This window comes from Gymnogyps californianus, chromosome 6, assembly GCF_018139145.2.
Source record: "Gymnogyps californianus isolate 813 chromosome 6, ASM1813914v2, whole genome shotgun sequence".
Classification (NCBI taxonomy): domain Eukaryota; kingdom Metazoa; phylum Chordata; class Aves; order Accipitriformes; family Cathartidae; genus Gymnogyps; species Gymnogyps californianus.
Window position 1 is genome coordinate 1,294,154 of NC_059476.1, and position 144,179 is coordinate 1,438,332.

At 45.4% G+C, this 144,179-nt stretch overlaps 1 protein-coding gene across 1 annotated transcript; it reads left to right on the forward strand.

Moving 5' to 3' along the window:
• The first annotated feature begins 3,208 nt into the window (after positions 1–3,208).
• Positions 3,209–102,107, forward strand: TCERG1L (transcription elongation regulator 1 like). Its single transcript, XM_050899042.1, is given in 15 exon segments — positions 3,209–3,271; positions 3,274–3,423; positions 3,426–3,545; positions 4,906–5,052; positions 5,896–6,076; positions 18,960–19,148; positions 62,833–62,958; positions 71,515–71,609; positions 73,752–73,840; positions 78,201–78,355; positions 84,116–84,185; positions 90,557–90,692; positions 95,311–95,400; positions 98,612–98,730; positions 101,136–102,107. Coding segments are annotated over 15 exon segments (1,887 nt in total). The 3' UTR covers positions 101,293–102,107.
• Positions 102,108–144,179: the final 42,072 nt, after the last annotated feature.

Genomic DNA, 144,179 nt, shown 5'->3' on the forward strand with positions numbered 1-144,179 from the left:
CATGATGCAGATCCTGCGCGTACGAGCGTGGGGAGTGAGTCCAGAACGTGAAAACCTTACCTGAACCTTTTCATTTTGAGATGCGTGGCTTCAGAGCCAGCGAGCGCCCAGCCGTCACCCAGCGATCTCTGCAGGGTGCGAGGAGTCTGTCCTCTGCCTCCAGGCCCCGCAGCTCCGGGGTTGTTCCCAGGAATGGCAACCGCTGCCTGAACGCTCACGGCGGGCTTGGCTTCCTCGCCGCGCTGACGCTGGACTCGGCATCACTGCCACTCTCTGGGCTGGCTGGGAAAAGCAGAGCCCCGGCAGTGTACATCGCCTGGCTCTGGAGGGGGATGCAGCCCCTCGCCCCTGCCGTCACCCCTTGCCCCTGCCGTCACCCTTTGCCCCTGCCATCACCCCTCGCCCCTGCCGTCACCCCTCGCCTGCCGGGCTGCAGCGTGGGAGCGCTGAGCTTGGACCACGATGAGCCTCTTGCGTATGGGCTCGTCATAAACCCGCCGCACACCCACAGCCTGGGCAACACCCAAACACTTCCCCAGCTCCAGGGAGGAAGGCAACAATAATTCTGTTACTGTTCTTTAACGTGCAGGAAAAGGGAGCCCAAGCAAAAAAAGCAGCGGATGCTTGTGTGCGCGTCCTTCAGCCGGGCTGTAAGATGTCTGTCTGTCAGATGAGAAACTCTCCTCTGACCCCCACTGACCCGAGTGAGCTGGGACTTTCTGAAGCCACATTACGTATACAGACTTTCCCACCTAGTATTAGGAAAGTAGTTAGTAAGACTGCCCACTGGTAAGAAATTATAACGATTTTGATCTATTAATCAGCGTCTTTGGTGGTCTAAATAACAAGACTCTGATTTGTGCTTTAAATAGTTACACAGATGCTGGCTCCAGGCTGGCCTTTGGTAATGTTAACGGGCTGATGCTAGTGATGGTTTCAACATGGGGAATAAAGTCCTCTAAGAACCAATCTTTCTTCTGGACCTTAAATAAGAAGTAGTCTTGTCGATGTTGTGTGCCGTGGGAGAACGTAGCTGTGAGTATCTCCCACTAAGTGGCACGGGTGCACAGCCACGGGAGGGGTACGCCTCCGACTGCAAAGGTGGATGGACACAAACAGTTGCTGAACTTCTTTAAATTCTCTTTCAACCTGTTTCCTCCCAAAAATAAATCTCCAGCCACTGATAATAATAATAAAAAAAGTTCTATTTTGTTTTCAGTATTTTATAGATGAACTATTGCATTTAAAACAGACTGCTCAAGGACCACTGCATTTTGTACGAAACAACTGGTTTTTTGTTTTTTCTTGTTGTTGTTGTCATTATGCTTCTGTTTCCTTGTTCAGCTACAACTACCAGGAAGTGATTTTTGAGTTTAACAAATAGCCAAGCACTAAAACATTTAGAAATGATCTTCTGTTTATTTGATTTCTGTCACTTTGTAGATGACTCAAATCTGTATTTCCCCGTATCTCTCCGAGGATAATTGTAAGCAATGTATTTCCCTGATCTCGTGTTTATCCACGGATCATAATAATTTGATTTCAAAACGTCTTGGAAATTACACCTTTACTAAGGTTATCCACTGCCACTGGAGATCCAATTCCTTTGCACACCAAATAAAATTAGAGAGGCTGAGGAGAAATGATTAATTTGTGAGACCTTTGACTTTCTTCTGTGCAGTTTTAAGAAGCCCCTGGTTTGCCTACATACGTAATCCTGATGTTGTGAGTTTTCCATCGCGCTCTGACACCCTGGGACCACGGTGATTTACAAACTCAGGACCGGTGCAGCCGGGTATTTGCCTTTTCTCACAGCGCAGCACTTGCCGTGCCGCTATGATGGAGGGCCGGAGCAGCACCGGTGGTTTGGCAGAGAAACATAAGCAATGATTTTAAACCGTAAAGTTGAAGCATTCGTATGTTCTGTGAACTCAGGCTCAGCCCATTTTACTGTTATTCATTCCTTTAAATTTTTACTGGAGAGGCTGGAAGCAGCGATGCCGTCAGCAGCTGAAGAGGCTTGCGCAGCTCCTCTCTCCTCTCAGCCATGGAAAGCAGGGAGGAGAAGGCAGGAGAAACAAGCCCACAGGTTGCAAGCAAACAAGTTGCTTGCCCTGCCGGGGTGGCTCCCCCCAGGACCGCCCGAGCTGGGCTGGAGAAGGGAGCTGCGCTCGGGCATTTGCAGGGGAGGTGGGTGCTTGTTTCCTCTCGAATCATCACACGAAGCATGGTGACTCACTCCTGACTGCTAGAGGTTACCTGCGACCCAGTGTCAAAAGCTTAATTTTTAATGAGGAGCTTCTTCCGATGGCTTCTTCCACGGCCTGGCAGAAGCAGAGGGCAGGCCGGGAGAGCGTCTGGTGGGTGGTGGTGGTGGTGGTGTCCCGGGCAGTGGGACTCTTCCCCACCTTCTCAGCAGCAGCACCCACGGAGGTCAGCGCTGCGCTGGGCACCTGCTTCCCAAGACGCCTTTCTCCAGCAGCAGCAATGGTAACGGGCTCGTCTCCCTCGGCATGCGAGCAAATTCGTGTTATTTCTATTGAAGAGAGGAGAAGGGCCTCATTCGAGGGGGCGGCCGTGGGATATCTGAGCCTGCTGCCGCGGCCGATTCCCCTAGGGAAGCCTTCTCCGTTCCGTGCCACGCGTGTGGCCTGGGGAAGGTGAGGAGGTTGGCAGAGGCGCCGTGCCCAGCCCGGGCGTCGCTCCGGAATGCCACGCATCTCCTCGACGCCTCGTCCTCCGTCGCCTCTCCCCACCTCCGAAACCCCCGTGGGGAGCCAGAATTCACCCAAACCCCGGAGAGATGTTTCCCGGCAGCAGAGGAAGACCTGCGATGCCAGGCGCTGGTGAAAAACCTTGATGCGATAGGATGCTGAAAAGCCTTTTGGGTTTTTTTTTTTTGTTGTTGTTTTTTTGCCCCCCATGAGGACCGCAGCACTCCTCCGGCGGGGGGGGGGGGGGGGGGGCGGAGGGACTGACCCCCGGAGGCTGGCCAGGCCGGTTACCGGGTGCTCCCTCCCACTCCCCCCACCCCGGGGCGGCCCCATCGCGGCCCCCGCCCCGCGCTCCCCCCCCCCCGCCCGCTCCCCTCCCCGCGCCGGGCGGAGCCTGCCGCGGGGCCCCGCCGCGAACTGGAGTTTCACTCGGCGGCGAGCGCCGGTGCGGAGCGTGGGGCGGCCGGGCTCCGCCGCGCCCCGTGCCATGTAGGATGCTGCCGGCTCCCGCAGCCAAACGGCCGCCGCCCCCCCCCGCCTTGCTCTGGCCCCCCCCGCCGCCGCCGAACCCCCGGCTCCCCCCTGGGCCTGGGTGGTCCCGGCCGCCGCGGGGCTCGTCAGGGTCGGTGCTGGCGGCGGCGGCGGCGGTGCCGGGGCTCCCCCCCCGCCCCCGCCGCCGCCGCCGCTGCTGCTGCCGGCGCCGCCGCCCGCTCCCCCCCCGCTCCCGCCGCCCTGCTGCGGGCCGCCCCGGGCTGGCGCGTCCCCTGCGAGCCGCTCCTGCCGCTGCTCGCCGCCGCCGACCAGCACACCGCCGCGCTCCTCCACGGGCAGGTAAGGGCGGCTCGGACCGGGAGGGGCGGCTCGGCTCGGCGGGGGCAGAAGTTTCCCGTCGCCCTTCTCCGGGAGCTCATCGCCAGCCCCGGGGAGGGAGCCTCCGGCCGGCTGTGGGAGTGGGCGCGCCCGGGGCGGGGGGGGGGACAGGACACACGGGACACAAGTCCCCACGAAAGCGCGGGTGGTACCGTGGGCTCCCCCGCCGCCCCGGCTGTGGGCACCGGTACGGGGTTCCGCGGCTCCGGTCCCCGCTGCTGTACCGGGCGGCCGCCGGCAGAGGTGCGGCGGGTGGCGGAGCGCGGGGCTGCCAGCGGGTTTAGAAACCCGCAGTGGGTTTTTTTTTTCCCCGGGGAGGGTCTGCCGGTGCCGCCCGCCGGGCTCGTCGCCGTCGGCCGGTAAGCACCGGCTGCGGGATGCGCTCCCTGCGAAGGGAGACGAGCGCGGAGGGGATGATGCCCCGGCAGCGCCCGTGCAGCCCCGCGTCACCTCCCGTCTTCGGCTTTTTTTGAATATTCCTGAAGACTCCGAAGTTTGGAGTCACCTCGGCCGGAGCGATCTGTCTCGGCAGTGCTTTCCCCGATGAACGCTGCAATTATTAATTGCTGGCGTGAGGCTGCCTGAAACAGGGAAGCGTTTCGGCTGGAGTGCTTCTCCTCTTACAGCGGAGATATCGGAAGCTGCGCTCGTAGTTTTGCCTTGTCTTTGTATTTTTTTTACTGGATGGAAGTAAAAATAACGCAGAGATGTGAGCGCTGTAGTATCTGCTCGATTTCATGTGAAGATTTCCAGCCTTTTCGAGCACGAGCGTCTCTTGTGGTTTGGGAGCAGAGTGAGTGGGAGGGAGAAAATAGGTAGTGCTGGGTCTAATGAAACAGTAACATCAATTATTCCCCAGTGTGAGACCACTTAAATAAACTGCAGAGGTGGTTTTACTGTGGGAACCTATTTGCCAAATGAATTTAAGTTAAGAGAAAATACGTTTCCGCCGTTTCCTTTGGTTCTTGTTTGCCACGAGACGAATTTTAAAAACGCTCTCTAGTGATGTTTTTGTTTTGTGTGTGAGATCCTGTTCGAGCAGAGAAAAACCAAGCTTCCCTGGCGACTAGCAGCCGTTAGCCAAGTACTGTGTTTACTGGCAGGCTACTGATTTGTAGCTTTCTAAAGCAGTTTATAATGTCAGTGCCATGTGTCACTCACTGTATAATGCCTAAAGAAACACAAATGGTTGTTGGACCGAAGAGACATGTTTGAAATTTTCTGTACTCATCTTTTACGTAATCAGGAAATCATGAAAAGCATCGGTTTACTGAGGGTAAACTCCTTTTGTTAACTTTTCTTCCTGTTCTTTTCCCCGAAGTGGATATTTGGAGCTCATTCTCCAATCATAGGATTTTCACCTTCTTCAAGCGTGGAGTTTGTTCCTGTTTTTCCGCCTGTGTACACATCTACGGTTCTGCCTCATGCTGGGAAAAACTGGATCGATAAAAGGCTACCACACTGCAAAGTAAGTCTGATCTTGGTACGCTGAAGTATTTTTAAGGCTAAAGTGTATAAGCTGACAAATGTTATGGGTTTTGTGAATTGTGAAGGCGTGCGAAAGGTCAGTAGTTTGTCAGGCGAAACCCCGTGGGGGAGGAACGTTGTAGGGGACGGTTAATGGAGGAGGCTACTTCAGCAGTTACACATCTTCACTTTTCTGAAGTTTTAAAAAGACTCAAATATCGTTAATACTCATCTTTATCACGTTGAGTAGAATGTTTGAATTTTACTGTGGGACGTGATCATGAGAGTTTTCCATTTTCCCTTCCTGCTTGGTACTTCCACTGTTTCTCCCCAAAAGGGATGCCGCGGCACAGCGCTGGCAGCGGTGGCGTCACCGCGAGCGCTGCCACGTCCCCGGTGCCAAGGTGTCACTCGCGGTCCCCGGTTACCTACGTCTGTACATTTACCTAGCCGAATACCTAAGACGCGGCTTTGTGACTTTATCCCGTTTCCCTCCCTCACCCCCATCTCTCCAGCTGGGAAGGCGATGGCAGTCTCTGAGTTGCAGGTGGGCTTGCTGCGGAGTAGCTGTGTCTGGGACACAACTGCCTTCAGCTGTTCTTTTCTTTTTGTGATGCTGCATCAGCTGATCAGTCGTGTTAAAAGCCGGTTCATTTTTAAACGGTCAGCTAAACTCAGCCTACAGCACTGATGGAGCAGAAATCAGTCTATTTTGGCAAGTTTGTCCCCAACTTGAGGTACTACCTGTATTGTAGTATTGAGTTAAAGATACTTCATTCTCACTTTTATTTCTGAATTTTGTATCTCAAACCTTGACATTCTTTTATTTATTTATGTTGGACAGATATACTTGAATAATGCATTTGCTCTGGATTCAGCGTGGATACATCCTGAGGAATCAAGACTCTTCCAGGGAAATGAGAAACCTCTGTTAATGACAAATCAAGTAGCTATGGCTATAGCCAGGCCAGCTACTGCCTCCAGGCCTCTTCCCACAGTGGTGTTGGCACCTCAGCTGATACCAGGTCAGTAGGACATAAATAATTAAGTACTTACTTAAACTTTTTTTTTTTTAAAAAATGCATCTCCCAGAGATGCATAAGCTATTCTCTAAAGTAAGGGTTTCATTCCATTCAGCTGAAAATCTCTTGCTTGATCTGCACCTGGATGGCAAAGCGCATTTCATCCTCTAAATGACTTGCAAAGAAAGAAAAGACCACGTGTAATTATAGAAGATTGTAACAGATTATTCCATAACTGGTGGTTGATGTGTGGAATGAAAGGGCCAGCCACTCCCAGCGTACTTGGTTTATTTTCAAACACGAAATTGCCGACACAGTTCATGTATAATTCTCCTATTGGCTGCTGATCTTAAGAAGTTGGTGGGGTCTGTGTAGACAGCTATCAGTAGAGAAGAGCACTCGATCCATCATCTCATTAAGACTCAGTTATGCACAATGATATTTGTGAAATAAATTCCATTAATCTGCATAACTCAGGTATGTCACAGCTGTTAACAGAAGAGCTAAGCTTCATACTTGGAAAAGAACAGAAAATACATTGCAGTAGAGCTGAATCTCTTTATTTTGGTGCTACAGTAGTAATTTAAAATAGCAGTGGTTTCATAGAAAAGGTTAAGAAGTAAAATGCTACTGATGTTTAAACCCCTAACATACATTCTTAAATTCAGAATTAGGATATTCTTTATGGCTTGCTGTCAATTGTTTCTTTCTTAGATTGAAGGTAATGTCCGTTCGGTTGACAGCAGAGCCCCTCTTCCCTTGGCCTTGAACCTATAAAGTACTTCTTACTTTGCAACTGTATAGCGCACGGGAAGTTTTCTTGTGTTTTGCCAGTAATGCAGAGATTCAGTGAGAGTGTGCTGGAAGAGATCCTTACTGTTTGGGTTCATTTGCCAGACTGATTAATTAGCAGTGAATATTGTTCTGTATTGAAACATGTTGAACCACTCGAATCGGTTCCATATTTTGATGTTTTAGCAAGCCGTTGCAGTAAGCTGCCTTCTCCTGCTGCCAGAAACGCCCGATGCTCAACTGGCGTGCTGCTCGGCAGCGCTCGGAAATGAGACTGCCACGGGCGAAACCCCATTATATTGATGCATTCCTCCCGGGATGCCATGGGGAATAGCCGAGCTGTGCTCCCAGACAAGGAGGCACTGTTCGAAGCGTGTTTTTAAGGACAGGCGCGATGGTGAGGGAGGTGCTCTGTGCAGGGGAGAGACAGCCTGGCGTTTGTTTCTGTACGTTTAAAATATTTCAATATTTTAAACAGACATGTTTATCACATACAATATTTCAGACATGGAGAAAGAGCGTACCTGGCAGCGGGTTAGGGAAGTGTGCCTGGCAGAACAGGGGCATTCCCAGCCTGATGCCACGTCTGTGGTCTGTAAGTAGCACAGAGAAAAGATTTTCTTCCCCCTGGACAATATACGCACGCTCAAGCCTTGTTTTCACAGGAGGTCTTCAGGTGGATCCAACTTTTCCTCCGGCAGCATGCTCAGCGTTGGCTGCCACCGCTTCAGAACCCCCCCTGAGCTCCCGTTCGGGTGGGAGAGGTGCAGGGAGGAGCACGAAGACCCCCCCCAACCATCTTTCTAAATCTTCCCATCCCTCTTGAAATGTTCTTTCTGATTGATGCGATCAATGCTAATCCAATAACATCCCCGGCCGCGTGTGAACTCTAGAGCTTGTGCAGAGGAGCATGCATGGTGATGGCATTACTGCAGGATGGCAATATCGGTGCCCTACAGCCGTCATCAGAAGCTCCTTCTGGGAAGTGTTATGGTAGGACTTGAAGTATTTCCTATATAATCTTTACACTTGATATGAAGAGTAATAAAAATACTGAGAGCAAATTGCTTAGTTAAGTAGTTTAAACTGAGAAGTTAATAAGCTTTTTGCAGGCTATGTGGCTGCATTCATTTTGAAAGCCTGTCTCACGGCAGGTTTGCCTTCCACAGTTATCAGTAATGATATAATTGTTTTCTCAGTGTATCAGCAATGTTACAAAGATAAAGGAATGAGGCATTGGAGTTTGGCGAATGGTAATGCACATAATTTAACAGCTGCGAGCTCCAGCTACTAGAAGGTGTTATTTTCTGTAAGAAAAGGAAGCAGCTATTATTCTTGTGCATATTGCAAAACATGAATTTATGTACTTACCATTTTGTGTATCTAAAGCGAATAGTGACATTTTATTTTCCCACCTTGGAATGAGAGCTTGTTTTATGTCTACTGGATACTGCATTTTTTTGTGAGGAAGGCAGCGTCTCGATATTTTTGCAGAGAAAGGATTAATATTTTTGTCTCCTGCATTGTGCTCTCTGCCGTGCGGATGAAGTCAGGGCTGGTTTGGTCCCGAGTCGGATGCGCCCGTATGGCATCTGTGCGTTCGGCACATCCCTGTGCGGTCGGTGGCCGCTGGACGTGGGGTGAGGGAGCACGGGCAGGACCCCTTGGTGGCACCCATGAGATGAAAGCTGTAGGCCTCTGGCACGTGGTGTTCCGTGCTTTTACTATTTTTGATGCTATTTCAAATGTTTGAAGGTACGTTCTTGCAGTTTGGCATTCCTGGCTTTCGAGAGCATCGCCGACAGTGGTTCCTTGCAAAGGCTGTGTTCTTGTTGGTATGTTCGAGAAGGTTTTCCCAGGAAACCTTGGAGAACAAGCCTTTCATCCAGCCTCCTGTGAGGGAGGGAGCAGGAGATACAGATGGAAGTGTGGTGTCGTCCCTTCAAGAAGCGAAGTTCCCCAGAAGTGCTTCAGGAGCCGCCGGTGGGAGAGCACTGAGCAGAGCCTGGCAATGGCCGGGCGGCGAGGGGAGTGAGGGAAGCATCCCCATCGAGGTCAAAAATTCAGTGGTTTTGTCAAGTTGAGATGGTGGCTTTCAGCTTACGGCCCTTGAAATCCATGTTTGCCTTCTGCTTGCTGGAGGGTGACTATGGAATGCAAGGTTAGCGAGCCAATGTCTCCTGTAATTGGGTGCACAGTCCCGTATCGCACAGGCTCCGGCGTTCGCAGGGACGGAAAGCTTGCTGGCTCTCCAGGAAACCCCAGTGCGATGCTAAACCTAACAGTATGTGGGCGCTCCAGTAGAACCAGTAATATAATGGTCGTTACTGGGCTCCTTACTGAAGACCATGATACTCTGCAGCTCATTTCAGGGTGTCATGGTTTGAGCAGATCGTCTACATACAGACCCAGGAGTTCTGTAGGGAGACCCTCAGCCTGCGATGAGGAATTCCCATCCACACCCCAACCAAGTCCTGGCCACAACCCGTGCTGCAAGCGCATAGAAACGAAGGTTGCTTCCGTAAATCTTGCCCATGGCTTATTGAATAAATACCCTCAGGAGTTTGTAGGGGTTAAAGTTGTGGGCAGTTGCTCAGCAGCAATTTGGAGGCTTGCATGACCTTGAAAATAGAGTGTGTGTAGCGCAGGGGCTTCAGCTAGGTTGTTGGGTAAATGGAGCCTGGGTGCTGCCTTCTGCACTTCTACTCAGAGCAAAGGAAAATCTAACATTTGAACATCTGTTTCCATTTTAAAACATTTGTCAGTCCTCAAATGGATTTTTTTTTTTTTTAATGCACATTTCAACATAAATTGCATTTTCTTACTGATCTTGAGTGTTGCACTGGCCCTGGTACTATGGGTGTCTTCAGCAATAGCTGCTAAGGTGTATGCAGAAGAATGCATTGTGGCAAACACATTGCGTTCTCGGAGGTCTCCTTCAGGGAGCCTTGTCAGAGCCGTGAGTACTGGGAGGAGACGCTGAAGAGGTGAAAGCCTTTTAATGGTTTTCATCTTTAACAAAATGCTCAGAGGATTATTTTCATTTGTAACAGAGGCAGTCTAACCTGGAATGAAGACTTTCAGTGTTTTTCAGTGTTGGTTTCCTTGAAGGAAAATAGTCGACTTAAATCAGATATTTTATTTTCCTTTTTTTTTTTTTTTTTTTTGGTGGAATGATTTTTCAATAGAAAATATTTTCTGCTAAGTCAAAGCTCCATTGCTGCCTCTACATTTCCACAGTGTCTCTTTGCTCAATAGCAATCTTTTTGCCCTTTCATCCCTTGGTGCTGGAATCAGAAATGCCAGAATGAAGAGTTCATGTATATTCTTTCACCAAATCGCTTTGGCATTACTGATCATATGTAGATTAAAATTTTGATCCTTCCTGTTAGTGTCCTTTTCTTTCTTTTAATCCCACGAACTTTTGCAGAACTGAGCCAATATTTTTCGTAGCAAGTGTCAGAATTTATATGCATATACACATACATGTACAGATACAGTTTTCCAGGTAATTTCAGTTTAAATTTCAGACGTTACAAATCTATGAAGAAATGTGGTTGCTTTGTGTTAAATTTGGGTTCCATTTTCTTATGTTTTTAACAGTTTTGAAATACATGACACACTGACCTTCTGTATTTCCTAAACACAAGCTTTATATTTGAAGCACATGTGTATATATAAGTAGTCAGGTTTTGGGCCTCTCAAATTGGATTCTTTTATATTTAATGTGCATGTGCTAGGGCTCCCTGTTTGTAAAACAAGAATAGCACTGCAGGAACCTGAATATCCCTGAAATGCCATGAAGACCCTCTTTATTTGTAGAGCATTCAGGCACTGCAGAGGCGAGCACTTTATTAAGTCTCTGGGGATGCTTGACTTTAATCACAGCCTTTACAAAGTTTTTGTTTTGCTTATTAAGTTTGTGCTTTTTTGGTGCTTTTTCTGTTATCTACCCAAATCAAGTGCAAACTTTAGTCCAGTTAAGATTTTCTTCTTTTTCACTTAAATTACAGAAATAAAACTACACGTAATGTGTTTATGGGAAGGGCTTGTAGTTCTGACCCTTTCATAATATTGTCCTACATGGCCCCAAGACCTCATTATAAAGAAATCCAGATCTTTCGGTGATTTGCAGAGGCTGTTCTTGTTTGTGAGGAGCCAGGTATTTTTATGTACTGCATATGAGCAAAAAAGTGAGCTGTTAGTGGTGCTGTTGCTGGCAGACTTGTGCAATAGCTGGAGTTTACAAACGGAAAAGGCAATAAGCTTTTTTTCCTCCCTTTGGGGTACAGAAGATAGGGTTATCAATATGTTTTCCTTTGCATTGGGAGAAATATGCTGTTTAAGTCAATCCGTTGCTTCATTTCATTGATTGATAAATGCTGCTTCACTTGCTGAGCAGCTGACATTTCAGACCACGTGCAATTTAGGTAGCGGGGCCGGCAGGTTCTCAGTCATCTGCCTGCTGCGAGTGCCAGCGCTGGCGCTATAAATGTATGTGCTATAGGTCTTCCAAGTATTGGTGCTTGCTAAGAAGACAGAGTTCCTTGCAAGAGGCATTGGAAGCTCCCATTAAAATTGTGACTGATGCCAAGCCCTGATGTGTGCGGAGGGCATTGCATGGGGGGGGGGGGGCATTGCATGCAGGCGGCATTGCATGCAGGCAGGAACAGGAGTGAAATTCCGGGTGGCTCTTGGGCACCGGCGGGAGAGCACCCGAACCGCGGTGCAGCCGCACCACGCAGGGGTGGGCTCGCCCTGGCGAGCGGGCGGGCTGGGGAGTTTATAAATTGCTGTTCAGTGAAGTTTGGATTGCGTAAGAAATGACAGGAGGGGATTAACCAAGAAACCTCCATGTCTCCACCTTCAAAGCTGGAGCCTGTCATTTCAAGGATGCACTTTGCTGAGGGAGAATGCGGTATTTTTGTCCTGATTCGGAGTGCCGTCCTGACCCTGGCCAGTGCTGGCCCCGTGAGCCTTCCCGAATGCCCGGCGTCAGTGATATCCTGCATTAGATACTCCGACAGCGTGGCGTTATGTAGGGGTGGGCTCAGTTTAAATAACGCTTTCCATTTCCTCCTCCTTTTGTAAGTGTCTACGTGAGTTTTTCTGCTGGAGCCAAGTCTCTGGTCATTGATCTCCGGCGGAGGCTCGCCAGCTTCCCACCAGCAGCGCTGCCCAGCCTGGCAAAGTGGCTGGCAGTCCGGCTGTCAGGCCGCAGGGCACCGCAGAGCCCACCGAAAGAGATGCTGAAAAAATAAGGTTTCATTGTTTCTGAAAAGGAAGCTTATTTTTACTGGTAGTTTGTGCGTTTCTTTTTTAGAGATACATTTATTCTGTGGAAAGTACCCAACTGGAATGGCATCTCAGTCTGCCGAAGAGTATTGGTCCTATTGACTTCATGGCGCCAGAAAATAGCTTTTAAATGGTAGAGAGCCGAGTGGAGCAAGCAAGGAGAATAGCTAGTGCTTGATCCCAAGGGCTTGTAGTAGACAGCCTTCTAATCCTATTGATCAATAAAACAATAATAAAAGTAACTTATCTTCCCAGCTGCTGTCCATTTATGGGGAATTATCTAATAACAAAAAAAAAAATCAAATCCTAATATTCACAAAATATCTACAGATATGAAGTTTGCCCTGACCCACTAAACTTGGACCTCCCCCTATTTTTGATACCTCTTTCCACTTGGCATCTTGCATCTGATCCTCTACCAGCGTGAGGGACAATTTGTTGAGAAAGTTGAGAACTCAACCTTTAAGTTCAGGGAGCGTGTGCCCCTACTCGGCTGCTCCGAGGGAGCCGGCGGCAGCCCCCTCGAGAGAGGAAAATCCAAATCCAACCAGCATCTCCTTGGATGGGCTGAAGCCAGTATATTTATGTGTATCTATATGTAGTATAAGTATTTATATTATTAAAATACTCATGTCTTCAAACTTAACATTTTTATAATCAGTAGCCTTTTATCCTAGCTATCATTTATATATATAAAAGTGATCATTTTTATCAGCTCTGCAAATGACCCGACAGGTAGGGTTTTCAGAAATGCCGGATTTGTAACTGACGGCTGAAATACTTTTGAGAAAGTGTTTTTCCCTCGGCGTCCTGCTGTACCCGGGCCCAGGCCGGTCGGCAGCTCTGCCCGGGTCCCTGCCCCTCCGTCTGGGAGGAGCGGGGCTACTGCAGAAAAGGCTCGTTTTCTTCTGTAAATTGTCAGGTTTTGCCATGTTGTTGTTTGCTTTTGTTGTGGTTTTTTTTTTTCCCCTTGTGTTTTGATGGATTAGCTGGCCACGGTGGCTTCTCTGACACCACCGCTGCTGGCCAAGAGAAGGTGGTGAGAGCAGGAGGTCCCTCTGCGGAGGCTGGTGGCCGCGGCGCGGTGCCTCCCCGCAGCAGCGGGGCTGGGAGGGCGAGGGAGGGTCGGGGCAGAAACCACCGATCTCCATGCAGCTTTTGTGATGGTATTCCCCCTTTTAATGGTTCGTCTTCCAGGAGGGAGGATCAAGCAACGACAGTCATTTTAGCCTATTTCAACTACCTTCTTTTTTTTTTCCCCCTCTCCATCAAAAGACAGTCGTTGTCAGTTTTAATTCTGATAACAGTCTAATAAAGAACTGTCATCTAAAAGACTTTAGTTTACAGACTCTACAGATGAAGGGAAAGGGAATAAGGGATAATAAACAATAATTCACGTTTCAATTTTGTTTCTTTCTTTCAGAGCTGTTTTTTTCATACATCTTTGGAAGCAACGTTAAGTATTTTATGACAGCTGTTGCCTTAGAGCTAAACTGGCCACGGTGCCGGGATGGCATCCTCACCAGGCTGGCTTATGATCTCTGTCTCCCCGGGCTGGTGCGTACTGGGGGATGGAGGTGCGATGGAGCTGCCACGTCAGCTCTTCATTATCGCTCCCTCCTCTTGACCCGTCTGGCAGCAATAGCTGATCAGGGAATTTACTCTGTGACAAGCGTACCCCTTGTCGAAATGTGTTGACTTCAGGCTGGTGCGCTGTGCTCCAGCCCCACACCACGCACAGGTCCCACGCCAGCGGGCTGGACCCGAGGAGTCGGCTGGCTGTGGCTGTGTTATCCCGCCAGCCCTCCGTTCCAGGCAGAATCTTCAGCTGAGATTCAGCAAACGTTTCTGAAATGGCTTTGTAATCAAAAATGATGGACTTTTGCACTTTTTTTTTAAATAGCAGCTGGGGCTGTGCAGTGCTTGGATGCAGCAGGCTCGGTTACAGAGGGGGTGGGCAGCAGTGTGGGTGTCCGAAGAGCAGCGCTGTGCCTGGGGCCAGGGCCGGCAGCGGGGAAACCCCCAAAAACCAGCGATACAGACAGTCAGGGTGTTAGGGATTAGTTGGTTTATGACTAAACATAAAGAGCTTTGCATATTGGTTTAAAAAGAACTGAGAATGGTATATATCCTTCTATGGGTGAGGTGTAGGACCTCAGCATTACTAACTTCTATTAACTCTGGGATCAAAGTATTTAACTTCTATTTAATTGAATTGGTGTTTAATTTTATATGACTTCCATAGCATACACATTTAAATTGAAACCCTTCAAAATATTTTTTACTTTAAATATACATGGAAAACATTTCAGATCCCTTAGGAAGCTACTGAATACTCGGTGTGATTCTTCCTAGTGGCGCTGAGTTCTGGTGTCCTTTTCCCATGCTAAACTACCACCGATTAGCATGGGAAGCAGCGCTGAAACAGGAGGTTTGGTGGTTGGAAAGCTTTGATAGAAATCAAGTGCTGTGTGGTTCCATGTGCTCGGTGTGCGTTCACCTGGATAGAGGCAGATCAGCACATCGCAGTGGAAATCCGTTTGTGTTACGGTTGTGTCTTTTGGCTATTCCAGGCGAGAAAGAAGAGGCAGCCAGGGCAGTGTCTGTGTTGGGGTCCTTTGGTCCTCACCCGAAGGAGGACCTCCTAATGCAGAAGAGCTCTTACGGGGCCTTTGGGCACTTGCAGTAGCTCATGGGCTGAAAGGATAAGCAGAACCCAGCGATTCATTGGATCATTAAAAAAAGTTACAAGGGACATTATACTTGTGTTTATTAATACTTTTTTCTCGAAGACGGATGAAAAGTTCAAAAGGTCTTTAACCTGCTTGAAGTTTTTCCTCTCTAAATTTTTAATGTGGGTCTTTTGGGAAAGATATTCATAACCCGTTGGTAAAGGGGTTTTCCTGTACGCAAAACTGAAGACAAAGGCTGAAAGACTATAATAATCAGGTGCAATTTAAAATTCATTACCTTGTCTGTACAGTACGTTTTCACCATACCAATAACTTTCTTATCTGAAAGCACAGGTCTTGAATTACCCTTTTTGGGTAAGAGTGGATCTTGGTATCTCACAAGTGTTAGTAGTCTTTGCATTTGTCTTGTTAAATAAAGTAATTTCTGTTCTTTTGGGTGTTTTTTCTTCAAGGAGGAAGATCTCGTGGTTTCAATTTTGAATGTGTTAGACAATGTCAGCAGCCAAAAGGCAGGTTTTGGTGTGCTCTGTCTGGTTGCAGAGACCGTATGTGAGTGTAGAGAGGGCACTGGTGCAGACTGGGGAGAGCGGAGGAGTTTGGTGGATTTTGGAAAGGATGCTGAGCACGCTCTGTGCTGGATGTGATATGTCTGGCGGGTCTCAGCGGGGTCGGCCTTTCTATCGCTGAGGGTCTCCCTCTTCCCTGGCAGGCGATGGAGACTACTTGAGGGCAGTGCATCGTGCCATGTGATTTAGCGTGTGCCCATAGGACCACCGTGTCTGTCTGTCTGTCTGTCAGGTTTGCATACCTGTGTGGGGAAGGCTCACAGCCTCCCCTCGGTGTCCTGAAAACCCCAGGAAGGAAAGGCTGGCTTTGGGCAGTGGAGGTTGTGCTGTTCTATCAAGCCGTGTGCCGGCCAGACTCGGCAGCGTGGCCCAGGCTGGTTTCTCCTACGCCAGGAGCGGTACCTGACGGTTCAGTTAGGTAGCTGGCAGGTACAGATCTGCCGTGTGGAAACGGGTCTTCTGGGTCAAGAACAGGAAATGGGGTACGATTCACAAGCTGTTTGTAGGTGATGCTGTGCTAGCAGAGAAGGCACAGCAGAAACAGCTCCTCTTCTACGCCTGTGCGTGTAGACCCTTTTCCACACGGATGTTAGCAGGTAGATATTTGGCGATCACGTGTCATCCTTTGTGATGGCTTTGCTGACCGGTTCCGGTGCCTTCACCGCGTTTGCCCGCCGTCGGTGAATTATCTCTGAATAATCTCTTCATTGCTTCTTCAACTGCTCTCTGCTCTTCAAGTGCTTCACACCAAAATGTGCTGCCCATCTCGGATGTTTCCCCCTGATCTCTTTGCCTGAGAAGAGCAGAGCTGGAAGGCTGGGGAAGGACGCTGGAATGGGGTTTGCTATTTCGGCAGACAAGTGTGACCTTACTCCCCAGGCTGTGGCATGACTTGGCAAAAACAGATTTGGGGAAACCACCATTGCTAGGAAAAAATTTGCAGTTTTTTTTCCCTCAAGGGTATATTGATGATAGTATTTTACTGCTATTTTCAAGGCATTTGTGTCTTGAAATTCATGTAAATGTGAGGTGATTAATGATGATTCTAAAAAAACCTTTCAAGAAGTTTTTGGAAATACAGCAAAATCTGGTTTGTTTCTGAGAAGAACTTCTCTCCAGCTACTCTGAGTGCAGATGAAAGTCCGTAGCTCTCAACAAGTCACATCCTGGGCCAGCTTCCAGTTGCTTTGGCAAATCATATGTTATGTTAGAGGCTGATAAATGGCTGAGATGATTGTTCAGCTGACTGCAGAGCAAGAGAGTGGGCTTGATGACCCCCAGACACCCTGTCCGTGCTCTCCTCTCAAGTATTAACAATTATAGGGGTAGTCCTTTCTTCATGGAATTATTTAGCAGGGGAGAAGGAGAGAGAACTTCATCAAAGGCGGGGAAATCACCAAAACTTCTCTTTCAACTGACTGATGAAACTTTAATAAGGGGATTGATGAAACTTTAATGAGGAAGCCCTGCTTCAGGAGCGTTACTCATCTGTGCTGGTGGAAGACTTCGGCTATCCAAGCAGCTAAGGCTTACATTATTTTGCTGCTTTCCTGGACTCTTTGGGGAAATTGCATCTTCTTCGCCAAAATAAAAGAATCAAATGAGAAGTAAACAACCTTTCTGCTCATGTACCCTGTAGGAAGCCAGTAGAAAAGTCATTTTTCTAGACAACGTTAGTGTTCATAAGAGCTACAGAAGATGTTTTGTGGATTTTTCCCAACTGCAGACAGCTCAAATTAGGAATGAGTGCAGGCTCTTGGAGGCCAGGTGTTTAACCTAACCTAATGGTCTGTGCTGGTCCTCAGATGAATAAACAGTGGACTTGTATTAAACAGTTGGATTAGTTGGACACTGATTGTTTTTCTTTTTTAATTTCCATTGTGACTCTGGCAGAATAATCTGTTTTTCATCTATCTGTGGTTGAATGATCAAAACTTTAATATTTGTGGGGTTTTTTTGCCTGTGTGCCTGTTAATTAGTGCATATGCAGGTGTTTTAAGGGAATTCTTCTTGGCATTGACAAATACAGTAGAAATAATAGGAGGGTTTTTTTGTGATGCTTACTGAAAATATTTGACTTCTGTTTTGCTAATGCAGAGCTTATTTTGTTGTCAAATAATTGTTTATAAAAAGTTAGGAGCAAAGCTGCCAGAAGTTAGTATAATAGATAGCCTCAGGGGCCCCAATTAGCTGCAACCAAAGCAGGTTCCCTTCCAAAAACCCCTGACCCACTCTTTCCCCAACGCCAACTGAGAGCAAAACAGCATTTGGTGTCTGAAAAGTCAAAACTTTTTCGGTGTTTGAAGCCAGAGCAGGGTGGAAAAGCCTGGACGAGGCATCTGGGCTATGTAGCTGTGTAGGGGAATATGATCTTAACCGAGCTTGCTCAGCTGCAGTTGTCTTACCCAGCGCAGCGGCGTTGCGGAGGGGCTGCATCGCCCACCCCATCGCCCCGATGGTCACGCTTCCCAAGCGCCGGTCGTGGGCCGGGTCCCTGTTTTCCTCGCAGAGATGCATGTAGGAAAAGAAATCCTGCAGACTCACGGAATGCCTGAAGTGAGGAGTCTGATCAAATAGTGATTTTTTTGCAGAGCTACAGTTGGCTCTTACTGCCTGAAGGATTTCCACATGAACTGAAAACATTTGCTGAATGACATAATAAGCTAATGATTGCTTAATTTTTGACTACATAGCTCACTGTAGAGGGAGTAACAGCTGGTGTTTGTCAAATTAGGTTTTCTCCTTAAGATTTTTACTACTCATTTTCTTGTTTATTTAACATCTTTAGCCAAGATTGAGCTCTGAAGGTCTTCCCCCCAAACCTGTTGGACTTAAAGGTAAATATTACATAGTGTAAAGTGCATTTGAGCCTTGGTTTGGGGGACCTCTGAGTTCGCATGTAAAACCATTGGAAGTTTCCTGCATGGCGTGTTTTCAAGATGAAGGATGCTAGTATGTAAAACTTGTAAAACTCAGGTATTTGTGTGCATAATACAGGAGAACAGCTGGGCCTGTAACAGTAACATTGGACGGTTAATATAGCAAGTAGCAAAAACATTCAGATTTGAAATCAGACAACTTATATTTAGGAAAATTCAGAATAAGGGCGGTCATGCATCATTACGAAGGTGTGGGAGCTGAAGAAAATGCCGACCAATGTGTTCAAATATTTGGCTTTTTTATTGATTTTTTTCATTTAAATTTAATAACTCTGCACAGTTTGTATATGACTCACTACTGTCTTGTCCCTCTAGGTTATAATGATATGTTCACATATATGGGGTTTTAATATCTAAAAATGCACTGACCACAACTTTAAGAATAACGATCAGGAAAGGGGCTTTGAGAGTCCTTAGAAAATATAATATGATATATTCAAAGTCTAGTGCCTCACTAAGGTGGACACGCAAACAGCGGAGGCCACGTGGGAAATGCTGCAGGCTTTTGTTCCGTCTTGCATTGAAATGCAGAATGCTGAAAACATCGTCTTGCGTAAATCCACTGGTCTCCAATTAAAAATAAAACCGTTTTTTTCCACAGGTGGTTGCCAGAATAGCCTTAAACCGGTCGGCGGCAATCAGGCCCTGGCGTTGGCCGCCGCGGCCACCAGCGCGATGGTGTCGGTGGAGCCTGAAGCCCCCCAGGGACCTGTGGGGCCGAGCGTCCAGCCCTGCCACATCCTGACCTTCTCGCCTATCAAAATTCCAGTCTTGGCTTCGCCTTTTCCAGGTAAGGTCGCTCCCGGTGGCACTAATGAGCAGCTTGTTGTGTTCACTTTGCAACAGAGATTGGCTTCTGAGCGTGAGTTTTGGTGTGCTTTGGTAAACATTCAGGGGATAGAGGTGGCATTACCGTAATCTGGAATTAAAGTTATTTTTTCTGGTGCGGTTTAGAGCCGTTCTCTGAAATTGTGTGTTAAAAGTGAGTTCAAAACTCCACGTACGTTTGCAGTGTTTGTGTCGCTGTGACGTTTACAGGCAGTAGATGAACTGAGCTGCATCCTCTGTCATCTTAGTGATGTCTGTAAGAAAACGTGGTCTTGGTGGCACCAAGTCTTTGCAGCGGATCCTCAGGTTGCAGTGTTGGCAGTTGAAAGGTATCTGCTCAACATACAAGAATATTTGATTAAGACTTAAGTAGATTGTTTGGGTGTTTATGATTATAAAATAGGCTGGAAGAATGTAGCCATGGCTTTGTATTTTTTCTGATAGGTTTGGATGTGGTTGCTTACTGGAAAAAACGGTATTTTCTTAGCATGACTTCGTGTAACAACTTTCTGAATATGGCAGCTGGGGAAGTACTATGGCATCCCTGACTCGCTGTGGAAGTCTGACTGATTTAAAGTCTTCAGGGTAATTTTTGAAACTGTTTGTACTTTGAACGCTTAAGGCTATATTTTAGAAATGTTATGTACCAATTAAGTTAAAAATTTAAATTAGGGTGCACTTTCCATCCTTTTGGTACTTGAAGTGTAACACAGCAAAATACAGCGAGATTGAATTTTGCAGAAGGTATGCAGTTATGATTTTCAGTGTTCAGATGAAATCTTCATATGAGAAATGTATCTCGGTAATTATTGTTCCTGTTGAGCAGCCATTAGAATCACCCAGATAAGTGCCTGCCAAGGGCGTGCGGCAGTGTTTTTGTGCTTAGGGAGTCTGAAGAGCAAACTGACCCATAGGAATAAAGGTACAAGTCTTTCAGACTTTGTCGAGAAAGGACGGTACTGAAATAAGAACAGAAAGCTGAGTTAATCGCTGCCATAGGGCAGGGAGCTGGTGGTGCTTCCCGCAGAGTATTACTTGACCCACAGAAGCCATTTTGCCTGTTTGTAAGTGAGCATCTTAGAGGAGAATCCAAAGGGGAAAAAAATAATTCTTTATCTGTGCTGAAAAGCAGAATTACATGCCAGATGTGTTCTTCCCTGAATTGAGATGCTCGGGCGATCTGGGAAGGAGCCGTCGCAGGACTTTTGATTTACAGCTGCGGAGGTGAGCTCTGCGTGAAGTGTGTTAGACGTGATCGAATATTATAATGCCGGGAAGCTCTACCACTTTGATAGCTGGCTCAGCTCTGCAATGATAAACATGTCAGGCCATGATAATTGTTGCTTTCCTTTCGAATGAGTGTATGATAGGCTATCAAATATCATGCTTTGAGTGCCTGAGCAATCATCCTATTATCAATCATTCACAGTAAACCACACACTTCTGGGTGTTTTCTCCTACAGAATATATAGTAGCTTTTTAGAAAAGAGAGCTTGGAAATGCTCAGTCCACGTACAATAAACTTGAGATCCAGCTAACCGTTTTTCTCTATTAATCACCATCTCTGGAGGGAAGGCTAGTGCCTTTGCAAAGGCTTACATAAAACATTTTTATGAAATTCCTTTTTATTGTGCTGGCGGAGAAGAGGACCCGAAGGTGCTGGATTTAGATTATCTTTGTCAACACCAGCTTGATGAACAGCTTACCCAGCCGGTGCTGGGCTGGGTGGGTGGCAAGGAGCGTCTGAGTGCCCTTGGGGCAGGGATCGCCCGGCAGCTGGGCTGGCATCCTCTGGCTGGGTCCAGGAGGTGCAGCCACGGCTACCTGATAAAAAACAGGCTGTAAGTGCTAACGAAGGAGCCAGGCTTTTGATAGGTGTGAGTGAAAACGGGGGAAAAGCACGTGCAGAAGCTTTAAACCTAGCGTGTACCCTGTGCAGAGGGGGGCTGCGGGGGGGCTACCCCTGCTCTCCGCTGCCGAAACACGGCGGGCGAGGTGCTGAAGCTGGGTTTAACTTAACCTACAGGAAAACATGGTCAGTTGGCCAAAGGCAGCTCTCTGCCGTCAAAAATAAATGTCTCTGTTGCTATATAAGTTAATGGCTGGGAAAGCGTCAAGAAAGCGTAATCTAATGTACAGATAATCCCAAGAGTGGAGCGTGCTTTATAACCCTGTCGGCCTCTCAGTTAAAAGCATCCGTGTGTTGGCGTTTATTAAAGATGACTTATTGCTGTCAAAGAGAAATACATCTCGGAGAGAGCGTAATCTGTGGACCCTGGGGGCAGCTGCGTTTTTCTTGATCCATGTGTGATTTATAAAGTAACATGGTAATTAATGAACTCTCCGTGTTCTCCTCGTCTAAAGTTTATGCAAGGCAATGTTCACATAATAGGAGTGAACTTAGGAAACAAAAGATTAAATTATTCCTAACTTAAATCTACATGTATATTGGTGCCTATAAGGCTGAACATTGTGTGCTTAGTTATACACTGTTAATTGATTATACTGGAGATCGGTATTAAAATACTACCTTGTGCAGAACTGTGTTTCTAATCATGACGGTTTGTTCAATCAATAATCTTATTATTGAGTATTTACTTTTAAGGAGGCCTTTTAATATGGTTAGTTTTGCAGCCTTACAGTTTGGCTGTGTTACTTTCTGCCAGCCTAATTAGTAAACTTGGTGAGTTAGTAAGAAACAGCAAGTTAGTGAAACACGGCGGGCTGTTGGGGAGGTATGGCAGCGGGCGCTGGCTGGGCGAGGATCCAGGCTCCGGAGTTTTTCCAGCCTCACAGAGGAAATTTCTTGGAGCTTCCCTGAAGCAAATCGCCAGATCCCATGAATTAAGGAGAACTGAAAGTATGCAGAATGCGGTGGTAATTTTTACAAGTTCATTTTAATACAATTTATTTTACGTTTTGTAAAAGAAAATCAGAAGTAGAGCTGTAATAGAGTACAGGATATTTGGGGAATTTAAAACCTTTTGTAGCCTTTCCCTGTGCGGGATGCTGTGAAGGATCCCCGCTGGGTCCTTGGCCCTGGGGATAAGCAGACGAGGGTGGGACACGCCGGTCGAGAGAGGATGGCACAGGTTTGCTGTGCCCTTGGCTCTGTGACGGGAGAAGCTTCTATAATCATATTTGCCTTTGGGTATTAGTTTGGCACCATGCTGATCTTAGAAACGTTTAAAGATGAAATAAATTTATGGAAAAAAAGAAACATGAAATACCCTATGTTTAAGGTTGAGGAAACTGGTTGTCTCTACATGAAGCGGTCTGTGCTCTTCTGGGGGGCTACGGTCGGCTGTTAGAACGTAATGCCAAATGGAAATACAAGCAAGGCTCTGACCACCAGTGAACAGTCAAAAAAACAAAAAAAGCCAGAGACACACAACTTTTTCTCACCCTCGGAAGTTCGTGCTCAGGTGTTTATATATCCACCTGGTTTTAGGTCGAGGTCTCAGCGCCTCTGTACTGAGCCTAAATGCCAGCTCAGAGCACAGCATCCCTGCCCTGACCGACGTTATCAAAATCAACTGTCCCGAGGGTCAGTGGGCTGGAAATGTTTCTGTTTTCTAGCCGTAAGACATTTCCTTTGGCCCGAGAGCCTACTGTAGCCACAGTCCCTCCCAGTATCGGACATGAATTTTCTGCTCTTAATGCTTCTGGACTTGAGATTTAAACTGTTAATATCTGTTAAAAATCGGAAACCCAACTGCATTTCAGTATGATGTGGTCATTTGAATAAATTGATATTACTAATCCTTGTCTTGGTGCTACAGGGGTTGAAATTCAATACCAATGTCGTTCTCGTTTTGTGTTTGGGTTCATTTGCTGCTCATACGATTGGAAATGGTTGTTCATGATCTATAAAAGATGGTTCCTGCCATTGCCCTGATTCGGAGCTGTGTAAACGCGTCGTGCAGTTTGTGTAAGAGTTAAGTAACTTTCTGGAAGTGAGGAGTCAGAGCGATGTTGTAAGCAGAAAACAAGGGAGCGGAGTGTTGTGTCTCTTCTTCCCCAGTCCTACCTGCACTCTAAAAAAATCCTGACTTTGATGAACATGCATGGAGAATGTGTGTATTGGAGTTTGTTGTTGTTTGGTTTTTTTTTTTATTTGGTAATATTAGATAGAGCGAATCTGTTTTTCTTAGCCACCTGAAAGGCACGTTATTCCTCCCTGTCTTTCAAAAACCGCATCAGTGGTCAGGTTCCTCGTGGACTGGAGCGTGAGAAGACCACCAAGCGCCTGGTGCCCTGACTCCAGCTCAGTGAAAGCTGCAGGGGTTTTGCTGATGACTTGAATGGCCGTCGGGTCACATCTACAAATAGGGCGTAGGTGTTTGATAAGACTGAAAAATCTTCAGATCCTTGTATGTGGTGTTGCAGAAGGATAAAGCTAAATGCAGACCAAATGTGATGTGGAAAGCTCACAGTGCCTGGAAACAGTGAGGCTCCAGGATATTACAGAAAAAAGTTGAAATAAAAAATTGGAAAAAAAATGAAAAATGAAATAAAAATTAAGATAGAATGTAAAGTCAAAAGTCTATTTGAACTACGGCAGCCAATGGTGCTGGCTCTTCTAGCTGTGCCCCAGGGAGATGTAATGGGAAGTCTCAGCGGTCTGGATCTGTTTCCAAGAACTGGAAGAAAGCGTTCTCCTTCTGCTCTCCGCTTTTGTAGGCTGGTTTGGTTTGGTTAGCCATTTCTCATTTGGTTTAAAAAAAAAAAAAAAAAAAAAAGGCAAATGGTGTGGAAATGTGTGGGGAAAATCCCAGAATTCTGTTCCAGAGCGCAGCTTGATTAGTTTCTGGAGGAATGTGATACTTGAAATTTTTGCAGATGAAAACTGATGCCCCTTAGACTTGATCTCCAGATTTTCTCCTCTTCAGCCATTCCTGTCTCAAAATTGCTGATCTCCAACTATTCAAAACCAGTGCCGTGGTGATCAGGTTTGTAATACAGTTGTGAGGTATTTGTAGAATTGCCAGATACATTATTCTGCTTTCTGTCCGCCAGAATGTAGGATTCTGTCTTAATTCATTGCAGCATTTTCCCCCAAACTCTGAGCATGCTGCATTGATGCCATTTTTGTTTACAAAAGCCCCTTTTTTCCCTGATATTTTTTAAACAACGTTAAACATTTCAATTTTCCTTCGTTGACAGGGTCTTTGATGTGCTTGTTTTGTTTTATTGAGGTTTCATTGAGTTTAACACGGTGTCTCTTATCATTCCCTTACGGTGGGTTCTGCTTCTGACATGGTAAAATGTGGAGCGGCGGTGGCAGCCCCTCGGAGAACTCGGCTAGAGCAGTTTTACTAGTTTTAAGGTGGTAAGAAATAAGAACTATGTGGTGTCTTCCATACAGTATATAGGGCAATGCCAGATAAAATGCTGATTTAGGAGTCTTCTAATGACAAATATCCTGAATATTATGACTAGACTTCCTTCTGAAAGTGGTTAAAGCTGTAATTATTAGGGGCTCCTGCAATGATAATATTAATTCTTTGGCACCACTTTCAGTTTCTTTTAACCACTGTTGAGCCTCCAGCGGTCGGTTTTGAGGGAGGTCTGCGTTGTGGTCAGCCAGCGTTCGCTCTTGGAGAGAGGGATGTGCAAGGTGGTAGTGTGTAACCTAAAATGCTCACGCCGCAATGATCAACTGGCAGCTGCTGGAGGATGAGATGGAGTTATTTTACCTTACATTTTATCTATGATGACTTGAGATAAGCCTCAACCAAGCTGGAGATACAATATCAATCCTGCTGGCTAAACAAATGTGAAAATGGTGGCAGCTGAGCCATTCATAAGCTGTTCACTGAAACATCCTTGTGTATCTAATGGAGCCATGTGAACACTGTCTTTAATGGCTTCAATCGTTAGTGTCTGGTGGAAGAAACCCCCAAATTTTCAATACTAGCAGATACCCTTATCCGTGGGAAAAAAAGTCATCCTTAGGCAGAGGGAAGCCAGCTGGGTGAACCTGACACGCTGACCTGGTATATGGCACCGTAACCTTCGGGACGCGGCTTCTGCTTTCTGAACGTTTTGCATCCCAAAAGGTGTTGGACCTTTTCTAGCTCTTTTGTGAAATGATCCTTTTGCTCATCCTTTTTCTAGAGAACCTCGTGATTTAAGTTAAATTGTTTGCAAGCAGCAAGTGTGTTATAAGCGACGCTTCTTTAAAAAAATTCACGTTTCTTTGAATAACTCTAGTCTCCATCAGTTGGGATTAAGAGAGGGTGTAAAAGCTCATAAGCAACAGCAGTAGGAAGAGATTCAAAGCAGGGTGGAGCCTGGAGGTCACTGGAGATGCAGGGATGGGCCCAGCCATGGTCATGCCTGGAGCATGGTCATGCCTGGAGCATCACCTCCGTGTCCCCCCCCAGCCCGGGGAAGCATCACTTGCTGTTCAGTTCTCCCTCCAAATGGGTTTTGTTCCAATGTAGAGGTGGTCCATGCTGGGGACAGCCTTGTCTTGGGGATCGTGCATGGGAACATTCACTAGAATAAAACTCAAGTAGCTGGGGATGGAGCCGTTCAGAAGCACCATGCAGTGAGAAAGGTCTTAGCACGGTATTTCTGTCCTTTCTGCTGAGCACGGGGACAACTTTTTTCACATCGATGAGCTAAAATGGAGAAGGTTCCAGCTATGCTATTGGAGCTGTGTTTTGGGTTTTTCATTCCTTTTTTCCTTTCTTCTTTTTTCATCCACTGGTGGTTCTGCTCATACATGTACCAGGCAAAATGTTCTCTTAAATATTTAATGTCAGCCTTGCTGTTAACTTAGGTTTTGTGCCAGATTTAACGTAAAGACTAAATAGGATCTTGTAGAGATGCAGCTACTCAGTGTTCTGGGCGGCATCTTCGTGCTTATTTGCTCTGCTGGTAAAGAGAAAACTTAATTTTCCAGCACTATCAAGCCAAGTCTTTGAAGAGGACTCTGTCTTAAAAAAACCAAAATGCAATAAACTTTGGGAATGTAAACAGTTATGTGGAGTAATTGAGGTATGGGATATCTAGTAGTCTCTACTACCACTTTTATGGCTACTGTATTAAGAATTGGGGTATTTATTTTCTTACCCTCACATATGATTTCTTCATTATTCGAGTGAAAAAGGTGAGATATGAGTCTGTGGTTATGGACTCCGTAAATTAGCAGTGAGTGCAAATATTAAAAAAGGCACCATCTGCCATATAAACCATTTGCCACCTGTTCCCTTGCTTTCAGAATTATCTAATGGTTTAAATTTAATGTTTTAGCCTGCCACAGAACAGCTGGGAAGTGACTAAGTATTTTTCCTATCAGTACCTTAACGGCCAAGCAACATTGTATGTTAAAAACAGCTCTTAATGCCAGCATTTTTCTACATGCTCTTTCATGTCTCTGTCAGCTTGCTTCGTTAGCAAATCCTGCTGATACAAACCACATTTTCATAACAACAATTACTCAATTATTTTTATGGTGTTTTTTGGAAGAAACAGCTTCTCTTCCACAGCAAACAGAAGCGAGGGCTATTTCAAAGTGGTCACAGCACTCCGTAAGGGTTCAGCGCGCGTCGGGGGGAAGGCAGTGTGACAGCAGAGTTACTCGTGTGAAACCCTTAAGCTCAGCCTAACATCTTCCCTCCCCAGTTTCTTACTGCCGTCGTAGGTGAGATTGAATGAGTGAGGCGAGATAAAATTTGTCTGTGAGAAATATTTTTTTCTGGGAAAAGGAATTTAAGAAATTACGGGGTAAGGTTAGACATCTCTAGCACTTCCCAGTTACCTGGAGGTTTGTTCTGCTCCTCTCCTCCCAGCGCCCAGCTGGTGGGGCTGGGGTGGTCCAGCAAGCCGCCGGGCTGAGGAAATTTGTCCAAGCTCTGCGGAAACTACAAACGTTTTCTTCCTTTTCTTAACAAGATTAATTGAAAAATGTAATCCAGTGAGTAAATACTTGGAAAACTTGTGCAGTTCTTGAGCATTCGGATCGTTTCTCCCTGCTCTGCCGGTCCGGGTGCGCTCCGCAGGGCTCTGTTTCTCCAGGTATTCATTCCCATCATTAAGACGATTCACTCAGTGGTAATTTTCGTTGTGCATTTGTTATTTAAGATAGTCTAGCCACTATGTATACCAGAATTCCTAGAAGTTAGGTGAGCAAGAAATAACGATTCCGGAAAAGCAGATGAGCAATTCCGGATATTCCAACGAGAAATGTGATGTTCATCTACTCAGGACGCTTTTCTTTCCCCTTCCTGGGTGTCCTGCATGTCTCGCAGTAAAACAGGCTTGACTTTGAATGCTGAGTAGTTCTAACAAGCTTGTTGTAAATGATCTGCCCAGCTTTAATGCTGTGTAACGAAGCAAGCAAATGAATGTTTATAGTTATTAAAGTGATAACTTCCTACTTGAGCTAATATTCAGCATAAAATTACTTTTCTGTTTCATATCTGTGTTGGCACATGCAAGGGAAGGCATGCATGTACAGTGGGTTTCTGAGCTAAAATAATGCCAGAGATCACATTTAAATGAGTATCAATTTTCTCCTCCCGTTGGACAGTAAATCTCTGCTGGAAACTGCAAGGGCTCAGCTGCCCACTTAGGACTCTCTAAGAAACAGGATGATTGTTCCTAAGATGGTTCTTATTGTTTGTGTGAAAATTCAGCCACTTCTTTGGGTTACCAAGGCAAACATATTGCACGAGAAGGAGAGGCAGAGTGGAATCAGGCAGAACTTTTTGATATTGCAAATCTTTTACACCATCCCCACTGAAAAATAAAGTCAATCGTGGAGCATTTATTGATGCAAATATGCGGATGGACTAAACTGGCTTTATGGGTCATGATGCAGTTAGTCTATACAAATAGACGGTGATTTCCAAGGCGTTAAGATGATGTCTGTCTGAGCCTGTCTTATCTATCTGTAGGAAAAGACATCTCTAGTCCTCCTTTTCCTGGAATATCATTGACGTGACTAACTAGAAGTAGAAGGGAAGATCTTCTGGCGGGATAAAAATACACTTGCAGAGGGAATATACTGCTGTGGTACTTCATCTTATCTCTTCAAGAATCCTACGGCCAAGCTGGTATCAGTTACAAATTAGTCCTGCTTCGTTTATGCCATGTTCTTGGGTAAACAGCTATTTTCTCTAGTGTGAACCAGAAGAAACTGGTTCAGTGTCTTGAATGTAATATCAAGATATTGATAATAGCAAAAACGTAATTAAATATTTCACATAGTAGTTAGAAAAGACAAACAACCCAAATCCTTTTATTCATGCCCAACTGTTTGCTTGGTAAATGTCATGAAAGTCAGACTTAATTTACTATATGTTTAACTGCTTGTTAAAACAAGTAGTAGGTTTCTTTCTTCGAAAAATGCCAGTGCACTGCTGTAGAGAGAGTTTAAATCAGATTTCACGTGTTAGTAATAGCATTTACACTGTTAAAATACCTGCGGGGTGGTTTTTCCCCATTCAAGAGACAAGCAAGTGGTGCAGACCTAGGCAGTTATTGCTGCTGATACTTGGAAGATTAATACTAATATAGCAGTTTGCGATTTTCCCTGCGGAAAGCAAAGGCACTTCGAGGAACTTTGTCTGAATTGGTCACGTTTTGCCCCTTCCCCAGCAGGACGGGCCTCCTGGGCTGCAGTGGGCCACAGTGCTGCCAGCCCCCCTTGCCACGGCACACGGAGAGTCAGCTAAAAGCACACTATATATCGCTTTTCTTCCTCTCTTATGCTTTGCGATTGTTTGGCCAGCCTCGTAATATTTTAATCTCTGTCTCGGGAGTTTGGAAATCCTGCCTTGGCGGGATGTGGATGCCCGAACTCTCTCTTGATCTCACGCCTAAGACGAGGGGTTGTAATGGGGGTAGGACTGGTGGGATCTCTGCAGGTCTTGCTCGCTGCTTTTCGGGCTGAATTCCTCCCACTGGTGGCAAACGGGACCACTGGGGATCCCTAGGGGAAAGGTCTCCTTTTCCATACATCTCCTGAGATGCTAACCTGCCCACCAGTGTTCCTGAAGCACGATCCCCAGGCTGGGGGCCATTCCCTGTGTCAGGGGGTGTGTGTGTGTTTCACACCCTTCGTCAAACATTTCATTTCAAATTAGTTCAGCTCCTCCTCATTAGCTACAAGAGACACCATTTCCCCCCCTCAGGAAGACTTCTCAATAAGGGATTCTCCTGCTTCATGTTTTTTCTGTTGGCAGACTCAAATTTAGTTGAGATATCTGTAGCTTAAAGCAGAGTCTTAGCTAAACTTGATATATTGTAAGTGGAGTAGAAGTCTTAGAAGAAAAAACCAAATTGACTGAAACGAAGAAATAGGTCTGGCAAGGATAACGTAATAGTTTCAAGAAGAGAGTCGTTAGATTGCCCCCCCCCTCCAGAAGATGAACGGATGAGAATTACCGTTTGTGATCATGAGTTTTAAATCAGAGCTGAAGAACACATTGTTTTGGTGGCTGCTGTTGTTGTTTCCTTAAATTTATTTATGCAATTAAACCATTAGGAACTTTGCATGCATTGCCAAGGCTTAATACAGTTAAGTGTAATGTTGCTGCAATGCAAAATAATTCAAGGTACGATGACACAAAGCCATCTTTTCTGAACTGCTTATTGGTACCCACCAGAAATATTGTGGAGACTTTGAAAGCAGTACAAAGGAGCAAATTTTGCTAAGGTCCATGTAAAAGATGGAAAGATGCAACAGGAGTGACGTTACTTTGTGTGCATTTCTCTTGCACTAGAGAAAATTTTAAGTATGTTATCAGTGAGAAGAGAAATGCATGCTTTTTTAAAAATTATTTTTCATAACACGTTCAGCCAACTTTATTTTTCTGGTTTTTGGGGGGGGGGGCTTACTTTGATACTGTAAAATGAAGCTGTAGTGTGGGTTTCAACCAACATGTTCTCAATGTTTGACCTGAATTTGTAGTACTGAATCAGCTCTGTATGTTGCGTAAACTTAGTGCAAAACCAGCGTCTGGTGGAGGAAGAAATTCTGTGGTCTCGGTGGATTGATCTCTTCTTGTAGAATTTGCATCCGCAGAACCTTGTACCTTCTGGTAGAAAATTCTCAGTATGATGTGTTAGACAAGGAAATAATTTCACAGCATTCCCTGAAATAGAATGGGTTCTCGAAAGGCTAATAGTTTCTTAATTTTCTCCTGAACAGTTTGTCTAATGTAACTGTGAACTGAGTAAACCCCATGCCACAAAAGCGTCCTTCAGATAATTGAAGAATGCCATTACATTTAATCTTGGAAATCAAAAATAATATAGAAATACTTGTTTGGAAGATTATTTTAAGGAAACTTAAACGTAACTATAAATCTGAGGGAACCAGAGCAGTTGCGTGCTCTTGCCCACGAGCGGCTCGGAGCAGACGGGGGGCTCTGAAGGGTGCGACCGCAGGGTGGTTCCCTGCCAGCCCTTCTGCTGGTGCCTTTGGTCCTCCAGCCCCAGGGACAGGCGGGTGGCTGGCCCAGGGGACGGGAGGGGTTGCTGTTGTTGTTATTTTCATTTACCCAGTAAAACAGCTATGCTCGTTCAACCTCTGAGGCGGTGGGAAACAGATTTATAGCAATTTTCATGGTATTTTTAACCAGTTACGGTTAGGAGTCAGTGGATGTTTCCTGGTTGACTTCATGTGTTTCTCAATCAGGCCCCACTATATAAGTGTAAATAAATTTAATGAGGTAAAATGAATCTTAGTTCGTTGGCCAGAATATAAATAAGGAAAATTAATTAAATTCCACAATTTTAAGTGTGCCATAGATGCTTCCCTAGAGCAGCTAAATAGAATTTCATTGATTTTATTGCAAACTTCGTTCTGTTTACCGCATGCAAAGCGCGACGGTGATGTTTCTGCAGCCGGGGAAGGGCTGGTGCTGGCGCCGCGCTGACCCTCACCCCGTGCAGGAGGCAAGCACGGGGGATTTGGATAAAGGACTTGCTCCGAACTGCAGACCCCAGCGCCCGTGCGGAGGAGGCTCCGTCTGCAGCCGCGCCTGAAGCTCCTCTGGGACGCCGGCCCTGCGGCAGTGGCGTACGGTGAAGGCAGATGACGCCACGTCACAAAAATCTGGAGTAAGATACAGGGATGAGAACTACTCAGCTAAAGGTTTACCAAAGGAGCCGTGCTGTTTGGTTTGAGGAGCTGGCAGCAAGTAGCCCAAAGCAGAGAGTCCGTCTGTCTTGGGTTTGTTTTGCAGAACGGATAAAGCAGCAGAGAAAGGTCTGACCAGACCCTCACGGTTCCGGGAAAGAAAAGCCCTCCTGCCAGGCCCTGTATCGTGTCGACTTCCCACCGTGATTTCAAGAACCAGTTATATTTTTTTTAAATCTCGGCTCAGATGCCATCATAAAAATGGAGCAAGAATTGAAAAAAAGAGAGAATCATATTTCTGGTTTCTACTTTACTGGTTTCAAAATTTCAAACCTAATTTATAACTCAAATCCTCCAAGAAATAAGTATTTGAAGATTTTACTCCAAAATACAAAGGATTAGCTCATGCGGAAATAATTACTCTGATACGACGGAAAGTGGAAGTTCCAAAGGTTTGATACTGCATGATTTAGTGTATTCTCTCAGAATTACATCCTATTAAATGAAGAGATTGAAATTTTATGCTGGAGTTAGTTTTCATAAGGCTGGAAATAAATCATAAAAGTTTTGCAAATGGGACCATATTAAGGAGCAGCGAGAAGCATTACGGGAGATGAAAGGTGTGGGGTGATCATCAGTCATCGTCCCCTGCCCGTCCCCAGCGTTGGGCAGGCGCTTCCCGGCCCCGCGGCTCCCATGGGTGCAGGACGGGTGCAGGACGGCCACGCCGCAGCCTTCCTCCGTGTCTGCTGATGCATCTCAGTGCACCCTCTGCTTGGGGAACCGCCACGCTTACAGCCTTGGAGGCTCTCAGTTGCCTGTGAAATATGCCGAGCCGCACTCAGCATAAATCACAGCTCCTGGCTTTGGGGACCTAGATCCTTATTTTCCAATTTTATACGAAGGATCGCGTGAATAATTCAAAAGGAGCCTTTCATCCGATACCGGCTGTCACGTTCCTGGGTTCAGGAGGTCTCCCTGCGCGGGGAGGTCACCCGGGTTAGGTGCTACTGCACTGAGAAACTTGCTGAAAATCTAATATTAACTTTTCTTTCCGTTCGAGCGGGCTACATTACGCTCTGTAACGCAGCAGGAGCCAGCGGTGCCTAAAGTGATCTCGGTGGAGTTTCAGACGTGTGTCCCTAGAAACACATACGAACCACTGCTAGAAAAACACAGCGGCTCAAACGCCGCTCCTCTGAGCCATCAGTTACATCTCATTTGTGTTTTACTGAAGGGTAAAATAGTAATGCCACAATCATGCCCTTTATAAAAGGGAATTAGGAGGAAATAATCTTCAAAATGAGAATCCAGAAAAAATTAAATTATTGGTCCTTTAATACCAATATTAATAATCACAGTATTTTAGATATCAGTAAATAATTCAAATGCTGAGAACATGCTGGTTTAGTTCTGGATCTATAAGCTGTGATGGTGGACTAAAGAAGAGTTTAGTGTGCTGCATTTTTACAGGTGGGTGCTGGGGTTGGGACCCAGTACAGAGGACACGGTGCCATCCTCTCTCCAGCCCAGCCCAGCCAGGAGAGGCTTTCTAGCAGGAAGGATGGCGACAGTGAGCGATTACCCTGTGCAGCGGCCGCATCGGGTCTTTGCATCCCGGCAATCCGTATCGCTTCCTCTAGCGTCACGCAGATGGGATCTGGGATCTTTTGCCCAGTATCCGTCAGCTGGGGAGGCGCGGGGCGGTTGCCCGGATCCTTCGCCTGCTCTCCCTGGAAAAGCAGAGCTCGGGAAGCGGGGCGGTGAGCAGGAGGCACTGCACCCGCGGGCAGCTGCCTGCGCGTCCCTCGTGCTCAGCGTTGCTTGAGAGGGACTCCTGGCTGTGAAGATGATCGTGCGGCGGCCATCCATCCACCTGCCATAGCTGTAGAGCTTGGGCTGGAGAAAGACCGCGGACCCAGAGCCCTGCAGCAGCCGCAGCCCCCAGCACTGCCAGCTACTGATGCTCCTTCGTGTGTTCAGTAAGGCACTTCAGGAGTGACAGTCTACATGGTGTCATCTTTTGTTGGGTGGCATTGGTTTTACTCGCTGTTAAAATGAAGCACAGAAGAGAAGCAGTCTTTTAAAATAAAAAGGTAACCAGTTTTTTTTTTCAAAGTGAGCAGAAGAGCTTGGTTTCACTTCGAACGTTGCTTATTTTGATGGTAAATCTGGAGGATGATTTAATTCCGTGGGCTTTGTAAATCACAGAAACTAAGCATCCAGATTTCATACACTTTGAACAACCAGTCTGACTTTCTGTGCAGTATTGCACAAATCCAGCTCCAGCTTTTTGTTATGCCTGGCAGGTGCGCTCTGTTTCCTGTAGGCAAAGATGATTTTGCTGGGGGAATGGTAGTGTTCGAATTTTTTTTCTGAATTAGCATATTGTTTGCTTTCCAGAGGATCATATTCACCGGGCTGCTTGGGTTTAGAAGGCTGTAGTCGCTTTGGAAAGGATAAAGACAACTCTCCTTTTGCTGTTGGCTGTAGGACTCCGTACCGTTGTGTACGTTTCCTCTGCAAACATATGGTGCTGGCCACGTGTTCTCAAGGTGTGTTACAGGAATGAATTTAGTTATTATGTGGTGGGGAGCTCATATCATTCATGGCGATGAAAATGAGTATCAGTGCTACCACCCAGGAGGCAGTGAAGTTTGTGTAATCCAGCTTGGTCCCCCCCCCTGCAGATCGCAGGTGCTGAGATGTCCAGACTCTTCCTCCTGGTTTCTGGTGGCATCCCGGGTCCGACGAGGCACACGGTGGGCTCTGTCCTGCTGAGCAGGTTTTGTCCCTGGTGGGTAGAGCATTTCCCTTTGTACTATTTTGCCCTTTCCTTTCTGTCTTGTGCCTTTTCCCTCTCCTGCCTCGCAGCCCAGGTCAGCTAGAAAAGTGTTCGGTATTTTTTGTTTTCATACTGAACCATGCTGCCTCAAACATCGCCATCATTATCATCTGATAACGGGATCCAGCTCTTAGGTGGAGAAATGTGCCTCATTTTTTGGCACAATTCTGGCAAGATTTCTTTTTAACTAGTAATACCACCTTGATACTTTTTTCTCAGTGTAGTATTTTGAAAATCAGGAGAATATTCAACCAGAAAGATATTAATGTAAGAAGAACAGCTGATCCGAGACGGGGTTTCTGTGATGATAAATGGTGATAAATGGCACGAGTTTATCCCGGGAACCGCACGACACCGTGTGCTTCCAGCTGTGCCATTGAAGCAATGCCGTTTCCCACATTGCCAAAACAGTTCAGTTACTTGGAGAAACTTGTCATAATTGAGAATAATCTCGAGAAGTGTGCCTTATGGCGTTGTTTGTTTGTGGTTTCCAGTATATATTTTGGTGTCTGTTGCTATCCTGTCCCCCTTCCCACCAAACAAGCTAGAGGACAAGCGGTCCCTGAGGGTGTTCTGCTTTTCCCTGGGCACCCAGTGTAGGGAAGGGTCTCGCGGTTCAGCTTAAACAACATCGGTGCAGGAAAAAGAAGTGAGTAAAGGTGATTGTTTCGCTGCGCTGTGCCTCATGGTATTGATGGTGTGTGTATATGCGTACCTATATAGATGCGTGCAGCTGGGCCGGGTGATGGAGGTGCTGGGGACGGCGCCCGGCAGCTCGCTCTGGCACCGGCACCTTTCCTGGCTGCTCCCGGCCGGCGGCTGGTGCTGGGAGCAGGAATTGCATGGTGCAAGGCAGGGAGTGAAAACTTGGGGCTGATTTTCTTTGTTGACTAGAATTGCGACAAGTATATGTTCTCCTTTTTTAATAGATTATCTATGAGCAGTGGTATTTTCCCGTTCATTTTCATGAACAGGCTCACAGGGGGAGTTTCGCTGGGCTGCCTCCTCCTGGCCATCAGTGTTGCAGAGGCTCAAGCTAGTCTGAAAATGGTGGGGCTGAAATTTAAAGACTTAAGGGGTGCTTTTTGGAAGAGAAGTCCGCTTGGGTTGCTGGCATAAGAAACGTGAGATTTCTCTAGTCTGATACTTGGCCTTTCTCCTCCCTCCCCTCCCTTTTCTGTGGAATTGCCTTCTCTCTCTTATCGAAGTAGGCAGAATTAGGTGGGAAAGTATACTCGCTTCTAATGCTACTGCTTTTGAAAGAAGGAATACCCCTCTGGTTTCTAGATATAAGGAAGAAATTTTTTATGGTGAGGCACTGGCATGGGTTGCCCAGAGAGGTTCTGGATGCCCCATCCCTGGACACATTCCAGGTCGGGTTGGACGGGGCTCTGAGCAACCTGGTCTCGTTGAAGGTGTCCCTGCTCGTTGCAGGGGGTTGGACCAGACGACCTTTAAAGGTCCTTTCCAACCCAAACTATTCTACGATTCTATGATTAATAAGGAAAAATGAGTAAGTCAGCGGCAGGGTAGCCTGGGTGGTGGTCGGGGGGGTTTGAAGGGGTTTGTTGGTAAGGACAGCCTCCTCGCTGGGAGGAGGAGGAGGAACTCTCCCCGGGAAGGGGGAGAGCTGGAACTCCAGCCCTGGGTGTCGTACAGTCTGTGACTACTGAGATGGATTCTGGGAGTTAATTAATGAGAGCAAAAGCAGGGAATCTAATTTCACACTTGATGTATGCAGCTGTTAGGAAGCTTGCTGTAAATGGTGCTGAAGATCTCTGTTACTAAATATATCAAGATCTTTCCCGGGGTTGAAATCTTAGGGGCGTCTCTCGGGTCCCTTCTGTGGCCGCCTGACCCGTAAAACTGCAGCAAAACCTCAAATATTAGAGATGGGGAATTCCACCTTTATGACTTCAGCTGGGGAATCAGTGCTTGATGGCTCAGAAGCTGGGTATCTTCTGGGTTGTACTGTTCATCTTTAAAAATAAAAAGGATGAGAAAAAACTTCTGGACAGGAGATTTGTACTTTCAGTCTTCTAAAGTCGTGGAATCTGAGCCCAAGCAAAGTGTCTTGAGCATTGGGTTAGCAGAAGTCCAGAGAGCTGAGCAGTTACGTGGGGACACCAGCTGAGACTCCGGGGATTTGCATCATTTGCTTTTCTAACTATGGGGCTTAAAGTGGTGTTTAGTAGTCTTGTTATTTTTGTTATTAAATATGTCGTTTTTAATGCCATTATTATGATTCTTGCTTTTACGGCTATTGTGATGAGAAATCTCATTAAAAGTTGGGAAATGGTTTGTGTTAACTTTTGCTGGTCACAGAGCTCTCGTTTAAATTTGGACTTTTTTTTTCAATTAAACGCCAGCAAGAGGAGATAGCTGATGTCGTGCACAAAGGGGATTAATTCCTGCCTGAGATCACAGATGTGTAAAGGCAGTGCCAGGGGAGGGGTGAAGTGGAGCGCTGTCGGGTCTGGGCAAGGTATGTCTCGGCGAGGATGTATGGACTTGAAGAACTGTTTCTCCCCACACGGCAAGAAATGAGGACGCTAAAAACCCATCTAAAAATAATTCCTCTGAGAAATCTTTTAAATCGAGAAGCTTCAGCTTTCCCAAACGTGGCAGCAAGACTTCCGAAAAGCAATCAGAGTTGTAACTGCCTGCAATTAACGCCTGTTGAATGGCAAAACCGTAGCGGAGAGGGGAGCGGGGAGATCTGTGCGAGGTTTTTCTCCTGGGGGATATTTCATGCCCGCTAAAACCAGCTGGTTGGTGGTGCGGGAGCGTGGGCTGTGGGTGCTGGGGTTGCTCCCCTCCATGTGCACCCCCCGTCCCCGGCTGAGGTGGGGCGGCGGTGGAGAGGGCGGCTGGTGGCTGCAGTCATCGCCTTCCCCCTCCCTCAGGTCAGGGAGAGCTGCTGTGGCTGGTTTTTTAACCGACGGTATTCACAAGCATCAATAGTACAGTACACAATTTTTAAAAAAGGCTAAACGTGGCACTTCGGCTGTTAGCTTTTAAGGGGTGTTGACTAGTTTTGACTTCACTTTGGTTTTGAAGCCGCTTTGACTTCACTTGTTTCTCTGCTCATCTGTTGGAAATTGCAAAAACCCAGGTAGTTAAAAGAAGAGAGAGTGGATAGAAAAATCTTACCCCAGCTCAGCTCATTGGCAGAAGGTGCTCGTTGACACTTAGTCCTTACTCTGCAGATTTACAGAAATACTTGCTGACTTTCTCTCTGCACATCTTCAATTCCCACTCCAATGAGCAATTTACTTCATCATTTACTTGTTCCTTAAGTGCTTATGTCAATGCATACTGAAATGAAAGCTTGAAATTATCCTGCAGAAACAAAAACGCAGCTACTGCTTGGGCTGCGGAGGGTGCGGGACTCGGGTGCGCTCGGCTCCCTGCCAGCATGGATTTTGCATTTGCTGTTGGAGGTGTGCGATGGCTTTAGCATTTCCCACCTTCACTGGAGAGCAAGGGCAAAGCCGCAGAGTTTTTGTGGTAGGAACAAATAGGGAGTGAGGCTGTTGGAGCTTGGGTAAAGGAAAAAAGAAAATTTTGAGAAAGACCGTAGGACGTGCTCTATAGTGTGTCGGAAGTAACGAGGGAGGAGGACTGCTGTTAGCGGCTTACCTGCAGGCAGACATGCACAGGAGGCACGGGAGGTGGTGGGACAGGACCAGATTGCAGCAGGCGGTGGTGGAGGACAGAAGGAAACCATTTCGTGTGAGGAAAACGTTTTGAGAAGCAACATCATGGGGAGCTGTGAGGGAAAGGGCTGAAACCCACCTTTCTTCCAAGCTACAAACAAGGATGAGCTGTAGGTTCCTCTCTTGACCCAAAGATGTCCAGATTTACTTTCAGGGTTTTGCAGAAGTGTTTGGGGCTCTGTTTAATTATTTTAAAGTACTGGGCAGGGTCAGCTGCCCGTGGCACTCTCACAGATGTTCCTGATGCCTTCTGCCGGTGGTTTGCCGTCTTCACTTCTGGACAGTTTTCTCCAGCTATCCAGTTGGCGCATGTGCTTGCATTTTCCCAAGAGCATGGCGTAACCAGCTTTTGATTTTCAGCAGTCCTGCGTCTCATGAAGTTCCATCCTCGCCTTGTTTTCTAGAGCAGCTTTTCTGCCAGGCTGCTGCGCCTCCATCTCTGTCCGTCTGGTCACTTCTGCCACCCAAACCTGTCCTAGCAAGGAGAATTTGGTGTCTTTCCTCAGATCACGGCTTCTGTTTGCCAAAATAATTTTGAGAAGAAGCAAAATATGTCTCAGTTTTCTCTTTGATATTGGTCTTTACCCAGCTTCTGTTTTCTACAAGGGGCAAAGTAATGGAAATTAAAACCTGGCTGGAGGCAAGGGTGCCCTGGGCGTCCAGCTCTGCTGCTTGGTGGTCTGGTTAGGTGGCTGTGGAATTTTTGAACCTTTTATACGCCCAGGCTTTCTGGCAAATTCATTTTAGTTGCGTAAATTGGCATGAATGGGTAGCTGGAAAGTTCAGAAAGCTTCCTGATTCAGCTTTCCTGAAAAGCCAGATTCTGCCTTGAGATGTCCAGTTACTGCTCAGGGATTTCTGTGGGAATTTTGGCATTTGACTGCATTAGCATCGCTTGGGTTTGCGGCTGCTGCTGCGACATTAGTTAGGTGTGAAGGACAAGGGTGAAGATGTAGCGGTGAGCCCTGGTTAGGAGTTTGGAGTTGGCTGTGAGTGTGTGGATCACGGACCGATGCACCTACTCGAGCAAGTGTAGCCCCTGCTCTTTTTCAGGATTTTAAAGTCAACGTCGGGTGTATTTGCACTGCTAATTGTTCCCTGCACTGGCCTCATTTGCGCTGGAGATTTTTTTTTTAATGCTCTAAGTACAGTTTGGCGCAGTTTGTGGTGATGCTGAGAGCGCTTGGCGTCTGTTGAGGAAAAGCCCAGGAGTTGCCCACGGAGCCGGTGCGGCATCGAGCGGCCGCGGCTGGAGCCCAGGGAAACGGTTGTTTCAAAGCTGAGGCCTGAACGCTGTCCGAGGGGTCCAGTAAAACCCCTTCTGGGGCGCAGCCCCTGTGCTGGGAGGAGCTGGGGGGAGCTGCCCTGCCGTGGTGCTCCCCGTGCTGCTTGCGTGGAGGGGAGGGAGCTCTGCCAGCCCCCGAGCTGGGCAGCGTGCGGCTCCCGGGAGCGTTTCTGCCTCGCACCTCCCTCCCTCTTTTGCAGTCGTGGACCTGTGTGCCTGGTTTCTTTTTATTAAAAGTGACAGATTTTATCTGTGCTTAAGCAGCTGTTTATGTCCCGCTTAGTTTGGGGCTGCATTTCCTGGAGGCTCCGCCAATAATGTTTTTATAGGGTTTACGTTGAAAGAATTTTTCCTTTTTTTTGAGGAAAGTCATGGCAGCACATTACGGAAGGTGCCTGTGTATGCGGCAGATGAGTGCCCCGTTACCTTAAATGCTGTCACTGTCGGTCTGTCCACACATTGTCTGGTCATCCTCTAACCTGTATGGGCTCAGGGTGACAGGGGATCCAAGCTGGAGAACACCAATCATTTGCTAATGTCTCATCACAAAAGTGAAGTGGCTGATTTTGCTCTCCTTCCCTCAGATCATTATTTTTGTGTGTGTGTCTGCAATATGTACTTGATATCAATACAGATCATTCTGAAAGAAAAATTTTCTGGGGTAAGCTTTAGTAGAAGTGAAGTAATTTAAAACCATGCCAGTCTAGCACAGATTGTAATCTAATATTTGTAGCCATGTCGTCTTTATGATTTGTATCTTGTAAATATCCGCTTGCATGAAATGAGATGAAATCATATTTTCTCTTCGTCCCTAAAAATCAATTGTCCTGTTAAAATCGTAGTGAATGAAAATTATACATTGCAGAGCAGTATCATAATTTGCAATCATGTAGGGCAGTCTGACCATTTTTCTAGTCTGTTCATGGATACGAAGACAGTCATCTCCGTCCTTCCTTTATAAAGGACAAGGGATGTAGGATGTAGTTAAGGACACGTGGGCATGGCTTTGTACTACGGCGGGTCTGGGACACACACACACCCCCCAGGATGGCACGGCTCGATGAGCAGGGACCCAGCACTTGTTTCCATAGCACACGCCAGAGCCAAAATATGTCTTCAGAGACAAACTTCGAGCTTTCTGCTGCTCAAAACACGGTTCCAGCGGCTATGTGTGGAATTACAGTTTGTACAAAGCTGGCGGTGGAGAACCTGCTGTTGGAGTATGGGAAGAAATGCAATGCCAGGACATTGGAAATGGGAACCCAAACTGAGATTCTTGAACTTCTCCTGGTCTCCTGAACCCCGATGTGGCTTCTGCAGAACTAGCAAGCGTTTTAAAAAGAAGAGGTGTAGGAGGAATAAATGGTACCAAACCCATCTGTGCATCAACGCCTGAGGCCTAAGAGCATCCCGAGGTGGAAGAATTTGTCTGGGAGCATCCTGCACGGGAAGGGCCTTTGGTCCGACCACCTCCGCGGGCTGGGGTGGGTTGGTCCATGCTGGCATCTTGCCCTCAAGTGAGTCATCCAGAAAAGCCATGCAAATTCTGGCTTCAGAAGGGTGACACCGGGCCTGCCGTTACTAAGCGGCGATGGGAAAGCAGTGGTTTTGTTTCTTCCAAAAGCTCTTTAGATAGTTGAAGGCTCAAGTTTGAAACAAGACAGTAATGAAGATGCAGGAGGAGAGCGCTATATGATCTTGACTGGGTTCTATAGAAGTAATTGCCATATTATCAGGGTTTGGCTCTGCTCCAAAATGTATCGCACTTAGTTATCTGAAGCTAATAGTGACACACAGCTTGCCAATTATTTGACATGATAATTTATTTTTTATTTTATCTTTGAGGGAACGAGGGATCACTGCACATAAAAATACAAAACCCATAAACTCACAAATGTTGTTTTTTTAAAAATTTTATCAGTTTCTCTTAGCACCTCATCATATTGTTTTTCTATTAAATTTTATGCATTTCTTTCTTGAAGAAAACAAACACTGATTCAGATTCGGTGTAACCCAGTGCTTCCTGGACAATGAAAGTACAGCTAGAAAACATTAAAATGCTCCCAGGATTTTCCTTCAAACAACTGCAATAGTAGAAGCATTGAGTTGCTTCAGAAGTTCCTAGTGAGAATTTAATTCTGACTTGTACAATTTAGCCTGCTGCAGATGAACGGCCCCGGTGGGATGCAAGGTCTGATCCTGCCGGCCCTGCTCAGGGGGGTTTATTCCCCATAACAGCAGTGCCCGGGTCAGACCCTCGATATGAAGGAACAGTTTCCCTTTTTCAGCTTTGCACAAGGGTGGAGAAAAAGGTTGAATTCAGGATGGGATTTACAAGCCATAGGGTAGAGCAGGCTGGAGGAACAGAGGGCGTAGATGGTGGAGGTGGTGGCGGTGGTGAGTTGCTGTGATGTGTCCGTGTCCTGGTTTCGGCTGGGATAGAGTTAATTTTCTTCTTAGTAGCTGGTAGAGTGCTGTGTTTTGGATTTAGTGTGAGAATACTGTTGATAACACGCTGATGTTTTAGTTGTTGCTAAGTAGCGCTTATCTTAAGTTAAGGATTTTCAGTTTCCCACGCTCTGCCAGCAAGCAGGTGTGCAAGAGCAGCCCTGGTGCCTGCCTGCGGTCTGTGCTTTCTGGCTCCCACAGATTTAAATAACAGTCTGTCTCATGATTTAGCAGTAATAGCACGCACTGGTACTCAACCTTAGCTACTTGTATTAGCGGGCAACGTCAATTGTACAAGCACAATGTACAATTCTGCACCCAAAAAATTCAATTTCAATTCCGTTCGTTTCTGATGCATGGAGCACTGCTGAATGTACAGTCCTGCCTTTACCGTGAAGGTGTGTTTGCATTTTGTTTCTCCCTTTGGTTTTGGGAAAAAAAACCCCAGAAAACCAGTGTTACTTCCACTTTTGGCCTTGAAGTTATGGACTAGTGGCAATTAAATATTCAAGTTCCCAAATCCAGGTGTAAATCCAAGCTGGCTGGGTTGTGCACTGATGGCTCTGTGACCAGATCAGAGTCACTGAACCTGTGCACTTCTGGAGACCAGTCTAACATTCATGGTAGAAGATTTCCAGAGGAAGGACACCTTATGCAATAAGATTGTGACCTGGGAAAATGACACGAGCGAGAACCCCGAGTTGTGCCCTTTAAATAGGGGAAAGGGAGTTTTTCAGCACTTCTAAGTCTCCCTGGCTTTGGGAAAGCATATTATGACCTCATACTTTATTTCCATTTTGATATCAGGTGAAACATGCTTTGGTTTAATTTCTCTTTGCAGTTGTAACTAGCCCACGTTCTGGTTTCTGTGCTTAGCCAGACCTGAGAATCACTGAAAACAAAGGAAGCTGGTGAGAAAAAAAAGGTGCCAAACAAATTTGTTTTCTTAGGATCCCGAATTTCTCTTTAATGAACTATAATATCATGCATAATTTTAAGCACACGTTTTGCATATTTTTAAAATGTATTTTTGCAGAAGACTGTAGCTGTTGCCCATACCTCCCAGCTGATCTGGATCTGGTGCAATGTTTTGGTTCCTTTAAAATTTCATGATGAAAAAGTGTTTCTAGCCCAGAACAGCTATTGTTTGTGTAGCTGGCAGAAAATCAGACACATAACGCTCCAGTAAGTTTTCATTCCTATGGATTGGTTTGGCTCAAGAAGGATCCCCCTTTTTTTTTTTTAAATCCTTTTTGGCACCTTAGAATGTGCCCTGTTTCATTTGTTTTCTGTTGCTGGTTTGTTTCTTCAAACAGACATTTAAGAAGTAATGACTTCAGTCTGAGCAGAGCGGCCGCTGCGCATTAGCGAGGAAGCCAACACATTTCCATAGGCATTGCAAATTAATCAATCTATTCCAAAAACCCGAGAGTCTTCCAGTATTTCCACATATCGGAAACAGAGAGAAACATGTTAAGAGCATACCAAAGCTGAGGTCAGAATAATTCAGTGGGAATTCCCACTGCAGAGATTTCCACGGGTTTACCCTGGCGAAGGGATCAGACGAGCAGATAGGTAAGCTGCCAGTGGCCTTGGCAGAGCTCCTACGGCTCTCCAGGAGAGCAGCGGCATCCCGTGCTGAGGAATGGGGGATGGCCACCGAATCCAGACCCGGGTCCGTGCAATGCCCTGGTGACACCGGTGTTGGATCTTCTAGGTGTTCCCTGAGTGCTCGCTCATGTAGACGTCGGGGAGGGTCTGCATAAACCTGTGTAAAATGGGAGTGAGTTTTGGGGGTTCTGTGTCTTAGGTTTTATTTTGCATCCAAGTGTTGATTTCATTAAGATTTGTGAGAAATTTATACACGAGGGTTGGGTCATGACTGATATAAGCACAAAAACTTGGGTCGAGCCGTATTGTGAGCCAAGGTTTTCCCATTCTTTAAAATATCCCTTTCCCAAAAGAAAGAACTAGAGGAAAAGGAAGATCAAAGAATTTGTTTCTTTGCTAAGTGTGCCTGAAAATGCTACAGGTCCTTAAACCTTAGTCCAGGTAGTAGATTTATGCCTAAGGAAGATTGTATCATCAGAAGCTTTTCCATAAGTGAGATGAAATCTGGAATGATAGTCCTGTCTCAAAATCCCATGAGAAATTACGTTTTTCAAGGAAATCTAAATTAGCGTGTAGGAGGATGTAAGAGTTGGAGAGTCGATCTCAGTTTTAACCACAGTGGTGCCACGGATCTGTCAGTTCTGTTTGCCAAGGTAAGACAAGGGCGGGCCGCTTTTTTATTGTGCTGAAGTACTTCATCTCTATAGAAGTACTGAGAGAGTAACCGGTATGAGATTATTTTCTCATCTTAGGAAGCCTGAAGACTTACTCAGAGACCCTGAAACGTCACCATCCTGTTGATGGCTCTGCTGTACAGATGCCCAGGTCTCCCTTGGGTGACTTCTGGGACTTGCCAGTCAAAGACCCCCAAACCGCTTCCCTTGAAAATCCAAATATGAAAAATATTATTGAACTTTCTTGTGGGATGCAGGGAGGAATCATAGCGTGTGTTAGAGTTGCTGTCTGGTCATTGGAAAGCAGCGGAGGACTTTCGTGGATTCCTGAGTTGAAATGCTGCCACAGTCAGAGGACTTGGGTTGTAGTAACTAAACAAAAAGAAATATTGTTTGTTTTGTGAGTCACCATAGTAAATATATACATTTGTACTCATCCTAAGTAAGGATATTCTCATTCAAAACAAACAGATATTTATTTTCTCTACTTTAACTGTACTTTGAGAGCTGAATCTATCTTCTCAAGCAGCTTTTTCAGGCATCACAGCCGTTTTCTGTATGGATTATCATGAAAATTGCCCATGCGAGCATTAAGCAGAAGTCGGACCGTGCTGCCGGTGCTGCTGCTCTCCCCTCCCTCTGCGAGTGCCTCTCCCGCTGCTCAGGGGCACAGCTGCCGCGTACGTGGTCCCTCAAACCGTCTCATTACACACAAGACGACTAATAACGTCGAGGAAAATATTGTCCAATAATCTGGGTTTCATGCAGAATTCACTTGCCAGCCTGGCATTCACAAATGTAACAGAGGATCGTTATAATGAAATGTAAATATTTTCCAATATTTACATATTGGAGGGGTGGCAGGGAGCTCGGCGGGGACGTGCAGGGGAGCATCGCTCACCCCTTTCGTTGTACCCGGGAATTAGATCTGGGCAGAGTCCTCGCAGCTGAAAGCAAACAGTCCTTAATTCCTCGGTGGTGAGGGACGATAAGACAAGGCTTTCAAAAGAAGGTAATTCAGTGGCAGTCAGAGGAGATGACTTGCACTTGATTGCTGAGACGGCCTGTCTGCTGGCCAGTAAGTGTGCAAGGAGATGGGCAATTACCTCCTTAAGTAATTCTCTGATCTAATGAGGGCTAGCTTCCTGCAGATTTATGCCCCCTGGTATTTAAATAAGTGCAAACTTCAGCTGAAGCTTTTTTGACATTCAGAGCACTTTCCTTTCTCGTGGATGCTCGGGCACTTAAGAAAAGATGAGGTTTTGCCATCGCCTTCTTTCAGTCCGAGCACTTAGAGCATCTCTCTCCTCCTCCCTGCCCTGCTGTTCGTGAACACGGAGGTATTCCTTCACTCTTTGAAAGATCGACCTTTCTTTTCAGATTTGTACAAAAGCTACTAGTAGTTTCAAATGTATTTGTGGAGGAACACAGGTATATTTGGGCAAATATCCCCTAAAAAGAAGGTATCAAGAAAAAGCTTTGCTTCTGTAGGAGCCAGGCTGAGGAGCCTGGAGCCATGCTGGGGCAGCTCCAGGGAGATGAAAGCTCATCACTAAACAGCTCATTACTGACCCTTCCAAAAGCTTAGTGACGAGCGAGGGATGAAGGGCTTCGGGTTGATGCTGTTGGCAGCTGGGTCCTCAGCGCGGCTGTCGTATTTCTGCGCCTGCTTTTTAAAACGTATCTTCAGTCTGGGTTTCTGTTCAAAGCTATATATACTTGTCTATAAAATACCTCAGAACACTGTGAGTCAGGCTCGAGGAGGGCTGTAAAAGCCACCAGAGCAGAACAGGCGGCTGAGGCACCTTCAGTAGCACCGTGCCATTGGTGTCACCTCTCTGCCGGTCGGCGGGGAGGGATGCGAGGGATGCAGGGCATGGAGGGTTTCGGGGGCTGCTGGTGCTTCGCTGGGGAAGAGCTTGCTGCCACATTGACCTTCTAAAGCCATTCCGAGTCAAACAGTTGTAATTGAGAAGTTTCATATTAATTAAATGGTTGTTCTTGGTACCATTTAACTGAATTCCAGTGTAAAGGTGGAATAATGGGTGTATCCTTTAGACAAGACTGGTGATAGTTCTCCATATTGTCTTTCTGCTGTACAGTTATAGATGTGTGCATGTGTGTGTATATCTATCTATCTGTAGTTATGTGTGCCATGCTACTATTTCTCATTTAACCAAAGAGTGAAAGTCCTATACTAATTTTATGACCTCCTTATAAGGCAATTTATTAATCTGATGGAATAGCAATGAGGTGACTAAGCTTCTACACTACCCATTTTTAACTCAAAAAAATAGAAAATTTCTGTGTCAAGATTCATAAGCCAGCTCATGCTTTTTCCAGTCCCTTGTGTCTGTGCAAGGCAGTACCGTAACCTGCTGAGAGCTCTTCCTTTCTGGGAACATACATTCGTTTTGGTGTCACCCTTCACCCTTCCGTCTCATTGCCATTCTTGTATTTTCCATCCCAGGTCATTGAATGTATTATTTTTGTTACTTTCCAGTACAGTAGCAAAATAGATCTTCAATAGCAATTTCCTTTTTTTTTTTTTTTTAATTTAAAAATAGGAAAACTCAAACAAAAATAAAACCACAGGAAACCTGGACAAAGAACTGCAAAGCAATCAGGGTAATTCTGCCAAAAGCAATGAGGCTGCCAAAATTTAAAGTGTTGTTTCTGTTTGGATAGGAAACTATAAAAGTCTCGATTTACAAAATCCTCCTCCTTTTTTCTCCCTGCCTACACAAGCGGTCCGTGGGCTGTACAGCTCGCCGGCCTCGGTCGGGGCCGTGCATCAGGTGGGCACGGCTGGCGCTGGGAGTCGGGCGCTGCTGGGGATGTGCAACTTCAGCTTCCCACCCTGCGGATGGAGTAGCCTGTCGCTCGTAGGGCCTGCTGGTGCTTCAGGGGGTTATTTTACATAACGACTTGCTTAGACATCCATATAAAGGTTCACAAGAATGGCTGGTGTTACCCTGATCCCCATGAAGAAGGTGAAATGCTGTCTGCTGGAACTCGAGCGGCAATCCCACGGGGTGCCTTCAGCACGTACTCACGGTACGGCTTGTCTCCTCTAAAGAGTGTCACGGAAACTGTCCCTTTTAATGACAGATCTGTATACATTTGCTGCTGAAAACCAGACCACATTGAGACAGTTTTATGGCCCATGCTCAGAAAGGTCTTTGCTGTGCTAACCAGCTTTCCAGCTTCCTCACCACCAGCCCTACCTTTCTGGGTTAGTTATGAACCGGTAGATGTTTGGCTTTGCTTTGGCTTCCAGTTCAGTCCTGCTCACTGGAACAAGCAAAAACTGCTTGCAGACGGGCCCCCTTACACTTCTGTTGCATGAGGAGGAAGGGAGAAACGAGGGCGAATCCTGCACCATTTCACCCAGCCAGTATGGCTGTGGCTTACACGGGGTCTGGGGAGAAAGCGCTTTTAGGCTCCTGGTGTAAACGCTGTTCATATATGGCCTGTCCTTCTCTATAAGCAAGCAAACAAATCCTGTTTGCATCTCCCTGTTAAATTTGCTTCAGTTTCTGGTTTCCAACAGAGAAGTCAAGGGGCCATTAGCACGTTCCAGGTGAGGGAGTGCTCGGCAGTCGTGCACAGGTATGCACCATAAATCATCATTACCCTGTGTGACTGCTTTCATGACAGATACCGATATAAACAGTGATTGCCATTTCCACCCCCTCCAGCTTTTGGTATTTTTTGGGGGGGGGGGGTTTGGTCACTGTGCCTTCCTATGTAGCATCACAATGTATTGCAGTGTGCTGGAGATTTTCTCCAGTAACCCAGCGCTGGAGGTGAGGAAAGGAGGGGAGACAGGCTAGGTTTGCTCTGCCAGACTCAGGTGAGACTCTGACTTTTTGCTGGTTCAAGTTTGGGGTGGGAGGGAGGACAGGGCAGACTTTGCTAAGCCTTTTAGCAGCTGGGCAGTGTCTGTGCCAGCCGTGCTGAAGACGTTTCTTGCAATCTTGCAAGGATTCACCCAGCAGCACCTTTACAGACCAGTGAGGGCAGCTGCTGCTCAATAAAACGCAACGCATTCTGCAATCTGAAGCAGAGGGAAGAAGATAAGCAGATTCAGAAAGTGCTGAATGTCTCTAATGAACGCATCGGGGCCTTTCAAAGAAACAGAGTAAGGAAAGAGAATTCAGCAAAGGTGGCTTCTAGGCAGCCTCGGGTTTAGCCAACTGAAAATGTCCTGGAGGAGAAGCGTGGTGTGACCTTGAGGAGAAGGTAGAAGCAGAGCTGAGGGGCTGAATGTAGCTGGAGGAGTCTGCATGGTTTGTAAAAATTGATTTTTTTTTTTGTTACTGTTCAATTCCTCCTTTGTTCAAGCAAAGAGACTTCTCTTGTCCTTTACAAATAAGCAGTATTGCCCCAAATTACCTAATCATGACGGAAGTTGCTTCTAAATGAAGCAAGTCCCTGGGCCTTGATCTTCACTAACTTCTGGGGTCATAAAATGAGAACAGCAATAATACAAATAAATTGGTGTGTTTCTGCGTCTGACTGTAACTGGCTATTAGACACAGCGATGGAAATTATTAATTTCATTGCTCTCCTCTTTTCCATAGTAAACTGCATGTTTATGTTCCAGGAGTTTTTGCAAACTAATCCTCCCTGTCACTGGCAACAGTTTGGCCAGACCAAGGTGAGCAAGGGGGGGTCCTCCTGGGGAAGCAGGGTGCCAAGTGTCCCCATCACCTTGTCCTGGCACAGCTGGTGGCCATGTCATTCGCCTGGGCGAGCGCCCTTGGGGCTGGGAACGGGCAAATTCCTCCAAAGTAATATGTCAATAATGAAAGAATTGGACCAGGTACGGATTTATTCTGTTCTCTTATTACGGAATCATCCTGCAGCGGGCTCTTCGGCCTGTGACCTTCCTCGCCAGCAGAAACACTGCATTTCTCTGCTGGGCTTGGTTTATATGGGGTAGTGGGTTCCTTCTGGTGCTCCTTGCCTGACCTGCTCAATCCTAGTTACAGAGTTCTTTAGGTTATTATCTTCTTTTTCGAGATTTCTGAACTTCACCCCTGTTCCTTTCTCTCAATTCAAGTCCAAATCCCACAGGAGACGTTAGAGAGACAAGAGAAATGAGTTAAATGTGAAATGTTGTCAATGATTTTTATAAGCAAGCTGTGGTTTCCCTGCAGCATCGTGCATTGGATTTTCATTCCCAGTAGTTAGCTCCAAGCTACCGAGCTACCCGCGGCAGCCGCTGGGTATGACGTGCATTTCTCAATTCGGACAAGGGCTGTGCGTAGTGCCCAGTATCAAATCCCTCTCAGGCTTAATGCCTCAAGCTCAGTGCCTCAGACAGCGAGGAGTGCTTCGTAAAATTGGTCAGCCACCGTAGTGACAAGGTGATGGAGACGCTGCGTTGGGCGCAGACACCTTTCCCTCTTACCTGTCACGGTGTCCGTGTTGCGATGGCTGGCTCTACATTGGGAGGGCAGCATCTTCCAGGTATGGGATGAGGCTGGCACGTGCCTGCCCTGCAACGTGGACGTGCTCATTAGCTGCTGCTGAGGAATTGGTTACTGCATGGCTTCACGCCTCTGCTCTTCAATTTTCGGTGCCTTCCAGCAGTTTCCAGGAATTTGGGTGAGATTCCTTCACAGTTTAATCCTTTTCTTTAAACCAGTTTTGTAATTTGGCAGTGTTACAATAGTTTGATTATTTTTGAATGAGCCAGAAATATATATATGCATATATCTCTCTATCTAAATACGATCTTGATTCCTGTTTGTTGGTGACCCTTTGGCTGCACAGCACTCAGGGCAGCTCCAGAAGAACAGATAAGCAGCCTTGTGCCCTTCAGCTGGAACAGGGACGAAGGGCAGGGTGGGAGAGGACGTGATAGAGGTCTGTAAGGTCATGGGAGATGTGGGGGGTGTGAGTGAGTATCAGCCTCCCACAAAGACACAGAGTTATCAGATGTTAAACAAACAAGACATAGAATATTTGGAACTCCTTCCTAAAGAGTTTTGTCAATGCAAAAGCCTCCGTGTGATTTTTATCTTGATGGGTGCAAAAGAGTTACTGGAGACATTTGTGGACAAAAAAAGCCCATTAAGGTTTATTCAATTCTTTGAGCCACGGGTATTTGAAGGGTTGGAAGAGTATCCTATTGAAATATTATGCTATCTCCATGCTTTTTTCTTACACCTTTTCCCTGTCTGTCACTACATCCTCGCTCCATTCCTACACTCTTCCCACAGCGTTTGCAATTAGCTGTGGCTGGGAGCTGGGTGCTGGTTGGGAAGGAGCTTTGCTCTGATGCAGTGCGTCCATCTTACGCTTAACGTTCTTACAGATACAGTACTGCAACGCGTGTTTTTTCATGTTTGTGAATTAAGACCACATTTCAAACCAGGGGTCTCCATGCAGTCAACAGGAGCTATCCATTTGCAGCGCACCCGGTGCGCTTGTGGCTATTTTTCAGGTGTGTGCAAGGGTTGTTTCTTTGGTTTGTTATGTTTTCTCTTAATTCGATGTTATATCCCATTAGATTATTAATAGGTGCTCTATCCTTTGCTGAACGCAGATTTTAGTCTGAAAAATCCACAGAACCCAGGAAAATTTTGAGTAAAATTCTGATCCTTGGAAGACATGGGAAAGTTTGATGTGCTCCGTGCCAGAATTTCTCTTCTCCCCTCTGAAACGAGTTATACAGCACTACGTTCATCTGCTCCGTGAGTTTGTACGCATTCGGGATTATTATCAGTAAGAAATAAGGAATTGATGGCAAGTTTGTGAGTAGGGTGCTCTGCTCCCAAAACTGTTGCTTTCTGTAGGTACTCAGCACAAAAGGAAACAGCAGCTATATCTGCTGCTGTGAGGAAAGCTCTTTTGAGTGTTTAGATTCAATATTAGCGTTTTATTTCATATTTATAGGTTGTTTCCTGCTTTAGGCTTTTCTGGGGCTGCTTGGTTGGGTTTCGTTTGATTTTTCCATGCAGAAGTGGAGTTCCTCTAAATGGTATGAAAAGGGCAAAGCCCAAAGCCTGCCTTACATCAGCATTGCTCTGCAGGTCCCTCTAGAAGTGTAAGGTAAAGCCTTTCCCGAGCAGAGCCAGACCACTGAATATTTAATACTCTTTGAGAATACATTCTCATTACATTTCAATTTGGATGTAAAAAAGAATCATTGCGGCTCAGCTTTGACTTAGAAATAAGCATATCGTGGACTACCTGCTGGGCTTCTTATTGAGTGTGGGATTTTCAGTGTTGCATCAGTGACTTGAAAGTCAACAAAATTATACTCTTAATAGGTTTTCTACTCTTTGGTCATGGGCACACTTTTGGAAATTACATTCTTGGGCTTTATACCACTGAAAATTTTCGCTGTCTTTAGAAACCAAAGGTGATCCTGTCTGTACACAGCAGAGTGTAATGTATATACGTACAAACAAGCAAGAATAAAACTTCTGACAAAGCAGAGGAATTAAAACACCGCTGTTCCAGGAACAAAACCGGGTGCTAGAATAGATTAAAATATTATGGGAAAGGAAGCAAAATTCCCATCTTCCCATGCCTGAGACCTTCTGCACTGGCAGGAACCTGCCATCACCGAGGAAGCTTGTATTTGTACGGATTTCAGCCTGCGCGGTGTGTTCAGCCCAGCAGCACTGCACTTTAGCCGGTTAAACAATGTAAATCTTCTGGGCCTGTGCCTCAGTCAAAAGATGAAGCTGGGAAACAGCAGGAGCGGAGACCCCAGAGTTTTTGTGGGAGTGGAAAGCGCGGACCTGCCGAGCCCTGCACGCTAAAGGGGATAACCCTGGCGTCTGAACGGGCCTGTCGTTAGCTCGGGAGGAGGATGCCCTGGTGCTCCTGCCAGCGTCCTGGACCCGTCGGGTACACATCTGGGCTGGCAGCACAGGCAGGAGCTACAGGAACAGAATTGGTAGGTGCTGCCGCACGGTAGGGAGCATGCACTGATTAACTATATACGAGGGTGCTAACATGTGTTTTCCATTTGTTGTCTTCTGTTTCTGAGCTATTTAAGGTGTGGATAAGCATCAGATATTTCTGTCCTCTTTCCAAGGCTGTTGGTGTTTTCCCATCGACTCCAGTGGGCTCTGACAAGAGCTTTTCAGTAACAAATAACACCCATGTGTAATCTCCATCTCTCAGCAGCAAAGGCTCAGTGGTTTTTCTTGTTTTATCTTTAAGGCAGTGAACTTTATGATGGGTGCCATTTGGACAGTAGTTTCCAGCAGAAAAATAACTTAACTGATTTAAAGATGGTTTCTAAATAACAAATACATTAGTGGTGCATCTTATTTTATGAAAATGTCATAGAATTAATTTGAAGTGCACCCAGGCAATGAAGCTTTTGTGTTTAAAAGCCAGTTTGTGATAAAACCAAGGGGCATTGCACATCCCTGCTTTGCTTTGGTTTCCTGCTGCGAGATCTCCCCGGGTCAGGACTGCTTGCTTGCCTTCTGCTCCAGCCCGGTGCTGCTCTCTAGCAAATACTGCGCCTGCAAGTTTCCTCATGTCTGAAGTTGAGCTGCTGGGTTGGTAACGGGGCCGGGGGAGCAGTACCGACGGCCTGGGAGATTCCGGGAGCTGCCGCAGCATCCCCGTCCCTCCCCGACTGCCTGCCCCTGCAGCTGCAGGACGGGTCAGTGCAGGGCGGGCTGGGCACATTCAGGTGCATTGGTGATGCTGGGGCCGGTGCTGAGTGCCAGCCCTTACCTGAGCCCATTTGGGTTTGTTGCTGAAGGTCTCGCAGGGGTTTCTATTTCAAGTGCAAAGGAGCTCTTGCAAGTCCTGCCGTTCGGCTTTGGCATGATTTAAGGTTGCCGGTGAAAAGGGGCTCTGTTTGAGCAGGCTGGGTTTGTCCAGCCACCAAGGCTGGGAGGGTGAGGATGAGCGCCGGGGGGGGGAAGGCAAAGCCGCCGTGCCTGCCCGGGTGGGAGCAGGGAGCAGAGCAGGGCTCATCTCCCCCTGGGCAAGAAAAGAGACTGATTCACCCACTGTGGGCATTGTGTGGCTTGAAAAATGGGGCGGGGGGGAATCTTCTGAAATGAGCAGAACGCAGGAGGATAAGAGGGCTCGCTGGAAAGCGTTTGTTACAGACTTAAAATACACTGAAAGTGTTGTTTAGAAGAAATACGCTTCAGTTTCAGAAAGGTACAATCATGGTTCCTCAGTCATTTGAAGAGCAGCTCTGGCAGGTTGATGCCGTCCTCGGAGTACTGGCTCGGTGGCATTTACTTTGTTTCCCGAGCACGGGCGACGGCACGCTGCGCTGATGGCGAAGGCGTCGGGTACCTGCGAGGCACCGGCGTCTCCAGCGCCGGGGTAGGGGGGCTCCCAGCCGCCCCCGCAGAGGCCAGGGCTGCCAAACCTGGTGAGAACCAGCAAAACTGTTCAGATGCTTTGCCCGATCTCTGCTCCCTGCGGAGGTGATGGGACAGCCATCGGAGCCTGGCTCCAGCGAGCGGGGAGTGGGTACCAGCAGCGGCACTCCCCTTAGGGGAGGGCATCGTTTGTATCAGTATCTCACCTCTTTCTCCCCATTTTTCTTCCTCCACAGCGGGTGGGCATTGGGGTACCGTGCCGGATAGGTGTTTTCTCTCCCCGTTTTGGTGACAGTCCAGAAGGTGCCATTTTCGTGCGGTGCTTTCTCTTGGGAGTTACCACCTGCACGTGGAGTAAGATGGGATCGATGGGAACGGATTCCCGGCAGCAGCGACTTCCCTCCGGAGCGCTTCAGTTCTGCCTGGGAGGGGGCTGCAGGACCCATCTTACACAGCTCCTTCTTCTCCCAGGCACGTCCTTCCCGCTTTGAGTAATTAGTTTGTATTTCTCTTATTTGGTGTGATTTATTGAGGATGTTTCCTGTCATTTCACCATCGTCAAAATAAATACCCTTTATTTTCTTCCTTTTCTCTTACTGATAGGTCAGAATTTGACGAGCAGGTACAGGCAGATGGTTATTAGCGAAAAATAACAGGAGTAATAATTCTTTTTTTTGTAGTTTTTTGCTGGGAAACAATCTTCTAGAGGTACGCCAGCTAAGGGAAATAGGCCCGATAGAGATTGTGGGGGGATTTGGTGTGCCTGAGCAGCACCCGCGGCGGGTGGGTCCTGGTCTGTGGGAGCCTGCTGGGGTTGCTCTCCTGGAATGGAAGTTACTTGGTATTGAAATCAGATGACTTGTAATTCCTAATGCTCGGTAGGTATCTTGATCAATTGTGACCCCAACTGTTCTTGTATATAGTGTTAATGAAAGCATCCCCCTGTCTTTGCACGCATGAGTGTACGGAGCTGATGGCCTGGCTTGCTTGTCCTGGGTGCCCTTCGCTGGGGATGAACCCGTCGATGTTCTGACCGAGGGCGTGGGAGGGATCGTGCTTATGATGAAGGGTGATGGTTCACTTTTATGTTGTTTCCTGTAACCGGTAAGGTGTGCAAACCAGTAGATGGATAGGCAAAGTTTGAGTTTGTGATTTTTTTTTTTTTTTTAAAAACTATTCCTGGCTGGATTATTTGAGGCAAAATGGGATTAATATTCTCAAAAACGCCTTCGGTTTATATTCCTCTTTAACCATCTAATCCCAATGATACAGAAAGAGTGCTTCAGTTCAATGTGTTTTTCATATTTTTGAAACAAATACGTAACTACAGGCAAATATGAAGTACCTCGTAAAAGGTGAGAAAAGATGAAAAAGATGAACAGAATAGGGGTGGGTTTAGGTATATGAAAAACATTCAGTTTTTGAAATGAGAACCTCGGCTTCTTTTTTCACTGCTGAACAGGTTGGCGGCGCAGGCTGGGCCATCGCTGGGCGCCGGAGCATCCTGTTCTGCACCGGGTGCGGTGGCTGGTGTCCGTGCGGAGCACAGCGGCCGTGGCTGCGGTTTGGTTGAACGGGCTGGGAGCAGCCAGCGGTTGTACTTTGGTGGGCAGGTCAACAAACGTGGTTGTGTCCATGTGGGGAGCCCCCCGCCCCAGTCCAACCCTTGCATCCAGTATTTCCATGCTGATTTGTTCTGAAGGTGAAGCCTTGCCGTGGCCATATATAATGATGGGTCAGGGGGAGCTCTGCAGCCGAGGTGCCGCTTTGCTGTGGCCACACAGCTTCCACGTAGGCGAGCGCAGGAGTAACCATCTTCGGCGCACGGCATTGCAGCCAGCAGGACATCACCTGCCCTGCAGCTCGGTCCGTAAAGCCCAGTGTCAGGGGAGCTGGTCGCTTCAGAAGCAGCCGGAGACCTTTGCAAGCATCCCGGCACACAGGAGCAGTACCGGGTGGGCAGTGCTGCGCCGCAGTGCCTGGTCCTCAGCGTGGCAGTGGCCCTCCATCCCTCCACCTCTTCTCTGCAGGAAACACCGTTTCTTATTTCATTGGGGGTTTCTCACCAAACGAGTATTTCGATCGTGTAGTTGAATTTTAGAAATTCTTACAAACATTATCCTGATTGATTCCCATGTAGGCTGAGAGCCTCGCTGTGTTCGCTCTGCGTGCGACGCGCCCGGTGCTGCTGCCGTCACCCGGGCACGTTGTGCTCTTATGGTTGATGCCGTTCCTGAGGCAGTCTTACAAAGCCATTAATAAAAACAAGTTCTGAGATATATTTAGCTAAAATAAATATGAATGACAAACTATGCTGTTCAATAATGCATTAAGATCTTTTGTCCCATGGCATAAAGAGTAGCTTTGCAAGAGGCAAATGTGTTGCAGGAAGAAAAGCTTTGGTTTCGGGAGCATGATTCAGTGCCCATAAAGCTCAACAGAGAGACTTGTGCTGACTCCACAGGGGGTAATATTAGGCCCGTGCTACGGATATTTTCAATATGAATATGTTAAAATAAATTATGTGGCCCCTGTTCTTTTGGGTGCAGTGCTGTTAAAGGCTTCCTGAATCACACTGAGGAAAACTAGGCTTAAACACTTGCCGAACTGCTAACTTACTTTAAGATAATGTTGGAAGTGCCATGGTTTAATTGGAAAAGGTAAGAGTTAAAACTTAACAGCAGGAGCAGGAAACCTCCACTGCCGTAGCCAGCTGCGGTGCGGTCCAGGACCGACATTACGTTATTTTGCCATGGGCAGCATGACCGCCCTTAACGCGGGTCGTTAACATCCGTGCGCTGTGTAATGCAATGATGAGAGCCGATGGGTCTGCTGAGGCACAGAGTAAACATTTGTAAAGAACAGTTTTGCCCTGAAAATCTGTCCTATCCCTTTCAACCGGGCCACGAGCATCTGTAGTGTATCTGCTCCCTTTCCTGAGGTTTGTTTTGGCCATGAGCAATTAGAGGAGGGAGCTAGCAACAGTGATCTGTCTGTATCGTACGCGGTAAAAAAAGAAATAACCTTTAAATACTGTTTGGTAGAAATAACAAAGGTGGAAAAGTTAGTTGTCTGTTCCAGGAAAAATCTGCTGTCTAATTTAATTTGACTTCTGGTGCACGCCTGGGGATGGTGTTTTCTGCTGGAGGTGAGGTACAGTCGGTCAGTTATGTGATGGAGAATTTCCCATTCACTTCTTCAGGTGCTTAAGCAACAGCGTAAAAATGCCAATTCAGACATGCTGGGTGGTGGGGTTGTCCATTATAACCATTCCCAGTTCAGCCAGTGTGGCTGTAACCATTCCCAGTCTGGCCAGAGCTGCTATGGGACTTGGTCTCCCTGAGCTGCCCTTGCCCAGGAGTAGAGAGAGAAGACGATCCTGGGGGTTGAAGCCGATCTTGCCCCGAAGCTGCGGCAGGCGGGGAGCTGTGCCCTGCCAGCCCTGGCTCCGGGCCGTTCGCGGGCTGAGCCCTCCGCTCGCATTGGGAAGGGTTTTGCTGCAGGAGGGTTTGCTGAGCCGGGGCAGCGACTCCGGCACAGGAGCTGTGGCCGGCGCGATCCTTCTGCTCTGCTCCTGGTGATGCACAGCCATTGCTGAAGTGGGGCTTGGCAGCACAGCTGTGGGGACCAGCAAGCTGGAGGTGGGTACGTGGAGCCCCCAGACCCCCGTGCACAGCGGCAGGGGAGCCCCAGCCCCGGCAGCAGAGCCTCAGGCACCCCAGCTCTCCGCTCTGGCTTCCATCATTAGGGATGCAAATCAGCATCTTCTCATCAGGGATGCAAATCGGGGCGGCGTATCACTTGCAAGAGGATCTTCAGATTTCTGAACCTTCCACTCATCTGCTTTTGTCCTCCTTTGTCCTTGCAATGTCCTTGTTGCAGTTAAATTGAGACGTAGGTTGCTTGTGTTTGTAAGCGATAGTAAAATGCATCTGCGCTGAAATAATCTTAAAAATGGACAGATGTTCTTAAAACGCATGACTTGCTAGTCAGGGCTCCTTGGCTCTAACAATAATCAGAAACTTCATAGAAAAGATCGCTTTTATCCTCCCCCTCCTCAGTATTGTTTTATAGTAAAATTTGCCTAAACTTAATCATAAAATGCACAGAGTATGTGTGGGTGGGTGTTAGGTTCATGTTTAGGTGTTATTCCAGCCCAGATTATGTTCAGTTCATACTGAAAGCTTATATTGCATCATGACATTAAACTCAATCCACAGAGTTTATTTGTATTCCAAATCCATCTTTTGCAAAGACTGCTTTTTATGAGCACGAAGAACTAGAAAGCATAAATATTTATTCCTTAAAGGTTATGATTGCCTTAAATCATTCAAGCTTATTTGGTGAGCATCAGATATAATTAAACTAAGCAGTTGAACTCGATCTGCATGTATGAAATAATATATATATGTGTATATATGTATGTGTATGCCTGACTCCAATATGGATGGAAGCTGTGAGCTAATTGCTTCCATCACATCAAAAGATGCATTGATAATTTTATTGTTCCTGGATGTGATAATAAATCAACATAAAGAAGCAGTTGAAATTATATACTGGAAAGTCACGTTTCAACATGCAGCATACGCTGTGGTAACAAAATGAGCAGAGCTCATCTCGAGTGGTATATGTCTAACTATAGGGAGATAATTAAGCACGTTATGACAATTATTCCGATTTTGGGTGCAGAGAATTGCTTGTGTACTGAAATTCACATGCACACCTTAACGTGAGCTTACATCTACGTGCTGTCCCTATAAACCTCAGAATTCGGGTGTGAACCTTCAAGTGTCTGCAGGCGTAGCCCACGTATGCTTCACACGCCGCGTGGCCGGAGTGCCGGTGCGGCAGGCTCCCGCCAGCGTGGGAGGCACCGGTGGGATGGCACCGGTGGTGGTTTTGGAACCGGGTGTGATTTTTCTCCCCTGTGTGGTACCACAGCCCCCAGTACGTGGTGGTGGTGGTGTGAGCCGTGATGCCCGGCCGTGCTCGGGGGCCGGTTGTGGATCAGCTCCGCGTTTCTCAAAGAGCTTGCCCAGAAAGCGTGGAGCTGCCTGAGCCCAGCCTGTCCCGCCGGGGAGACCTTCAGCAGCAGGAGGGGACCTGGGCTGAGCCCGTTTGGTGGCACAGGTTCACATCTGGAGGCGGGAACCTTTCCCCCGTCCTTTGCAAATTTAAAGGTGGAAAAGGACAAGCCAGAGATTGCTGGCCATGCTCATCACTAGTATTTTTTGATTTGTTGTTATCTTTAAAGATGGTCGTTTTGGATAAGTTCAGAATAGCTGCACAGGCTTTTCTGAGTATATTGTTGTAGATAGCAAGGCAGCTGCGTGCACGTACCTCACCAGAATCTGAAGAGACCAGATGATGAAATACCATTTTAATCTGTCTCTGATGACTCTGGAAGCAATAGGATGAAAGCGTCCTTTTTGTTGTCATTAAAATTAAATTGAAAAGCCAAAGAAAACCGAACATGGAATTAATTGTGTAGTAATGTACATCTAAGTTACAGATGGAAATCCTAGCTTAAGAAATAGTCTCCAAGGATACAGAAACCAGAATTTGAGCCCATTCACGCATGTGTCCTGTTGGGCATCTCCGTAAAAATGGAGGGGCTGTTGTGAATCTGCTGTTGCATGGATTACTCCATATAATCAGAGGCACCTTAGACTTAGCGTTGGAATTGATGGTTCCTCAGCGCTTCTTTATATCCAGAGAGCTCATCAAAGTTGATAGTTTTGCCAGGGGCTTTGACAGAAGCAGAAGAAAGAAACTGTCGTTGCCTGAGGTCTGAACATCGTCTCAAGCTGGAAAATGGTTCACTGTCTTGTTAGAGATGGCCAAGTTACAAGTGCCTCCAGTTACATAATTATGCTGTAGGTAGCACAACAAACATCACACTGACCTGTTCCTCTTCCATAAATGCTTTATTTATCATTTTTTCTTCAAAGCAAGTATGGATTAAATTTATCATGGTACCTTGCAGGGTAATTTCTTTATTGTGCTACTGATAATGTTTTGCAGGAATTTCTCTTATCCTGACTTAATGGCAAAAAAAAAAAAAAAAAGAAAAGAGAAATAATAAAATATTTCCTTGTTTCCTTTTCTGATGTTTTTTCCTGTAGCTGCTTCCAATTCATCTTCCCCGTGCCCCCAGGTAGCCTGTGCTGCCGAGGCGGGGGTCGTTGTCAGCAGCCGGTTCTGCCACCCCGGGGAGGAGACCACCAGGAGAATGGCACGGGGCTGCTTTGTTGGGACAGTCAGTGGATCACAGAGGTCTTGTTGTTGCTGTCTCCCCTCTCCCCCGGCTCCGTTGATGTTAACGATCTAGGAGCATCTCTTGGTACCTGTTTTGCTTTGTTCTAGACCGCCACAGGTCCGTGGAGGGCTCCCACTCACCAGGTCAGACGGGGCATCACGCCTGGGCATACACGTACATGTTATGGTGTAAGAAAATCTGTACTTTGTGTATATATTTTTACATGTGCCTTGAGACATGTAGTCTTCTCCGTTGTCTGTCCTGTACAAACCTCCGCTGGGCATGGGAGGATAAAATAGTGTTGGCCCTGTCCTCTCGTTCCCTCTTTTCTGCCCCTTCCACTAGCTGGCTGGCACGACGGTGGCTTGCTAATTAGTCCTGGGCCTTGGAGGGACGTACGCCAGGTGCAGGTGAAGGCAGAAGGGTGGGAGGAAGCCCGTAAAAATATGACATGTGCTGCTTACGTTCTTGCAGTTTGTGCAAAATAGAAACGTAGGGGTGTGACATGCTGTTGTGCAATAGCTGCGGGGCCGTTGGTTCTTGCTGTGCGCACGGGTGTATGTGCACATGAAAATGTTCCTGGGTGTATGGCGCAAATGGTGTTTGTTTGCAAAATACTCATCTAAGGTGACTTTTCAGGTGTCTCGAGGCCTGATCCTGCGGCCGCGAAGCCCAAAGTTCAGGCGTTGCTCTGCATAACGCTGCCAGCTCCTGAAGAGAGGTGATGCCGTGTTCATATATTGCTCCGAGTCGTGAGAGTTCGGAGGTCCTCTGAGGGGAGGAGGTGAAGAGGTTAATGGGGGGATCCCCCCCAACTGATGGGGACTAATCATCCTTTTCCACTTGTTCATATGGAGAAATTGCAGTTGTCCTCCCAGGTGTTCCATTCAGCACATTGGGAAACTCGTTTCTTTTTTCCTTGCTGGGTGGGGATCATGGTTTTCTGAGGTGTTTCGTTTGCATTTAAAATTAGTCACTCATCCTTTACCAGGTAACGTCTGTAAGATGCCCTGGCTATAGCAAGTTGGTGTCAGGCAAATGCATTATTGAACATTCAATGAACTTGGCATTCTGACCCCAACTCCTAAAGCTTCATGAACCTCCTGCTTTTTCCTAAGATTATTTTTTGGCAAAGCTTTACTTTCCCTGGGTGGTTCTTTAGGCATGTTAACCCTTTAAAGGAATATGACTTTCTAATTTTATAAAATGTTATTTCTTTCATAAGATTTATTATTTTGTATCCATTTCTGTTGTTGTAAAAGATTATTAAAAAATTAGAATTTGGTTAAAATTATGTACTATGTTTTAAATTCTCCTTCACTTGTTATGAGGGTGAATCCCACAAAGTCCGGTGATAGCCTGAATTCCAGTCTGCTTCAGGAGCACATAATTGATGATATGAGAAAGTGCATTAAAATGACAGCTTTGAAGACATACTGGCTAAGAAAGAAAACAGCCCTGCAGTCGTCAGAATTGTGTTTCTGTAGAGAATGTCACCAGGTCTGGGTAGAAGACGTGGGCTTTCCCTATTTCAGTAGTAATTGTGGACTTCTTGCTTCCCGTTGGGCAAAAGCAGATGTTTAACATTGCTTGGACCACCAGGAAACCCTTTAAAATGGCACTGGGATCTTCAGTTTTCACCAGAGACCTTTGTACGTTACAGAAACCTCTGGGCTTGGGGCTTCAGGGTGAAGTCAGAAACAGATGGCAGGTCCCCGGCCATGCTGCCGGGCGGTCTCTGAATGGTGTAAACTGGGTTTTCTTTAGGCTTTCTGTAGTCCCAATTTCTACTTTCTTCTTCATTTGAACAATCTACTGCAAAATACTCAGATTTATCTTTTCTTGGAGAGTTTATGGCTTCCACTGCTGTCTCCTGGTCATTGGGGTGGGAGACAAGGGGGTGGAGGAGAGAAGAGGAAAAATCACCGTGAATTTCATGATGTGTATTTTATTGTACTCGTACAGGTAATTCAGGTTATATTCAATAGAATATGTGTCTGCCTAACAGCAAAATGCACACTTCATTAGCATAATTAGCATCATCATTATTGTTGTTGCTAAAATACCCCCCGTTTGAATGCATCGTGCCTTTTCAAGTGCCTGTAGCCGGGGTGCATCGTACAGCTCTGGCTGCAGAACCGGACGGTACCTCTGCCCCGGCTGGGACGGCCATGCTGATCCACGTCTCAAAGCAATGAGGAAATACCCTCTCGTGTTATCGCTAGCCCAGACGATACCCAAGACTCTAGTTTCGGGGAAGAAAAAGTGACCTTTTTAATGATAAAATGTTGTTATAGTTGCATTCAAAAAAGCAACCAGCGTCCCCATGTTGGTGAGAGTTATGTTTAATAATCTGCTTTGGCTCCTGGAACTGGAGAAACAAAAATCAATGAAGAGGTTTATAGCGTGCGAGTGGGGTTTTATAACAGAGTGAAGGTTTCAGAAATGATCCATATTACTGCAAAATGCAGAGAAGTTGGGATGAGAAGTGTTTGACAGCACAAGATTAGCTGGTGAAACGAAAGGGCAGTAAATTCTGCAGCTTGGATCATGCTTGGGAAATATGCTGTTATTCCCAGAGTCTGCCTTAAAGTAGGGATGTGTCCCTACTGCCAGTTCAGTTTTGAAATGGCGGCTTGTAAACAGGGTATGGAGACTGCTGATGGGCCACCTGAATTTATGTCTGAAGTGAGCTGATGTGGTATGGGTCTTTCAGTTTCTGAAAAAAGGTTTCGTGTCTAAATGTACCGTTAATGGGAAACTGATGCTGGAGGCTTGGCCTCAAATTCGGCAAGAGCCACGAATTCTCAAGGATCAAGTAGCCTGGTTTAATTAGCATAGTTCTAGCAGCAGACCTGGATTACTACTTTATCATGAATAACGTATATGGGCAATTTAGTGATTTTCTGTTTTGTTAATTGTCTGAGCAGACTGTGATTCCCTTGGATGAAGCTGCTGGTTTAAATTATCAGCTATTTCCCATGGATAGAGTGGGACACACAGAGTTTGTGATGAGTAACAGTAGAAACTGGAGGTGTGTTATTTAGTCTTAAAAAGAAAACTGATCTTGCTGTAACCTGTTCTGAAAGCATTAATATATCCTTGCAAATTCTTATTTTGAGGGCCACATTTTTATTAATTTAAAATTTCCACTGATGCTTATTTGCTGAGAATCAATGGATATCATGGCCAGACTAGACCAGTAATTCAACTAAACACAAAACCTATTCTTTTAACCATGCAAACGGGTATAGGGAGAAATGTTTAGCAGGAGGTTAAAAGAGCGTTCTGTGAAATATGGCTGGGAAAAAAGTGAGTTTTTAAAAGGCATTTTTGCTTACTGGGAAAAAAAAAAGGTTTCCTTATGGTTTGAATGCAGGTTCTGCCTCCAGAATGGATGCCCATGTGGGTCCTTTGATGCCGACGCAAGTCACCCGGGTAACTGCTGTGTCCGCACCGGCGGTGACCTTCATGGCAACCGATTTGATGGATCAGACATTGACAGGTGTGTTTATGTTTCTATATCCACATTATATTACTGAAGCATATGTTGTATGTTTGCGTACTTCCAACCAAGCCGTGCTTTCCATACTGCTTAGAAGTGGGGGACCCTTAAAAAATCGGCTCAAACTTTGACATTTGCTTTAGCTAATTACGAGCGTATTCAGAGTGTTTCGGATCCTGTTTACTCGGTCTGGCAATTGGCAGTAGCTTTGCATTTGATGATACAAAAAGCAAGTTGCTGAAATGTCCTTGGGCTTCTCATTTCCCACGCCAGCGGTATGCATGAGCATTACAGTGATAATGTGGTTATCTTTTGGATAGTTGCTCCATGAAGCCTTGTTGGCTGAAGCCCCGGAGGATGCTTTATGCTGTACTGGGTGATAAAACCGGTTTACTCACTGTCATGTAAATGTGTGTGTGTTGTCACGAGAGAAGGGGCAATGCTCTTCCCAAAGGCTGGAGGAAGTCTCGTGGCTTTGTTCAGATTCACATACACGCGTTGCAAATCACAATCAAAAAGCGATCAGATTTTGATAGGAAATTGGGAACATCTTCCCTAATAATGTGAAATCCCTATTACAGTACTGTCGTCGTGAAGTCAGGAGCTCTGCTAATGGAGGTGAGATGCTGCGGTGGGGCTGGATGGGTTGTTCCTCTGCCTGACCTGGGTGCACGCACCCATGGAGAGGAGGTGCCAGCGAGCCCTCGCCGGCTATGTGGCACCACGGGGTCCTGACGCGCCTTCCCAGCTGTGTTCCATGGAAAAACCTGGCATTTATCAGGAATTACTAGGTATCAGTACAGGTGTGATTTATCTGATCCTTCACACCTAGGGATTGGCATGGTTGTGGAGGTGTTGAAGAGTTCGAAATGAACGTACTTGTACTGTGTTTGTTCACGTACAGATTTTTGGTATAGAAGCTCTCACTTGTCCAGCGAAGCCGTTTCCTTCATGGGTACCTCAGGCTCACCGGCTCTACCCGCGGCTAAGATAGAAGTTTCATAGAATACTTTGTGGTCAGTTGTGCTAGGCAAATCTGTAAGTGGAGCTGGAGGCTCCCTTTGAAGCAGCTTCTGCCTGCTGCTGTACCTGTCTTGAATAAGATCCTCTGATTGAATTTATGTTGCTGAGTGTTCCAGCTCTGTCTAGAAATTGCTGAAAATTTTATGACACAGATGCCTTAAAACTGAAGGAAAGTTCATACACGTCTCTTTTGACATACTTCAGTTCAAAGTTTCTTGTCTGGTTTGGTTTGCTTTTGGTAAACACCTACTTCTTTTATCGTCTATACAGCTACTGTGCTTGAAGACCTGCATACTCCTCCTTAAAGTCACCACGAATTGTATTGGCTTGCTTTCTTGTCAGAAGCAAGTGAGACGGAGGAGGTACTAAAACTGTTCAAAGAATGCAGAGACAGAAAGATGAAGATTTGTACAAGGGTCGTGCTGATCTGCAGCTTGTTGCTTGTTGAAAACTGAAATCATGGTTTCTAATATATTTCATATCAAATATATTTCATAATCTTCTTATTGGCAGACTTGAAAACACAAACACTCCTGATTTTATCCATCATGGTGAAGAAGGATTTAACTGTATAAAGCCTTTTGATGACTAGATGACTTTTGATGCCGAGGCCAGCGTGACATTTGGTCAATAGGTTGCCTAAATCAAGTGGCTATACTGTTGGGAGGCCATCACTTTGGAAGAGCAAGCGTTACATTTTTGTATGCATACAAGTAATGTAAATAAGATAAACATTGTATTTTTGTTTCCAGCTTTCTCTTGAAAATGCAAAATACCTTCTTCTTCCTCCTTTTGTCATCTTTGATTTGTTGCCCATTACGTTTAAGAGATAAATGGTAATTTCACTCAAGTACAGTATGAATTTTTCTTTAATCTTTTGGAGGAGATCACACTCTTTTCTATAGGTTGCTACAAACTGTCGTTATCTCCAGTAGGGAAAAAACCAATCAAAGCAGGAATCATAATTAAGAGGAAATGACAGTAATAGAGGTGTTTTCACACGTCAGCCTCAAAGTGCTACGGAAAAGCAAGCGTGCACTTTAGGAAGCTGTTAGGAGACGCTGGGATCCTGACCAAGTCTGGTGGGTGACCTGTCCCCGAGTCAGCGGGCGGTGGGAGCCGGGGCTGAGCTGGAGCAGGACCTGGTGCTGAGACCTTCTAGCGCCTGGGTGGCAAATTCAAGTGCACCAGCCTGCTCTGAGTCACCGGCGTTGGCCAGGCGGACAGTTACGGTGGAGAGGTGGTTTAAGAAGATCTCATCCTCCAAGTTTTTTGGTTTTTTTTTTTTATTATTATTTAAAATAGTATTAAGCCAACATACAGACTTTATATGGCACTACAGGCATGCTTTCGCTTTGCAATATAGATAAGCCTTTCTTTGACTTGGTTTCTAAAGAGAAAATTGGGCGTTCAGTGAGGCTTGGCACAGTTGGATGTTGCTCATGACAACACAAAATCCATCTTTCTCTGAAGACAAAATTAATAAAATTTTCCATATTTCTGGAGCAGCAGGAGTAAATTTTGCAACGATCCTGGCTTCTAGTAAGCATTTATTTTTGTATTGGAAGCTGGAAAAGTCCAGTCTCAAGTACAAATCCGACTTTTTTGCGTTACAGTAGGTACAAGAGAGGTGGAGCTGTAACTCTCGCCCTCACAGAGCTCTGCATCATTTCATAAATATGCAGAGCTCAGACCATTAAGCGCCTTGAAGATCAGGGCCGAGATCTTGAACTTGGTATTTAAAAAGAATCACATGTAAAGAGCAGAGGAAGGAAGGTCGGCAAGAATCCGTGAAGGTCTTTAACTCAGAGCCCGGCTTAGCCTGGGCCAGCTTGCAGAGGTGCAGAAACGGCTGGAGAGAGAGGCTGAGAAATGGTACAGAGGCTTCAAGGAGGGGGAAATGCAAAACCAGATGGAAATCCCCTGCCGATGGGCATGCGGCAGCCGCTGCCTCGCGCTCAGGGAGGGAGGAGGCGAATGAACGGGGGCCCCGTGCTGCGCCCGGTGTTGGTGGGAGCTGATGCTGCTCTGTGGGCAGCGATGCTCGTCGCGATGCTCTATGGGAAATGAATGCATGGAGCCAGTCTGGGAGGTGGGGACGGTACACTGCCCACCCTGCACCGTGTCCGAGGGAAGATGCCGGTAGGGGTTTTTCAGCTTTTTCCTTCTTTGACAAAGAAATTATTTTCAGCGTAGTGGCAAATAGTATCTATTGGGCAGTGTCGGCTGTGTGCGTGAAAAGTCCAGCAATGAAATGGGTTTGTCCTTGAACTCTGCGCCAGGCATATGGTACAGCAGACAAAGAATTTGTCCTTGTTATTCTACTGTTCCCATTACAAATCTCCAGAAAAATAAAGGGGTGAGTGGGAAGAGATTGCTGCTGAAGGAAAAAAGCACTGCTCAAGGAGACTCATTCTAAGAGGGGAGACAGAGCGTTTGGCAGGGCATAGCAAAACCGTCAAAACAGAAAGTAGACACTAAGTAAAGGGTGAAATCCAGTGTGCAGGCAGGAGCAGGAGCAGGATCTGTTTCCCTGAAGCCATGATGAGGGGCTGAGGGTGGGATCCCCGCCTGCAGGAGCGGGGCATGGACCCGGCTGACGTGGCCGGCACTGAAATCCCACACTTGGCTCAAGCAAGAACCAACAGAGGAGGAATTGTGAATCAGTCAGATACGGTTTTTAGGCTGATCTCAAAACCCAAAAGCAATAAGGTTGTGGGGAGAGACAGAACTCATCTGCAGAGATACTGGTGGGATAACAAAAAACTGAGTGTTTAGAGGTGTGCACTTGAAGTAAATCCAATTCTTGGAAACATTTAGAATCAAAATTTTAAACTTCTTTTGAGATTAACGGAGGTTTGGCCTCTAAATACCTTTGCAAAACAAGTTTTTATTATCTCTTGTCCATAGCTTCTTGGGGCATGAATCAATCTTCCCACTTCTCTCCTCCTCTCCCTCTCTAATTCTGCTTTTAATAAGATGTTTATGATCATACACCTACATCCTCTGTGAGATACCCAGGGTAGTTTTGCTACTTCACCTTTACTTTTCATACTGTGAATTATTCATGTCTCTCTACCTGCTGTGGAGCCTCAGAGAAGGCTCTTTAATCAGATATCTTTATCCTCCCGTCTCCAGCGCATCTTTCAGCAGCGTTACAGCAAGTGCGGGAACACATCGTTAGTAATTACGCTGCTAAGTTTAGGGGCAAAAAAAGGTGCGTGATTATGTTGGAAATATGTCGCGGTAGCTTAATTGTCAGGCTGCAGTTTATTTTATGTGCTGAAGGTAAAGAGGGGGGGGAAAAAAAGGTTAATTAATAAGAAAGGAGTAAGCCTGAGCAAAGACGTGCGCCAGTTGCCAATGGAGGGTAAACATGCATCTTGCTGGCTGTCCTTTCCCAGCGTGTGCAGAGGAGCAGAAATCTTTAAGGAGTCCTAACAGTGATCTGCTAGCTATCCTCCTTGGAAAGCAGAGCGGGTCAGCGGCAGGGGCTCCCCGCAGCCCTCCTCCCGCCTCCGCCGCCCCTCTTCTCCTCCTCGGCACAGCGAGCCGGAGCCCGGGGAGCTCTCCCTGCCCCGAGGTCAGCTCGGGACTCCTGAGCCCAAGGCGGGAAGCACAAGCTTGAGTCATTTTTCTCTTGACATTATACTTAGGGAGAACAGCAGCCATGTTCAACTATAGCTATAAAAATAAACGACTCCTGACGGGCACAGTGACTTTCAGGACTTTCTTTTGTTATTTTATTTTAATTTTTTTATTTCCATCTTATTTTATATGTGCTGACTGTCCAAAATTTCATGGGAATATATTTCACATGTGAAACTGCGTGCTGCAGAAGTTCACCTACCTGTGCTGCACCGGTGATGCTGTATTTCGAGCAAAAGCTGCAGCACCCAAGTCCCTCCCTGGGGCTTCAGCTTTCCTGTTCGGATGCTGCGAGGGAGCTTTTCAAAGGAGGAAAAAAAGAGAGGTTGCGTCGGGCGTTGGCAGCGCAGAGCGTCTCCGTGCCGAAGACGTGTAAGGTGCAAACAGGAGTGAGAACGGCTGTCCGTGCACGAGAGCCTCCCCACACCGGTATGTCCATGCTCCGTACTTCACGCCAATCTTCGTTTATTAAAGAGCAGGGTAAGAGCAGCCGTGACGAAAGCAATTACGCCATGTGTCGTACCTTCCTTTGCATCAAACCGGAGCTCCTGGAGCTGTGCCAGCGTGGTTTAGGCTCTCCCTCCTATTCCACTTCTTCAGCTTCGGCTGTGGGAGACTCCTCTGCCGAATATCACTTGTGCAACAGTTTGTTTAAATCTGCCAATTGACATTTATATATTTGTATTAATGCTTGTAATGATTAATTAAAAGTTGACGTCAGCTAGATAAATGTGTTTTCTTGTTCCTCATGCATGTGTGCATATGCGTATACATGAATGAAAGATCTTGGCTACTTCTTAAACCAACGTGATGATGAAGACTATAAAAGAATCAAAATTCTAATAATAATAAAAAGCTTTTTTTCTAGGATTAGAGAAATAGTTAAAAAGAGAAAGAAGCAGAGCTGGAAGAGAGGTTGATGTGATTTCCCTGTTAAAAGAAAAAGTAAATCCCAGGTCCGTTAAGCATCGTTTCCCAAGCGTGTTGCTCCACGTCCAGCTGCTCCGTGTTCGAGTGACAGAACCCGAACAGCAAGTTGTTTGTGGCTGTTTCATCAGCAGCTAATTGGCCTTCCAGAGCTGTTGCCTCAGGGGTTATTTCATGGCAAGAATGGAAGAGTCGAGAGCTGGAGATGCCGAGACGTTCCGTGCCGCTCAGCAGCGTTGCCCTCAAAGGCTCCCAGCGCACGGTCGGCCGTGGTGCCCTGAGCCCAGCGCCAGTGCCAGCTGTGGGCCTGCAAAAGCCGTCCCAAACCTGGGCTGTTCCGGTTGCCTTTAAGTTGCTGCAAAATCAATGACTTGCAAAGGAACGTTTGCTGCAGTGGGGGATGTCTCAAGGTTCCCTTCATCCTCTACAAACATATTTCCAGAAGGCACGCTTAATATTTTGGTTTCAAAACCTCGTCAGAGAGGAGGCAGGCTGTACAGGCACGTTGTGCCTGCCGTGCCACGCAGGGCAGCGCCTGAGGGCTGGCTCGTAGCACACCATGGGAGCAGAGAACAAACCACCAAGGATATCGCTGGGGAACAGCAGCGGGAGAGTCGGAGTGATGGGAAGACACAGGTCAAGATAATGCAATACCTCTGTGAAACAGTTAAGAAGCTGCACATTGTCTTTCTTCTGCCACGTTTTAGAGCTGGAGAATATATTAGCAGAGTTTAATTTAAGCGAGGTGCCTCCAGACCTCACAGAGTGGTGAGCATGAGAAGCGTCCTCGGTCCCCGGGTGTCCTTTCGCTCTGTTGGCTTTCCTCACACGGGGCTTTGTGGCGGCTGATGCCACCGTTTGCCAGCGCCAGCAGCCGCCTCCTGCCTTTCCAGGCGCTTGTGCACGGCGCTGCTGCTCGCAGGGCTGGTCCCGGCCGGGTCCCCACGTTGTCCCTCCGGCGTCCCTGGCCTCCCTGAGCACTCTGCCGGGATTTCCTTCACCTTTCCAGAAGCCCAGGAGGAGAAGGCAGAGGTGGGTGCTTGCAGACAGGCTGAAGCTGGGTGTGAATTTGCCGCGTTCAAAGACCAACGTGCCCAGTAATGCTTTGATTCCCGATTACCAGATGTCTTATGAAGAAAGATAAATTTAGAGACCCTTTTGATATGTATTAGCTGCTACTTACTCCTAGCTCCTTTAATATGGAAATTAATTGATATGGTTTGTAAATCTTCTTTTTCACTACCCATAAAAACTGAGGAAGTCATCTTCGGAGAAAAATGACATATATTTAAATTTTTATTATTGTGATATATCCCACAGTGAAGCAGAGTCAAATGGCTGAGACTCCAGCCTTTTTCTCGGTGTAGTTCCTGTTACATGTGTGCCTATTCTGTAGTCTGAGTAATTTTAAAATTAATTGAATAGCATTTTGACATGTGAATCTGCTATATAATATGCAGTCCTAGAAAAGCAGCGCTTGCAAATAGTTTCTTGAAGCTACTATACCAAAGTTTCAGTCTGTGTGGCAGACAGAAAGTGCTCCATAACTCTTGAGAGGGATGAGGGGTAAGGTATGTCATGGCTTGCCCTCGTTATGGCACTCTTAATACTGGTAGTACCAGCCCGTACTTGCAGGGTATGGTTGCACTTGAGCTCTCCAAGGAGCCCATGACGGCCGTGCGTGGTGGCTGGGTGTAGGGTGGATGTCCCCCTGCAGAGCCGGGGCGGGGGGCTGTGGGTGCAGAGCCGTGCACGCAGGCGTGCTGGCGGGGATGGATCCCCGCGGTCCCCGTTCCCGAGCGGTTTGAGCCTCCTTTGCCAATTTAACTGCTGTGCTGGAACTCTTCAGGCACAGGAATGCTTGGTTATGATAATAAATTGCTTGCAGGGTTTTTATCATAAATGAGTTGAAATGTCATCGTTACTTGTTGTTTAACTCTGCCTAAAATTTTGCAGGCTTTAAGGTAGAAATCCAAGTGCTGCGGCCCGGGGCCATGATCAGGGTTTGTAGACTTTCATTCCAGGAGGAGCACACCAGGTCACGTAGCCTGGGCGGCTGCGTGTCACCGGCCGTACGTGCTCCGCGCCGGAGCCATTGCTGTCACTGCTCTGCTCCGCCTGAGCAAAGGCGATGGCTGTAGTTGGGAAGAACAAGTGGGAAGGTGCTACGTACGCTTTCCCTGGGACTGGTTAACTTACAAAGAATATGTATGCCTTGTCCTCCCTGCCGCAGGCGGGATGGGCCAGGTGAGTAGAGAGTACCTTTGCTCAAACCCCCAAATATGTGTTTTAAGAGGACAAGAAGACAAAAAAAAAAACAAATAAAAAAAATTGTCTTTCTTAATATTTCTTACTGTGAAAACTACTTTTTTCTGATTGTTGGGTCTGTGTCTCATACCTGCTGCCTTTTTGCCTTTCCTTACTGTCCCTTATGGCCTCTCTGTTACTGAGACGTACAGATTTTGTAGCCAGTGGAAACACTTTAGTGTTTAGCGTTTCAGGATGGAGACAGCTGTTTGTAAAGGAGAGGAATGTGTTCTTACCACTGCTTCCAGTGGAAATGCAGTTAACCGCTCATCGGCGGTTCCTATGGAGGTTAACCCAGAGCACACCAGTATCTCCTGGCTGGGAGGAGAGGGGGCTGTGCCCCCGGGGAGTAGAGGATGTGCCCATGAAAAGAAGTTTTGGGTTCAGGGAAAGCAGGACAAAAAGCTCAGTGCAATAAAAACCTCACTCTAAAGTATATGAATGTGTCCTATTAAAATACAGCATGACACGTAGAAAGGTGATATGGTCCTCAGCACACATCTATGCATGTAAATAAAGGACTGAGTGAGGAGGAAGAGGTGAAGAGAGGAGACTCGGAGCCACAGGGAGTGGTTTCTTTTTTCTTTCCCAGTTTTGGCTTGTTGGGAATGTATTTATTGCACATTAAAAAGAAATCCTTTCCCCTCACAGATAACGGCAAAGAATCGAGTAGATCCTCCTGCCCACCGACCTTGATTTTACACACGGAGAGGAAGAGTACCCCTGTGGAGAGCGATGGCGATAAGGTCTGCAATGGCGTTTCTTCTTTTATAAACCTCTTTAAACTATCAAACTGCACAAATCGGAGTCAGGATAAAGGACTGTCCTCTGGCTGGAGCTGTGCTGGTGATACCGGATTGTTTCCTACAGTCAATTTTCGAGAGCTATCTATTTAATTTATCTCGGTGCTTTGTAAGAGCTCTGTCACTGTAGTGTCAGGGTATCAGAGGAGGGATGCTCGCGGCTGGTTTTCTCCCCATGCTGGAGGAGAAGCGAGTTGATGGCGGGGGGGGGTGTGTGTGAGAGTGCAAACGTGGAGGTGTGACACAGCCCGGGACAAAATTTGTGTACTGAGAAGTTGAAGTGCAGAACCAGAGCATCTGTGATTTTTCTGTGTCTCACTGTGGTGGCAGGGACCTGTGGAGCTGAGTCAGCCCCTGATCAGAGCAGGGTCAGCTTGCTGGACCTCCTGCCACTTCTCGCAACATCAGCCCCAGGTGCAAGGAAGAATTTTATCATTCTGTCACCTTTTTGGTGTTAGTAATTTAACTGTGCTGGGCACTTCTGTAGCCCTCCTTTACAGTTAATTGCATGGTCCTTAAATAAAACTGACAGGTGAACATAAACAGATAGCAAATAGTATGTGCAACTCACAGATGGGTAATACTATATGTGTGTAACTTCATTAGCTTTTTATAAAAGAGCCTGGATTATTCTATAAAGGACCTAAATTGTACTCCCAGCTTCTATGAAATAAATGGAAATACTTGCTTCTGCACAGCTCATGCAGACATCATGAAAATGGCTAAAGCTAAAAGAGGGAAACCTTTATCTGAGTATGGGGGTGTGGAAGAGCATCTCAGGCTCAGAAAGCAGCAGTGCGGAAGATGCTTGAAGCCGCCTTGGAGCAGGCATGGTCTGTTCCCCCGCACTTCTGCTCTATGCACACATGCTTTTTGCAGGAGGAGGACCTGTGGACTGAGCTACTGTTCAGTTTATTTTCATTTGGCACATTCCTACCGCGCTGCTGTCTTTAGGCTCTGTGCAAGCAAACCTTCCCTGCCTACCAGGCGCTGCAGGTGTTCCCCGCATTTGCAGCTGCGTTGGTACTCGGGCACATTCCTTAGGGCTTTTAAGTTATAAAATACTTTCAAGATGAAGACCTCTGGACATACGCTTTATTATTTTTTAATTAAGTATGTGCTTCTCATGTTTTGATACCGCATTGAGCTAGATCACTGCCTCCCTCCCACGCCTCCCCCTCGCAGTTCATTTCCGTAAGCTGCTACAATAAATAGCTGTTCTTCAGCCGGTAAAACACTGCCTGTGCTTGTCAGCTGTACCATACAACCCTCCTGCGTTGTCTGTTGTTCCATCCGTACGGCCAGCCTCACGCAGAGCGGCCCAGCCCTGTCACAGGGGGGTTCGATGGGGACAGGAGTGCAGCCGGGTCCCCTCTGTCTCGCGGGGTCACTGCTGGCTGAAGCCAGGGACAGTCGCTCTTGCCAGTGTCGTGATGTCTTCGGGAAGTCCCAGAAAAACTGCTCAGAAGCGAGCAGCCGGTGATGGCAGCGAGGGCGCTGAGCTCTGCGGGGCAGGGTGCGCTCCCCGGGCTCGCTCAGCTGCTCCCGCTGCGCCCGTGGAAGTGGTTCCCTTCGGTCACACGCTGCCTCACGCACTGGAGCTGGTACAAGCGCTTTCTTGCCACGGGTGCCACCCGCACCCCTTCCCTGGCCCTTTTCCCACTGCTCCCCTGCGTGTGCTGGTGCTTTGTGTGCAGACCCGGGGGCGGGCGGCCGTGGGAGCACCCTCCTGCCCGTCCCTGCCCCTGGTTAGGACGGGTGTCACTCCTCGCCCTTCATTTCTGCAGAGGCGGCTCTCCTCGTTCTTGCAATATGCAGAGTTATACCCGCTGTCCCAAGTGAGCTGTTGGCAGGGACAAAAGCACGCCTGCTGGTTTTTCATTTGTGTTGCTGTAAGCGGGGCGACATTTTTGTTATTTCCTGTTTATCTGGGCTGTTCTCAAGGTAGCTGGTTGTTCGTAAAGCCGCTCGTGGAATAATGGCGATAAGGGTGATCCACCTCAAGTTAAAGGGAGTGATTTGTGTAACAGTAACAGTCTTCTGCATCGGCTTTATTTGTTGACTAATCTCTATCTGTCTTTGAAGGATCGTTCTTTTAAACTAGTAAACGAGGATGACAGCACATCAAACGGCAACAAGCCTGTGGCGTCCACTCCGGTGCCAGGATCACCATGGTAAGCAAATGCAATCAGACCTGCTAGAAGCCGTTCATCAGTGCCGTTTCCCTTGCCAAACATGCGTTAGTGGTCTGGTACGTGGGGAAGACACGCTACCCTGGGTGTTAAGTAGCAATGCTGGGTTCCCGTTCCAGCTTCCGCTGGAGCTTTTCCTCGTTAATCATGTACGTAAGGAAAATGTGGGGAGGTAGCCACAAACACGGTGTGAGCCAGCTCCCTGGGATCTGCGAGGTAAGGGCAGTGTGCTGCGGAGCTTCGGCTCAGCCAGGGACCAGGTCTGGCAGGAGGCAACCGATGGGTTCTCTGTCTGGTTTTGTGGCTGTGCGTGGCCACTTGCCTGCTGTGAGTAGAGCTGCATTTGGCCGTGCTCCTTGGGCTCTGTCTTACATGTGTTGAGGATCCAGCTTGGATGATGCTTGGATGGATTGAAGGGGAAGTACAAGATCCGTGAGAAATGTTCTTGCTTTTTAGGGCCAGATCCTCTTTCTCTCCCAGTTATTTCCTTGGCAGTGGATGACTCTTACTGTCTTGAAAGAATGGGGTTGATTTCAGGTTGTATCAGTGAAAATAGGCTGTGTCTCATGACCCAGGTTTCCTGACCACGTTCCCATTCGGGTAACTACATGTTGGGTGACTAAAGCTCTCTTGTGTCATTTTTAAATAGGTAAAAACTTTCTTTACTTTCTGTCCTGAATGGTTGACTAGAAGGATTTTTTACCTCCTTTACCCATATAACAATTAGTTTATACTTAGTGGATGACATCTATGGGATCTTTGGCTAAGGCACTCCACGTAGCTATCAGCCATTATTTGTTATTATCATATTGTGCCATTTTGCAAACCAGTGCTGTAAGCACAGTCTGATGTCCTGCTTAATCTCAACATCGTAAATACGTGATTTACATCCCTCATTTCTCTTCTTGACAGTTGCTGCTCTATGGCCTAGTGCAGAGGAACCATTTGAGCCCAGCAGCATCATAAGCAGGTTATGGTTTCATTGGTCTGTTCTCACAGAAAAGAGCCCTGGCCAGTGGTACCCACAGAGGGATCTCGCAGCACCCCCTCTTCTCCAGCAGTGTCTGCTGAGTGGTGAATGGGCAGCCGGTACCTCCACCAAAGTGCACCACTCTCAGATCCAAACTTGTGATCTTTTAATCTCTGAGGAGAAACCTGACATTTCTGGGTTTCCAGAGGACTGTTTAGTGACCCAGTGAGTACTCCGGGTGTGAGAAAAGGCATCCAAATCTGGTCCTTGGGACCAGAGGGAGGGGGCATAGTCCTCCCGCTGACAGTTGTCCCATGTTCTGAGGTGACAGTGTCTCGTCTGCCCCATGGCTCGTGATGGAATGTGGAGCATGCCTGTAGGGTACTTCATTCACAATTGACAAATTTTTCTGATGGGTTGAAACTAGATACGCAACACAAATTCAACAAATTCTGAATTTGCTTCAACCGCTCCCCACCCGTAGGTTGGATTCCTGCTTCTGCAGGACCCATGGTTGATGTGACATCACCAAGCACCTTCAGAAAGTAGCTAGACCATAATTTTCAATGGCAGAAAAATTTTCAGGAATGTTACCAAACCTTACCTACCTTATGAAATAAAAAAAAATTACTAATATCATCATCTTGTGCCCTTACTCATTGTTAAATTACAATTTTCTAAAGGGAAACATGAACATAACAATATCTGCATTTCCAGTTTATGCTCTGTGACTGAAACAAAAGACCATGCGTCCCCTGTGGATAATTGAAACCGTTATTATACCAAAGAGGAACAGATGACATGTTACATGGGGAAAGGGACATTAATTTTAGATTAAATGTCAAATTATATTAGTCGTGGAAAAGTGAAGAGGTGTCACAAGGGACCCCAGAGTTTCTAACCTGGGGTGACAGCACGTGAGACCTGGCGCTACTCAGTGATTAATGAGCACCATCAACATCGGTGTGCCTGGCCAGAGGAGCAGGGAGCACAGCAGCGTACCAGCAGAGACAAAACACACGTTTCCAAACCCACTGGTTGTTATCTCTGTCAAACAACAGCTTCGACAGTCCCACGTGCAGGTGGTAGCATCGCAGATCCCAAACAAGATGCTGGTTTCAAGTTTACCGTCGTTTGCAACTAATTCCCCAAGCGGTTCAAATCCTGCGGTGTGCGTACTTGCCAATGAAAGAAATTCCAGCAAGGGGCATTTCAAAGCAGGCATTTACTCCTGGGCAGGATTGGGCCTGTGTCCTGACCGTAATTCTAATATTTATAAAAGGATAACAATAACCCATTTAAATTAATCAGCTACGTCTGTCCTCTTCACCTAAATGCCAAGATTTATCCCCTTCCTTCTGGGACGACTGTGGTATTTATGGGAGTGTGGAGCCTTGGTTTGAAAGTGCTCCTGTAGAAGTCCCTCTTGGTGTGTTCTGCAGAAGAGGTTCGGGGCTGGTGGGTCAGTGTTTCTGGGAGAACAGAGGTTCCTGCAGCTCCGAGGTACCAAGTAAGAAGTAGTAATTAGAGCTAATCCTTGCGTAACAGGGGATTAGCGCATCTGTCTTGTGAGGCTCTTTCGTGATCCAAAACATTTGTGTATTAAAATAAACAGTTGTTAAAATATTTGTCACATCTGTGTCACTGAATTCAGGATGCCAAAACTTCCGTGCGGCGTAAGTGTGACTGAAGTCAACGGCTGGGTTTGTGCAACCAATTCTGTGCTCCTGTTCATCAGGAGGACATTTAAGTCTACTGGACATAATTACCGTGATGTTCGGGCTCAGTAACACGCTTACACCGAGCTGCTGCCGGCGCCCTGCAGCCCTGCAGCTCCCTCCACGGTTTCTCACAGAGGTTATGTATTTTTCATTACGTGTTTGGGCAAGATCAATGGTGATGTCTTACCAGTGGTACACAGAGTATGTTGGATTATCTTATTACAGTACTCTGCAGTGATGGAGCATTTTTCATATTTGTAGTCTTTTACCCAGACCAGACTTTTTTTTAAACCGGTTTTGTTCCCTGCTTTTAATAACAGTTAAGCAGCAGAGCTTCTAATGGTAAGATTTGTTCCTTCCAGGTATTTATGCTTCAGAGATACCAACATTTTCCCATTATAACTGTATGTGTGTGTGTGAGGAAGTAAGAGTGTGTATATGATGTTTGTTAGTTTTCATTACGATTCAGAAAGTACGTGCTTGAGGTTGATATTCTGTTTGTTTATCACATACAGATTTCGTGAAGTAAAACTGGAGGTTTTTGAATGCCTATTAAGGATGGTGCGATACTTATTTTCATATTATTTTAGCTAATTTAAAATGAATGTTCAGTGCAGAGCACGGTGGGAGCCGGCTGGGATGCCGTGGGGATGCTGTGGTTATGCCTCCTCCCGCAGAGGCAGACAGATACAGGTCCTCGGCTGCCTGCCAGCTGCAGGCACAGCCCCGGCCCGTGGGCATCAAGGCCATGGCTGCCCAGCCCCAGGCCCATGAGCACCGAGGCCATGGCTCCACAGCCTTGGCCTGTGGGCACCGAGGCCGTGGCTGCACAGCCCCGGCCCGTGGGCATCAAGGCCATGGCTGCCCAGCCCCAGGCCTGTGGGCATCGAGGCCATGGCTGCCCAGCCCCAGGCCCATGGGCATCAAGGCCATGGCTGCACAGCCTTGGCCTGTGGGCACTGAGGCCATGGCTGCCCAGCCCCAGGCCCATGGGCACCGAGGCCATGGCTCCACAGCCTTGGCCTCTGGGCACCGAGGCCATGGCTGCCCAGCCCCGGCCCGTGGGCATCGAGGCCATGGCTGCCCAGCCCCGGCCCGTGGGCATCGAGGCCATGGCTGCCCAGCCCCAGGCCTGTGGGCATCGAGGCCATGGCTGCCCAGCCCCAGGCCCATGGGTATCAAGGCCATGGCTGCCCAGCCCCAGGCCCATGGGCATCAAGGCCATGGCTGCACAGCCTTGGCCTGTGGGCACCGAGGCCATGGCCGCCCAGCCCCGCTGCCGAGGCTTCTGCCGCTTGCTGCTCTCAGCCACAGCTTTAAAACATGAAATGTATTTTCCTGTGGCTTCTCTTGCAGTGAGCACCACGGTGTTCCTCCTCGCCTGGTTCTTTTTTCCCTTCCGTGATAGAATATTTCACCTACTGCTTTTTTTGGGGTGTTTAGACCATTTCTATGACATTTTATCGATACGGAGAGAATTTCTCTACCCGAGGCGACTGGTGTGGGCTGGCAGGGCCTGGGGCAGGCTGTCAGTCCGAGAGGAGTCTCACCCACGCACTGCAAACAGAGATGCAGTAAGCCAGCTGCGGGTTAATTTCTTGTTCGTGGGTGTACCTGACATTATCTAAGCATAGTTTATCACTTGGAATAGGTGTGTAGTCTGGACTGGAGATGACCGGGTCTTCTTCTTCAACCCTACAATGCAGCTGTCAGTCTGGGAGAAGCCGGTGGACCTGAAGCACCGCGGCGACATAAACCGGATCATCGAGGATCCTCCTCACAAGCGCAAGCTGGAACCTGCAGCAAGTAACTAAAGCCCTGTGATTATTTACCTCTATTTAAACTCAAATATTGAGGGAAACTTGGTCGCTAAATACGTTCAGTGGAAGTTTGATAACCGTAATTAGAGTGGTTTTCCTTTTGAGATTTCATATAAAGTATTGCCTTAAAATTGATGTTTATTGCAAAATCCTTATTTTCACTGAAATGCTTAGCTGGGGGATAGAGCGTTCTTGTTATTGGCAATGAAGAAACAGGTGGCTTCTTATACTGGATGAATCTTTGATGTATAAAATACATCTCGGAAAATGCTGTCTTTATGTTTTATTACACTTATTGCCGAGATGTACATTAGGAATGCATTACCAATGCATTATTCAGCTGTTACACAAAAGCGGATACTCTGTAGCTAATGATTATCTAAACAAGTTGTAGAAAGGAGAAAAAATCCCCGTAGTAAATCTGTAATGAATGTCGAAAGGTTTGGTGGAAACGTGGGTGCTTCCATCTAAACGTGACTCTGCCAGTCACCTTCGAAACACTGTGGATTCCTGAAGGGGAGAGTTGTGGCTAAAGAAAAACATGCTGCTCTGCAGTCATATGTGTTAAGTGGTTCAAAATACAGTTTAAAAGACACCCCTTGGCTTGTCAGTGATCCATGGTGTTTGCTATCTGGTCCTCCCCGAGACGGCCAGTTCGCGGAGGCAGTTTTCCCAGCCTGACTTTCCCATCCCATGCTCCTCGCCATGCCACCTTTTTTTCCTGCGCTCCGTACCTTAGTTGCTCAGCCCGGATTTTGTCCGTGCTGGTGACCAGTCCAGGAGCAGCCCAGCATGTCAGCCTGTGCTTGCTCGGTGCAGTAGTGGCTCCATAGTTTGTTCCACCACATTTCTCTCCAAAGGTTATGTTTCACCAGTTTTGGTGGGCTCCCTGTTACTGGGAGCTGCTCCGTGCTGTGTCAGTGCTCCTTTTATTTCCTGACGCTTTACGTTGGCTTTCACGTGGGAGCGGGGTCAGTAAGACCTGCCGTTAACTGGGAGGACACCTAGATGCATGGCAGTCATTTGAAATGCTGCTTGTAGTTCTTGAATATTCTGCTTTACAGCGGTTTCAGTGGAGAGCCTCCTTCAGCTGCTGCTTTTTGTTTAGTGGTGAGGTCTAGAAGAATGGAGGGGGAAAAACCCAAGACTTTCGTCATTCTTTTAAAGTGTAGTATTTTATAACTAGAAGTGAGGTCGCACTGCCAGTCTCGTGGAGTGACCTGCCTTTTACGCTCAGGCCATGGGGGCTGTAATGTACGCTTTGATCCGCAGGCACCGCTCCCAATTAACTGCAGCAAAACGGGCTGTGAGCGTGCCTTTGTGGACTTGAAACACTATGTCTGCAGGTAGGTAACAGTGAGTGATAATCAGGATTTATGTTATCAGTATGAGCAAAAGTTTACTGAAAAAAAGCTACAAAGAATGGTTTTCTATTAGTGTAGTCCTTATATAATGTCATTACATTTTTCAATATAAATTTCATTCGTCACATGCTTGTATATATATCATTTTTGTATATGGCTTGAATAACTTCAGCTGTATATCTAATAATTCCAAAGCGGATCTGCTGAAGTTCATTCTTCAGGAGAAAAATACAGCATACGTTTTTTATTACAGGATATATTGAAAGATCAATTAATAACTGACAAGGGGGAATGATGGGCAAAGACAAAACTGAGGGTCGTTGTTCATGGTCTGTAATTAATTGACGAGAAGAGTCTAAAGTCATTGTTGATATGTGCCACTTCAAAAACCTATTTTTTGCTGTGTGTTCCATCCTTTTTATTTATTATCTATATGTACCACCAAGATTTGATTCATGCACCAGTTTCTTTATGACCATGGTTTTCATTGTTGCTAATAGTCTTAATCTTCCTTGATATAATTGGGACTTGCAGTTGCTCAGTATTTGAGACAGTCAGGTTATAATTAGTATATATTAGCTGCTGAGGTGAAAGGAATTATTTGTTACCATTTCTCTTAGCTTGTAATCTCGAGTAAATAAATAACACAAATGAGCTGTGTGTTTGCAACAATGGCTGCCAAATTTATTTAGCTTAGTTGCTGCTGCTGAGTTTTAATTAGAATTTTTAAATCAAAGGCACGAAAAACGTTGGCAAGCATAGTTATTCATGGGGTGCTATAGGTTATCTGCACATCGCTTCGCTGAAAGATCAAGTGCATTTATAATTTAGGCATAAATGAAAAATTACTCATTTATCAATTACTCCGCCTCCACAAAGTATTAGTTCTTAGGGAGATTTATGAAGGTGTCGTGGCTCTTTACTAATGGGTTCCCATCAGGCCATCCCCTGGAATCGGGGGGAGGCACAGCTCCTCCCGTGCCTCCGGAGAGCTGCACGGGGACCGCTGCTGCGGCAGAGCAGCGCTCGGCCAGCACCACCCCAGCCCCTCCAAGGGGGACGTCACCTGGGTGGAGGGACCCAGCGCCAACCAGACGCAGGCCAGGACAGAGACGGCGTTTCCAGGACTTTCATGCCTTGATCTTCCGTGTTCCCGAGTCAGAGCTGTCTGACAGCAGAGCGCAACATCTTCTGGTGACAGCTCTCTTTTCTTGTCCCCCCGCTGTCTCAGTACGGTCACAGACTGACCACAATATCCCTATTCTCCCTCAAAGATTCCTTGAAATATTTCTGTCTTATTGCAACGGAGAAAAACATTTTTATCTATTCCTGTTCCTCCACCTGCTCAAACGGTTTGTCTGGATGTTTAGGCTGAGGAATTTATTTTTTCAGCTAATTAAAAGAAAGCTGACATTCTGACTACAGAAAATGGCATGTTGATTCATAGTTGGTATGATCCCTATTCAAAACCAGTTATGATACAGTTTACTCTGTCCCCACAAATATTTTGGACCCTTCAGCATTCAGACAAAAATATGAAGCATGGTCCCTAGAAACAACGTAGGTAAGCTCCTAGGCTTACGTGCGGTATGTGGGTGCCAGGTCTCTTTACAAAATTGCAAACCAGATTTTTGCGTGTGGCCAATGGATTGACAACGCTTTAACTCACCTGGTAAACGCTGGTGTTTCCTCTTTGTTCTGGAAAACGAACCGGAATTCATGACATGGCTGGGATTAGCTGAATGATTTAATTAATCAGCACAAAGCTTGATAGACCGTCAGATTGGGGCAGTGCTCCGCTTCGTGATTTCATGGAAAGATTACTGTCAAGTAATATTCTTCCTCAAAGCTTTAAATCAATTATTAGATTTTGTGCTCGGCTGCCTCTCTTCCTTCCCTTTCAAAGTCAGTTTATAATCTTACCAGAGGTCCAGCGGTGCGATGTGATTCAGTAGGTTCCTGAGTGAGAGTATAGATACCATTTGTCATGTTTTACTGAGTTTTCCGTTGCAGTGAAATTTTAAGTGATGATGCTGACTCTAATCTTGTCCCATTTATCCAAGACAGGATGCCCATAGCAGTTGTTCATGCAGGCAAAGCGAGAAGGATTTGGTGTCCCTCCATCAGGGAGGCTGTCACTGCTCTCTGGGAGAACCCAAGGTGTGTCAGGAGCCAGCGGATGGAAGTAAACTCTGAAATCAGGGTGTATTGTATCAGGGTTCTTTTATCTGAAGGCTATATGGTAGCTAAGATTCGGTTTTATAAACACCCACTTCACATATTTTTCATGGCAAAATTTAAAAGTTATGTATCCTTTTCAGAAATCTGTGAAAGATCTTGTCATAAGATGACTTCAAATTTGAGTTCACCTTCAAGTAGCTGGAGAGCTTCACATAATCGTTGGTCATCACCAGTGAGTTTGCCCTTGTCCTGTGGAAATGTCGAACAGGAAAGGCTCACTGCGTGGGCCAGACTTCCCACCACTTGCTTGCTTTACTAAAAGAACATCCCATCAGGATTCGTGATGTCTGAGCGTAGCACAGCGTGCGTCCTTTCGCTGGCTCTGGAAAGGCTGTCTGTGGCGTGTGACAAACGCAGGAGGTGCCCCGCCGGGCATGGCCTTTTCTTTTCTTTTCTTTAATAGTGGTGAAACTTGGTAAGAAGAGGATTGTGCTTGCCCAGTCACCTTTAACTTCAGTTCTCTTGGAAAACACCATCAAGTACTCTGTCATTTCATATTACTACCTTCAGAATTCATTAAAGTTAAGATCCGCTGCCTCCACAGGTTGTTCAACTCCTGGTTAATAGCTTTATAATATCTCTATTGAATTACATTCCACCATCTGAGTTTACAGGTTGTTTTTCCTATTTTTTTGTATTTTTAATGGGATGTCCCAAAGAAGAATTTACCAAGAAGAGCTAATAGTTCCAGTGATTTTATGTTTATTTAAAACATTATTAAATTCATTTATGTATTCATAATGCTCGTATATTGTCAGGAATGTGGAGATCAAACTCTCCTTATTTTGGACTGCCATTCATTTCTCCTTATTATCATTTTAAGTTATAGTCAGTAATGCATCCTTTTGTGCCTGCTGTGTATTTCCTCCTCATGTGGTCTCTGTTCCTCGTCTTCACACACCACAGCGTTACAGCTACTGTTTGTTTTTTATTGTTCCTTTTGCAGTGATTTAGTGTGTGCTGTGTTCATGCACTTAATATAAATAAAAGGTAACATTTGCTGAAAGCACGCTAATAAACATGTAATTTCCCTAAAATAGGGAAACAAAATGAGCTAAGAACAAGATTCTTAAATTGAAACTTGAAATAAATGGCCAAATTTTTGTTAGCTTCAATGATACAAAGATTGGACCCATTTTCTAGCAGATGTCATGGAGTTTCATCTGATTTCAGTGAGATCAGATCTCGCCATATCAAGTTATTCAAACCTTTTATCTCCATAACCTAAGTTCAATTTTATATTTATTTTTAATTTATTTTTTCATAGTTTCCTAAATAGCAAGCATGTCTTCATTACCAGTCTAATACAAAAAGGCTGAGGTTTGGTGTTTCTGATATTCGCAAGCTAACCACATGCAGTTTGATTTTTATATTTCTCAACTAATTCGTGGTGAGCTACTGAAGAGTCCCCAACACAAACCAAGCACTGGATGGACATGACTTCTGGTGGTCCGTCCATTTGAATTTTGACGAAAAGTGCAGTTTGTCTACGTGAAAAAAAATAATTTCCATAAATATTTATCTGTTCCGTACGCTTCGCATTTGTTATGACTGACAACGCAACCTCAGAGTCCTTCAAGGATGAGTGTCCAGGCCAAACCAGGAGCGTAACGTTGCCTTGGAGTCATTCTGCAACGTCAGGAGTGTGGAGGTTGTTGGTGTCTCCATAGCCTTGCTATACTGGTGGTTGAATTTCTGGAAAAGCAGCATTATATTTGCTTATATAAGAAAGGGAAATGGGGCTAAGGAGGGAAGTTCTGGTCCGAGTTAACACTATTGAATCCTTCAGGCTGCCAGGACTGAAATAATTTTGCAGAAGTGTCTTTGTAGTTGCATTTTTAAGGGAAGGGAGGAGGGAGTATCAGGTGAAACAATAACAAGATTTAAAAAAAATCGTGTCACAAATGAACAATGAGTAATTTTTCAGAATGAAAACCGTCAGTTTTATTGCTATCACTGTCATTTGGATGAAGACATTTCTGAGGATCTGATGAAATACGTGTTATTTTTAAAACACTCTGTGGAGAGTGAAAAGTAGTAAATACCTGAGCAGGGGCCAAAGAACAAATGAAAGGTTAATTTGAGGAATTTGTATTCCCATTTATCTAGTTCAAATCTAATAACTATTTATTTCTTTTTAGCAGATAAATGTGTTAGTTCTTGTCCAGGGGATGAAAATGATGATCTTAGCATCAAAACTAAGAGAAATAAGTAAGTTCTAAAGTTTACTTATCTATATGTAATGTTGGGAAGCTAACGTCTGGTACAAATAAGTGCAAAGAGAAATACAATTCTTTTCTTCTGTATGGATAACTACATCGATAAATTATCAGAGTCATTCTTAAGGTATCCAATCTTCATCAAACTCCATGCTCCTCTATAATCTCTGTTTCCCATGAACATCATCCATTTTTGTCTGAGTAACTCTTACTTACTTTGAAATGGTTAAAAAAAGACTGTAAGGGTATGTAGTTATTTCAAAGATATTGGATAAAAGCTTTATCATCTTCATTGAAGTGAAGCAGTTTTTTTTTTCACTGGTGTCAGGGTTTCCAGGCTACCGGCTCAGAAATATCTGGAGGTATTTCTGTTATTGTGCTTTTATTTGACCTTTATTACCATGTGTCTTCCAAATTCTCATGAAGTAACAGGCAAAAAACCCATGTGCCAAATAAGCAACTCCCTCACCCTTTGCCAAAACAGCAAGAAAATGAAGTAAACAGTTCTGTTTTAAGGCTTTAAATTAATTTCATTCTATTTAACCTTTGGCCAGTAACTGCATATAGCGTTAGCTCTTCATACGGGCTGGCTATGATTGAGATACTCGTTTGGACCATTAAAAAATAAATCTGTAAAATAAATCTGCATAGATAGCGTGTTATATTTTTGAGGGTGTTGTGACAAGTAAGCACAACAAATTTCTGTATTTTCCAAGTGAATATATTGAAGATAATTCTATTCTCTCTTATATTGCTGTTATTATCCTACTACATTGGGTGGTTCTTTTGACCTCGTTAAGACTTTCTCTGGATTTGTATTATTATGAAGGAAGAATCAGATACTCCCAAGTTGAATACTCAGACTATTTAAGCATTTAATGCTTGGTATAAAAGAGTATATTTATACTTTAGATATACTAAATATGTACTTTTACTATTTACATAGTATTTAGTGTTCATAAACAGTATAAAAGTTTGTATTTAGTATAAAATATTTAAGAATATTTTTATTTACGTCAGTGGGTCTGACAATAATGGGCCAGTATTATGACCTCTGTATAGGAGTGGCTGTTTTCCATGTGCTGTTAAGGTGATTCCCTTTAGTGTTTGGTTGAGAAAATGTGAAAACATCTTCCCATTAATGTTCATGAACGGAATTCTAAAACTCCAGAAGCTTGTTCATAAACTCCAGAAGCTTGTTCATAAACTCCAGAAAAATGCGCTTATTCAAAGATAACTGTGTCAAAACAGGCTTGGGCTTACTGTGCTGTGTCGGAAGGTCAGGCAGTGCCTCTTTCACTGTCTGCTTGAGAATAAGGAATACTGTTTCATCTTCATTGGAGTTCCATGACTTATTCACTCTTGAAAGACAAACTTTGGGTTTTTTAATCTCTTACTTTCTTTACACTCAAAAGGACATTGTTAAAATTGTTAAGACGCAAATATGGATCATCTTTTTATATCTTTGCAGAATTTATCTTTTATTATTTTTATTTCCTTGCAGAAATATGTTTTGATATAATTTTATTTTTCCCCAAAGCAAATAGATAAATACAGTTCAAGCTGGGCAATCTCAGTCCATTGCAGAGTTGCTGCATGGCTCTCCTGCCTTAATGCATTGTAGCATCTTTCTTGTGGTATGTATTTATACATACAAAGTTACATATATATACGTGTATAAGCATAAATCATGCAGCCGTCCAGCTAAAAGTGCAATCATGTCAGAAATCCCGCGGCGTGGTGGCAAGCAGCTCTGATATTGCCAGCAGCGTCTGCTGCGGCATGGGCAGCAAACCAGCGCTGCCGTGTCTGCCGGGGCTGCAAAGGCATCTCGCGCGGAAAAGAGCATTCATGGGATGGGAAAGCATCCTTTCGGTCTTGGAAAGGTCATTTGAGTCATAGGCAACACAAACTACTCTCAGCTGTGACTGTATGCCACAAAAATCAAATAACACATGATAATGAATGTATATCGCCTGCTGTTTATGTCATCATGTGGCTTTATATTGTGATATATATTTGTATGGGCTAACAAATAATATAGCTTTTATCACACTTGAGATTTGTGGCAAGATATTCATTGAGAGGATATTTAAAGCTCTGAGAACCCTGTCTTAAGTTCTATCTTTGTTTAACGTACAAAATAAATCTTTAGATGAGGAGGAACCAATTCTCATTTGCTGTATTTGGGCCAGTGGTCCTATGAAAGTCAAGGGCAAGATTCACAGAAAGAAAGAAGTAAGATTTGGCTTGACAACATAGCATTTTCTCAGACTTTGTTGTGATGATCCCAATGCCCCAGAAGTTTGACCTGTCACCAAAAAGCCATAAAATGTTTATTTTTCTGTCAGCAGAACATACATCCCCAAACTACTACATGATTTCTACAGCTGTTTTGAATTCTAAATTCTCTTTTATAACATGTGAAGATTTCCTGACATTTTGCTTTGTACCCTGAAACAATGGCAGAACATAGAGGTTCATGGATGGACCTTTAAAATACTGACCTTTTACTAAAGAAATGCAGTCTAAGTGCTTGTGTAAATGTATTACTATTAGACTGTAGCTAGCAATTCATGACCTGAAAAAGTAAAATATCGTAGAATTTTCATTTGAAACTAGAATTTAGTTATCCTCAGAATGAAAATCGTGTATAAACTCCTTTGCTATATTAAGATTGTTTTCGTTAATGTGATTGAAACATCCCACTGGAGATTCTGTGGTACGGCCCCAGCTGGGTATCCACTGCGGCAGGCAACCTCCCATCTCCGCAGCTGAGACCGAGGAATGGTTGTTTGCGCAGCAGTTCAAATCGCTGCTGCCGTCAGTGGTTGGAATTGATATTATTGTTTCTAAGTGCCGTGGGTCTCAGTTGCCTACATCTGTGTGTGTCTGAATTACTCAGCCAAAAGCAGAACTGATTTAAAAAATGTGGCCCGTAATTCCTTGTAAGAAAAGCAGCCGAGTTACTCCATGCCATAAACAGCGAAAGGGGAATTCTCAAGATGTAGAGTCTACTAAAGTGCTGGTTGAGCTCCAAGTTTTAGATAAGAGGATACACATCACCAGCTTTTCATCTTCCAAATTGCACGTACAAGGTCCAGATCTGACTTTCTCTTTCCTCTGCTTCGTTTTACTTGGGAATGGACAAAGTGCTGCTCACTCCGGACTGAATCCTGAGGTTAAAAAAGATTTGCCTTTACAGAAAACCAAACAAATACTCATTTTGGTGCCGGACGGACAGAAAACCTATTTATATTGCTGTCATATCCACATTAATAATTGCATATGAAGACCGTGAATGTTTTCCTACATTTAACAGAGAATGCTGTTGGGACATAGGGAGCACTATCGTCCCGCCAGACCGTGATGCTCTGAGCATCTGTCCCCTGCGGGCGCCCAGGCTGCTGGGCTGGACGGTCACACCGGGGCCAGGAGTGCCCTGGAGCCCAGCCCCGCACTGGGCGGGCAGGCACCGTTGGCTCAGCACGCTGCGTTCCTGCACCAGGCAGGGCTCGGCGTGCACGGAGATCCGCTGCAAGAGAAAGGCGCGGGTTGTAGCTGGACATTCGCAGCCCTGCACCTGGCATCCGCAGCAGAACGGGAAGTTGAACCCCATTTTTACCCCCACACAGCCATTACCCACTTATTTTTGCAATATCAGCATTTTTTCTTGGTTAAGTATAACTAAAAAAGGAGGTGTTACATGCTTTCAGGGTTTGTTTTAAATATGCTGTGTTCCCTATTCTATTTTATTTGAGTTACTTAGTAAATCATATTGTTCCTTTGACATACGGTGAATCATGGGCTATATAGAAAGTGCTGTGCTAATGATGAGATCTAATTCCATCAAAGTTCCAGCACAATTCTTTATAATTCAACCAGAGGGTCATCACGCAGAGGTTGACATTGGATCACCAGTTCACGTTGGTAAGAACAGATCTGCTGTTTCGCTTCTCCTGCTGTTTGCTTTGGTGACAGAGCTCTCAGAGGGCCTGCCCCGAGGCCGGCCGCCGGAGACAGCAGGGCTCCCTTCTTTCTTTCGTGGACGTTGCACAGCCTCTGTCCGGTGCTTCCAGCCAGAACCTGCATCTGCAGGTTTAGGAGCTCTGGGCTCCGCAAGCTGCTGTTGCACTTTTATTTACGTTTTGTTGGGGTATAATGAAACTGCTTAAAAATACTGAAGTCAAATTCTTACTCAGGCAGTGCTCTGATTGTGCTCTCTCCAAAAGAAAAACAATTTTCAGAGAAACTTAGGTTTTCTGGGTTTTCTTCACAGAATGACAGAAGGGCTCGGGGGTCTCTGTCCCGCCCTGCTCCCCGCGGGTCACTCAGGGATGTGTCAGGGGGGTCGAGCATCTCCAAGGATGGAGCCCCACAGCCTCCCTGGGCAGCCTGCCCCAGTGTCCAACCATCCTCACAGTAAAAAAGCTTTTTCTTATGCTTAGATGGATTTCCGTGTATTTCGGTCTGTGCCCATTGCCTCTTCTCCTTTCAGCGGGTACCACAGTTACACAAAAACGTCTCACCGCCCTGTCCATTTTGAGATTTGCAGGCTTCCAAGATCATGCTAGTAGGCTGCTCGTATGTGTCCATCTGAGTAGGAAGTCACATAGTTTGTTATGCAGATTATTGTATTATTTGCTAAAGAAAATTGTATTCTTTATTGTCATTTTTGGCATGAGAAAAAAAGTCTGTGTGATTTGCAGCATCGTTTTCGATTGCATAAGGAGGACTGAAGGAAAGAGGGGCTCTTCTGGTGCTTGGCTGGTGGAGTAGGGTGCTGTATTTCTCTCAGTTTCAGCTTGAAAAAGCTCTTTGTGCGTACTAGAAATTCGATTGGGCCTTTCATGGATCGTGTCACAGAATAAAATTTGCTATTACGATATAAAAGTCACTGTCATTCTGTGAAGAACACCGATTTGATATCTCTCAAATCACTAGTAATACAGCATCATTTTAGGATAAATGTAAATGTAATGTAATTATTTGTAGAAGGAAGATAATACGCTAGGGCTCACATTACATACTGATCTAATTCATTTGCTTGGAAATAAAAAAGTGTTTTCCTGTTGAAATTTCAAACTGGGCATTATTGCATAGCGGTGAAAATTACATCAGTAGAAAATGCAGTCATGCCTAGTAGGACACTAAAAATCAAATCACCGTGCTTTCATTATCCTCACTTGAACCGTGTGATCATTTTAAGACTCCTAATCTTTCCAGAAAGAGCCTTAATTTGTACTGAACCCATTCGTTGCTCAAAGCCTTAAGAAACAGCAGGATGGACCCAGAGCAGAAGTCTGATTTCGAGGTCTGAGCTGGCCAACGTCTCTGAAGTCAGGAGTTCCGTATCCCCATCTCAAATCCCATCCCCTCCTGCAGCAGACTCCTTCCTACCTTTGAGGTTCCCATCCAACTAACCTCTCCCTGGAGATGCAGAGGGCCCACGGGGACAAAGCTTCAGCCCTCCAAACAATGGGGACATAGGTGTTCGCTTCCAGCGCTGTGAGAGCGCAGTGTTAATGGTCTCTAGCTCTGCTAAAATTAGGTCGGTATTTCTCTGGTGTGAAACAGTTCAGCTCCAGTGGTGACACCGATTATGTAGGATTGCACCTGAGGAGAGCATCACTCTCTGCAACTTGCAGTAAACTGTCCTTTCCTGAAATGAGCACAGCGGTGCTACGTACGTGCCTTTATCCAGGGGCTCTTGTAGGCAAAGGGCCTTGGGCAATATGTAGTAAGCATTTTCTCAGAAACACCTATTTGTTCTAATCAGATGCAATCTTGGAGAAAGGCTGTCAGGATAAATACAGACTTTCTGGCACTGAGGAAGGGCAGGTTCTTCGCCGATGCCTTATTGCAGGTTTGTGCACGTGATGCATTGCTGGATTACTTCCCTTAGGAGTGAGCTCGTGGGGTGCATGGGAACATAAAATAAAGATTAGTGTTGACTTTCAAGTTCGGGGGCACAAAAACAGAGGAAAGAAAAATAAAACAAGATGAGTCTCTTCAGTCACTTCTTTAAAGTCTTCACTCCTTGACAAATTTTATATAAAGCTGTCACTTTTCTGCAGCTTGAAATATAGCATAGTATTTCGCTGCTGAGTTCCTCTTTGATCACACCGATAGACCATCCTTCCACATAACGAGCTGTCGGAGGTCCCTTGGCAGGGCCCGCAAGCCCCGCGGTTTAATAACGAACTGCAGGTTTGGGTCACTTCTCAGCTGTCAGCGTCCGCTCCCTGCCTGCTCCATGCGCGCGAGGAAGTCCTGCCGTCCTGGAGGATTTTCTAGAGAGAGTTAAAAATCCCCTCCCAAGTTGGCAATTACTGAACTATTTTCTATCTTACCTTGTTAAAGAACAGAAGATTCCCAAGCTGCTGACCAGGGGAAGGCTGAAACGGAGGAGAAAAATGAGGAAACATCAGCACCTCAGATCACGCCTCCCCTAGAAGAGCGCATCACTCATTTCCGAGACATGCTTCTGGAGAGGGGGGTAAGAAATATGCTTGCTTTCTTTGGCACATCCCATTTATGAAGATAGGGCATCATCTAGGACCGCTACAGGAATCATGTCATAACTATGACTTAGCAGTCAAATGAAGAATTGTTGAGAGGGGTTTTTCTGTCTATTAACCACGTAGGCTTTGTGGTACTTTACTGTGACTTTTCTTCTGGCCGTGCAGAACTGACAGCACTTTGCAGGTGCAGTTCCAAATAAATTCCTATAGACAGACCCAAAGATAACCAGAGGTGGTAGCTCCTCCAGCGCAGACCAGTGGCTCAGCAGGGCATGGGGACCACAGCCACACGCCATGCCGGGGCTCCCACACGGACCCCAGAAACGTTCGTTACGTGATGAACAAAGGACGAAAGATGTGTCGTGTGTACCACCTGAAAGAGAGCACCAGGCTGAGAAACATTCCCGGCAAGCTCTTTGCTTTTTTTTGGCGTGGGAGAGGTTTCATCACCGCAAACTCCAATGACCCTAGCAGTGGGAAGCCAAATTCACTTGCTGGCCATCTGAAATCTGCCCAGTCTGTTAGGAAAAGACATACTGGAGTCTCAGGAGGGTTAAGAAAACCTTTTTCCCTGGACGTCCCTGACTGTCCTTGGACTTCCTTGGGAAGACTTGGTGGTTCCAGCTGAGCCTGAGGTTCAGGAGCGTGGGATGCTCGGGCCTTTGGGCTGAACGGGGACAAGAAGAGGTGGCCCCTCCGCAGCCAGCCAGACGAGAGCACCGGGAGCATCGTTCCCTCCCATCCAGGCCAGCACAGAGCTGGCGGCTGCGGAGCTGGTACAGGTGACGGGAGGGCTCCCAGTTATTGCAGCCATTTTACTGTGACCTAATCATGATTATGAGTCGATAGATGGAGCGTAAATTCAATTTGCAGATAGAAGCCATCAGCGCTATGAGCCTCATGACCCATGGTGAAATATGAATTACAGATCATGTAATAGCATCCGGTGACTGATTTTGTAAAGAGCTTCAGCCTGGTTTTTGTTTTCTGTGGTAGCACTTACAAACCTGTCTTGAACTGGCCGCGTAAAGATTACCGTCAATATGAGGAATTTATATACCGTTATTTATATACATGAAATCACCTCCACAAAAGTTCATCTCACAGTCTCCCTTCTTCCAGAGAATTGATGATTTTGAGCGTGAATGGAATTAATAAGCATACTAGGTTTAGGTCCTAATCCTGCAAATGTAAATGGGTGTATAATGGAGCAGTGTATGCAGATTTTATACCTCCCTCCAACACTCTGCAAATATGTATTCTATAGAAGTTCATGTAATTTCTGTAAAGAAAAAAAATCCAAGGTGTCTGTTGTTAGGCAGTAAAGCCTATAAAATTTATCACTAGTAATCAGCAGGCTTTAAAGGTAGATAATTAGAGCTTCAGAAGCTCAACAGTAAATTATCTCCATGCCAGACCTGCTTTATTAATAAATTTTGTTATTTATGCTTAAAAAATGCAGAAGTGCCATAAATGAATACTGGTTGAAGACTTCTGCTGGCATATTTTAAGTCAGGGGGCAAGAAGTCAAAATTTGAAAGTATTAGGTATGTTCTGTAATAGAATTCCTCAAGTGTTTCTTGTGTAAGTCAGACTTGCTCATAAAAATAAGAAATTCAGGAAATGTACTGTTTGCTTTTGCTATTATTTAAAAATGTATAGATAATAGGTTACTCTGCTTTCGCCCTGAGCATTTTTCAAATGTCTGGACAAGCTGCTGGTTAGCACCAGCTGGTTGGCATTGCTTGAAATGCAGTGAGGCCATTAGTGTTATTTAAAACTGATTATTTAATGAACGTCTCCTGCCGTTTTCTTGTAGTGTTGTTATTTCTCAAGAAGTTACTTGATGGCATTACAAAGAGCTTGAACTAGATGGAGTTCTTCAGCGTAGTTCTGAATCTTCCTACATAAATTATATCAACAGAAGAATATTTATTGTAGCATTTTAAAAATATATGTTATTTTTGGTGTAGCTCCAAGACAATGGCACTATTCTTAAGTCTGTGGCAAGTTTTCCTGTGTAAAAATGTAATCTCTGATATCCTCCTGGAAGTTTAAAAGTTTCTGCAAAATCCAAAGGGGAAGGGGAAAATTCCCTCACAGCCACGGCATCAAGATATCCATGTTCTGCAGTCTTCTCTTTGCTGGGATGCTGTCAGTGAAACAAGACTTTTTTAAAGGATTCCAAATGGTATTTTTTCCTCAAGATTTTACCTTCTTAATATTGGGGAGTAAAAAGGGGGCTTGGGGGGTCCTAACCCCCACTTTCCCATCTCAAAACAATTCTTGCAGCCTCAGCGTTATCCTAAAGAATAAATTAACCCAAATAAACGGGGTTGTTTGGTGTCGTCGTCCCCCCCCCAGTCTGTTTTTCAGACAGACCCAAAGAGCCCCTTTCTAGAAGGACAAGCCACTGAATCCCACTTTTTAATATCTTTTAATGGGGGTTGTCGGCCGGTTTGGGGTGCTGGGAGCGTGTCAGAGCCAGCAGCAGGTGAGGACGTGGGGAGGGGGCTCCCAGCTCGGGCGCGGGGTGGTCCTTGCCGCTGCTGACCCGGGTCCCTCCTCTCAGCCCTTTGCCACTCCGTCCTTCTCGCTGGTTTTAACGTGTTTCGGTAGCTTGTGTCTGGGGTGGACATCGTTCCCTACCAGAACAACGTCTCCTGAAAGCTGGGAATCCTTTGCTGATGAAGATAAGTGCGTCCGCTGAAAACGTCAGGCACTTCACCTTTCTGTTCTTATAAATCTTTCAGTCAAAGCCAAAATCTCAACCTGCCATCGTTGCTGGGCTTCCAGAGTGAATTAAAAATCAAATCAGCTATTCAGATAGATGTCCTTTCACTTCTAAACATACCACTCAAACTCAATACACTGAATTTTCATGAGTTTTTTTCCCTGTACTTTTCACTCTGGTTAAGAGCAGGAGTTGAGAACTGGAAACCCACGCCAAGCTCAGATCTCTCTTCCCCTTTTCGTCTGTGGTGATACTACGCCACAGAAGTCATTATTTATTCTGGGAAGAGATTCCACCCTCAGCATCCCCAGTGCATGTGTTCCCTGGTTGAATGTCCCATAGTAGGGAAGAAGAGCACAATACAATACACGTTGGGAGATTAGTCAGATTATTAATATTTTGTATGCATTTACAGAGCTCCAAAATAAGTATCCTGAACAGCGTATGACACGCGTAGCTAGAATTAAATTATAAATATCAGTTGCCAGCATTTATTTTAGGTGTATGTCTGCAGTAAGTGAAATGTAATAGTTACTAAACAAAAAATCATAAACAGGAATGATTGCATGATAAATTAGCCCGAGCTTAACTAGCTTTGAGTTCAAACTGGCCTTTGTACTGGGCACAAGGCTGATGTCCAAGAGAGGATATAAAAGACACCCTGAAAAAAAAAAGATTCCTGCTGCTGGTCCTTCCGAAGGGGGCAAAACCCCAAAGCTCAGGACTTGGCCGCCTGCGTGGGCACGGAGGGCGAACCGCAGGCTGCGAGAAGGCGGCGTCTGGAGGAGGCAGCCCTGAGTCACTGCGCATCCGCAAAGTTAGCCCGAACCTCGACATTGCCGAGCTTCCAGTGCTAACCACTCTAAAAGGAAACCCAGTCCATTTAAACCCACTTTGATTCATCAGAGCTTTCCTCTTTGACTGTTAATTACTCTATTTTAATTATACTTCACATACTTAATTTTTTTTACTGAATTTAGTCTTCTTTGTAATTAGATGGAGTGATTAGAATATTTTATGTTACTCCGGAGTTTTCTGTAACAAACTAATCAACAGTGATGTTGTACGAGGTACCGAAATCAGGCTGGGGATTTTCAGTCCTATGCTCCCAGACGCTCAGTTTGTGAAAAACCCCGGGCAAAGGGGCCTGGGCAAGCGAGGGACCTGCTCAGATTCGTGGTGGTCCTTACAGCCCGCTCACCGTAAAGAGGTTTCGGAGAAGATGGAAGAACCTCCGTAGGAGCGTGATATTCTCATTTCATGCGTCTGCGGGAATGTGGGTGATGCACGGGGCTTGGGTGGGCACCCAGGGTCCCACTCCGGGGAGCTGGATTCAGCGGAAAAGGGGAGAAGCCTCGAAATGGAGGAGATGTGACAGCCGTGCTGTTGGAGGGAAGCAGCACATTTACTACAAAAACATGGTGCTTTGAAGATGTTCACTATTAGTTCTTCAGTGTATGCATGCATTGACAGCCTCATTTGGGTTATAATTTAAGTTTTGGAAAGGAGAGGAGCTAAAGCTGAGATAATTGCTTAAATGGAAATTGATGCTTCTCTTTTACAAAGGGGATAATAAAATGGCATTTTCCTTTCTGCTACAGAGTCTTTCCATCAAAGAAGTGGAATGAGCATCTCCCAAATACTCTCTGAGATGTCCTAGAGCAAATCAATACTGATGGTGTGGGGGCGACCACAGCATTGCCAGAAACAGATTAAAATTCAACTTCCAACCGCTCTGAGGCATCCTTTAGAGGGTTCATTAGCTTTCTGAACTACTCTTTTGCTTCACCTTGGAACATTTCCTTCTTTCACTTCCTTATTAAAATTCCTTAATGCAACTGTGTTTGTGTACTTCACAGGTTTCAGCATTTTCTACATGGGAAAAAGAATTGCACAAAATAGTATTTGATCCACGCTACCTTCTGCTAAATTCAGAAGAACGTAAACAGGTGAGCATTACCTCCAGTGTAGCTTCTGATTGGCAGCAAACATCTCCCAGATTAACCGTAATAACAGAGTAATTATCTTGGCAGGATAAAAAGAATTGCATAAAATTAAAATGTCTTCTTTGAGTTTTTCAGTGAGACTCATAATTTAGGCTCTGCTCGTAAGAAAGTGCTGTCTCCTTTGAAAAGCAAGTGGTAACAAGTGAGTTTGCACATAGAGATGAGGTATGGTCTCTTGGGTTGTAGGAACAACTCCTACTGAGTCTGGGAAACTGGGCTATAGAAAGGGAAATGGCCATAAGCTAATGTTTCCACTCTGAATTATTTAAATATTGTAGAGAGACTACTTCATTTTTATTACTTAGAATATTTTCTAGGAGTTTGGCAGTATTTGCTGCTATATTTTGCAATAACTAAACTTGCTAGATATAGAGCACTGTGGCTGTGCTGGTATTTGTTTGAAAGGGTTTCGTTTTTCTGGCAAGCTGCAAAGGGAAGTGGACTTTTTGCTGCCTTGTTTATTTGGACATTAATTATCGCTAGGGATCTAAAAGGACCCGAGGGCTGCAGACTAGTCTAAAAAATTTAGGAGAGATGCAAGGATGTTGCAGAGAAGGCGAACGCTTCTATTCTGTAGTTATTTCTCTTCCTTACCAGTCTTTTGTCATCCTGGAGAAGGAAGAATTTTAAATATGGGATTGTCCATTTTTTTAAATAAACACAATGAGAAATGTACTTATTCCTATTCCATTGCACTGGGGCCCACGTTGTCTTGTGATTCTCCAGAGAGCTTCTTGTAGGTATTTACTGAGGGACTGGGCACATACATCTTCATTTACTCCCTTTCCAATATTTTCATATGAAGAAAAAAAATGAAGTAAAATAATAAGGAAATACGGGAATGAAAATGTAAGAGAAACTGCTAGAATGGAAAATACTGCTCGACAAAAGACTAAGCAGAGAGTTTTGTATTTATTTCAGGGAATCAGCAAGGACAAAACCTAGACCTTGATGAGTCAATCAAGATATATTACTTCTTTCATTTTACCAGCCTTGGAGATGATATAATAAAATACATCATGAATACACATAATATAATGTGCTTGAAGCACTGCTGAGGGGGACCTCATTTGTGGGGTATATTTAATACTCAAGGAAAGGGTTATGAAAAGCAAGTAGTTGGCAGTCCCGTAGGTAGAAACCCGTAGTCAGGTAGAGGTTGGCTCTGAGAGTGACAGTAACTCAGGCTCAGAGCTAAGGTGGAAGAGGGTGATGGTCGGTTGCTCTTCTGCAAAACAGGGTTAAAAAACCAGTAAGCTTGGGAGCACATGCCGGGTATGTAATATATTTTAGCTACTAAGCTTGAAGTTAAGATTTCTAGACGTTCATTGTGAGTAGTGGTATTTAATTAGACCCCATTTTCCTCCAAGGAGTAGTTTAAGAAGAAAGTTAGACTCGGACAAGAGTAGATGCCTGATTTAATGAAAGTACTTCTTGAAGTGCAACTCAAATTAGTAGAAGACATTATTTAGGTTTATGGAAACATTTACCTTCACGGACACTGGCAGTGTGGCCTGAACAGCGAGCGTCTGAGTACTTTTTAAATTATGCAAATGAATTTATATTGGAGGGGGTTAGAGGTGAGAAGTGGCTCGCAATGAAAGTGAGGAATGAACGGATGAAGGAGTGAAGGAAGGAAGGAAGCAGTGCTGGAGCATGGCTGGCTGTACGGCACTTTTCTTCTTCCCGTGGTCAGGCAGACAGGTTGGAAAGGGCAGGGCAAGGGTTTTGGCTGTGGTCTGTAAGCGTCTGAGGGAACTCCCTCTGGAGTTGAACTTGTGTTGAGGTGGGTTTGACTCCCGGAGTGCAAGCTCTGCTGCCGGTGGGTGTCCTTACACAGCCCGAGGAACGTACCGATCTGTTACTGAATATCTGCGGTTTGCTCCGCTTACTTACCAGTATTTTCCAATGGGTTATTAACAGTTGAAAGATGCTACTATGTTTAAGCAAGGAACAGTGAAGGGTAAAGGAGCAACTGTATTAAAATAATGAGCTACCTGTTAATTTTGATTTATTACCTTCATAATACCTTCACTGATACCAGAAAGGCAAGCAATAACAGCGTCACCTACTTCATTTGTTCCATTTTTTCCATCTCCTCTTACACTCAACTTACACAATTGCATACAGTATAATATATTTAGATTTCCTAGGTTTTTCGTAGTGCTTCTTTCGTGGCCATTTTTTGATGTTTACTTTTCCAGTGCTATTTCTTCCCTTTTCCACATACCGTACTAAATAGCAGTTGTAATTGGGTTACTCCAGCTTTCATGAAATGTAGATTTGCACCTGTGCATCCTCATGGCTGATGAGAAAGCAACTGTGGTAGTAACTGTAGTAATCATATTTAATGTATGTAATTTGTGGTGAACAGGATGGTGAATATGGAAAGCTAATAGCGTTTTGAGGAGCAGCTCCTTTTATTCAATTTATTTATATTTATTAGTGTGCCACACTTTTTAGAGTGTGAAACCAGCAGGGCCAGATTTTTGGTATTAAAAATGTGATTGAAGCAGTTGGCAGAATTTTGTGACATAGTGAACTCCTTAACTCCTTTTCAAGACACAAAAAATCCTGATGCTGAGCACCCTGCTGCATATTTAGCTGCCAAATCCTGTTAGAGGAAGGTTGTCAACCGTTCCAAACACATTAAAGCTTTCGGCTGTATGTGTACAGAGGATCACATGTATGCTCATGTTTTTTGACAACTGATTTGAAAGGTCTTCAGGCTTTTTCGGGGGTAACCTACAGAATATTGATGTTTAGCATTACAGACATTTTCAGGAACTCCAGCAAGTTGGGAAAGATGTGAGATCCAAACTAAATAACTGCAGTCAGTTGTACAGATGCACAAAAATAATGCTGTAGGCATGAAAATGCGAGCAAGACACTGAAGTCGGGAAATTTTGATTTATGTTGCGCTTGATGTTTGAATGAAGATGTTATCTGTCCAAATTATACCTTTTTCCAGCTACTTATTTTGTGAGAACACACAATCAGTGCTGCATGAAGCAGGTTCAGCTGCACACGAGTCAGCCAATACCGAGGACAGATAAGAACTGCAGGTCTTGAGATTGACAGCCCTTTGATCAAGCATAAATACCGTAAAGGCTTTGTTAATAAATACTGTGTCTTGTTTCCCTTTCTCGGAAAGATATTTGAACAGTTTGTCAAGACCAGGATCAGAGAAGAGTACAAAGAAAAGAAAAATAAATTGTTGTTAGCCAAAGAAGAATTTAAAAAGCTCCTTGAAGAATCCAAGTTATCGCCAAGGTATGGCATTGCCTTATGAAGATTTGTTAAGATAAGCTTTCTCATTTAGCCTGCGCTTATCAGCCCCGGAATGCCCCAGCACTGACAGTACTCTTTATAGCAAGCTTCTACATCCATTGTTACGATGCTGTGTTAACATTTCTTCCCTAATATTTTACACTATTTTGTTATATTACTGGGAAAGGGAACATTCCATCTCTCTCTCTGTTCCTTTCTCTCTCTCTCTCATTCAGAATGTGTAATATTTTGCATAACACCTTTATTTTATATGCATATATATGCTATAATTATAGAACATACACACATAGATATTAGTTATATAAAATCAGTACCTGAATGTTAAATCTCATTTATGTTAGGCATACAGGTGTAAATAGTGAAAAACTGTATTTAGGTTTGTTTTTTGATGGAGGAGAAATATAATTTAACAAAGTTAGTATTAATGTCACATCACTAAATTAAAATAAAGTGTGCAATGCAATAATTTATTTTTATATAGTGCTTTTTAAGTGATGGATCCAAAACTGTGAAGTAATAGCGAATGCAGTGCTTAGGATAGTGCTTTCTCATTTGTAAATTATATGAAAATAAAGGTTTATATATTATAAATCTGATTAAATTGTTGGAACTAAGAAATTACAGTTTTCTCGACTGAAAAATGCAGGTAATTGTACAGCACTACCTGCCTAGACACATAGATACAAACCACACATCAGGCTCTACAGAAGTAATAATTATAAGAAGTTTTTTTACAACAAAATGAGAATATTCTGGGCTAATGTAGCAGCTAAACGCTGGTTCCAGCGATGATGTTTTCAGTCTGCAAGGGCAAAATAGTGCTGCCTTCAGGACAGAGAACATTTTACCCGTGAATGTTTTTGTTGAGCTGACTGCGAGACCACAGCATCAAAGAAACTCATCTACCTGCAGTAGTCTCTGGCTTGATTTTGATATGCAGTGAGATAAATAAATCAAAAATATTTCCAATAAGAAGAAAGCAGGCCTTTCCCCAAGCGACTGTTACAAATCTATGCATTATGTAGAGCCCTGATTTAGCCAGCAATAAGTATTGCAAAATCCAGGTGGCAGAGCACAGTAACCGAACAAAGTCCTTGCCAGGATGAGCACGGCAGTGGCGCGGTGCAGAGGGCAGCGCAGGCAGAGGCGTGCGATGCACGGCATCCCCAGCACCGGCTCCGGGAACAGCCGGAGCGGCAAGCAGCCAGGCTTGGCATTGCCAAAGGAAAACCGACGGACCTGGAGCATCTCCAGCGTCCCCGTGTGCTTCTCTGGATTGACAGGGATAATTTTCTTGTATTTTAAATACAGGCAGGTCAGACCAGGTTGCTGAGGACTTTACTCCACTGCCTGCCCATCTTCTCCAGGTCCGTGACTCCTGCTGCCGTCACTGGAGTCCCGCGGGGCGGGTGGGCTGCGGGGAGCCCGGCACCGCTCTGCCTGCGCTGCCAGGCTTTGCTGCCGGGGCTGGCCGGGCGCAGCGTGGGAGTTGCTGCCCTTCCTATCGTCATCGCTCTTCTCCTCTCCTTCATTAACTCCGGTTTTCCATCGTTTCTCATGGCGCTGTGAATGCAACCTAAAAGAGAATTAAGCTAGAAAACGCCGCTAGAAGAACGTACACCTTGGAAATATAAAAATTCCAGGAGTTTAAATAAAAAACCCCTTGTCGTTGGTCTGTGAATTATGGTGCCAGTTCTTTATAGTGCCCGCCATGCTGCTCTCAGACCTGGACTTACGGACCTGTACTGGGATCAGCAAAGGCATCCGGGCAAAAATACCAGTGAATGTTTCTGTTCTCAGATACCGTGTTTGCATTGGAAAATGCTGGACCTGACGATGAAATCCTCAGGCAAAGCTGCCTGTGGATTTCAGTTGTACCGTGCCCCCCACTCAAAGTTACAATTAATTTTTTGCTATTTTTAGAAAAGGTCAGACTAGCGTGGTATTTCATCGGGTGTCATGTACTACTGACAGTCACAGTGCATTTGTTTGCAGTTAGACACAGATGAGTTTCTCTGCTCTATTATAGGCTAATTCTTGAAATACTGGCCCTAAGTACCGGCAGGCATAGATTAAAGCTGCAGTAACCTGTGCTGTAGCAAATACTGTGTTAATGATTCGGAATTGTCCGGTCAACTATCACCCGCATTTTTCTAAATCAAAAAATGGAACTTAACTATTGCAGGCTGATCCGTAAGTCCAAAGCCCAGGCAGTTCTGGCATCGTCTCACCTCCCTCGTCCCGGGTTTACCGTCATGTTCCTGTCAAATACCCCAGAATCGCCCCCGTTTTTAGTGTCTGTATGAAAAGTTAAGTGAGATCCAGGTCAAAGAGTCTGAGAGTGGATTGACAAAGTCGCAGCTTTAAAATGTCTCTCTTTTCTGCAGAACAACGTTTAAAGAATTTGCGGAGAAATATGGGAGAGATCAGCGGTTTCGCCTTGTTCAGAAGAAGAAGGACCAAGAGCATTTTTTCAATCAGTTCATACTTATTCTTAAAAAGAGGGACAAAGAAAACAGGATAAGGCTACGGAAAATGAGATAAGAACTCCTGGAACTGGCAATAAATACACAAGTCCATGCTGTGACTGCCGTAAGAAATTCAAATGAAGGCTAAAGCGTTCGGGGTTGAACTTGCAACAGCTTGACGAGGAAGCGGATATCCCTGAGAGAAACTTTCTCTAAGCGGAGTTTATTGAACATATATTGAATTTGTGAAGGTTGTTCTGCAGGAGTCTGAAGGATATTTTGTTCTCAAAGAATTAATGTTTCATATTGAAGCTCTCTTTTGTACAACATCCAGAGTTTGATGCATTTCTAATTGCCATGATATGTCAATCCCTTAATTGTTTTAATTATGCAAATTACTTGTAATATACACAAATTATGAAGCCAATGCAGATTTGTAATTAAGCAGAAGCAGATGCCATCCGTAACAATCTCAAGATATTTTCATCATTTAGGGGAATTATCTAAAGCAATCTTTTGGCAACTTTATGCATTAACATAAAGTGTTTGGAGGTACGGTGATATGCAGGAATTCATTACCCGGTGTTCATACGTCTCTGTCCAGTTCTCTGAGTAGTAGTAATAAGGTATTAATTGTTAATCTTAGTGAAGAGTGTGAAAATCTTGGCATATGTTCCATAGGAAAACTCTAAGTTTCAGAAATAGCTTTCCAATTACCGTGAGTGGTGCTTTCAGGCACACAGGTGATAGCAACACTTCTCCGTCGAAGTTCCTAAAAGAAGTTATTTTGTAAAACCATCACAGTATGATTTGAATTATGTTGCTGTATGTGAAAAGTCTGCATGAGATTTTTCTCATCATATTTGTATAAATAAATATTTAACTTTTTTAATTAATAAATATTTTAAGCCAATGTTCAGGGAGTTTTAAGTTTCTAAACTTTTTGAAATATTGGGTAGAATAATGCAGGTCTCATGGTTTTTACTTGAGAGAGAGAAAACCAGAGAGAGGTCCTACCGCTCATGATTTGTATGCAAATTCCACTAACATCAGTTGGAGTTCTGAGCATATTGAGAGCAAAATAGTCGCTCTGACTATGAAGGTAGCGTCTCATGGCTAGAGTAAATCAGCACAGCTCCGCTGAACGTCGGGATATCCCGTCCTTTATGCTGCAGGAAAGACACACTCTCCTCTGCCTGTGATCATAATCGTTTTCTCAGTTGACCTGATTTTTAAGTTATTACTCATTAGATTTATAGATTTCTATTTGCTAGGAGTGATGTTGATATTTTCTCCAACTAAGGGTAATTTTTCTTTAGATGTGTGCTGGGTATTTTTTACAATCAAGGAGATAAAGGGTATTTTTTAATGCTTCGGAAAAATGAACTCAGACTAATTCGAAGAAGAGTACTTAGCGTAAGATGTGTTTTAGAAAGTAGGTAGAGTTTCAAACTTCTACACGAAAAAAATTGTCATTTATTTCTGTGAGAGCAAGACCTGACCCCAAGTTGCTGGTGGTGTGAGTGAGGGAACGTGTTGCTGTGTCGGCATGACCAGGTTAAAGAGATGCTGCCAGTTTTTCTCACCTCTGCAAGTGAGGGCTGTGCTTCAAGACTTGTGAGAGCCGCTCACTCGCAACTTTATTTAACAATTATTTTTACATCACTGGGAGAGCCTGGTTTGTTCCCACCCCTGTGTGACTCGGGAGTCCTGCATGAATTACGTAGAGAGACGTGCTGTTCGCTTGTACGTGTGGTAGGACTAGGCAGCAGTGACCCAGAAAAAAGATGGAGGTCTTTCAGTAGACCTGAAGACAGACTTCACAGGGGTTTTCATCAGGTTTTGCAAATTTTCCTGTTTAAAAAAAATAAAAGAAGAAAAAGTAAGATGCAGAAAACCAGTGAGATCTTGCTTTTATGACTGAAAGCTCTTCTGTTTCAGTGGCTTGTACCCCTTGTGTTGTTTGCTGGTTTAAATGTATGTGCGTATCTAGACCCTATATTGCCATCTCCTATTTCAAATATGAATAAAATGGGGTATTATTATATTGGGGATTCTCCTTGATTTTAGCATTTACTGACAATGTCAGAAATCTTTGTCACGATGTAGGTATGATAGTGAATGAATAATGTGTTTGATTTTCTTGTGAAATTCTATGAAACACAAGAAGTGATCAGTGCTGGTGGTGATCCGTATCTGTTAGAAAGCCTCCAAGTTCAGCTCTGTTTTCTTATGTTGAAAATGGAGGAATATTAAAATAAACGCAACTAGCCCCATGGTACAACAGAAGGAAATGTGTATATTAAGGCACATTATAATGCAAAATACTGATAGTCACAGAGGTAAAATACCTTCAGAGAAGTGCTTCAAGTTTGTGGACACGTATGATCTCATCCCAAAATAATATTTTTCTGGCCTCTTCATTTCACAATGCCCTTAACAAATCCTAATCTCACTTCAGGTGCCTCAAATGAAAACATTCTCCTCTCTTGTTATTAACATGTAAGAAAAATGACTTTGCCGGGCGTGACTGCTTTTCATTGTTCATCAGGAGTCTCAGACGATGGCAGAGCCCATCCTCCACGTTACCTTCTCCTATTCTTATATAGAAATAGTTTTGCTGAGCTGAAAGAGAAACCTGGATAACAATAAGAAACAACAGAACAATGTTAGATTTTAACTTAAATAACAGAGCACCTTGCTAGGGATGCGTATTTATTCCTTTTGGCCATAGGTGGTAGTGGAGACGCTGCTCCTCATCCGGATTTGATTCCTCACCCACCTCATGAGCACGGAGAGCCTGTTCTCGGAGCCAGGGCTTAGAAAATTAAACAGCTTTTGTGTATCCTGTATATAGAATCATAGAATCATAGAATGGTTTGGGTTGGAAGGGACCTTAAAGATCACCCAGTTCCAACCCCCCTGCCACGGGCAGGGACACCTTCTACTGGACCAGGCTGCTCACAGCCCCATCCAGCCTGGCCTTGAACACTGCCAGGGAGGGGGCATCCACAACCTCTGCAAAAAACTCCAAGGAGCTGAGGGGAACCATTACATCCCCTTTATTTATATACCACTTTTACCATGTGTAAAAATTATCACAATACATGCATTAGCATTGTGAATATAAATGAATTAGCATTCATGTCTAGTATGTCAAAGAAAAACCTTCTGTCACAACTTTTTAGTGCAGTCCGAGAAGAATATAGGTGCTTTTTGCTTTGCCACATTATCCTTTGGATTGGTATAGTATATAGCACATAATAGCCCTTAATATTCTAATTCTAATTATTATTGTTTTTAATCATATTACTTCAATAAAATATAACTACTCTACAGTCAGGAAGGCTTTGAAGGTTGCAAGTGCCTTTGATGGGTCCAAAAGCTCAGCTCCAGGTCTGTCCATTTGTCCTGCAGACGGTCAGGCGAGGCTGTTTTTGTCGAGGTTAGAGGTGAGGTTGGTCTGGCCTCCAGGCATTGGAAAATGAGGCTATCCCTGGTGCCAAATCCAGCAGCTCTTAGAGAAAAAGGAGGCCTGATGCTTGGTTTGGTTGTGTTTCCCCAGGGAACACCTGCGTGGTGTGACCAGGGAGGTGGAGGAGCCGCTCTGCACCATTCCGGTCTGTCACTGGGGATAACTTCATGGCTGATGTGGAAATCACACAAGAATGATGGCCACAAATGTGTGACCATCGTACATTAATGGCATAGAGTGGGTACCAGGAAATTATAGCTATATAAGTCCAGGGGAGATCAGCTATGGAGTCATACATAATGCCCCAGCGCCACTGCAAAGCACTGCCTGTACGTTGGGTGCAGCTTTGGAGGCAGCATCGATCCGCACAGCTCACTTACAAAGCACACACACAGCTTTGAGCTTCTTCAGGAAACTTTGAAAAGCGCTGGGCTCCATTAAATGGTCAGAGTTGGTTATTCTTCTCAGGAAATACAATTTTTCCAGAATTAGTTAGTTCTTTTCTGCAATATACCTAAATTTTCATATGCTGGGATACACCTTCAAAGTGTCTTAGCCAAGATATAGTAAGGACAGACAAACCAACCTGCCTACCGTTGCATCATTGGCAAGACCACATTTTGGTGGCTTTAAAACTGCAAGAGGGTAGATTTAGATGAGATGTCAGGACGAAGTTCTTCACTGTGAGGGTGGTGAGGCACTGGCACAGGTTGCCCAGAGAGGCTGTGGATGCCCCATCCCTGGCAGTGTTCAAGGCCAGGCTGGACGGGGCTTTGGGCAGCCTGTTCCAGTGGAAGGTGTCCCTGCCCATGGCAGGGGGGTTGGAACTGGGTGATCTTTTAGGTCCCTTCCAACCCAAACCATTCTGTGATTCTGTGATGAAAACAGTTTTGAATGGAGCCCACCTGTGCGAGGCGATGCAGCGGCAGCCGGACCAGGGGAGTGCAGCCCCATCACTAGAGAACACCAAGGAGAAGAGGACGTGCTCGTGTAAGAGAAGACTAAAAAAAAACCAAACCCTAAAAGCCTCAGACTTTGTTTGGCCAGCGCAGTTAATTCTAGAAGTTATCATTATTCTGCACGGTCATGCTAGGAGGGGGTAGCATAGCGGGAGATGATGTTTACTAAACCTGAACAACTCCACAAGAACAAATCAGAATAAACTGATTTTCATGAGTTAGGAGTTAATTTTCAGGACTCTCTTTTTACCTGCTAAAATGAGGGCACTCTTCCTTTTAACTGGGTAACCAAGAAGAAAATCTAATTATTTCTGACTTGAGTAACCCATTGAATTTTTTTCTAGAATGGTTTCAAGAGCGTAGCACTCGGTGGATTGTGACTGGATTGTTCAAATTATTTTGTTACAAATTTTGTTCATCTTCAGCTCTCCAGGAGTCCCATGTTTCCTAATACCCATCACATTAAAACAAGCGCAATCCGTCTTTTAAGTCCAGGGCTCACCAGGGTCGCCTGACATGGGTGGATTGATGAGGGGGTTCATTTATCCCGGGTCCCTGCCCCGATGCAGGGGTGGGAGACTGCCGGGGTCACGCTCCCTCCCATCTTCCTCCAGCCCAATGCAATTTTTCTAACCCTTTTTTGGGTTATTTACAACAGCCTGCTCACCTCCCAGCCCCTCTGCCAAGGGTTCTCCAGCTCACACGTGGAGAAGTTTTGATCCCAGTAGCAAGAAACACTCAAACTAATCACCCAGCCTTTCACAGCCACGTGCGTCTGTTAAACTGGAGGTAAATAGCGAGCCTGATCCCGTGAAGGCTTGCACTTACCGGCAACCATTTCTCAGGTTGTGGGCTCAGGTGAGCCCTGCCCCGGTCACGGCCCCAGCTGGGAACCACCGGGGCCAGGGCTGGGCAAGAGGAGATGACTGGGGGTTCCTGGTGTGGGTGTGCTGGGCCCGTTTCTCCTGAAGCCTGTGATGGGCAGTGATGGTCTGGCTGTTGAAAGCAGAAAGAGGTCAAATGACACTGGATATCTGAAAATGAGAAAGAGAAAAGGGGTTGTGTGAGGGAGGCTTTCCTTTTTTGTTGTTGGTAAAGTTAGAAAAAAAATTCTAGAAAGAGCCTAACTGGTCCTAAAGGAGCCAATAAAACTGCGTAACAGCCTTGAATTTGCTCTTTCTACAGGAGAAAAAAAGGCAAAAATGACTAAAACTGAATCTTCAACAAGATTTTTAATAAGTATAGTCTTTCTTTGTCATAAGAGGAAGAAAACCTTTGCTATGGTTTAAAGTACCAAGAAAATGAAATGCAATCAGCAGCGGAGTCCAAGCCTGCCATAGCAGCAAGGGACAGAACTAAAAATGAGTTTGGGAATGCAGGCAGCAAGAAAGAGCTAACACACCTTCAGAAAGAAGCTGCTAGTGTTGGTGAAACTTTCAGCATATTGGATTTCTTAGGACCGGAAAATCTTTTATCAAAATGAAAAGATTTTGATCCTATAGAATTTGTTCAACACCGCTGTATTTCAGTAAACCAGATCCTGGTCCGCTTTGTTGAAAGAGTTATGGAAATTAAACTTGGAATATTTGGGGGAGGAAAAAACCCCCAACAACACCCTGTTCCTTTAAGCCATTCCCTATGTCCAGGAGCCTCAGCTGTATATAATCCCTCCTGACAGGCATTTGGCTATTTTGGTTCTCTAAGCCTGCAGAAACAGGCGTTTCAGAGATCCCCAGGCAATTCATTCCTTGGTCTGACTGCTCTTAGCAGGAGAGGTTTTTCCCCTTCCAACATGGACTTCTCTTGCTGCAATTTAAGTCCATTACGGCTTGACCCACATGGGCGTGGAAAGCAATGTAAATACTTTTTGTTTTGCCTGGAAACTTTGTATATTTGAAACACTTGAGTCTTGTCTGAGCAATATCCAGTCTTGGCGTGGGAGAAGGAAAGGGGCTCGATCACGCCTTGGAGCTGCTCTTGCTCCTGCCCAGCCGCGTCCACTGGACACGCACGGTACCTGCCCTCTGCTCAGACGGTGATGTTTACCTAGGTACTGGTTTCCTTGCTTCTCGTCGGAGTCTCCAGTTGCTCTGTGTCTTCCTTTGGTTGCTCCGTGATTTCATATCTGTGATGGACTTGGTGTTCTTTTGCTCAGGTAAGTGCCTTGGGGTTTTTGGATATCTGCTCTTTCTCAGTTTGCAAGTTGGAAAAAAACCATTACAAAGGGTGTAATGGTTTTCAGTTCAACCAACAGCATAGAGAGATCAGCCCTGAAACCTCAAAAAAAATACCCAGAGCAGGACATGTGTAGCAGAATTATTTATAAGTTGGTTGGGTCGATGGGAAACTGCTGGAGGAAGAAGAATGAATCTGAGCTGATGACAGGGTACGTATCCAGACGGAGCTCTGGTTTTGCCTCCCCTACAAACAAAACACTAAAAATTAAGGGAGTTGTAATTTAAAACTGAGTTGAGGTGAAACGGACTGCCAAAGGCTCGAACTTGTTGCGTATTAGCTTCACGTGCCGATAAAATACTAATAATCACTTAGCTTGAATAGTGCTGTTTCAAGAGTAATTTGTTTGTTTACATCCTTAGCCGGATTATATTTGGATAAAAATGAGATAAATAGGAGAAAAAGCAAAGGTGATAATCTTATGGGTTTTTTCTTTAGGAAAAATGAAAAATACTTTCTGAAAATGAAATAAAAATGAAATATAAATGAAATAAAAAATGAATAAATTCTGAACAACATAGGCAATGTGAAAATATAAAAAAGACTCTTGATGACAGCTTTTAATGGGTTTTGGCTTGGGGTTTTTCTCTGCTTTTTGGCCTCCTAAGAAGGCTACAGATCTTTGGGTAGACGTTTAGTGATTCAGCAACAGTTAAAGTCATTTTGTTTCCCTTTCCTAAGTAGTTTGTGGGTCTTTTTTTTTAAACTTATTTCTTCCTATTTTGATTTCCTCACTTGGGTTTACTTTGGTAAATATTACTTTCATCCCATTCCTCTGGGAACACGTTTTTATATTGCTGTGATCATTGTTAGGAGAGCTAATCTCTAGCATAAATGAAGAGAAGTCAAAGAAATGAAAACAAATGATGGCAATGTTCCCAAGAGACTATGAATTTACTTTTCTAGATTCACAGCAAGATGCTTTGGGTTTGCTTCTGTGAGCAATTTAACTTGATTTATCCTTCCAACCGTCAATGAAATATCTATATATTGTATTTCTTCAGCAGTGGCTGTGACATCCAGAATTGTTGCCTCTCCACATGCTTTTCATAATGAATACACTTCTGGCAAGTTTGCTCGTATCGGAGCGGTTTTGTATCCAGACAGGTTTTCATGGTTTTCTTCTATTTACTTGTCTTGAGGTTGTTATATTTAATAATGTCTTCACATTGGGAAGGAAAACAGGGCAGCAACTAGAAACGCAGAAAAAATGCTTCCTCTCAGAAGGGGGACCGAGTTTCGCACCTTTCTGCAGAGAGAGATCTGAAGCTGGTTTAGAGTATTTAGCTTTTGAAGAGTTTGTGAAGTTACCTTGAGGTAGTAAACTGGATACTCATTCTACCCTTGACTGAATGCTTTGTAGTTTGTCAAAATTGCTATAAATTGGACCTTTTTTCCTCAAGTATCCTATGCTGGGAGGGGCGGGGGGAGATATTAATGCAAAACCCTGCAGATGTCCATCTGTAGTTTTGGTGTGCATTAACCTGGTTTTTCAAGATACAAGGTAAAATATGTAGCTGTGTAAATGAAATAGGTGGAAGTACGAAAATACGTTGGGAACCCAACTTCTGAGTGTCAACACAGGGGCCACTGCAGTCGCTGGCTTGGCTGAATGTATGTGACATTGAGCACAGTAGGTTTAAATTTTTCTAAGCATCCAAATCTCCTAATAACTGATAACCTTAAATTAATACATAGATGAAGGGGTTTGTTGAAGTTCCTGCTGACATCAGCAGAGTCAGGCTTCACCTCTTGGGTCATAAATTCTTAAATTTGGAAAACAGCAAAGCAAGCAGGGACTTTGGTCTTCGCTTCTCAGCTCTTTCCTGTTCTCCCACATCCCTGCAGAGACGCCTGATGCCTTCCCAGACTTTAGTCCTTTCATGCTGACAGTATTATTTTTTTATCTAATTTCCAGTCCAAATGCAACCATAGAAAACACGTAACGATTGTTCTTTCCCTCCTTTAGTGGTCATTTGCCTAGTGTGTTGGTAGAAAGTGCCCCCGCCCTGCCATCACTCACCCAGAGTAAGGCAGATTTCTTCCAGCCTCTCAGGTTAGACGCTCATTTTTGTAATTGTCTCTTAGCTTTTCTTTGTACCTACCACAGTTCATGTCTGTGCAGGTTTTTTCAGTGATCACAGCAAACCATGATAATTAGATGCAGTTACCGTACGGATATAAGGTAGATGTGAGTCTTTCATGTTTCTGCTTGATGATCGCCTTCGTTCTAGCGTAAGTTAATCCCGAGGTGCCTCGTCTCACATTTCTTAGTGTTAAACGTTTCCCGTTGCTGTCCATCCTACCTGCCAGGTTATCAGTTTCTGCCATTTCAGCCTCCTGAGTTTGAGTCGGGCTCATCAGCACATCAGCGGTGAGCGCGTGGTGGAGGTCATGCGAAGCCTTGAAGCCGATGCCGTGTAGCCCCGGAGTTTCTCCTGCGGCACATCCCGGTGTTTCTGTCCCGTAATGCAGCTTCCTATTCCTTCCCACCACTCATGCACTAGCCCCCACCACCTCCCCCTCGCCTGGCATGCTTCTTGAAAGCTCTTCTGGAGCCCAGATGCATCACGTGGGCTGTGTTTGCCTACAAATTGCCTAAAAAAAAAAAAAAAATTAAAAATAAAATCGGTGCTCTGCCCCACCTCAGTCGTGGAGCTGCGAGCTGCTCCGCTCGCTTTGTTCTCCACCCTTCTTGTGCCTGGTGTGTTTCCTGCTGTTTCTCCCCGTTAAAGGTGTTTGGACTGTGACCCTATCGAAGGCGTTTGTGTTTGCTTACAACTCATTTCTGATCCATTGTATTTCCGTACCCAGGTGTTCAGCAGGGTTTAGCTTTGGGGAGGAAAATGAAGGAATTTTTGCTGCTTTTTTAAACTACAGTTAGATAGCTGTTCCTGTCCTCTCATCCTCACTGAAGACCACAACACATCCCACTTTTCTTCTCTTTCTGTTTATATAACTGAATAATTTGTCAGTATTTAACTCTGAAAATGATTTTCAAGATATATATCGCAATGTCTTCTGTAGCTGATTTTTGTTGAGTTAGCTTCTGATAAAAAAAAAAAAGGGTACAGCTTTCTTTGCCAAGTCAGCCTTTTCTTTTATTTGCAGGCTCTGAACACTCCCCCTTCTTTGTGAGCTTGTTATTTATCTAGAGAGAAAAAAAGCCTGTCCTTGTAAGTTCTCACTCTTGCTTGAGATGCAAATTTCAAGCAGCCTTTCAATTGAATTGAAGTCTCCAGTTCTACTCTACCTACGAGTTGCTGTGCTGTAAGGACTAGTCTATATCTTTCTAAATTAATTTTTCCACATTTGCCTGTTGGAATCTATTTTTCTTTAGCTGTCATTGACTTTGAACCAAACCACTTCGGGATTAACAAATCAAAATGATTTGGGTTTTTTTCCTAGCTAAAAAACCTAGCTTTTTTATGGAATTCCCAGCATTTATCAAACCTATTCTTAACATAGCATCATCTTTTGTTAGTAATTTTTATATTATGTGTTCAGCTAGAGCAGCTCTCCTGTTAAATCCTCTCCCTTGTTGCTTTCATGGCAGAGCGCAGTTGTGGTGAGATTTAAATTCCAATATTGTCCTTCCCGATACGAGAACCTCCACTGACTCTTCCTCAAACTTCTTCTGCACAAATATATAAAACAAAATAAAACAACTTCAAGGGGCACTTGTTGGGGGCTACATTCTTTGCCACTTTCCCCCAACTTTGTGAGCAGCATAAACTGCTACTGATACTAAATCGAGCCTTAACTGCCCAAAAACCAGCTGAGCCACTTGACAAGGAAAGGAGGAGAGATGAGCGTTAGGAAATCCCGGGCGGCCCAGCACTGTGCCGGGGCGCAGAGGTCTGGAAGGCAAGCTGCCAGCATTACGTTCCCGTGTTCTTAGATCAGGCTTTACCTGATGAAGGAAAATGTCTTTTTTATATATTTCTCCTTTTCCTACTTTGAAGAGAAAAGCTTTTCCCTGGCATCACAGGAAAGCAGTGTTTCTGCTTGGAACAAGCACTGCATGAAAAACAAGAATATATTTAACTTTAAAGAGCATTTTTAATAAAGACCTTCTACATCTGAAAAGGCTGTGGTTGTAAGCACGGTAGGCTGAGACTTTCAAGGCCTGTGTTTTGTTTGTATTAAAAATAATTTTCTGTAAGATGTGATATGCTTCCTCCTAAAAGAATAAAATATTGATTTAATAATTCAAACACAGTCAACTGGAGGTTGATATGCCTAACCTGCATAGATGTTCTTACAAATTGCAACAGTATGTTTTTATTTTTAAACAAAAGCTGCTGATATTTTCTCAAGAATATTCAGAGTGGCTGTAATGTTACCAAGGGGGGGAAATCCTCTTGTCTGCAGCACCCAATCATGCTTTTCAGAGTGAGGAGTGCTCAGGGCAGGGTGCCAGGCACAGAGAGGCACAGGGGACTACGCCAAAACTTGTCCATGGTTCAAGGAAATATGTTGGGATGTTTTGTCTAGGAAGGTCATAAAATAGCAAAAATAGAAACTTTAGAAGAACTCGAGCAATGCTAATGAGCTGGTTTTGGCGGCACAACGTGCGATGTTTCTTCTTTCCACTCTGTTGCTATTTAATACTTATAATCCTAAAGGAGATTAAAGGCGTTTAATTCATTCATAAGTTTTCGTAAGTGGCCTAAGGTGAAATTCAGGCCTTAATTAAGATGTATTATTTACAGACCACTGGAGACGTCTCTCTTCTCTTCCCTTTCCTCATTTAACACATTCTACAGGGAGTATCTGTTTGATTTCAGTCCCGGTCCTGCTCAGCCCTAAGAAGTGGCACGGCATGTGATGCCGACGTGCGCGTTGCAGCTCAAACCAGCAAGAAGTGATGACGGGCAATAACCAGGAGGAAGGCATCTCTGTTCTTGAATTGCGTGTGGCTGTTTGCTGGAGGGGAGCAGCATCAAAACAGCGTTACTGCATTAAGGCAGGGACGGTCGGTGCTCTGTGTTTAATTAGCTTGAAGTGAGTAGTGGGGGCAGTTGTTGTCATCTGCAGCACCAGTCTCCTGGGGTGGGATCCTGTCTTATGAGAGATCCTTATGGCGTTTAATTCTTGCAAGTTATAAATTCTTCTCTTTTCTCTATCGGAAAAGCCACAGGTTTCATGACTATTTGGCCTCCTTACAGGAAAGATGAAATAATTTTCAGCCCTGAAACATCCTCGTTCTTCAAGACCAAATATATCAGCACGTGGTAACTCCAAACCTGCACAGCTGAATACAGCACAGATAAGACAGATGCTGTAGTCGGTCCGTATTTATCCTGGAGACTTTTTTTGGAGAACATAACCCCCAGGCAGTCTGCATGGTTCATGCGGAGTTGGGGAATGGCCCAAAAGGAGCCTCGCAAGCCTTTATCTGACATCTGGGCAACATAACTGCCTGCGGCGACGGTGGGGCTGGCACGTTTGCTTCTTTGGGTCACCGAGTAACTGCACGGTGTCTGCAAAAATGGCACAAAGCAAACCCTCACCTTCTGCTGCTTTTCAAGGGGGAGGTTCAGATTGGATTTTAGGAAAAATTTATTCACCGAAAGGGTTGTCAAGCATTGGAACAGGCTGCCCAGGGAAGGGGTTGAGTCACCATCCCTGCGGGTATTTAGAAGAAGTGCAGATGTGGTGCTTAGGGACGTAATTTAGTGGTGGACTTGGCAGTGCTGGGTTATCGGTTGGACTTGATGATCTTAAAGGTCTTTTCCAACCTAAATGATTCTGTGATTCTAAGCAGACATTGTTCTCAGCCCTGGCAATCTCCGTTGCTATTCTGGCCTCAAAGCAGTCACTTATAAGGGATGCTGTGACTTTTTTCCCCCAGGATAACTTTCCATCCATGCGCTTGTCCCGATGACCTCCGGGGCCGGTGGTGGTTCAGGGCTGCGGGCGATGTGGGAGAGGGCTGCCTTGCATTTTCCTTTGCAAGGCAACGCGGATGCTCAGCACGGCTGAATTCACCACGGAGCCTTTCCGCTGACTCTCTCGTGGCTTCGGAGCGGGATCTGTGTACGTGCGGCACGTCTCCGCGGTCTGAGGTGCGAAACGCCCAGCAGCCTGGGTGTAGGGGAGCTTACGATTTGAGCCGCTCGCGCGGGCACGGGGAGAGCCGAGGTCGGGCTGCTGCGGCCGCTGCGGGGCTTCTCTCGCTTACACCCTGCAGCACCTTAATGCTGGTGACCTAAAAGTAAGTTTCTTTGTATTGCAATCCCTTAGGTGGGTATTGGTTGAGTGAGTAACAAACTGCCGTTGTTGATGAGCGATGAAAGGTCTCAGTAAAGCAGAACTGATCATCTCTGTGCTTCTGACGTTCAGAGCAAACAAGCACAGAGGAAGCGCTGACAGGGGCTTTGGCTTTTCACAGGGGAGAATTACGGGTGGCAGACGCACTCGACAGATAATACTTTTGTCAGTGGCAATTTGCACAAATATTGGCTAATTAAAAATTATTAAATCTTTCAAATCTCTGCCATCACTTTATGTTGCTAAAGTCTCTGCAGTTGCTATGAACGAAGAGAGTTTGCTAGCATGTCAGCTTTTGAAACTGTTACAACAAAATCTCTATTGCCCTAGGTTGCTTTGGAAAAAGCAGATCAGTGTACTGCTTTGAAATTAAAGTGTTTGCTTTAGGCAATTTGAAAAAAAAAAAAATCTATTTTGACTTTTAATTTTTTTTTTTAAAATGTGAACTACAAATTTCAATACTGAAATGCAGAGCAGGAATATTCTGCTCACCGTTTCCATGAACTGCATGAGTAATTTTTTTTCTGTCAATTTTTTTTTTTCCAAAAAAAATTTAAGCAAACCCCCCAAAATACAATGCAGTACGTAAAACACAAACTGACTGAATTGTAACTTGCCAAAGGGTCCTCCTCATCCCTTGCTCTGGAGAGTCGTTGCTGATGCTGGAGTGGCTACGTGGACCTCGCGTAAAATGACGGAGGAAGGAGAGACACGCAATACCAGCCAGCTGGCTAACAAGGGTGGCTTGCATGGGGGATTTCTGTGTCACTAAAAAAAAATTAAAAATCAGAACTTACACTTTTCCGTCGTGATTTTAAAATTTCACTTTGGCAATGCCATCGGGTAATTTCATGAATCCCCCGTTCCTATTATTTTGTGCCTGTCAAGTCGCCTGGATAACTGGCATCTTCCTCCCCTGGCAGAGCGTGATCTGCTCTTCGTGCTGAGCCGCTGGGTGCCTGGGAGCAGCCGAGCTCCCCGCGCTGCTCCTGCCTCTTCCCGACCCCGCTGAGGTTCGGTGCTGGCACACTTGCCTCTGCTAAAAGGGTCAGCGATGTCGTGTTTTCCTCGGGATCTGCTCCAGGGCACTTCAGCTCGGTTTCAACGCCTCCTGACAGTCGACGATAGGTAAGGGCGCCTTGCATAGATAAATAAAACTTGGGCAAGCAGCTCTTGCATGGGATCGGTTTGAAGCAATCCTGCAGAAGGAGTAGTTCAGCAATGCTGGAGGTGACGGTACAGGCGCTGCTCGACCCCCAGCCCCCTGCGCGGAGGTGGTGGGACTGCCCCTGTGATGTGATGTAGGAGTAACGCACGTGCCTGTGCCTCGACGTACGCGATGCAGGTGAGGGCACGCGTCGGGTTGGGGTGAAGCTGGCGTACGTCACGGCGTCAATGCAGAAGTAAGTTTTTAACTGCTGAGGATCTCGAAGATGGCGCTGGCATTGCGTGTCATTCATATGTCTGATTTACAGCAGCACGTTTACTTCACTGTGGGTAGGAAAATGTTAAAAGGAAAAGGAAAAGTGAGCGCCTGCGCCACTCTCTTGAGCACGTAGACTTCATGGGTTTCACAGCGTGACACCAGAGCCACGTGGTGAAAGAGCAGCTCTTCTGGGGACTCGCGTTATCCAGGAGCATGGCCTCGGCTCTTCCCCAAAATACCTATTGCTCAGACAGCTTTCGGAGCCTGCCCCTAAGGCTATCCAGTACAGAATACTTCCATTAAAAGCAGGGGTTGCTCTTTACAGCAAGGGTCTGCAGCCTTGGCTGTGCCCTCCCGTGCTCATCATGGGGGTCGCCTGCGCCGCCAGTGTGGAGTTTTGGGTTTATTGTTCTCCAAAGTGAAGGTTGGGAAGAGAAAAGGCAACCTTTTCCTCTCCGCTTTGCTGGTCTCTTTAAGTATTCTGCACTTGTTGTCTGTTAGGAGAAAAGTTTTGCCACAGGAGAGATACTAGGGAAAAACAAAACAAAAAAGCCGTAAGATTGTTTACTTTATATGCTGGGAATTATAATACAAATTATGCAGAACGCCAAAAGTAAGCTGAAACGCGTTCAGGAGAAGGAATCGCAGGTTTACATCCCAGCGCTGATTTATTCATCCCAGCGCCGTCACCGCCAGTCATCACAAATCCAGATTGTTCTGCCGAGGCAGGATCCCACCGCTCCTCCTGAAGCCGGTCACATATCTGTTCCTCGGGGCTTTGGGCAGGAATTCTCATTGCATGAAAAAATTGTTTCTAGATTTCTAGCCATGTTTCTGCATGTCTTTAATCTTGGTTGTTAGGTTTTAACTATGAGAAGAAAGAATTTTATTTCCCTCAGTGGAGTTGTCAGCTGTTTCTTGGGCGATATAAGTAGCCTGTGATTATCTTTCCGTGGTAAAACCTTCATGGTGATCAAACCATTGTTTTCCAAGTGGTATTCGGTAGCGTTGGACAGAATAAGGAGGAGGTGGGGGTTTTGGTACTTTCTTTAATATATTTATTTTGAAACAGCAGACAAGATGATAAGTTTTACTCCACCGGTCTGTCCATAATACTCAGGAAGACAAGGCATTGTATTTTGAATCTCACTTATTTTCTCGCAGTGGCTCTTTGATGTGTATGTAGCAGACTGTCTCCCAGCGATGGCACCTGTACCTTAAGGAAGAGGCAAAAATCGATGTATTCCTTTACTGAGGCATGTTGTGGGATCGGCCCCGGAGCAGGCGGGCAGACAGCGGGGCACCGAGGGCCCCGCTCCCGTACGAGCATCCCTGAGGGCTGCCAGGGGAACCCGCTGCAGGAAGCCCATCAGAAAGCTGGTTTTGGTCTGAGGGAATCAGAAACATTGTTTATGAGTCCAGCCAGCTCCAGTCTGATTCCCAATTGAATGAAAAAGAGCCAAGGAAAGCAAAACAAATTGGAGAACCTATTGTGGCTGATGCCCTTGATAATTTCAATCACATCGATGCAAACCCATGGTAAAGCTCTTGGTTTCGTGGCTGGTAGTAACTCAGTTCCTCCTGACAGTAATGACAGAAGCAGATGGTTTTGCACATGGGTTTTATTTCTGTTTCTATAAACAAACATTTATTCTGACTGCTATGCTAAATATATATACTTTATTAAATGGCCTTAGCTGCTACTGTGAGTAACGGTAATTACCCAACCCATGTGTTGGGTTTATAGCTAGAGTCTGACACTTACTTTACGGCAAATGAATATATGATATATATATATATCATATATATATATATATATATGAATATAGTGACATCACTCCAAACTTTAAAAAACAAAATAATAAATTGAGCCACCTTTAGTTGATGCTCCACAGCCAGAATAATTTCTAAAGCAATCTTCATGGCTGTCTTGCACGCTGCTAAGGGTAGTCTAACATGAAATATGCAATAGCTCTAGTTCTTCCTTGTACTTCTGACATGACGCTTTTAGTAAGAAAATATACAGTATACCTTCACACCGCATCCCTGCATCTTCCCAGCAATTCAGGGAATGTTCCCGGGTTTTAATTAAACAGGACGCCCTTCTCTTCCATCTAGCTACAGAAAATCAGCTGATCAGGGATTGGGAGGGAGAGCAAGCGGCTGAATGCGTGTTAAGCCTGAAGGACAGGCAGATGCACTGCTGATGGTGTAGCCTCAACAGCACTGCATTAGGAGGGCCTGAAAGGCAAGGAAAACTCTAGGTAATGGATGGCTCTCCTTAGTTTGTGTTGGGGGATTGTGGGTCCCCCCAGCCATCGACTCAAGGCTTACGCTGCTTAACGAGAACGAGCGGGCTTGGTGCAGGCTTCGCTGCTGCCCGCAGCAGGCAGCAGATGCAACTGTGGAGCAGGGAGCGTGCACCGCCTGAGCCACCTCTTTGCAAAGCAAGTGGCTGGAGGCAGTAATGCATTTCCAAAGTCTTTAAGAAATAACCCGTTTCCCCACACCGCCGCTTTTCCCTCTCCGGAGGCCAAGGCTGTGGTTCAGTTTGCAGGAGGGCTGGGGTCGCTGGACACGCTGCCCGTTGAGCCCGTGGAAGCAGAGACCCCCCCATTTTTCAATGTGGCCCTTGGGCTGCACGCCAGCATTTTGCCCAGGTGTGCCTGAATTTTCCAAGCTTTTCTCTGGGCTGACTTTTTTCGTCTTTAAGCAAATCATTTCACAAACCAACGTGTCATTTGGTAGCAGCATTAGCAGAGGACCCCATAACACGGAGTGCAGCCCCAGGTGATGAGCTGGCCGAGCCCTACCCATGGACATGCGTATCCCATATGAACCTGGGGTGCTGGCAGGGCTGCAGCAGGCAGGGCTGCAGCAGGCAGGGCTCCAGCCATGGGTCCTCAGACCCTAAGCCGGTTCATCTCCCCATAACAGGTAGTAGCAGAGCTGCAAGCCCTTGCTGTTGGAGAAAGGCCGTGCTGGGGCTCTGCGCCTTCCTCCGGGTGCTTGCTGGCACTGCTGCTGTGATGAAACACGTACAGCCAAACGCCGAAGCTCCCGTCCTCCAAAATGGCAAATATAAAAACCACTTAGCTTGTAGCCTAGTGCCCTGCTGAGCTCAGGCTGGTGTAAAACTATTTTGCAATCCAGCGCGAGCTCCACCTGCAATGCATGAGCTTGTGGGTACAGCCTTGTCAAAGCAATACACTTGAAAATGGGTGCTAACAAATTGGAAATCATACTGCTTTATAGAGACTAGCAGAAAAATTGATATTACCTCTACCATCTCCTCTGCTTCCTTCTCCACCCCAAAAGCTCCTAGGCTAGCGGTAGCAGTGCATTAAAAATAGCAGAAACAACTCGGGGAAGCAAGAGCGTGTGCCCTGCTGCTCTGAACCCACAGCAGGAATGGGGCGTGTGGCTACATCTTTTTGGTCACGTCTTTCACTCCCCATTGCCCACGCTGCACTGAACGCTGCAAAGCCAAAGTACCCCCAGTAAATGTAGAATTCAATTTAAAGACTGGAGCTGACATTTTTATTGGTGTTGGACAAGCTGTTGGCGGGTGGCTGGAAGCTGGTGGGTACCTGCGTGTGCTCAGGGCAGGATCTCGCTATGCAAAAGCATCTGGTCGGTCCGTCATAATCCATCACAAGTTCCCATTCTTCCGCAGCTCGCCTGAAACCCGTCACCACGCAGGAAAAGTGCGACAGCATTTATCAACAAGCCAAAATAACAGTAAGAGTCGTAAATAGGCCCAAGCAGAGTGTTTGTAGTCAGAGAACAGCGCTTTGCACAAATCCTGCTGGGATCGGATTATCCTTGACTTGACTTTCCTGATCTTTTGGTATGCTGCTCGATAGACGTCCTTCTAAACTGCATCTCCTGTTTTTTCACTTTAATTCCTGAACTCGATTATCCGCTCTCCCCTGTGTTTAAGCCAGTTTTGGTTCACTTACTTCACACTTATCTTTTTCGAAAAGTGTCTGTGTTTACCGTTTAGCTCATTTAACTTTTGTTTCCCTCTCTCTCTCGCTGCAATTATGTGTTATAACTGATAATTTATGCTTGGGGGATAAAAAAAGGGATACTTTGTTCTAAAACTGCCTAGCTATTTAGCAAAGCCAGCTCCTTCCAAAGCGCTCTCCGCCACTGGTAAATCTCTTGCAAATCCTGCAGACGTCCCTTGGCTGGGTTGATGTCTGCATCAATTTCTTATAAAAGGGCATCCTTTCTTATAAAAGGAATAATATTTTTTTAATCATATCTGGGCTTGATTTAGAAGCCGTACCGTGATGACAGTGGTGCAAAGGGATGCCCAAGCCTGCAGGTCTGTCTCCATTGCTGCACTCTCCTGACAGCAGCAAATTATTGATGCTGATCCAAAGGAGCTGCTTTCCCTGCTCGCTGCCCTGTCCCTCCAAGTTAGTCCCGCGTCCCAGGCATCGCTCCTTATTGCAGTATGTCCGCTTTGGTTTTCCTACTTGATAATTTTCAAAAACATAGGCAGTGAATTGCATTTGCCATCGAAATATTTTTTTTTTTAGCGAGAAAAGAGTTCAGCGTCTTCGAAGAAGAAAGGCAGTGCAGGGCGCGAGGACCTGGTTACACCTCACGGCGCAGAGCTGGCCGGGGAGAGCCGGGAGCTGGGCTCTTGTCGTGGTTTAACCCCAGCCGGCAGCTAAGCACCACGCAGCCGCTCGCTCACTGCCCCCCCACCCCTGGGATGGGGGAGAGAATCAGGAAAAAAAACTCATGAGTTGAGATAAAGACAGTTTAATAGGACAGAAAGGAATGAAAAACAATGATAATAATAATATGACAATAGCAATACTAAAAGAATTAAACTATACAAAGCAAGTGGTGCACAATGCAATTGCTCACCACTCGTTGACCGATGCCCAGTTAGTTCCCGAGCCGCGATCCGCCCCTCCCAGCCAGCTCCCCCAGTTTATATACTGGGCATGATGTCATATGGTATGGAATATTCCTTTGGCCAGTTTGGGTCAGATGTCCTGGCTGTGTCCCCTCCCAGCTTCTTGTGCCCCTCCAGCCTTCTTGCTGGCTGGGCACGAAAAGCTGAAAAATCCTTGACTTAGTATAAACACTACTGAGCAACAACTAAAAACATCAGTGTGTTATCAACGTTATTTTCCTGCTAAATCCAAAACACAACACTATACCAGCTACTAGGAAGAAAGTTAACTCTGTCCTAGCTGAAACCAGGACAGCTCTGAAGGCTGCTCCCGGGGCAGCCCGCACCGCGCTCGGCTCGGCTGGCTGCTGCTCGCCCCGGGCACGCTGCCGCCGCGGGAGCACATCGGTGGGGCTGCCTTTCCTTGGAGCAAGGCATGCTTGTGGTTAACTTGTCTCCCGTGAATGCGCTGGAAAAATATTTTCCTTTGCTCGTTCGAGGCCCGATCTGCTCGAGGGGGCCGGGGCTGGGCAGGGCAGGGGGCCCCCGTGCTGGGGCGGGGGGGTTCGCCCTGCCTCGCTGCCCGCGTTGCCCTCTCTGCACACACGCTACCCCAGCTCAGCTCGTATCTCATCGGTCGCTTCACGACCACCCTGCGAATGTCTTCAGTAGCTCTCAAAGCTGCGGTCACGCAGGCTTTGGGTTCGGTTTCCCTCGCTTGGTTATTGCAGGGGGAGCTGAGCAGTTGTCACGAGTTACGGAGCTGCTGCTGTTTGGAGAGGAGAGCACGTTTTTGATGGCAGCGCTGGTGTAAATGACCTTAAAATCTCTTTTCTAGCGACTATTACACATGTGGAAGTTTTGGAGTTAGTTTTTGCAAACAATTGTATAGATGAATTCACACAAATATTCTCAGAGCAAATAAAACAGGGAAAGAATGTGGTCAGGGCACATTACTTGTAAACACTATGGCTGTATTTGTCAAATATTTGTGGATTTTTTTCTTTCAATCCCCAGTGACGTTTGCTACACACGGCTTATTAGAGATGGAGACGAAGTGAGCTCCCTATTGCCTAGGTTTAGATATAGCACAAGGCTGCAAGCGTCAAACCTCGGACGCGGAGGAATGTCCCAGCCACATCGGCGTGGGATGTCCCGCTGCTGCCGTACGCTTGTGTCTTGCTGCAATTGTCGCTGTCCTGCTGTCTCACCTGCGTAGACACACGCATGCAGGGATGCAGCTCGTACCTGCCCCGTGTTTGCACAGTGCCGGGCGTCCTCGAGCTGCAGCCACCCTCAGCAGCTGACGGTCGCAAGGAGCCTGTTTCGTGCATAAGGCCTTTTGCAAAGGGAACTGTGAAAAGTCCCCAGAAAACAGGGATAACGAAGCAGCTCATTGGTTTAGGGTAAAAATAAATTTCTCATCTACCAGATTCATTAAGCAACCCAGTGTACTTATACATATGTATAATCAACCGTTTCCAACAACTCCTCATTCCTTTTATCTCCTGATAAAAAGGGAAGCATTCATTTAGCAAACAGAGGCTTTAAAAGGGTGATTAAACAGAGCTCAGGAAATAACAAACCCATTTAATGAGCAAGGTCTTTCTAGACTTGCCGTTTAAGCTACTTTTGTTCTTTGAGGGAAAGAGAGCTCTAGCCAAAAAACCGCTCACCGCCGTGTTAACTGGGGAAGCCTGGGTTTCCCACGTGCACACCGGGTGCCCTCGCGGCACCCTTCCGAAGTTTTGGCCACCCAGTCCCATCCCGTTTCCCCTGGGCGATGTGCCGGTGCTCCGGGAGAGCCGCCGCCAGGCAGCATCCCCTTCGCCACGATGCTGAGGGTGTTTTACTGCAATCTGCCGTGTAGAGGAGGGATCTGCCGTCTCCTGTGTTATTGCCTGAGCACGTCCCTCGCATTGCTGTAGTTAACATATGCTTGAAGAGCCTCCGAAATGGTGTGCTGAGAACGATTAATTACATTTGCAGACATAACTGCCGTAGATACCACATCTCTGGTGAGCAAGGGAGAACTGGTTGTTTAGAAGGCATGGACTAAGCGTGGCATCAGGGCATCTCCCCCTGCCCTTTCTTGTGGGGGTGCTCCGAGGAGCTCGGCTCGCCGACCAGACCCTGCCGCCTGCCCCAGCAGCACATCTCCAACGCCTCTGGGACACTGGCAGTCACCGACTCTGGTGGGCTTTTGGGTTGCCTGGCTTGGAAATAGTTAAACGCCAAACCAAAGGATGCTTGGGGAGAGGTTTACAGCTGTTGGAGGAGGACATTGGAGGTACAAGGCAAATTAAATTTTGCCTTTAGACTCCTTTCCCATAGCGCTTTCAGAGCTGTTTTTTCTGGCTGATGGCTGGGAGGGCGAGCGCACAGCTGCTTCCACAGCACTGTCCCAGAAAAGTGACACCTCATTTATTCCAGACAAGAAATAGCTGCCGTTACGACCAATTAACCAGGAGGTTAAGTGGGTCGTGACGAAACCACGCAATTCTGGTTCAAATGGGAGGTTGCAAGAAGGGCGAGGCAAAGCGGCTCTGCGAAACCTGGGGCTGAGGTGCTCCGCTCTCCTCCGACTGAAAATCCCCCTCCAGGCCACCAAATTTTATGGCAGGCTTTGGAGCCCCACCAACTCCAAGCCTAAAGTCAGCCAGTTCCAGACACGGGTGAAAGGTACGTTCAAAAATCTAAATTTTGACCGGCGGCAGCCCCGACCCCCCCTTCTCCCCGAGCACTCCTGCCGCCCTCCTGCATCTCGCCCGCCGCGGCCGTGGCGGGGACGAAGCGGGGTGCAGCCGCCGCGGCCGGGCCGGCACAGCCTGCTCTCCTGGTGGGCACCGGTGCGGGCAGGCAGGCGCCTTCGTCAGATGACACTTCGGTAAATGGCATTTTACATTAAAACTGCATTAACAGTGAGTTTGCTGTTTGGGAATAGAAGAAATATTATTCTATTATTATTCGTTTATATAGTATGTATACCTAACTATGTATATAGAAATTGTACAATTATCCAGTCCTCAATTAACTTGGGTACTAATTCAACAAGTTTGTGCACAGGCATTAATCTTTCTAATAACCATCAGAAGAAATATTTAAACTGTGATTGTAATGGGCTCTCCTGGTTTGTTTTCCCTCCTGCTCCGGTTCTGGCCCTTGCCCTGCGAAAGCCGCGGCGTGAGGGCAGCGGTGGCGGCCGCTCGGCTCGCAGGCGGTGGCCGATGCCCAGGAGCAGATCTGGGTGAAAAGCAGTGCCTTGGAGAAGGCTCTTGACACCTGGCACACGCACGGCTAAAGGTGGAAAGCACGATCTGGTTTGAGGTTGCCTGAAAGCATCTTCGGGTAGATTTCTTGCTCTTTCAGTCAAATCGAAATGGAGTTTGTTTCATGCCAGAAAAGTAGTTTTTCTCTGTAGCTGGTTAGAAAGTGTAGGGTTTGTGATCTAATGCATGCTCAGCGCAGCGCAGTCTAATGCGGCATGAGTGGAGTGAGCAGGATATCGGTATCCAGACGCCGGGAGAGGGACTCGCTCCTCCACCCTGCAACAGAAACCAGAAGGCAGGGATTGAGCTAACCCTGGGCTTGGGAGGTTTGAGAAGTGGTTTACAACATCCCGCTGGTAGTTGCTGTCCTGCAGAAGCCAGGTCAAAGAAAATTGGATTTTGTTATCGCTAAAAATTCTCATTTTTGCAAAGTGTCACTGTAAAAACATTTTTTTCTTGGTAGGAGAAAATATTCTTCCCTGATTGACTGTGTGGCTAAGCCAAGTCCAGAAAGGATAACAGATTATGCTTTATGAAAGTAATTTCCTTAATCTTGTGGGCTGCTTGAAGGCTTGAATCTCAGTTGTGAGGATCACGGAAAGATATTTTATTACCGCTGGTGTTGCTGATCTGGTTAGGCTTATAGACTTCTTAATAGAAATCCCGTATGCCCTTTTCCTGAAGATCACATCTTCCTTATTAATCTTTTAATGTGGTTCAATGAGAAAAGAGAACAAGACCAGGCTTTTTTTTGTACCAGAATACTGGAGCATATTTGGGAGTAATTTGGTTGCCCTTTCCATTTACTGGCCAGCAAAGTCCTGCAGAGCATCGTCTGAGTGCAGACAGATGCGTCTGGGCTCCTCACTCTGCTCTGTTTCTCCTTAACGCCCACAGAGCCCCATCAGTTTTCCAGGACATTTAATTATGACCCCCCCCCCCCCCCCCAGTTTCAGTTCCCAGCAGTGCCGGGGGGCTCCCTCTTCAGCCTGGCTTCCAGCTCCCGTAGCAGAAGCGGTGCTCGATGCTAGGCAGCGGTGGCAGGGGCAGCAGCGGGACCCTGCTGAGAAGCACGGGTTCACCTGTTTGATCGGGGTGTTGGGCATTTTGGTTCAATAAAAGGGAACATTCAAGAAAAAGCCTTCGATCACCTTCCGGTTCCTGTGGGAAATGAAAAATTAAACCACAGCCCTTCCCCCCAGACAAAAAAGCTCCCCACACACATCGAAGTGCACCCGCGATGAAAAGGCAGTGGAGAGATGCAGGACTCCCAGGAGGCAGAGAGCTGTTTCCCCGCGGGGTCAGAGCCAGGTCCATCCCAGAGGAGCGCATTGCGAGGATTCAGAGCTCGCGGAGAGCAGCTCATCCCGTGCCTTCAGCAACCCGGCAGAAAAGGGCCAAATGGAGATAATAAACCTTTGTGTGTCTCCTATAACTAATCTATACTGGATACTTTACTTAACAAAGTGTTTTGCTGCGATGGTTGCGAACATACAGATAGCTGACACTTCAGCGCATGCGCCCCCTAAAATTGATTTCAGATTGGAATGCCTTACATCCAGATACAAACAGATATCTCTGTTTCTAAACTGGTGAAGTCATAAAAAACTGTGACTAGGCCAGCAAACTTGAAACAGATTTTAACACCCCCACATTTCTGAGTAAAGTAAAATGTATATGTACCTGAAGAGCGTGCAAGCAGTTTCACAATAAAAAAGACTAGCTTAAAACAGTAAATGAATGACAGCAAGGTTTTTCCTCTCAATAGTTCAGCAGATCATTTAATTGATCACATGAATGACCGGTCTAAATGGGCAAGGCAGAATCGTGCCTTTCTTTTCCGTTTCTCCGGGGCAGGGGCTGGTTTCGGGCAGCGCACTCACACCCTGTGCTGTGCCCCTGCCCTGGCCGGCAGCTCCCGTGGGCTTCGCTCACCCGTGGCACCGGTACGGAGGGGGAAAGTACCCGAAATTCCTCTGTAGGCTCCCATTTCATGCAGGGAGGCATTAGGGATATCTGCAGCAGAATGAAATGTTTTTTAACGTGAGCGGTGAGCTCTGAAATGCGCACCACTTGATCTGCTCCTTGGGGAGACAGCTAAATATGCCTTGAAAGGATTAGCTTCTCCGTACCAAATCTGCTTATATTTAACCTGAAAAAGGCTCCGTGAAAATATTCTATGTCTGGATTTTATTCTGTCACGGCAGCTGGCATATAATAACATCGCCTGCAAATACCGGGGCGAGGGGGGAGAAAGAGGAAAATGCAGAGAGGCAGATCAAACAAGGGTTTGGATAACTTAAGAATTGGGAAAAGTTTAAAAAGAGATTTTTAAAAGGCTCTCTTGCATGCACGCATGTGGCTGTGCATGCCACTTACGTGGCACAACATGTTTTTAAAGTAACAACGAAAGTCTTAAGCTGTTTCCTTAGAGATCAGCCTCGCCGACGTGATGCTGATCTGGAACGGTGCGGGAAATCCTCATGCAATGAGGCTCCCAGTCGCTGTGCTGCGGCGGACGACACAGACGGCACAGCAGAGACCGGCGGAGGCCGGAGAGGTGTTAAAGCGCGTCCCCGGCGGATGCACCGAGCGGAGGATTACGCCGGCAGCGTGCTGTGCAATAGCAACCAGGCAGCGTGCTAAGCCATGGGGAACTCAAATTCCTACTGCTTGCCATGCTGCTGTCAGGAGCTGCGGAGACCATCGCAGCCGGATGAAAGTGCTGCTCAGAAGGTATTAAATAAAATTAGAAACTTGCCCCCAGTTTCATTATAAATTTGGACCACAACGCTGTTCGAATGAGGTTGTTCCGATGTAGCAGGATTGTACCGAAGCCATCAGAGAAGGATTCACTGTAAAGCACACCTGTAGCACTGTCCTTAAATCTATTGGCAGTACTTTACAGCACTCTCTGGCGTTTACCCATTAACTGTGTGCCTTTACCAGAAGTTGGTAGGACACTGCCTGGAAATGTGTGGAAAGCATTCTGATCTGTTTAAAGATTTCCAGTTGTTAAATGCAGTGAGATGATTAAATATGCCTTTATAGGCACGCACTTAACACACATTCAGTAATAATGCATGCTAATCTCAAATGATTAAATTGATGTAAATCTAAATCTAGTTAGAGTAGGTCTTCTTACTGACAAATTGAGTGTTTAACTGCTCGTAGTATTTTTATGCACAATTCTCCTGCAAGCAGCAGCTATTGCAGAGGGTGCTGAGCCCCATGCCCTCCAGCCGGACTGCCCGCATCCACCCCGAGTCCAGCTGGGGCTGAGCGTGGGCGCAGCGAGATGCCGGCTCTCCCGGAGCCCCTGGCAGCAAGACGATGCCCCACGCTGCTTTCACGTCCCCGCGCCAGGGCAGAGATACTGCAGCTCTGCCACTGCTTTAAGAGGCTTTCTGTTCTCACGGAAAAAGAATTTAAAAAAAAAAAAAAAAAAAAAAAAAAGCAAAGCACAGTGAAGCGTAGTGAAGCAGCAGAGGCAAATGTGGATCGCGGAAAAGTTTGTTTCCGATAACTGCACTTGAAAAGGGAATTGGATAATGATTGCAGAGTCTTGCAAGGGGAAGCACTGGCAGGCATCTCCCAGCCACCCCAATAGCTGCCACAGCATGAGGCAAATCTGGGTCATACGGCAGAATGCTCTGCAAGGGTGAAACGGGCTGAGAAATTCATAGAATCACAGAATCACAGAACAGTTTGGGTTGGAAGGGACCTTTGAAGGCCATCTAGTCCAACCCCCCTGCACTGAGCAGGGACACCTTCCACTAGATCTAGCTGCTCAGAGCCCCGTCCAACCTGACCTTGAATGTTTCCAGGGATGGGGCATCCACCACCTCTGTGGGCAACCTGTTCCAGTGTTTAGATTAATATCTAAATTAATTAGATATTAATAATTAGCCCTTGTCTTTGGAAAACGTGAGAGGCCTTGACCTTGGCCACATGGAGGCTATTTCTGGAGCATGACCGTGTTCCACCCACATGCAACACTGGGCCCTCGGGAACTTGCAGGTGATGCACTGGCAGTGCCCCCGCGCCGCAGTGCCGGTGCGTGCCCCGCGCCGTGCTCGTGGGGACGGCGAGGAAGAAGCGAAGGGAGGGCAGGCGGAGCTGCAGCGGGCGAGCCTCGCTGCGGGCTGGCAGCCCGTGCCGCGAGCAGCCCTTGCTCTGCCGCGTCCCCGCGTTGCTGGGGCTGGGGGAGCGGGGAACCTGGCTTCTCCTCCCCGCTGGCTGCAGCGGCGGCTGAGCGCCGGGCGTAAATCACCGAGATGCATTGCTGCATGAAAACCAAATTGCAGAAGCTACGGTGGGAATAAATCTTTCAAATCAGTCCATTTATCAGCGGATTCACGGTTCCTAATTTAAAACAAGTGAAGTAATTATTGAAAGAAAGTCATTAATTGAAGTGCAGCTCTTTATTGAATATGCTACTGAGTCGTCGTTGCAGGCGCTTGGGGGTTTATTGCATTGTGTTTGAGATGAAGGAAATCACTGTGAGGTCACTGGAAAGAGTCAGCCATGGGGACGGAACAGTCCCCACCCCACAGGGCATGTGGACTTGAGGGAGACGGGCCGGCGTGGGGCTGCAGGAGAAGCTGCAGGAGGTGCAGCTTGCTCTTAGCGCTGCTTGATGAGACGCCTGCTCCACTGCTGCGTCCTGCCGTGCCCTCCTTCCAGCACGGGGCTTTTCCAGCAGGTTGCTTCTGCTATGTGCCGCTGAAATTGGGATGCATTTGTTATATTTGAGTAGAAAATATTTTATACTTTAGCATTCTGCTGTTAGAGTTTACTGCAAACCTCACTTGGAGAGACCTGTAAGACACCCGGCAGCCTTGAAAGGTGAAACGGAGAGGGGAGATGCTGTGGCCAGGAGTGCCCCTCTGAGCTGGCCAGGCTCGCATGGAGGCTGCTGGGTTGAGGTGGCCGCTGAGCTTGCAGTTATGCTGGGGGAACTGGAAAGGTTCAGATGAAGAGCCCTTTGCGTAAAAGTGCAGTACGTATCCGCCACCACGGTCTTTACTGGATTGACAATTAGTCAAAATCTCTCTGCAACATACCTTAAGGGTCCCTTAACTGTGCAAATCCAGCGGGCTGTCTTGTTCAGTGGACGATAAGCTCTCACCTCAGCACGCAGAGTCCCAGCGTTTGCCGTGGCTCAGCCCTTGCAGGTCTGGACGGTGCCTTAGGACACCCCTGGGTGGCAGGGGAGCCGAGGCTGCTCCATGCTCCAGTCACCGCGAGGTGCCAGGGCTCCTCGGCAGATGGGTAACTGTGGTCCCACCTGCAGCAGCCGCCTGTGTCCATGCGGTGTTTTGTGGTGAGAAGGTCTCGACATAACCCAGTGGCTGCTAGACCTCAGAAGGATGTAAGGAGTCTGTTCTCCCCATGACCCACGCCTCCAAAAATAGAGGTTTGAGGGAGTGTTTTGAGAGAGAGAGTAATTTTCTACTATGTGAATAAAAGAAATGAGAAGATGAAACAACCTATTCTCTTATTCCATCTTTATCTATCTAGGGTTTTCTGCTGCAGTTCTTTGTTATTGAGTCTGAGTTTATACTCTAATTATCAGCTCAGACTGGCTTCTATCCCATTTTGTTTCAGCTGATGGAAAGCACCGAGTCATTCCTATGTCTATTAAGTCTCTCATTGCTCCAGCCTCAACAACTGAAAAGGCTGAGATGCATCTGAAGCCACGGTAAGCTCTGTGCAAATTGGTGTCTGGCTGCAGCCAGGCTCCCCACGGCTCTGGGGAAACTTCTTGTGCGGTTTGGGTCCTAAAGTCCTTGTTTGCACGGGGAGCGGTTGGCTGTCTGCTGAGTGGCAGAAATGGAAAGAGGTGGCCTTTGAAGGCTGGTCAAGAGGAACAGGGAAATCCGGGTGTAACGATGCCTTTTGGGTGGTGGTGCGTTGGTCTTGGTCTTTGTTACTAATCAGTGGCTTTCTGATAAAATTTTACAGTTGTCGGAGTACCTACTCACTCATAAATGGCAGATGGGGAGGGTTGCTCGTTGACTTCTCTTGTGAGGTACAGGCTTTTGTGGTGTTTTGACCAGGGGTACATGATCAAATGCCCCAAATTACTCTGTTTCAAAGAAGGCAGCTACATATGCTGTGCTGTGAACAGTACATGAGCATATATTTGTAATTCATCGGTATTGCATTCAATATACAGCGTCATTTTGGTTTTGCTGAAAAGAAACCCAGAAAGGAACAGCCATTTCAGGAGCAACGCTGGCTTGTCTGCGTGTGTGTACGCACCCGCATACACAGAGTACAGTGTAGCTCCGTATTAAGAGACTCACTCAGGAGGACAATTTGCTCAGGATGGTTTTAAAACACGAAGAAATCAATAACAAACTAAACAGCCAACCCAAACAAACAGACCCAGAACAAAGCAGCAGGAAAAGCCTGGCGTTATGAGTGCATCGCTTGAGATCTCAGGCTCTGAGGCTGAGCAGAGTTTTATTTTCAAAGGGTGCTGAATTAGGAGGCACAGAAAAATCACTCAATTCCTCAGTTTGCTGTTTCAAGTAGTACCAGTACTGTATTTCATTTACTTTTCCAATAGTGTTTCTTTATGTTGTTTTCAAAGCTCTACCTACCTCTCCTTGGAATCACTAATATTAATTGATTTCCAAAACTGAAAAGTTACAGAAAACATAAAGCAGACTGGCAATTTATTAGAAAAATATATTTCACCTGCGATCCGAAGATTGATCCAAGGCCACTCGCAGCAGGGGAACTGCCTGCCCGCCCCCTGTTATTACAGTAATCTGTTCTAAAAATGTGTAATCAAGAATGACAACAGGAAACAAATGAGTAGGGCTGGTAATGGCATGGGCAGCAGCAGAGCTGATTAACATATATATTCCATAGCTTCCAAGTGCAATGCTTTATCTGGAGTGCAGGCTGGAGAAATGAAATCATTTATTTCTGTGACTGTAATAGATAGAAAAATTATATCATAAGCAAAATGGAATAAACATTACAACATAATTTAATGATGTTTTAAGTAATTCTAATTCATGTGTTAGCAGTTTGCAGCATGGTCACTAATTTCTATTTCACATTCTTTTGTCTAAAAGAGAATAATTTTCAAAGGAATGGATAAAGAAGTGTGTGGCAGGATTTTGCCTGGCACCCTGAGGGAGAGCGTGCCTCCTTCCTGCAGCTATCCCATACGTGTGCCTTCTCCAGTAAGCCTTCACCTCGTCGTGTATTTGATCTTCAAACCGCCAAGTAAAAGTAAGCGGTCACTGATGCCATTGCTGTCTGACCACCTCCATGGTAAATTTTAGCCATTATTTATGCGAGGCTCTCTTTGCTCTTCCTGTGTGTCACTCCTGAGTATACCAGCCACGTCTTCTCTCCTTTTCATTTTTATTTAAACTTTTGTGGAGATTTTTCAAAAGCACAAATAGAATTTAAAGAGCCAGGTCTTTTATGGAGCTAAAGTTTCCACCCCCCTTGATGGATGGGGAAGGTATGGCAGATGTGTTGCTGACATCTCCTAGCTGAAAATTGATGAAAGTGGAACATTTTGGTTATTCTTCTTCTCCTGTGATACTCTTGGGACTTTCCCAAACACTGAGTTTCTAAATCATCTAGGTTGTACAGCAGTCTAGACAAGCTCTTTTTAGAAAACACAAGAGTTTTGCTCTCTTATTTGTTCTCCTTTTTGCATTCAAATACCATGCGAGTTTTCTTGACTACTGCATAGAATTGCATTGACTGTTTCAGCTCAGTTCTGGCCCATTTTAAAGCCACCTTCTGCTTGTTTGTTTATATGCACGCCCAACATACTCATGCTCCAGCCCACTGACCCCAGCCTTGTAAGGTGTGTTTCCGACTCGCAGAGAAGTGTCCATATCGTTACTGCTTTGTACCGCAGCAAGCTAATTAGTATAAAGACGTAGCCATTGCTTGATCTGCCTGCATGGGCCAAAGCCACTCTTGGTTTCCAGCTCCTGCCATCCCCGGAGTACAGGCACTGCTTTTCTGGGTAATGGCCTGTATTTGTACGTTATTCTGTCTATCTCTTCTGATCATCAGCTCAGGTGTTGTGGAGAAAAACCTCTTAGTTAAGATTAGTTCTTACAAACCCAAATAGTTAATCATTGAATTTTGCCATGGTGAGTGAGGGTCTATCTTCCTTATTTGCTTTAACCTAACATAGCGTGTTTGGATATTTTCATCGCTAGGAGGAGTGCTGGTTTGTTTTTTTTTTTTATTTTATTTTTTTAATCCTGTGGAGCCCATGACCTCAGTGGTACCCTGCTCCAAAGCATCTGACCGTGGGACAGGCCATGTACATACCCAGGAGATGGGAGGTGTGCTGGAGGCAGGAGGCACAAGCCCTGGCATCTTCACCCGTGGGCTCGCAGGGATGACTTCTGTCAGGTCCCTCTCCATGGATGTCTCAAATGCTGTCATTGTAGGGTGGCATGTTTTACTCCATGGAAAGCTTTTTCTTCAGCAAAACAAAAGAAGTCAAAATAAAATTAATTTTGTGTTAGAAATTGTTGGTGTTTTGTATATAGCAAGACAGATCAAGTGTCAGGTTTAATGTCTCTTACTCTTCTCTTTGTAATTCCATAAATCTCTACAGGATATCCTTGTGTTAATTTCCTCTTGAATTCAACTATCCCATCTTTTTGATTTTTCATGTGTTAACTGATTATTGACATGGATAACTTTCTATGTCTGCCCAAAGCTTTTCAGGTAGTGAGAAATACTGGGTGCATTTTCCAAGTACAGGCACTCTAGTTTAGAAAAAGAAAAATTTAGGGTAGGACAAAGATTCTACAACAGGTAGGATACTAAGGTATCCTTCATAGTGTTTGATTTCTGCTCTGTTTTCATGCTGCCTAGCACTTCACTTGTAATGAGCAATAGCATGCAGTGAGCAAATGAGCTTGCTCTTACAAATGATTCCCAGGTCTAATCCCTACACGACTGCAAGAAATCTTCCAAAATTTATACTTATGTGTCTTTGGCAAGATGCAGATTCCTCCACCATCATCCTGCCAATTGATCTGGATTTGTTTGGTAAATGTCTTCACAGTCTATTTGTTTTTTTGACCTTTGACTGGTTTCAGGTAATTTGTGGCATCAGCAATTTTCCCATTGTATCGCTCAGTCTCTTTTCCAGAGCCCAGACTGCAAAAGACGCCAATTTAAATGGTGGAAAGTCTTGGCCATTCATGCTTTGACCTTGATTTCTGTTGGTTCCTGAGTCATGACAAATAAAAAGCCTGAACTTTCTGAGAAAATTCCCAGAAGTTTCTTAAAAGCTCGCTGGGATCATGGGTCTGAAAGCTATGGTGGTAGCTCCCAGGAGGGTGGCCGCTCCTCCTGCTGTGAAACCGAGCAGAAGGGGCCCCGAGCACTACTCTTCTCTAAATACCCAGAAATGTGGAACTATCTCTTTTAGTACAACAGCTCTGTCTGCGACACCCATCTATAGCCTCTCCCTGGGGAACTTGGGTGTTTTACACTGCTGAGGACCAGAGATGCCCAAGGAGGCAGCAAGCCATGCCAAGGACATTGCAGTCTACCACCTCGGTTATTTTTAACCACATTTTATTTTGACAAAATTTTGTGACTCAGGCTTGAGGGATCAGTTCAGATATTTAAAATATTTTTTTTTAACAGATAATGCCTATATAGGGTGCAGCCTGCAGAATAATGGTCATGAATATTCATTCACAATCTGTCAGTAGCATTCAATGCTCCTTAACATGATCTGACAGCTTCTTGGCTCAGTGGAGGGGTTGGCAGCCTCTATCCAGCTGCTAACATACAGGTGACAACATGAAAAACAAAATCCCCATCCTCATAGTAATTGTAACCCATACCGGCCCGCTCAGTGGAGAGATGTGTCCCACGCACGGCTGGAGGCTGGGGGGTCCCTACCCCGAGGTCCCTTGGGCGCAGGACAGGGGACAGGGCTGCCCTTTGCCCCGTTGTTCCAGTAAACACTACTTTCCACACTGGTCAGTGCCTTTTTACAAGAACTTAAAAAATAAAATTATTGGTGAATTTCACCAGGGAGTCACATATCGTCAGTGCTATTGATCCATTTTACTTGACATGGCGCTTCTTGACGTGGTACAACCGAGTGATCAGAGTAAGGTGAACCTCCTGAGACCGGAGCAGACAGCGGCTAATTTGTGGTCTGTGCAAGTAAGAGCTGATATAAAATCTTTTACCACTTTCAGTTAAATTCCGTGCTTGTATCAGACACGTAGGCATGTCTTCGTTTCTTTTTTTTTTTTATTTTAAACTCATCTCAAGTAAAAAGAATTTCCCATGCCTATTGAAATTGAAATTAGGAAAATCCTACTAGATTTCTGCAGACGGTGAAAGAGGGAATCGCTCAGCCTTTTGTGAGACACCCGTAGGTATTCTCAGGAGCCAGGCAGACGCAGCCTGAGCTTGCACAGCCTTTGCAAAACAACCCTCCCCGCAGGACATGGCAGCAGCAGAGCTTTGGCTTTCAAAGGGGAGCTGCGCTGAGCATATTTGGGCACAGCAGGCAAAAAGGGAGCAGCCTCCAGCCCAGCGTTTTCCCCGTGCTTTCCAGAGCCCATGGCAGCTCCTCTGCAGGGCTCGCTTCCCCGGGGCACTTGGGGAGGAACTGCCAGTGTCAGCCCCGAAGCGTCACGTTTCGCGGGAGGGATGAGAAAGAAACTCTTTCAGATTAACCTTGGGGAGCTTCTGAGTTTGTCTGATGCGCCATTCCTCTTCTGTGGGATATTCCTCTTTTCCTCCCACCCATTGGCATTACATTCAAGGATAACACAGAATTAATCATAGAGCCATTTGATAGCTCATCTGAAGATTTATATTCTTTTTCTCAAAGAAAAGAACATAGCCTTGTGCAGCTGAATAGCCATGGATCACATCAGTGTCACTGGCAGGACAGCAGAGAATTAATGTTTATTTTGCTTTTAAAATCTGATATTTAGGAAAGGAAATTCTTCATGCATTTTATAGTGTTATTTTTATTACACTTGTCACTCCAACATTTAGCCAAAATTAGGTTTCTGAGGAAGAGAAATTTGGAGACGGAGTCAGAGTTTGTGATGCAGGTCTGTTTATACGGGCTGCATGAGGTGCCGATTCCCTCCATGTAGCCAGGCTGAAGTGGCCGGAGTTTCTTTGCTCATAGTTCAAAACCCTTTCCATCCACCACTTTTCTCTACCTTTTTCTGCCTTTTTATTTTCCTGTTTCTGTGCGCAGGTGATGCTCTCAGTGCCCCCGTTGCTTGGCTGGTGTCTCCTGCCTGCTTCTGCCTCTGCTCCGCTGCTCTTTCTGCATCTCCCGCTGAGCCCAGCCCTCGCACACGAGGTGCTTCGCCTGTATCTCAGGTCAGGGCCACGATGTGCGCAGATGCTCGGAGTGGGTGGCCGCTGCCATTTCAGCTCCTTTCTGCCATACGACAGCCTCGTTGTTGTTGTGCTTGGGTTTTGGCTAATGCGTAAGTGAAGGATGGCTCTTATGCTGCCCTGTGTCAAGAGACCACTTGACTTACCAGGGGTCTCCCTGATATTTCCCACAATGGCGTTTCAGAGTGGTATTGGGCCCCCAGTTCAATGCAGGCTCTTACTGGCTTCACTGAAACCACTCCTGTAATTGAAACGAGGGCTCTGCACTGATCTCTCTGGGTTTCAGATTCACGTACCTGACGCGTACTCTCACTCCTCTCATTGAGTTTAGTCTCATTCAAAGAGTTTGCGCTCTAGCAGGGTAGAAACCATTTTGGTGCAGGATGCTGAACTCTGCTTTGACTACGACACAACTGGTGGAAGGACTGGAGATGTGAAAAGACAGGCTGGAAACCCTGATCTTTTCAAGCAAATACTAAACAAAAGATAAGCAACCTCATGTTTTTGCCTGCAAAGAAGTTACCGCCAGCATCCTACCCATGGGCTTGTTCCCAGCCTGAGCCCTGACCTTGACCTGTCCTCACTGGTGGGACATCTCTGCCCGGCGCCAGGGAAGCTCTTCTGGGGGGGAGCACGCCCCAGCCCACAGACCCCTATACCGCTATTTTGAGCAGTTTTGATGGCCAAAGAGTAGCTGTTGCAGACCAGTTTACACGCAGCCTTTTATAATTTGCAGTACAAAGGGAGCAAAAAGCTCAGGCAAGGAGCTCTTATGCTTTGTTGGGTTCCTATATTCATAAACAAAAGGATTCAATAATAAGTTAATTCAGGGAAACTAATTTCCCATGTCATTAAATGGTCTTTAGCAAATTGGTTTAAATATATTTTTCAAAATTTGAAACTAAAATTGTTATACATCTATATCATGGTCTAGTTTTCCTTCACTATCATAACCAAATTTTAGCTGTGCTGCTTAACTCAATCACGGTGGCATGTAATGGTATTTAACATAGCTTACCACGTTAATCTTTATGGACTCGCCAGAGACTTTCAATTTAGCAACCTGAACTGTCTTGGGAGTGATTTTAAGATTGTGTATGGAGCAGATATATTTCAAAGCTATTGCCTTAGTCAGTGATCAAATTTCTTGACCAAGTTTTATGATCTATGCTTTTTTATTGTGATCCATATTAGAATAAGTACTTTGTCTTCTGTAGTCATAACTGATGTGGTAAGTGTTATTGATGCTCAGAGTGCTCATCTGTATCTGGCTGGCAGAGATCATTGTGCCTCTGGGTAAACCTTGAACAGAGATTCATCTACTTTGCAAAAAAATGTATGAGCCTCAACAAAATGTATAAAAGAACATGAATAATGACTTGAACTTTAAAGTTCCTAAGACTAATCCATGTTGCTCATAAGTTTTCAGAATCCCTCCGTACAACAGACAAAAGTAATAAATGCTGCTTTTTCCCTTTCTGTCCTTTCCATTGCAACGGACCCTTTTGTTGCAAGAGCAGTCCAAGTTTCACGTGTGCCTTTGGGCACTGAATAGCAGAGTGTAGTCCAAATTGGCTCCAGCTTATGGGCTAGCCGTTGCTGTACCTAGAGTGGGCAGGACAAGCAGCTGCTCTTTGGATGAAGATGGAGAAGATGTATAATGAGTTGGCCCCTTCTATTGCTTTGGCGAAACAAAGATATGCATTGCTGTCCTTTTTATATACCACCGAAATGGCAGAAATCTGTCACCAGAAAAAGGTTGTTGGCTGATATTTCTTTTTTGTAATGTGTCCAGAATTAATTGGCTTGTGTGTTTGCCGGCGAGTTACTCCTGGGTGGATGCTGGAGGACAAGGTTATTGAAAAATAGCTCCCTAAGGTGTTTGTGTTGTGGTTGTTTTTTTTTTTTTTAATTCAGAAGGCAAATACTTCTGTTTTCTGTGGGTAATGCATGAAATTCCCTTCACCTGTCATCATCTTGTCTCTCATAGTTTGAGGGAAAACTTGTGATCGTTCTCTGCAAACACCCTTGCATAGTCAGGCTGCCTGTGACAGTCATCAGCTGGTTTTCAAATGCTTAATAAGGGCTCTCAACACATACCTGGTATATAAACTGTTTCTTTTCCCCTCAAAGTTCTCTGAAGCTGTCTGTTTGATGAGAATTTTGGAGAAATCCTTCTATTCCTTGTTGAAATTCTTGTATTTCATATGTCTGGGTAGAAACACAGTCTGTCTTTGCAGAAATCCTCCCTTAGACAAAAACAAGCAGCACAGAGTTTAATCTTACTGTAGTGAGCCAAGCAGGTTAATACCACGAAATCATAAATGTAGAAGGGCTTGTTCATCAAAGCTGGATCCCTGCTAACCAGCCCATTGATGTCCTGGGCTGAAAAATAGGGTGTAAACAGCCAGAGGTGAATAAACTGCCATCATCATCAATAGACCAGACATCTGTCCATTGCCCAGCTGTTGTAAAAGCCGTCTACTGCTGAAAGGTTGGGAAATGTGTGCTCGATATAGATAACTGACTATTTTTTGTGACTGAAGTAACTGAAGGCTTACATTCTTAATGATGAGAACAGTTCTGATATAATTTAAGAGGTGTAGAGACGTATATGTAAGGTGTGTCTGTGACGCACATTGGTCTGAGGCTAATTTCTAGTAGAGCAACTTGTACGCCTTAAAAATAGATAAAGAAACTCATATAGTAGTCTTGCTGACAGCCTCATAAGGAAGTGAGCTACATGCTATGGAAAAATACTGCAAAAGACGATAGCAGCACACTTTCAAAAAATGTGGAGAATTTGCCCTAATTCTGTGTAAGGGGCTGTTGTACTTTCACATGGTTTTTAGTCGACCGTGTTGTCAGCCAGTTTTCAAGATGTGTGACTAAAGCCAAACATGTTTTTGGAATATGCTTAGAAGTAAATATGGTCATCCACTTCAGCAGTATTTGCAAACCCTTTTGTTCCTTTCCTCATGAATATTCAGATGAATGTATTTCCCTGGCTGGAATGCATCCTGTTTCCAAGGCTCGCGGTAGCGTAGCTCAGAGGTGAGGTATGCTCAGGACTCGCTCTACCATATACTGCGGTCGTCTGTAAAACTGGGAGCAAGCTCTGGATCTTGCTTGGACTCCAGCAACATCTGTGGAGTTATGCTGGATACAAACCAGAGACAAATATCTCCTTACTTATGGAAAAATGTATTTTTATTTTTTTTTAAGTTGTCTGATGCTCTTCTTTTAAACTAACCAGTGAATACTGCCCTCTGAAATACACTTTCAATTTTCGTATTTTTCCCTCGTGTGTTATCTATGAAATGACTTTTCCTCAGGTTGACAAAAGTCTAGATAAAATATTTTGATTCTTCACCTGTAAAGAACAGACATGCTTTACTGGGTCTGCGTAAATAATTTTTCTAAAATTTTTCCAATTCTTCTTTTACAGCGTCCCAATTATCCTTCTCTTTTTTATGATTTTTGTGCAAATGCACATGGTAGAGTGTATTTAGAGGTATTACGATCACCAGCTATAAAAATATGGTATTTTAAGGAGACTTTTCTCTTCTCAACAACATTAAACATGGGAGCACTCTTTGCAGAGGATGCTTGCGAGCAGAACATGAAACAGGTGGAAAGGAGACAAGCTTTGTGAAAAAATAAACAGGAAAAAGCAGTATTTTTAGCCTTTTTGATATGACAACATTATATCCCGCAAGTTCTCTAACCGTAAAGTGACAGGATACATATTGTGTGTGTTTTCAGCTCGCGTTTAGAACAATGGGTCTGGTCTGTCCTCTGAATAATGGATTTGATCTTTTCAACCAAACACTAAACATTACTTGAACCTTTCTCTTTCATTCTTTAGCTCTATTATTAACCTGTATCTTCCATTTTATGTTTCTTCCAAATGACCGATGAATTAATTAAAACATGTTAAAAGAAGCACCATCTGTAACAACACACACAGCAATAAAAATGCACACAGAAGAAAGGCTCATGGAAATTTTGTTGGGTAATTCTCAGGGGGTCTATACTTTGGAAAACACTATAGGCAAAATAACTATTGAAATTAATTTTTAAAATCAGACAAGTGCAAAGGTCTTCTATCTTAATGTGAGTACTTAAAATATTAACATTTTTCAATCTAAGAAGTACTTTAGTGTCTTGACCTTCCAAACTACACTAAAGAGATTTCAAGCTGAGGCCTCAGGCTTGCAAGCGTTAGTGCACATCAGCAGCTCCACCAAAGTCCGTGAATGCCTAAAACCTGCCGAAGGAAGTCGGAGATTATACAAGAAGGGTCAAAAGCTGTGCTGAGGTGCGCGGCGAAACAAAGAGCTGGATGTAAATTTAAGCCGTTGGCTTTCCTTCAGCCTTACAGCATCTCTGCAAACAATCTGAATTATAAATTAAATACCTCACAAACAATTTTCAGTGAGAGAGAGTTGCAGAGCATCAGTGTGAGCACCTCTCATCTGTCCAGGGTCAGATTCCCCCCTGGGGTGCGCCTGGACAGAGCAGGAGGGACCGTGCCCTGCCTCTGCACCGAGATGCTGCAGGAGGAGCAACTGTAGCTCCAGGGTCTCTTGGGGCAATGTCCAAGCTTCCATCGAAACAGCAATGAACGCAAACCCTTTTCTAACTTAAACCAGCACAGGTTTCTCTGTCTTATAACATCTCGCATTGCTCTCTCATTTGGATGCAGTTGTCCTGCCTTTTCTGTTGACAGCGTTGGAAGCACGGAGGATCAACAGCTCCATGAGAGCTGCACATGCAGAGGAGGATGTATAACCTGAACCCACCCAAACATGATAATTGCAGTGAGGAGGGAAGGATAATTGGCATCAATCCTTTGAAGAGTTTTTATTCAGGTTGAATGACTCTGCTAAGTGAAAAAGTCTTATTAAATCTGATAAATAGTGGAAGAGTGAATTGACTTCATTGAAGTCAAGGAACTAAATTTGTACTTGCATAACGTAGGGAGGTCAGACCCTGGCTGGATCAGCACTTCAAAGGAGCCCTTCAAGAAAAACACATGAAAAGATCTCTTCCTTAACTGATTAGTGAGGCTCTGACTCAATATGTACTGGAGACGGACCCAAGCCTTGTGGGGGTGGTCTCCGTGGGAATGGTCTGTGCGTGCCCAGTGGCGTTCCTACCCAAGCCCCTGTCACGGGGAGACCAGGACATGGTGATGTCCCCATAATTTGACTGCCTTCAGACTTGATCCTTTAAAAATCTGCCCTGATGAGGTCTTTGGACTCTTTTTGAATGTCAGGGGAGGAATGGTTGCTATTATTCCACTTACGCCTATTTCTGTTAGGCTATTGCTATACCATATAAATTACTCAAAATAAAAAATCAATAAAAATTCTCAATGCCCTAAAAACTCAGGAGATAAATTCATCACATTTAGCAGATAGAAATATGGAGAGTTCGGTAGAGGTCTGTGTAGCAAAACCAGATATATTGGCTTATTCCAATTTTCTACTTGTTATCGGTGGCTATTTTGACTAGAAAACTCATGACTGTTTGACTAGAAAACTCATATTTTAGCAATTCAGAAGTGTAACAGGATTATCTTATCAGCACCTCCTGAGATAACGGAGTAATGGTAATGCTCATCTCACAGGTGGCGGTGGCAGATACACTTTTATCCATGCTAAAGTCAGAAGGAAAAAATACAGGTAGGAACATCCTATGGAGACAATCCTTTCCACGACCCTCCTCTCCTTGGCTTTCTCCTCTCAAGTAGTGCCCATCACCCAGTGATTCTTTTAGCACCACCTCCTACCCGACTGCTGCATCCGTTTTTTAATATCCTCTGCTGCAAAAATCTGGATGGGATGTTTTTCTCCCATTTCCATTTGTCTCAGAGTGTTTTTCCAGCTCAGAGCGACTTTCAGGATGAAGAAAGCTGATGGCTTTGATTTTTTCCTACATCATGAACGATGGTAGGTTAAACAAGCTCCAGTAGTGCAAGACGGTAGGCTACGCCTCTCCCAGTGATGAGAGAGAACAAATAATTATTTGGGTTTTGGGGTAAGGCAACAAAGAAAGGTGCCTGGACCCGTGGAGTGCCCTGGGGTCACACAGGGACTCTGTGCCTTCATTGGAAATTGTGTCATGGGAGTGTTTATACTCCATAAACTACAATAAACCGTGCTTTAGGCATGGAGCACATAGGGTTTAAATCTCCAGGTTGAAAGTATTTGGTATCCACTTCTAGCTTATATGAGTACTTTATCAAATGATTTCTCCAGACTCCAAAACTGTACTTATTTCATACGTTTTTAAGCCTAAACTTTTACAACTGAACTGCTCCAGAAAAGGTGTTTTGCTTCTGGAGAGGTTGTTCATGTGATGAATGGTGAGCCAAGTATTCCATCTGCCAGTCCCAAGTGAAGGCCACCGTCACCCTGGCTAAATCCCGCTCCACAGAGCAGATCCTCACCTGCCCATCGTCCGCCTCTGCCTGGGTGACTTTTACCGAACTCAGGCTTTTCAATGGAGGTTGGCTCAACCTGTTCACTCAAACTGAGACGGCAGGCGTATGGCGATGGAGGGAGTCCAGCTCCCCTTGCAGCGTTACTCTTGGAAGAAGTTAATGGTGAAAGACAATTGGCATTTAAAGAAAACCACTACTGCAAGGCTTTGAAAGAGATGCAGTCTATGTGTACTGGCTGGCTGTGCACCCAGGGAGGCATGCTTGGGCTCGGACCCGGGGTTCAAACCCATGTGAATAGACTCTGTGGTCCCTCCACGCACCGTAGCCACCAGCTCCCATCCCAGAAGACAGAGTTGAAGTCTTCCTGGAGGTTTTCCTTATTACAATTTATCATTTAATGCGCAGCAATGATCCCTGGCTGTGGCTACCGATCTTCCTAAAATTCTCTCTGTCCCTGCTAACCCACAGTTTATGAGAAAAGCGTGCTCGAGATGGCCATATTGCCCTGTCTCATTGACTTTTGAAGCTAGAAGGACTGTTTTCCGTTCCTTCCAGCCCCCCAAAATGTCCCATACTTGTTGCTTTCCTGGAACAGAATTAGCACCTAATTATTTCAGAGCTGAAGAAATAGGTATCTCCAAGACAATGGTAATAACAGAAGAAATAAACATTAAATATTTCAGAATTAGCTGAACCCAAAGTTCCCAGCAACATCAAAGTATGCTCTATTAAAAAGAAGGATGTTACATTTTAGTCCGGGAAGGTGAGAGGGAATAGGAATGAAATAGAAAACTATTGCAATCGCCAGAATTTCCTTTAGAGGCCAATAGCGAAATATTCCACCATGATCTTTCCATTAGAGACAGTAAGGCACATGTTTAACCTGGCCAGAACCACAATTTAGTTTGAACTGCACTTGATTGAAGATTTCTTTTGAAGATCCACTGCTTTATTTGAGAATATCAGATAGAATAATAAAAAGAGCATCAGTACAGACCAGGAACTGAAAGATAAATGTCATAGGATGCGTAGCATGAAATTCAGATGAGTGGAACTGTTTTAAAATAGCGGTATAGAGAATGTAAGTATTTAGAGATGAATGTGAAAATGGACTCTGTACATGGCAGAGGAGTGAGAAGAGATTAAAAATTATTTAGAAAAATTCTTGCCTAGGTCCAGTTTATTAACAGATATTTAAGGTAAGAACGGGTCCTTACAGTTACCCAGGCTAGCATCTTACAGAAAAACAGCGTCAGAATGTCGTGCCGTATTCTTGCATTGTGTTCATGATTTCTGGTTAATGTATTTTGTATTTATGTTTTTAGTTATCTGTAAGGAAGATATTCACTCTCGATTTAGGGTTTGTTCGTGAAAAATACTCTTCTGCGTCCTTTGACAATGATCAGTGGTTTTTGACCCTCGCTGTTAATTTAGCTTCTGCTAGAGGTTAAGTAGTCCCTGGGGTAGAAGTCTGGAGATGTATGTGGCAACTCGTGGGGAAGGATTTTTCTCCAGCTTCTTCTTCATGCCCACATGCGTCATCTGTTCTTCCTGGGCATCTTCTATGTGTTTGAAGAAGCTTCCAAGATCAGGATTTCAGTTCAAAATCATGACCAGTGTTCATTAAAGACGTGATTTGAAATAATTCCTGCATTACATGTGGGTTTTAGCTGGCTGTGCTATAACTTGTTGTCATCTTGAAGCTGATTTTAAAGCACAGCCAAAATATGAATTTTCAGAATTGTTAATCATAAATATTCATATTGCAGCTGCTGTTCAGCAATACTGATCAGATCTGTGACAATGGGATGAATAATAAGACCTACTAATCATCGCAAGCCCATGGCTTTGTCTTTTAACAAAGAGAGCGGCATGTATTAGTCTGCTCATGAACACGATTAATTACATCAGTCGTCATTTCCTTTCCGCACGCCGTTGCTGGTGCTCCTGGCGCGGGGAAGGGTTTAGCGAGGTGTGTGCGTATACCAACACAGACGATTAGTGTCATCGTCAGGGCAGGCGGCAAAGAGTTTCTCTCTTATCTTCTGCTGCAGGACCACCAAACAGAGCACAAAATAATATACTTCCGTAACTTTGAAACATGTATTAATAGTGATACATTTAATTACACAAATTCTAGAGATTTATAAGCAGAAATCCTTTGCCAATGAAGTCCTCCAATCTGTGTTTTTAGGTAGTTCAGTGTTGTGTGGAAAAGGTCTGAGAGTTCCGAGTATTGCAATTTGGTATCAAAGAATTTGCTTTTCTGCTGTTCTCCCTGCTGAGGGTTGTCGATAAAGATGCAGTCGGCCCCCGGAGCTGGGAGTGCCTCATGGCCGCGGGTACCACGAGCACATACAAAATACCCTGAGAACCAGTTATCCGATTACTAGCCACTGTTCTCCAAGGAAAATAAATAGAAATCAAAATCTATAAATGTTCTATATAAATATACTGCTCAAGCTCAGATCAGTTGAATTTGATTGAGGCAGCAGGAAAACCTCACAGGGTTAGGTACTGGCTTCTGACAGCCTGGTAAATATTAATTGTCATC